At 57.7% G+C, this 136,056-nt stretch overlaps 5 protein-coding genes and 1 long non-coding RNA gene across 21 annotated transcripts; 5 read left to right on the forward strand and 1 right to left on the reverse strand.

The window, feature by feature from the left end:
• Positions 1-4,210: 4,210 nt before the first annotated feature.
• Positions 4,211-60,241, forward strand: ABLIM3 (actin binding LIM protein family member 3). Of its 13 annotated transcripts, none has more exons than XR_005105875.1 (24): positions 4,211-4,707; positions 36,190-36,330; positions 38,887-39,070; positions 39,494-39,606; positions 42,023-42,149; positions 42,282-42,375; positions 47,147-47,234; positions 49,023-49,081; positions 49,638-49,709; positions 50,066-50,221; positions 51,358-51,387; positions 51,966-52,095; positions 52,979-53,077; positions 53,492-53,574; positions 54,501-54,551; positions 55,959-56,093; positions 56,347-56,411; positions 56,775-56,922; positions 57,628-57,657; positions 58,106-58,164; positions 58,684-58,744; positions 58,971-58,978; positions 59,540-59,620; positions 60,071-60,148. XR_005105875.1 is itself a non-coding variant. In XM_037398396.1 (23 exons), exons 1-23 carry the CDS (start codon positions 4,695-4,697, stop codon positions 60,182-60,184), a joined length of 2,058 nt encoding a protein of 685 aa, XP_037254293.1. In that variant the 5' UTR covers positions 4,214-4,694; the 3' UTR covers positions 60,185-60,241. The 13 variants fall into 13 exon arrangements, 11 of the variants coding, with proteins under 11 accessions (XP_037254296.1, XP_037254293.1, XP_037254295.1 ...); XR_005105876.1 differs by having other exon boundaries at positions 55,974-56,093; XM_037398396.1 differs by lacking the exon at positions 53,492-53,574 and having other exon boundaries at positions 4,214-4,707; positions 60,071-60,241.
• Positions 60,242-62,822: 2,581 nt separating this feature from the next.
• Positions 62,823-85,988, forward strand: AFAP1L1 (actin filament associated protein 1 like 1). 3 transcript variants are annotated; one of them, XM_037398691.1, is made up of 19 exons: positions 62,823-62,918; positions 77,384-77,512; positions 78,086-78,169; positions 78,523-78,620; positions 78,781-78,892; positions 79,279-79,377; positions 80,084-80,295; positions 80,648-80,827; positions 81,544-81,630; positions 81,890-81,983; positions 82,130-82,282; positions 82,749-82,960; positions 83,385-83,530; positions 83,887-83,965; positions 84,087-84,201; positions 84,415-84,579; positions 84,826-85,007; positions 85,271-85,399; positions 85,793-85,988. In XM_037398691.1, the coding sequence occupies exons 1-19, from the start codon at positions 62,903-62,905 to the stop codon at positions 85,814-85,816; spliced, it is 2,316 nt and encodes a 771-aa protein (XP_037254588.1). In that variant the 5' UTR covers positions 62,823-62,902; the 3' UTR covers positions 85,817-85,988. The 3 variants fall into 3 exon arrangements, with proteins under 3 accessions (XP_037254588.1, XP_037254589.1, XP_037254590.1); XM_037398692.1 differs by having other exon boundaries at positions 84,829-85,007; XM_037398693.1 differs by having other exon boundaries at positions 81,890-81,974.
• Positions 85,989-87,661: 1,673 nt separating this feature from the next.
• Positions 87,662-100,952, forward strand: GRPEL2 (GrpE like 2, mitochondrial). Of its 2 annotated transcripts, XR_005105766.1 has the most exons (5): positions 87,662-88,160; positions 93,477-93,645; positions 94,528-94,609; positions 96,660-97,110; positions 98,603-100,952. XR_005105766.1 is itself a non-coding variant. In XM_037397629.1 (4 exons), exons 1-4 carry the CDS (start codon positions 88,093-88,095, stop codon positions 97,013-97,015), a joined length of 675 nt encoding a protein of 224 aa, XP_037253526.1. In that variant the 5' UTR covers positions 87,662-88,092; the 3' UTR covers positions 97,016-100,952. The 2 variants fall into 2 exon arrangements, 1 of the variants encoding a protein (XP_037253526.1); XM_037397629.1 differs by having other exon boundaries at positions 96,660-100,952.
• Positions 100,953-103,313: 2,361 nt separating this feature from the next.
• On the forward strand, positions 103,314-106,499 carry PCYOX1L (prenylcysteine oxidase 1 like). Its single transcript, XM_037398577.1, has 6 exons — positions 103,314-103,404; positions 103,657-103,863; positions 104,358-104,532; positions 104,622-104,833; positions 104,935-105,075; positions 105,675-106,499. The coding sequence occupies exons 1-6, from the start codon at positions 103,314-103,316 to the stop codon at positions 106,331-106,333; spliced, it is 1,485 nt and encodes a 494-aa protein (XP_037254474.1). The 3' UTR covers positions 106,334-106,499.
• A 404-nt stretch (positions 106,500-106,903) lies between these two features.
• IL17B (interleukin 17B) lies at positions 106,904-109,177 on the reverse strand. Its single transcript, XM_037398110.1, has 2 exons — positions 108,105-109,177; positions 106,904-107,877 (listed from the first exon to the last, which is right to left on the reverse strand). Exons 1-2 carry the CDS (start codon positions 108,239-108,241, stop codon positions 107,619-107,621), a joined length of 396 nt encoding a protein of 131 aa, XP_037254007.1. The 5' UTR covers positions 108,242-109,177; the 3' UTR covers positions 106,904-107,618.
• A 16,877-nt stretch (positions 109,178-126,054) lies between these two features.
• On the forward strand, positions 126,055-128,056 carry LOC119152908. The gene is made up of 2 exons (XR_005105973.1): positions 126,055-126,207; positions 127,259-128,056. It is a non-coding gene; the product is annotated as an uncharacterized LOC119152908 (long non-coding RNA).
• Positions 128,057-136,056: the final 8,000 nt, after the last annotated feature.

Consider the following 136,056-nt stretch of genomic DNA (forward strand, 5'->3'; position numbering starts at 1 on the left):
TTCCGATGAGTCAGAGTCCTGCTTCTCTGCAGCCTGCCCAGTGCTTCGTGCGAGGCAGCGGGCTGTGCTGTGCTGGGGTCCCCACAGGCATCTCGCTGCTGTTGTTTGGACTTAAATCTTCTCGCTAAGAAAGGAGAGCCTTTTGCTGCCAGCACACATGCAGGCACGTCTGCCAGGAGCTCGTGTTGGCAGGGGTGGGTTTGGCCAGCTGGTGCCCCTGGGACACACAGACACACTTGTGCTACGGCACTCTGGAGCAAGGGCTGCAGCTGGGATCTCTGGCCAAGGCATTTCCACTCCTCCTGAAACTGTAATTCACAGGGCCCGGCAGTGAAGGCTGTTCATCAGGATGACTACCAGTTGAAGGGGAAAGAAAGCAGGTGGAAGGCCTGGGGCTCCTACAGAGAGACCTCTGAAAACTGTTCCATGTGACTGTATGTGTGCGTGTTTGTAAACACGTATGTATGCATATGTCTGTACCTAGGGGTGCTGAAAGGGATGTTATGGCTTCAAATAAACCAGAAATGCCAGAGCTAAGGCTGCTGCTGAACCATTCCCCCTTGTGCTTTGGGGACAGATACGCTTATATGATCTTGTAGCTCTCCGACCTCTCCTAATCCTTCCTGCTGGCTTTGGGACCTGCTATCTGATATTCCCCTTGCAGCCTCTCCATTCCTCACCTGGTCCCCAAGTCACTCAGGAATGAGGAGGGATCCCCTTCCCTGGGCTTTTCCCCAGGCATCCCACTCTGCAGAAGCGGGATGGGACCTGCCCCTCCAGCCTTGAGGACCTTCCCAGGGACAGTGGCTGAGTGCAGCCTCACACAGAAATATGTGCGTGGTGGCTTCCCGAGCCACTGGTGAGAGAGGCAGTGAGCCTGGTATCTCCAAGTTCCTAGTGCTGGTATAGCACAAGATACATTTCGAGCCCAGCTCCTGATGGCTCCACATGCAGCCACCAACTTCCAGCTCTCTCAATGACGAGCCAGTGTCGGGGAAAGAAGAAAGACAGTTATCAACCAGGTGAGGAAAGTTTGGTTCAGGTCACTCTCTTAGCATCTCACAAAGGCGTGGAGGCAGGGAGAAGAAACCCAGTGTCCAGGGAAGCTGACAGTAAAATCAAATTAAATTAGCACTCTTCTGTCGAGCCTCTTACCCTCACCAGTGCCCTGCCCCTTTTCACTGAACGGTGCAGGGTCCTGAAGGCAGCAGCTTCCTCTGCACAGCCTGAGCTACGTGGCACATGCTGGGTACCGAATGAGGCAGGCGCCTTATGGGAAAAACACGCATCTAATAATTGCTGTGAAAGACCGTGTTGCAATGCACAGGCACAAAGGGATGAAAGGAGGCTGCGTTAACATCTTGACATTTCCTCATTTCTGACTTCTTGTCTCAGGCATCCCTAACATCCTTTTGTGACAGCTTTTGCAGCCAGTTTCCTCAGTCAAAGAAAAGGAAATGGGATTTCCAAAACACCCTGGGCAGCGCTGATCGTGAGGGGCTCTGAGCAGCACCCTGCACCATGGGCCCTTGCTGCAGCCTGGCTGGGGTCAGGCCCCTGTGCAGTAGCTGCTGGCTGAGGCAGGGAGGTGACAAGAGTTAGAGCTCCCTGCTGTCAGCTCACCACTGCCAAAACCCAAAAATCCCATGGCAGGGGGCACCTGATGCCCTGCCCACCTCCCTACTGGCAGCACCCCCTCTCCCTTCCCCACAGCACAGATCTGCCATGCCAGCACCACCCTGCTGGGAGGGGACCAAGGCGAAGAGGTTCTGCACTGGTTCCCCCTGAGCTCCGCCAAAGCACCCTGTCCTCCTCTGCAGCCCTCTGCAATCCCAGCCTGTCTGTGCTGGAAATTTCAAGTTGCTCTGAAGGCAGCAAGTTAACAAGATTTGGAAACCAGGTCAGCGGAAGAAGCTTAATTAGCTCGCTGAACCGTGGGGACCAGCTCACATCATGTCTGCTTTATTGACTCCCCAAATGGACATTATTGATACGATGGGTGTGAGCCTAGCTGCGATTGGGGTCCTGCGTTCTTCCTTGAGGAGGGGAGATCTGGGCACTTGTCATGCACAGGGAAACTTCACAAAGGGCCCCAAATTAGCACCACGGGACAGCCCGAGCCATCCTGCCGAGCCATATCAGCAGCACTGCTCTCTGCTTGCCTGTTCCCTCCAGCCCTGCTGTTCACACACACCCACTGCCTCTGGGAAGGGGACAGAGCCAAAGGGGACAGGCAGCAGGGCTTGCAGCGAGCTGGCTGTATCACCGGCAGCGCAGGCGTAGCTCACAGGACCTGCTACCTGTCTTGTCATGTCACCGCAAACATCTGCTGCTGCAAAAAAAACAGCAAGAGAAAGGGAAAGCAAAAGGCCCTCTCTGAGCAGCGCTCCAGCCCCAGGAGCGGGAGAGATGCGGCGCCTGTCACGCTACATGAAAAACCCCTTTCATTAGCGGCACGATTGTAGCTTGCCTCTTTGAATCGCAGTGCAGCTTCTCGGGGGCTCCGCAGGCAGGGTGGGCACAGCCCTGTCTCCGCTCACATCCTGGGAGCAGCTCCACTGGGTGAGGCTTTATTCTGATAAATAGCATCTCACAAACAAAACAATGATCTAATGGCTTTGAAGCCCTTCCAGGAATCCTGATGTGCTGCTAGCAGAGAAGGCTGCTAGCTCATCGCATGGGAAGAGCCCCCCTTCTCCATCCTACAGCCAGGTGCCATGCAGACACCCACAGCCCCTCCTTGCTCCTGGCATGGGACTGCCAGGACAGCTGGGGCAGGCAGCCTGGACAGCTGCTGGACGGGAACCTTGGCACAAGAGGAAATCCAGTTTTTAGCATCAATTGCTAAATGCCTCTGTCCTGGGACAACGTTTCTTTGCATGCTCAGCCACCACCGGGCCAAGCCCATGAGTGAGCAGCATGGGACTGGCAGCTGGCAGCACCATGCTGGGGGGGAGCCCCGTGGGGCCTGTGGGGGGAGGGGTGTCCCAGGTGAGGAGGGACCAGTCCGGAGGCCCCGGAGCCGCGGGCAGAGCCACAGGCAGGGCAGCTGGTTGGCCACCAGGCAGGGCAGCATGCAGGGTTGAAGACAGGCTAGAAAGAAGGGCAGGGCAGCAGCCAGGGACAGACCACGGGCGGGAATGCAGGCAGGGCAGCACAGCAGGCAGGACTAGACCACAGGCAGCACAGTGGGCAGAGCCAGACCACTGGCAGAACTGCAGGCAGGGCAGGGCAGCAGGCAGGGCTAGATGGCAGGCAGCACTGCAGGCAGGGCAGAAGAGGAGGCAGGGCCAGCAGCGGGCAGCACTGCAGGCAGGGCAGGGCAGCGGGCAGGCAGGGCAGCACTGCAGGCTGGGCCGGGCAACGGGCAGGCAGGGCAGGGCAGCGGGCAGGCAGGGCAGGGCAGGCAGGGCAGGGTAGCACTGCAGGCAGGGCAGGCAGGCAGGGCAGCGGGCAGGCAGGGCAGGGCAGCACTGCAGGCAGGGCAGGCAGGGCAGCGGGCAGGCAGGGCAGGGCAGTGGGCAGGCAGGGCAGGGCAGCGCTGCAAGCAGGGCAGGCAGGCAGGGCAGCGGGCAGGCAGGGCAGGGCAGCACTGCAGGCAGGGCAGGCAGGCAGGGCAGCGGGCAGGCAGGGCAGGGCAGCGCTGCAGGCAGGGCAGGCAGGGCAGCACTGCAGGCAGGGCAGGCAGGGCAGCGGGCAGGCAGGGCAGGGCAGCAGGCAGGCAGGGCAGGGCAGCGCTGCAGGCAGGGCAGGCAGGCAGGGCAGCGGGCAGGCAGGGCAGGGCAGCGCTGCAGGCAGGGCAGGCAGGCAGGGCAGCGCTGCAGGCAGGGCAGCGCTGCAGGCAGGGCAGCGCTGCAGGCAGGGCAGCGCTGCAGGCAGGGCAGGCAGGCAGGGCAGCGGGCAGGCAGGGCAGGGCAGCGGGCAGGCAGGGCAGGCAGGCAGGGCAGCGGGCAGGCAGGGCAGGGCAGCGCTGCAGGCAGGGCAGCGCTGCAGGCAGGGCAGGCAGGCAGGGCAGCGGGCAGGCAGGGCAGGGCAGCGCTGCAGGCAGGGCAGGCAGGCAGGGCAGCGGGCAGGCGGTGCCCAGCAGATGGCGGCGGTGCCGAGGCGGCGTGTCCCGCAGCCGCCCCCCGGGGCCGGGCCGCCGCCGCCCCCCGCGCCGCTCCGCTCCGCTCCGCGCTGCCCCGCCCGGCGCTGCCGCCCGCCCGTCGGTCCGCCCGCCGCCCCGTCCGTCCGTCCGTCCGTCCGCGGGCTGCGCCGTGGGGCGGGGCGGGCGGGGAGCGGCGCTACGCGGCGCTGCGCGGCCCCCGCCGCGGCTCCACACCCCGCTATAAGAGGAGCGGCCGCGGCCGCGCTCCGCAGTGCATGGCAGCGCCTCGCCCGGTACGGCGCGGCTGGGACCCTCCCCCGGGCCGGTCCCGGGCGTCCCCCGCCTCGCGTCGCCCCCTCCCCGCCGCCGACACCCTTGACCTTGCCATCCGGCCGCTCGGCAGGGAGCGCAGCGGCGGCCACGGAGGCAGCCGTGCTGGGTCGCGGAGCTGCCTGGGGATGCGTTAGCTGGCGGATCGCACCGAAATATTTTTCCTAGGAAAGGGAGAGGCAGCCTCCTCCCGCTGACGGGGGAGTGGAAGAAAAAGGATTTAAAGAGCATCTTTGCCCCCTTTGTTGAATGAGGAGGACGGAGGAGGACCGGCAAGATGAGCACTAGCAGTAAGTACGGCTTTCCCTTGCCTATGCTATGGGGTTGGGGCTGGTATGGCACTGACTGGCTGGGAGAATTGGAAAGAAAATGTCACGACAGGGCTGACGAGCCTAATGGGATGTTTTGGGGTTTTTGTTATTATTTTCCTGCCTGCCTTTTGCTTTCTGACAGGGTCTGGCTTTGCTGGCGCCCTTCTTTCATGTGAGCTAAGCCATGGTGCTTATCTCCACCGAGTACTTTTCTTGGCTTGTATTTCTGGGGCTTGGAGGGCAGATCATGGACTAAAATGTCGATATGCAACATGGTGAGGAGTCTGGAGCACTCTTGACAGGCAGCAGGCTCACTTGCTGCTGCTGCTGCCTACATATAAACGGACATGGGGGCAACAGCCAATGGGGAGGAGGGGCAGGGTAAGGAGAGACCCAGAAACCAGGGACCTGAGCAAAGCACAGGTGTAATCCCGAAAGACATGTACCTTTTGCAGCTGGGGATGTGCGTGTTTCTGTTCTGTGAGAGGGACAGGCACTCACGTGCTGTGTATGAATTTCTAAAGAAGCAGAGCTTGGAAATGTGCTGCATAGGATGAGAACTGGCACCTGGTACTAGTCTGGTTACTTCTGGTTTTGTGTCCTTGTTGCAGAGTCTGGAAAAATTGATCAGGGTTGATTGAGTGACAATCAATTTTTCTTTCCTCACTGATCTGATGTGTGATGGCTGTACCCACCTTGCTAGCACAGTTCTGATCCATTCCTTTAAAAGTGGTGGGCCCCCAGAGTTAACGCTGATGGCCATCTGAGGGTCTTCCTCCTGGAATAAGTTGCCCTCCCTCCTGTAGGTCCTAGAGGCTTTGTGAAGAAAGGAGGACTCCCCCAGGCAGAAAGAGAAATGACTTCTCCATTGCATTGGTGTGTTGAGGTTTCTCAATCCGAGGGCTTGGGGTGGTTCCCAAGCAAAACACTGTGAAAAATGCCTTGGCATGCTGCAAAGCAACAGAACAGGTGATTCCAGCTCTGTTGGGCTGTGTCAGAGGCAAAAAAACTTTCCAGGTGCCCTCTGCACGAGCCACACCTGGGACAGGAGCTAGCCCCCTTCCCGAGGGTGCAGAGCTGGTGGTGCCCAGGTAGGAAACAATAGGGACTGATTCTTTCTGAGCCTGCTGGATGCCTGGTAACAAAGGGGCCTCCCTCAGCCTCTCTGGGTGATGAGCTTGGGTCTGGTGCAGAGGGCTGGGATGGCGCACGGTGCTCGCTGGGGTCAGTGATCACAGCGGTCAGGTGGGACTTAGCTTCCTCTAAGCCAGTTTTGACAAATGCGTGTTTGTTCCTTTTGGGATTCCTTTCCAGCTCTTAATAGCTAGGCTGGCTGCTGATAGCGATAAGGGTTGTTTATGGGACTGGTGTGTTAGAACTATCTGATTGCACCGCAAAACTCCTTTATTGGGTCCTCCCACACACAGATTGGTGCCAGCAGACCCAAACGTGCTGCCTGCCTGTTGCTCTGACATGACTCACAGGAGGAGGCCACTGGGCAGGCAGCGAGTGCACAGCTGGCAGTCTCTTGGGAGGTGCTCCTCCTTCTGCCACTGCCTTGCTCAGACCTTGGGCGCATCACTCGGCCTTGCCTCGGCTTCTGGATTTGCCAGCAGCAGGCTGCCACCACAGCGCTCGCCTAGCCCTTTGGATGGCTCGGCAATCTTTGCCTAAATATTGCCATTACTAAGTAGTTGTGTGTTTTAGTAAAGGTTTGGGAACTTTGTAATATCTGCTGATTACTTCCTGTGCTATAGGTTGGTTACTTGGGGTCCCAAAGGGACCACAGCTGCTACCAGGGCTGGGCAAACCCTGCAAGGCAGCAGATTCTACCCTGTTAGGCTTCCAGACTTCTTCCCAGTAGCTGAGGGGCTCAAAGCAGGGTTTGTCATAGCCAATGCTGGCTCACGTCTGTTCTTAGCAATGGCATGATTCCTCTCCCAGCTGGCTCTGTAAGCAAGGCATGGGGTGTGGGGCACGCTCTTCTGTCAGCATGTTCTAGTGACTGGTGTGAATGTTGCCAGAAACTGTTTCCCCTCTTGCTGCTGCCTCACCCAGCTCAGTGCATCCCTACCCAACCTGTACCCTTCAGGTTTGCATGCCTGCAAGGCAAAAAAGGAGCCCAGGAGCCTTGTGTCAGGGCCCTCTGTGCCATCTCTTATGTTGCTGTAGTGATGCTACCTGGCAGTGACCTGCAATGGCTTTTGCAGCCTTTTGCTAGTGGCCAGTGGCTCAGGGGAGCTCAGTGCTACTTGTTGGTCAGAGGCTTCCCAACCCTGCTTGAGGCTCAGCCTCCCAGGCATGGCCAGCTCTGCTGATCTCTGCATTGATTTTTTTTTTTTTTGGTTTGTTTTATTCTTCCCTAGTTCCTGTAGTGGCTGAGGACTCGGATGTGGTAGGATCAAGCCAGCAGGCTCAGTTGTACTCCAACCTGCCCATTCTGGTCTCTGTCCTGGTGCACAGGACCCTACCTGTGCAGATATGAGAGGGAGGTGCAGGAAGAGGATGATGGGTGATGAAGCTAGAGTGTGCATGGGGTGATGACATACAGGTGTACCTGCGGCTGCAGGACCAAATTTTGGGACTGGCAAACCAGTGAGGACAGCTGAGGATAAAATGCCACCATCCAATCTGTGAATTCCTACATTTTTTCCATTTTACTTGGTGCATTTTGATAACACTTCTGTCCTGTCTGAAGCTGATGTGAGTCAGGAAACCTGGTGCTGTGGCCACAGCTGTCCTCAAACCATGCGGTTGTGAAAAACCGTGAGGCCTCTGGGGAGCTCTGTGCAGGATTTGCTGGGCTGTACGGGTGTATCTCTGAAGATGCTTTGTGCACAGCATGCCAGTCACCTGCCCTTGTTAAGGGAACAAGGGTTTGCTTTTCACCCTGGTATGGGTCCCAGGGTTGGAGGTCCCATGTTGTCATCTCACATGATGCAGGGAAGGCGAAGCCATATGGAAATCTTGCTTTTAAGGTGAAGAGGAAGAGGCCCTTGATTTTTGGGTGTGAACTCATATCCTGAGGCTGCAGAGCAGACCAGGTGGCCCTGAGGGTGCAAGGGCTGTGCTGGCCAGGAAGGTGGCCTGTCCTGGGCTTACCAGGTGTGCAGCAAGCATTTGGAGGGCAGAGTGTTGATATTTACATTAGCTATACTATTTATACCTCCCACTCTGGTTAGCACTGCTAATTGGTTGCACGTGGATTCATAATTCATAAACAGGTTTATCAGTGCTGCTCTGCATTTCCATTGAAGCTGGATCCTGTAGTACAAACCCTTGCCCAAGAGAACATCCCTTAAAATCACCCCTGAAATCTATGTTCTGCACTCAACCTCTCCCTCAAACTGGCCTGTTGCGGGGAGTTTAATGTGACCAAGGCTGTGTTTGTGCTCATCGAAAAGCAAAGGGTTGAAGCTGTCAAGTGCCCCAGGGATTTAAGATTCTCTGAAATGAGTGTGAATAATCCCTTCTGCTGCTTTGAAAGTAGCCATGAGCTCTGGGTGCTGCAGGTCCATGCAGTGAAGATGGTCTGTGAGTACCTGTGGGACCCATGGGACCCATTTGCATGTTGTCTCTTTTGACCCAGCTCTGTGGGGAGTGGGGGGCTGCTGGAAGTCTTGGCACTGGTCTTGTCAGGAGCAAGGTGCCCCTTGTTATGGGCAACACAGATCTGAGTGACTCCTTAGGGAGGTGAAATCCTGGCAAACTCCTGGGTCAAACCAAGGTTTGCAGGCTCTGGATCAGTTTTGCAATGGGTGATTGAAGCTGGTTCACAAACTAGATATTTTCCAGAACCTTTTTGTCTCCAGTGTGCACCCCTGAAGAGGGAGACCAGAATCTGTCCCCATGGCAAGTTAATTCAGGGTGGAGGGGACCAGTACAATTGATCCGCCGTCCTCTTTCCTCTGAGCAGCTGACAGCCTGTCAGAGCACGGAGAGCTCTGGCAGAGGGCTTGGTATGCAAAGTGGAAAGTTTCCCCAGACTATCCCAACCTCTGGCATCTCTTTCCTGTTTGGAGGCTCCCATAGTCTCAGAAAGCTGGGGAAGGAGATGTGACAGGAGGCTGGCCAGCTTAGCATTTGGGCAGGAAGGCTTCATGGCAGGTACTGATGAATGTAGCATGTTTGCTTGGTTATTTTTGTCTTCCCTAAACCATGCTCCCTGTTACATGGTGATCCACTAAGCGTAATTACCCAGTAATCTCTAGGCACATGTGGTTACAAGGTGTTTACCAGCAAACTATTAAGTGCCGGTGTAATTAAAGAGGAATCACATGGTGCTGCACATCTCTGGGAGCTCTCGCTCTGCTCTGTACAGCTCATCAGGCATGGTGATTCACCAGGTCTCCCCACCCAGTGGGGTAGGACCTGCTGAGGAGGAACATGGTGTTTCTCCTGTGCTCAGAAAGTACAGTGAACCCAGAGGGACCAGCCTGTCAGTATGATGAGCAGTGTTAGTCTCCTCCCTTGGTGGAGGCCCTAGTGCTTGCAAGGGTGACACCAGGCCTGAGGAGTTGTGGTGCAGATGAGTCTTTCCAGTCATGGCATTCACAGTGCCTGGTCACCACTGGTTCCTGTTTCATCTTAGCAATGCTGGAGGCTGCCACAGGCATGCAGTTAACTGGGGACAAAGCACAGCTCCCATGAGGGAGGACCCAGCAGAGCAAGATGCTGACTAGAGCAGTGGTGCCTGGGTGCTTGGTGAGATGACCTCTGGCTCTGGGTAAGCCCTTGTGCTCTTCACCCCTGCTCCCCCAAGAGCTTCTGGACAGGCTTTTCACATGCAGTGGGGAAAGAGGTCTCCAGTCAGAGCTCTTCCTTGTCTGGCAGGTTATGGAGGAGGCTTGTAGAAGGAGAGCTTTCAGAAAGGCTGGAGTAGACTCAGTTCAAGGTGCAGGTGGGACAGAGGAGAAAGGAGGGACACAGGTGCAAGACAGTCTTGCAAGAGATGAAAGCTACCTTCCCACTATGTGCTCTCAAAACCCACCCATGGACATGACCTACCATCTATGCTTCTCCAAAGAGGGCTCTAGCACTGTTTTGCAGAATTTGGGCAACAAGGGGAACTCCAGGTTCTCCACCCACATCTTGGTCCTCTCAATTAACACCCCAGCTTGACTCTGCTGCCACTACCAACCTGATACAAATTGTCGCCTCTTCTCCCAGGCTGACTAGCAAAGGGGCGATCCCCTGTTGCATTCACTTTGGTGCCAGAGAATTTGAAGCCCAGGCAGCTTTTCTCTGTCCTCAGGCTAGTGGATGGGACTCTGTCCTCTCATCAAGCTTCATTCGGACTCTTCTGCAAACCATCTTTCTTGGCAGCCTGCCCTTTGAAGAACAGGAGCCATGGGAAGTGGCCCTGCAGGCCAACGAAGTGCATGCTGGAAGGTCAATTGAAGCAATTGAATTATTTCAAGGGCCTACCATGCTCTTATAAAATAAATAGCAAGTTTTCTAATGACAATCAGTTTAGCCAGATAACTGTATTTGTGGTGCCAGCAGGCTGGACTAATGACAGACTGACCTGTTATCAGCATGCAGTCAGTGTGGTGCTGCCTTTTGCTCTCGGCAAAGCTGTGAAGGAGTAAAGGCAAACTCCCCACGTTCGTGCCAGAGCCTGCAGTCCTATCATGATGGTGCCATAATGAAGTGTTTGGAACATCTAATTGGGTATTTTTAAAGTAAATACATCAGCACCTTTCAGTTGTGAACACTGCGGCACCTCTAGAAAGCATCCTGGGGATAGACTGGTGATGGCAAGGATTTGGGTGGAAAGTGATGGGGAAAGGAGAGAGCTTTATAGGATGAAAGGGGACTAGGAGTGACCACGGTGGCTGTAGGGAAGGCAGAGGCCAAGCCCAGATGTTTCAGGTCCAGGAAGTTTTCTTGTAAGCAGCTCAGGGCAAGTATGGCAGGGTGACTGGCAGCCTGTAGCAGGGAAGGTGGTTCTTGCTTGGAAGATGCCAAGGCTGTCCCAGTCCCCCTGTGCCCAGCATCTGCCTCTTGAGTCTGTAGACTCAGTAAATCCCTGGGGAAGGAGAAGAGCTTGAGCGCACTGATGCGCAGCCCTGATGGATATGCCTTGCTTTCTAGAAAAGGGCTGTCTGAAGCTTAACAGGACCAAACTGTTCTAGCGTGGCAGCAAACTCAGGTGCACAGTTCCCATTTATTTGACAGTGGCTCAGGTTTTTGGTAGGCCATAGTTTATACCCACACTGAAAAAAATGCATGTGTAATCTTCTGAATGCTTTATCAGTATCAGCCATAAGCCCTGGCCTGGGAATTGATGTGCCTTCTCTGCTGCCTGCGGCAGAGATCTGAAAGAAAAAGGAGCTGGTGCTATGCTTTTCTTCTGCAGCCTGTCTGACCTTCCTTCTTACCCTTTCTACCCTGGCAAGGTCCTCTGAGCCCCAGGCATCACTCATTTTTCTGTTCATGGACATTTTACTCCACTCCTGTTTTGAATAATCTTGTTCTTGAGATTTGGATAACTGGGAAAGTCCTTGTGGGGGGGAAGGTTTCTCTGAGAAACAGGACAGTGTAGGAGAGGAGCGTGTGCTTGAGGGTTAGAAGCCAACAGGATTGCTTCAGTGTTTTTTTCGTGGCAACAAGTGGCACATTCTGGAGAGCATTGTGCTGCTGTGAGGCAAGAAAGGCATTGCTGGTGCAAAGCCAACCCCAGAGCTCTTCCTCAGCCTGACTTCAGTCCACTGCAATCTAAATTAAGTCTCGGGGTTTGACTTATTCTCACAGCAATGAATTATACGACTGTTTCTCGGATACATGCAGCCAGGCTGCAGTCTGCTGCTGGACAAGATGAGCATAACCTAGACCAGGACTCGAGGTGTGAGCTCCCAAAGTGCATGTGCCAGGCTCTGCAGTACAGCACCCCTCACAAACATGCTTATAGCATCTTGCTCATGAAAACACATTGCAAGGCCCTTCCTGTCCTTCCAGCATCTGTCTTGCACTAGCAGACCCTGAAGATCTTGCTGCTTTCCTCCTGGCATCCATCCCCCTGCCAGCCCTGGGGACCCCTTTGTGCAGAGGCGTCCCGGGGAGGACCGCCCAGCCCGGGGACACTTGCTGTGAAGGAGAGCTATTTTTAAATCAGCTGGGGGACAGGGTGGGTTGTTCCCTGGCTCAGCAGCACTTGTTGGGACATGTCGGGCGCCATGGTAGGGATCTCCCAGTCGCAGCTGCTCCCCAGCCTGGATTCTCAGCAGAGCAGGGTGGCCAGCTCAAGGTGTTTCACCCCACCCCAGTCAAGGACTTTTTCCCTGCTAAACCCTTTAAAGAGGAGGGAAGGAAGCTCTGTGTGAAACCTATTTCTGTTGCATGTCGGGAGCTGTAGCCCATCCATTGCAATCTAAATTTAAGTCTTGGGGTTTGACTTGGTTTTGGAGCCTGTTCAAGCCCCCAAAAGAAGGGGCTTTGGCTTCCTTGCCTTGGCCACAAGGGCTGGATCAGGGCTGGTCTGTCTGCCACTGCTGCCCTGCCTGTCTCCGGCTGCACTGAATGACTGAGTGCTCTTCCCAGGGAAAATAACCTCTGGTGGCTTGGCCACAGTGGTGCCCAGCTGGGGTGGCTGTGTGGCTTTCTCAGCAGGCTGGTGTGGCTGCAGGGTCTGCATCAGATGGGATGCCTGTGCGTGACCACAAGCAAACATGTCTCTGGGCTGCCAGGAAGGACCTGCAGCTGGTCCCCATGGTTCATGCTTGCCCTCCAAACTGGAGATCAATGGTCAGGTGCTGAGTACAGCAAAGGCATGGGAAGGCTTTCTTGCCTGGCCTGAAGAAATGGGGGCTGGGGCACACAGAGGTCCCAGAGCCCCTCTGGAGGTAGTGCAGACCCTACTTGCTCTTGGAACTGAGCAAAAATGCAGCCCACATAGGGAGGCTGCCTGTGTGGGGCTGTGGCAGCCAGGTCTGGGCAGGCAGTGTGCTGTGCAGCTTGGCCCCAGCTTCTCCTGCCATCCAAGCGGGCAACTTTGCTCCATATTTTCCCTCTCTCTGCTCTTATCACAGCAGTCCTCAGAGTGTGACAGAGTACAGGCTTCCCCAGCTCTCATCTGTGCTCAGATCACAGCACAGTGCTGGTCCCTGCAAACCCCTCCCTCCCTCTGCCTTGGCTGCCCTGCGCTGTGCCAGGGGCTGGAGGGTTTCCTTCCACATCACTCTGCTTCCTCCTCTGCCCCTTCTGCATTAGTTCCTGGTCCTCAAGAGGATGAAGAAGGTGGAGCAAGGTAAGATGAGTTCATTCTAACCTCCTACATGCTGTAAATAGCCATGTCACCTAAGCATCATCTGAGAGTGATGTCACCAAGTTCAGGCACCTGGGGACTTGCTGCCGCCTTTGCAGACACATCCAGCACTTGGTCAAAAGGGTTCCTTCAGGTCTCACTGGTGACACGGAGCACGTCATCGCATTAGCACACTGCCAGACACCTCTCAGGTTATGCACAGCCTAATCCCATCTGGCAGCTGCTGAGGCTGGCGTCCTGCGGCTGGATCAGCGTGCCCACACCTCGCTGGCAGCAGCAGTGAGACAGCTTGCACCAGGGAGCCTTCCCCCTGCAGCAAAGATTTAGAGAGCTGCCTTTGGCTCTTGCTGAGCTGTGCTTGGTGCAGGTGGTGTGGGTGGGTCAGGGCAAAGGGGTGTAGGTGTGTCAGGTCTCTGGCCAGACCATTGGGAGGGAATGGGAAGGCTGTTCTGTAGGGAATAACCAAATCGGGGAGAAAAGTGGGTTTTGTGGTGCTGGTGCAGTGCCTATGTGGTCCTTGAATCCTTCGCTCTCTCCATCCAGGCTGGGCTGGAGGTTGAGGTTGAGCAGGTAAACTTTGGCCCTTGCTATCTGTCCAGGCTGTCACCAGAGAGATTCAGTTTCTGGGACAGGCTGTGCCTTTGGAGGGAGTTTTGCTGGCAGCACCAACATATCCCCAACCTCTTGACCATCAACCAGCATGGGAACCAGGCAGTACAGCAGCTTACATGTGTATGGGCATCCAGGGAGAAACAGCCATCTTCTCAGCAAGGAAGCCCTCCTTCTGGTGGTAGATGCTGAGGCATGAAGCTGGATGATCCCCAGCTTTGGAGCCTTTTATTCAGTGAGAAAATCCATCCCTCTGTACACCCACAGATGCTACTTGAGAGAACTGGTGCTGTTGCCCCACCATCTGGCCCAGCTGCCCCCTTGGGAGAAGAGTGGGTTGGAGCTGATCGTTCCCCTCTGGGACCCGAGGTGCCCAGCAGTAGTGCTGGCCAGGGAGAGCTCAGGGACTGAGCGTGGATGTTCTCCCCTCCCCTCCTTTTGAAAAAAGTCACTGCCTGCATGGTGAGTTATGTGGTGATGACTGCTTGTGATGGGTTACATATAAAATCCCTCGCATCCCTGAGGATGCTACCAGTTGAAGGCTTTTATGGCATTTTAAAAATAGCCACAGAGGGGGAGAGAATGAGAAGATGGATAGGTAGGTGGATCCCTAATAAGGAGAGGAGAGGAAACAGCTAGAGAGGGAATGGAAAGACTTTAGTGAACGGCATGTGAGTGATTACTGAGGGAGGGGGTAGTGTGGTCATACTGAGACACTGAGCCGCATGCCCAGCGGGAACAGGAAACCCTATAAAAAGCTTGGCTGTGAGATGTTCCTTGCACGTGCTGGGGAGAGGGATGGGGCGAGCATCAGCTCGGGCTGTCTCTCCTGCAGGCGCTCACTGCTTTCTACAAGTAGCCATTAAAAATAATCCATGACTCTTGGCTGGCTGGCTGCTGCTGCTCTTGCGTGATTCCCTGAACAGCTCCAGGCTCATCCGTGCTCCTTTCCTGCCTTGAGCCTCAGGCTGACGGCCTTGCTTGGGAATGATGGATGAGGTTGATCCTGGCCCTGGCTTTCCCCAAGGTGGCCTTTCCCACCTGGGCTGTGCTCCAAGAAAAATGCTGAGAGCTGCCTCTCTGCTGTGTCTTCTGGCTTTCTGCTGCCTGACAGCTTGCAGCACCCAGAGGCAAGATCTGGTGGTGGTGGTGGGGCTGAGTGAAGGGGCAGTTCTCCAGTGTGTGGCTGGAGCAGCAGTCCCTGAGCCACTGTCAGGAGGTCCCTTCAGCAGGACAGCCATGCTCTGCGTTGTCACTGCCAGCACAATGTCTCCCCAGTCCCAGGAAGCAGCTCCAGGCCCTTCCCTGTGCTTGTGGCAGCGCTCCCCATCACTCAGGGAAGATTACACAGAGTGTCTCCAAGAAATGCTAATTGCTTTGGCTTGTGCTTGGTACGGCGGAGCCACTGGGCACTCGGAGCTCTTAGTCAGCTTAGAGATCTGCCAGATCCTTCCTCTCCCTCCCCGGGAGAGCTGGTGGAAGTCTGCTGTGGCTGGTCCCCGCATCCCTGGGCCCCAGCTGAGCTGCTGGCCCAGATCTGCGGTCCCAAATAGCTGGCAGCACAAGGCATGGTGCATTGTCATCGGGGCACTGCAGGCTCGGGGTGAAACACCCCAGGCTCAGCCCTGGGCAGGCACAGTGCGGGGGCAGATGCACGCCTTGTGCTGGAGGAAGCGTGGCTGTAGAGACACGGGCATTTCCTATCCTGGGGGAGGAGGATCTAGCTCATGCTGCAGCAGAAGCTATCAGCCCTGCTCTGATGTCTGTCCTCCCAGACCCCTCAGCTGCTGCTGCCCACCCCTGCTCTACCACTGGCAATTAAAGCTCTGTACAGCCAGGCTCATTTGGTGCGGGCTGCGGGAAGCATTTCTTGGCTTTGCCCTGGCTCAAACTGCAGGGAAAAAACACTGCTAACAAGACTCCTCTGTCAAACTTGCCAGGCTGTCACATCCAGGCTGTCTTCCTCTTGCTTGCTCTCTTGTCTTCACCCCCCTTCCCTCGTCTGCTAGGCAAATACCCAGGGAAGCAGAGGCTGGTGATGGGTTAGCACTGCCAGGCTGGAGAATGGTGAAGCTGGTGAGCGTGTGCTGCCTGGTCCTTGTACTGGCCTCTTGCAAAGGATTGCCACTCACCCGTGCGTTGATCTCCCTGTATTTCTCAAGCCTGCAGCTTTTTTTTAATGTTCTGGCATGGGAGCTGAAGTCCAAGGCCAGCCACCCTCTGTGGGTGCTGAGGTCTCTACCTGGGGCAGCCCCTAGGCTGGGGAGGGTGGAGAGGTGCCTCCTGCCCTGGCTGGCTGCTGCTGAGTCTGAGGAGCTTCTCACCTGGTCTGTAATAACATCTGGAGGAGCAGCGGGTGGTTCTGAGCCAACTGGGCAAGCTGCTGGCAAGTGCCTGTTACCCTCCCCAAGGTGGGGTACCCCCAGCCCCTGCTCCCACCTTGCCTGCCTTTAACTGGGCTGCAGTGAGAGCACCCTGTGGCTGTGTGGCGAAGCAAGGGCTTGCCAAGAGAGGTCATCTGTGGCTGCCCCAGCCCTTGCTCCCGCTCGGCTGGTCAGGTGGCATAATGGGTCTGGTTTGGGAAATAATTCTGTTCCTTGGCGGGCAGTTCTTGGCTCATTTAAGCCAAAAGCATGTACAACAAAGCCCATGTTTGCTTTCCCCTGTTGAAAGCGGGCTTGTTCCCTGGAAAGTGCCGGCTCTGCTGGGCCTGTTAATTGTCACTAATGAGGAGCTGGGAGATGTGGCTTCCAGAGGCTATTGGGGACAGACTGTTGCTTTGGCTTGGGAGGCACGTCTCTGCAGGGAAGGGAACGGTGACCTCAGCATGGGGGAGTTACGCTGTGTGAATGGGTTTGTTACTGGAGAATGCCCCAATTGATGGAGTGGCAGCGCTTACCATGACTCCTGAGAGAGGAGAGCATGGAGGGTTAAGAGGATCTCTGGTGCTTACTGTACACACATGGATTTATTTACATATATATAGCAGGGAGGTGGGATGTGGAGACCTAAACCCACCCTGTCCAGGAGGGAGGGTTAAATCTCTGTGGCTGGCCCTTGCTGGGAGCACAGGGCTGGCGGGTGGCAGGACCTGATGCCAGGGCTTGGCCATTCACCTCCAGCCTGATGGTTGAAGGCTTTTTCCCTTGGCCCTGATGAAAGGCACCAAAGGCTTTTAGCAGGAGACAGCCACATCTGCCTGCCTGCCACTTCCCATGCTGGCAGCCCCCCCCTCCTTTTGAAGTTTGGTTTCTGGGCATATGCAAGAGCCAAGGAGAGAGCACAAGTGTGGGGAGGGGGTTATGTCTGTGCTGAAATCCCTCGTATGCTCCTGGGAGTTTATTGTTCTGTATGTGCCTTGGCCTGCCATGTCCCTCGCTGTCCGTGGGCCAGTTTGTCCTTGCCCACACCAAGCCCTGTTTGGTGCCTCTTGACTGCATCACTGGGCCACACATGTGCTATCAGCAGAGGCTCAGGATGTGGCTGGGGGGCAGACATTAAGCTCCCTTACAGTGGTGCAGAGGTGTGCTTTTACCTGCCAAGACAGCCCCGTGCCACAGTGAGGAAAAGTGCTCCTCTTCCCCCAGCAGCAGCAGCGTTCTGGGTGCCCATTGCCTGCTGCCCTGCTCCAGCTGCTCCTGTAGCATCTGTGCCAATTACTTCAGTGGTTTCTCTCATCTTTGCCTAGCTAAAATGGCTGAGCTGTTTCACCCAGTGCTATTCCTGGGAGTTTTCTCATTCTCCCATTCCCACCAGGCTTTCGTGTACAGCTAGCCCTGTTGACTACCTCCTGCTCCCCAGGTACCCACTCTCATCCCCCTCATCAGTGGGCTGAGACACCACCCCAGCACTCGCTATCTGCCTGCAAGAGGCTGTTTCTGTGTTTACTGCTCAGCTATCGCGAGGGCAGCTCAGCAGAGGGGGAGCTTCCCTTTGGGATTTGTTATTTCATTAGAATAAACAGTCAAGTGGGATGTTATTTTCCATTCCAGCTGAGAGAGGTTGTAGTTGCTGCTTTTTGACCCAAACCGTGATGTCTGTTTTTTAATTCTCTGCCTTTAATGAAGTGGGATGCAGAAGTGAGAGCAGAGCATGCTTTGGCAGTGGACGCAGCTTGCGTTCTTGCAGTACAAGGGCTTATGTCAATGTGCGTGCAGTTGCATCTCTGCCTCCTACTCCAGCCTTGCCTTAGGGGTTCGGGTGAGCTGCAAGCCAGACAATCGAGTGTACTTTGTCCCCTACTGCCTCCAGGCTCCTTTCATAACCAGCCATGGAGATGGCCCACCGTTGTGGGGCTGGGGCTGGCCATTGCTCTGAAGGACCTTGTGCTCCACTTGAGGGGCTTGGTAGTCTGACCACCTTGGGGGTTCAGGGGACACAGGCAGCCCTGCTTCGCTTGGGAAGTAGCAGGACAAGGAGCTGGCACAGCTGGTCTGAAAAGTGGGCTCATACCTCAAAACTGAGGTGGAGTGGGGGTGTGGGCAGTGCTGTTGGCATGCTGTTTGATGTGCTGTGACCCAAAAGCTGAGCCAGTCCATCTGTGCTAGTGGAATAAGGAAGGTGCTGAATAACCTGGCCCAAGATACTCATCTATCCATCACCTTAAGGGTCTCTTCAGCTGGGGGTTTGAGAGCTGCCCTGGAGCATGGGAAGGGCTCCTTGCAGCCTTCTGGGTGCCTAGCAGGGTGCTGCCTGCCTGTGCCACAGTGAGAGTGCCACAGTGCAGCCTCAGGCTGCCAGCCTAACTGGCAGGGAGGACATGCCATGTCCCAGAGGGACGCTTTGCTGGGACAGTTGGAGCAGGTCTGACAGACAAGGTCTTTGTGGTGCACTCGGTGCACACCCTGGGTTGCCTTGCTGAAGGTCATCCCAAGGTGAGCTGCCTAAAGGCAGCTCTCTTTCTCTTCCACAGCACTATGCTTTCCCACCCCATCACTCCCTTCTGCCCCAGTCTTCACTCCATGACTCTAGACTGTTTCCCTTTACTTTTTTGCTTCCCCTCGCCACCTCTTTCTTTTTCCTTTTTTCTCATTTTCTCCTGTCAGCTTTGTTCGCCCCAGCTGTGTACCAGGGTTGCCATGGTGACTGCCAGAGCATCTCTACATCCTGGAGTAGTGGTCCTGTGCTTGCCCTGCCTATGGGGAGTGGCAGGGTACCATCCTGCCCCTCAGAAAGGCCAGCTGCTGCCACCTCCCAGCATAGAGGACCTTGGGGACATCCCTGTGACACATCCTGGCGTCCAGACAGAGGGCAGGGCATGGGGTGGCCCTCGCTAGCTCAGGATGGGGCTGTGCAGCACCTTGTGCAGGGAGCTGGGGGAAGACCTGGCAAGGCTGGCTGCATGGCACAGCTTTATTTGCCTCTATACTGCCAGAAGTGATCATCTTCAATAATGTCTTTTAATGAGTGCGCACTACTTAAGAAAAATAGAGGAGCTGCTGTAGCACAGGCAGTCGCTTAGGTTTAATGGGGCACCACCACCTGCCAGCAGAGGAGTATAAAACTGTATAAATACAGAGCTGTACCCTATTGCAGGACACGTGTATCTCTTCCTCTTGCTTTTGGCAATAAGCTTCCTTTTCCCATCCTAGGAGCCATGCTATTTCTTCTCTTGATATCATCACCTGCCACCATGCAAGTGACTGTGGTGACTTGACCTTGCCTTGGCCAGGCTCAGGGCCCCAGGGTGCAAACCTCCCTGTGTCTTTGGGCAGAGTGTCACCTGGATCATTGATCTAGTCTTTGCCCATGACACGTGGCGGACTAAGGCTGGCAGATGGGACTTGGATGCAACCCCTGGCTGTGGTCTGGCGTTGGAAGACACAAGTGGAGTCATGGTTTGGAGGCAGTGTGGCTTGTGGCCTTCTGGTGCTGATTTGCAGACAACAATATATCTTTTCAGTATTTGTCAGAGCTTCTGTGCCCCTTTTATGAGATAACTAGGATGACATATTATTAGCTGATTACTGGAGAAACATAGATTTACTGAGGATTTATTCTGGAAACAACATTAATCTCCTGTATAGTTGCTAAACCCCCATAAATAATCTGATTTTGATAATCAATTGCTATTGCACACACCCCCCACACAAATCTCAATTAAATGCACAATTAATTCACATGAAGTTGCCAAATTTGCTTGTACGTTTCTGTCCTGCTGTTTGCCTTGGGCAGATGTCTGTATGTGCAAGCTCAAGTCTGTTTATCAGACAGCCTGAAACAGAATATGGTTTGCCAAGGCGGAGCAGTTACAGTAACAGCAACACTCTTCTCCTGTGGTCCCACATGGAGAACCCAGCACATCCCAGCTTCCTGCTGCCAGAGCCGCTCAAACACGAGTGCTTTGCAAACATCACTGTGCATGGCGCTTCCCCGGCCATTGTCTTTGTGCTGGGGTTTGCAGTGAGGGCAGCAGGAACAACCATAGGAGTTTCTGCACCTGGAGTGATCCAGGTCCTGCGAGTGTGCTCGGGAGGGGCAGGGAGGAGAGGTGCAGTTGCTGAAACCCACGCAGAGGCTTTCAACAGTGCTAGCCTGGGATGGAAACTGAGGTCTTGTTGGGCTTGGTTGACTCCTGACCACCCTTGGGCCAGCCAGGGTGATTTTCCAAGCCTTAGTGCTGCCAGATAGGTCAGAGGGGGAAGAAGTGGGGGCATCCTGCAAGGAGGAGGCAGCTGGCCCTGGACTAGTGGGACATGGTGCTGCCAGCATCCTTCAGAGCTGGAGGGAGATTCCAGGCATCATCTGAGCTCCATTTGTTGTCAGGGCCACAGTGACTTATTTTGTTGTCTTGTTTTGGCAAATAGTACACAGCTAGCCACAGTGGTGTGCAGCCTGGAGAGGGCAGGGAGAGCTGGGCTCGTTGTGGCAGAGCTCTGGAGGTGCTGGTGATGTGGGTTCATGCTGGGGGGACCTGGCAGGAGTGTGGCAAACCTGCTGCCTTTCATGGTGTGGGGTTTCAGCCTTCACCTGTGCTGCTTGGGTGCTGGCCCCTGCAGCTGCAGAGGCTGATGCTCTTTGGAGTGCAGCCTCCCCATCCCTGCTGCCTGTGCTGGGAGTGTTGGCTTGGGCTCTCAAGATCTTGGTGATGGGGACTGCACTAGGGGAGCCATAAAAGAAACAATAAAGCTGTTCAGATTGCTGAGAAGATGTCTACTAAGATCTCCTCCTGAGCCTGGCTGGAGCCCAGCCTGCTAATTATGGTGGTAGGGGAAATACACAAACACACAGATGGCAAGAAGAACAAAAACTGCTGTCTTTTAATATCGAAAGCTCAGTTTCCGGCCAACTGAAACAGACACATGGCAGAAGCTAAGCGCTAACAGCTTTGGGTGAGATGGGAGCACCTTGCCAGCCTGTGCAGGAGCTCTTGGAGCCCTTGCAGAGCCCACAGGGGGATCTACCTCTCCCAGGGCAGCTGCCAGCTGGGAGGCCAGGCCGTGGTGGTGGCTGGCCGTGCACACCTGTGTGAGCACACACCTGCATGTGCTAGGAGACAGCCATGGGCAGGGCTTGCAGCTGCAGGCTGCCAAGAGCCACGTGCTGGCTCTGCACCAGGGGTGACCCGTGACCCATCCAACTTGCTCTGTCCCAGGGGCTTGTTAGTGCATCCCTGCATTGCAGTGGCAGGGGTTTCCTCCCTCTGAACCCACCTTTCACCTCTGCTAGGTGGGCTAGGCAGTGGCTTGCAGAGAGGCTTTGGATGCTGCCATCAGGCACTTGTCACCTCTGTTGGTCAGCCCAGCATCACTGTGTTCAGGGGTGCTGCTGGTAGGGGAGCATCCCCTCCAGGGTATCTTTCTGTTGACCCTTGCAGTGCCAAGGAGCTGTGCTCTTCACAGCTTGTAAAAGATGCTCTGTCCTACAGGGTTTTGTTTTACCCGGACCACAGGCACTAAGGATGGGGTGGGCAAGACAGACATCAGGCAGCCAGGGGCTGGTGATGTGGCGTTTAAGCGGTGCTTCTAGCACAGTTCTGATAAGCTGGTGGATCAGTGTGCGTGTCTGATGCTTTGCACCCTCCTGCAGCACCACAAGCACTGTTGGTGGCCATGGGGCTGTCCCTGGCATGGTGGTATCCCCCATTGTACCCCAACTGCACAGCCTTGGTGCCTTCTGTTCTCCCCTCTCTGCCACCCATATGCATGGCCAGGTGTCTCAAATAAGCTCAAATAATAAGGGGCGGGTGGGTGGGATGAGCACAATCTTTTTATGACCACTTAAAGGCTCCATTTGGTACCTCTAACAGAATTAAGAGGGGGATCGTGGTAGATTAAGAAAAGCAGCAAACACCCTCTGTGCTGCATGGCTCTCAGCTGCAGGGACCCTGCTGGGGCACTGCTGAGCCCTCCTCGGAAAGAGGGTTTACACAGTTTTTGTGGGAAGGACTGTATTAATTGACTGCAGGTGTATGTTTTGTGTCTTTTGACTCCACGATTTGCAGGCAGTTTGATGGTTCAGCAGGGCTCTAAGGGAATGTGGCAGTACCCTTCATGCTGCAGCCCTGGGCTGTGTTGCCCCCCTACCAGGAACACAGCTGTTGAGATCCCAGTTGTTTTAGAAAGCACCTTCCAAGGATATAAGATTGGATAGAGGAATTTGGAGCCTGCCATGGAAGCTCCTGATGGTGTTTTGCTGCCAGCCCCGAGGTGTAATTCATCCCCTGGAATGGGACTGGCTGGAGGGTGGTGGGTCTTGAACCTCCTGTCCCTCTGAGCACGCGCTGATGGCATTGAGATTGCTCTGTAACATATACCCCTTCCATGCATCCTAATTATGGGGAGATTGTCCCTCTGACGCCAGGGCTTGCTTTGCCAGCTGTCACCTCCAGTCCAAATTACCATTTCGTTGCGTTAATATCTATACAGTGTCTCTGGATAGAGATTTGATTTCAGTTCCCTCCCTGGAGTAGAAGGAGTTAAAAATAGCAAATCCAACACCCCTCATTCCCTGGCTATGACGCAGTCTCCCAGGTTGGAGATACAATGCCAGCGTGAATATGGTTTAAAATAAAACAAGTGAGTGTACTGCACTCTGCAGAATAGGAGAACAAGCTCCAGCCTGGAGAAATGACACGGAGTAGTCTCTGGTCTTCTAACCTGTGCCTGCAAAAGGCAAGAATTTCTCTTCCTTGCAATGCTTGTATTGGCCAGATAAATGATGCTACACACAGAGTAATTAGAGTACTACAGGAGGTATTCAGCCCATCAGGGAATCAAGTGATTGCAGAAGAAACCAGGAAGAAATTAGCTCAGTGCATTATGGTTTGGGGCTGTCTTTCTAGAGCATCGTGTACAGACCACCTTGCCAAGTATGGCCGGATGCTGAACTGAATGATCGGGGCAGAGGGATGCTGGACTCAGCAGCACTGTGGTCCCTCTGAAATAGCAGGGTGCAGACGTGCGGGCTAACTGGGTAGATCTTCTCCCAGAAGTGGGTACCAGACTATGTAAGCAACAGTCTGCTGCAAGGTGGCAGGTTGCCAACCTGGCTTTATCTGTCTAACGGGGCTGTTTCTCTGATCTGGTATAGAAAGTCCTAAATCCTCACATTTTTCACTCTCAGACACTGCCCTAGATTAAAAATGCTGGCTCCTGACTCGCTTTGTAATATTTTAAATATAGCATCCTTTATGTTTTTGATGTATGCACCATATGTTTTGAAAACTGCAACAAAATCCATTGGGCTTGTGGGTGGAGGTTAAAGGGAAAAAGCATTTCCATACGGGAAGCCGCAAATACAAAACACAGCAGCAAACAGAAAATCTCTCCATGCATCAGCCAGAAATAAGCTCCTTTTCTGTCCTGGCTGTCTCCAGCGTGTTCGTGTGCGTGCAAGGAACCAGCCTGAATGTTTCCATTGTGTCAGCTCCCGTCCCGGACACCCTGGCACAGACTCCATAGCCCCCTCCAAGGCCCAGCAGGAGATGCCACTGTGTTGGAGACCATTTGACAGCTCCTTTGCCCTTTCCCTTCCTCAGAAAGACCCTTCTCTGCTTTCTGTGTGTTTTTGGGGTGGTTTGAGTGGGGTTTTTTTTCAGCTGGGGCTGATCCCTCCTGCTAAAGCTCACCTAGGCTGCTGCATCCCTGGCTGGTGGCAGCGGGTGGGCTTTGGCAGCAGCAGGGAGAGTCCCCCTGGGCTCCCTGCACTCCCACGCGGCACAGACTGCCTTCCAGCGTTGAACACAGACTCTGTTTAGCAGGGAATTTGGCCTCAGCAAAATGATGAGCTAATGGTTTTCATCTCTTGGCTAGGACCTCAAGTTTAGTCTCTTCTACCACACACATCTGGCACCTCTTGACTCTAGGACCCAAGGGCATCCTCTCACATGGACACCCCAAACCCATCCAGCCTGGTTAGAGTAGAAAACAGCATCGTGTGGGCTGGGGCTGCATCCAACCCCAGCTGAGGCATGCTCCTCCTTGCATTCCTGCTGTCTGAGGCTGCTGGGTGAGCTGTTTGGCTGGCCATAGCTCACCCACTTGTCACGCCTCATGAATAAAATCCGGGGGAGGAGATGGGCTCCAGCTGGTGCCTGGCTGCCAAGTGGGCTGCCTTCCTCTGGACCACCCTGCCAGGTCCCCTCTCTGGCCAGCATCATCCCAGGTGAGCCAGAGAGAGGCTGGGGTGGCCAAGGGCAGCAGTGGGGGCTGGTGGGACCCATGTGGCCATTGGGTGGCCTGCAGCTTCTGCTGGGGGTGGCAGCTCTGGTTTGACCCTGCACTTGGAGGACGGATAGGATGCAGTGGATGCGTGTACTGAGGGAGGGGGATGTCATGGGATGGCCACAGGGGACATGGGGAAGGCTTTCATATTTGTTCTTGCCCTTCAGCATCCCATTGCACTGGAGATTCAGGGCTGGGACTGTGCCTCACCCCATGGGCCATGCGTATCTTGGGGATGGCAGCATCCAGCAGCATGGCAGAGGGGGGCTGCTACCTAGGATTTGACTGTCTGCTGTGACATGGTGTTCTCCAGAGAACCTCCCATACCTGGGATCCACAGAGGGCCTTGCTTCCCTGATGGCTCCAGTGAGTTTGTGCTCACCCAGATACCAGTCCCAGTGTTGTCCCCAGCCCTGCTTTGGGACACAGGCAGAGCTCACGCCATGGACATGTGATATGTCTGTGTGCGGGATGCACTCATCTACCTCATGCCTCTTTGCTCATATACAATTTATTTGTATCTATAGTGGCTCAGGCAAGATCATTTTTTGTAAGATAAACCAGATGTAAGGATGAAACCTCATCTTCAGCCTCTCAGCAGGGATTTCTCCTCACCTGCCTCAAATAAACCTTCCTGCAGCCCAAAACGCTGATCTCTGAGATGCTGGACATCTGCTGGGGAGGTGGTGGCCGGTGGGAGTTTGCCAGCAGCGGGATCAGCCCCAGTGTGGTGCCCTGGCTGCACACAGCTGGCTGGTTGACCCATAGCTGTGGGTCAGGGCTAGGATGCTGCAGAATGTGCACAGGGGCTGGAGGGCAGAATCGTGTGTCAGCTCACCCTGTGTCCCTGGCCAGATTGTCATTGGTTTTGTGTGTAAAAGGCTGGGGGTTGTGCAGCACCATAGGAGCCTGGTCTCGCCTCTCCCAGCAGATGCTATGGGGGGCTCTGGACCTGGAGGGCTGTGACTACCCTGCGCAGGATGAGACGCACAGCATGAGGCCAGGGGCTCTCAGCAACTCCCCACTAGCTCCTGCATCTGTGTCACTCTGGGATTCACTCCTGCTGTTTATGGCTTCATCACACCTCCTAAATTGTGGCTGACCCTCTGAATCAAGAGGCGATCCCTCAAGAGGGACCTGTTCTGGCTTTCTGGGCCCAGATCCAGCATCTTAGCAGCCTCTCGAGTGAAGAGCTGATGTGTGTGCATGCATTCATCCGCTTGGGATGCCTGAATGAATGTGTCCCCCCGTTGTGGTGGAGCACCTCTGTCAGCTTCTGCTGGCGTGAGAGAGAGAGAAGAGCTCTGGCCAGTGCCTGTGCTCTGGATTCATCCCCTGGGAATGCCTGTTTGCTGTCTGCATCCTCCATCTCTCCTTCAGCTTGCACACACTCCTCTCCCCCATGGCTTTACTGCTCCATTTTTATTGAAAGCTAAGCAAACAGATTGTTGTCTGTGCTGTAGGGTGGGCTCTGCGCAGCTCCCTGGCCCTACACCAGCATGTGCTGCCACTGTGCCCTGCCTGGCTGCTGGCTCAGTGGCAGTCCCTGCGCAGCTTGGCTGGCTCCCAGACCACAGGTGGAGTTTGGGTTCCTGGCTCTGGCTGTGGGAGCTGCAGGGTGCTTCGGGGTGTCTGAACCAAGCCCTTGGCAGCCCTGCACAGCCTGTAAGGAGTGGCTTGTGGCACCAAGGCACCCAGGCTTGGGGTGAAAGTGCCTGGTGCAGGGACCAGCGGAACTGGGACCTGTTCCAGCTGTGCTGCAGTGATGCTCCATGGCCCTGGAGGCTTGCTCATGGGGCCAGAGCAGCTCTGATCTGATCCCATTCACCCCTGCTGCACCTGATACCTGTGCAAGTCAGGGTGCTTTCCTGGCCAGGTTGCTGTTGCAGGGGGTGGCAGCACAGGTCACCTTGTAGTTGCCAGGGGATGGAGACACGTATCTCACATGCTGGGGGAAGAATCTCACTTCCTAGCTCTGCTAGTCTTAAGTTGCTGGTGGGAACTTCATACCGCTGCAGTGGATCTCAATAGCAGTTGGATGGCCAAATGCTGGGGAGCTGCACCAGCAAGGAGCAGCCATGCTCACCCCAAAAGCATGCTTGAGACTGCTGTGGTCCTTGCTGGTGCCCTGCTGAACCCGAGCACTGGCAACCAAGAGCCTCAGCCACCTCTGGATGCTGTAGCTGGGGCTGGCCACGTGGACAGCTACCACTCCCCAGCTTCACCACTGGGCAGCTCCCCCTTCACTGAGATATTCTGGGACTCCTTCATGAGTCTGACCTCATGTCAGAGCAGGATGTGAGCTTCAGGGCTGTGAATAGCTAATGTCCTTGCAAAGATTGTAAGAGGAAGAAGGTAGCCACCTGGCTTGCCAAGGTGCAGAGCATCCTTCTTTCTGCTTAGGAATGGGCCAGAGGGGGCTGCTTGCAGCTGTCCTGCCAGAGCCACCCTGGGGCAGGACCCAGCACCAGCCATCTAGCACCTGGGGACCACCATGCTGTCCCCTCCAGTTTGGCCTAACTCCTTGCTCCGGGCTCGCCATGGCTCCTGCCATGGACAGCCATGCATTTCAGCCATTATTAATTAAAATGCAATCTATCCTTTCTCTTTCTCTCCCCAAGACACCGAGAGCTGCTAAAATATTCTCAGGGATAATAGGGAGAGGAATTGTATAGTTACTGTGAAATTTCAGCTGTGCCTTTTGAAGATTTATTGCCATTCCTAGAGCCTGCGATTCCCTGTTGAATACTCCGTCTCCAGCCCCGCGCTCAGTGGAAATACCGTGCCTGCCTGGGAGACTGGGCACGCCGTGTAAGATACACAGGCAGCTGCGGCGCATTCAGCCTGCGTGCAGATATGGTGCACCAGGTGCTGGGGGATTTCTTTTCTACAAGCTGTCGGAGGGGCTGAACTCCTCGTCTCTGACCTGCACGGGTATCTGCAGCACTTGGTGTCAGTTTTGGGGTGCAGCCCAGGGCCCCTGTGGGGCAGGCACTCTGGGTGTGATACTGCATGTTAGGATGAGTACGGTATTGCTTGTGGAAAGCGGCTCCCGGTGCGAGCACGGCACTGGGAGCAGAGGTGGGGAGCAGCCAAGAGGATTTTGCCTGTAGCTCTGAGCGCTGTGCCCAGGAGGGTGACAGTGGGAAAGGCAGCAAGGAGGGGGCTGCTGGGTGCACAGCCCTTCTCCCACATCGCCCAGTTCTTCCATTCCTTCTGCAAATTGATGCTGGGGGGGACAATGTGGAAGCTGGGGAGAAGCTGACCCAGTGCAAGGGAGCTGAGCATCCCACAGACCCTATTTGGAGGGGTTAAAATGGGAGGAACTGCCTGGTCCTGTCTGTTAGTCATTGCAAAAAATCCCCAAATCCCAACTGCATCCCAGTTGGGGACCAGTTTGGGCCTGGCACAGGAAGGCAGGCACTGCCCTCACTTGGGGGTCCCTCTTGCCACCCAGTTTGGAGGTCTGTGGAGCCCAGAGCTCTGCTTGGAAAGGGCTTCCATGATGTCTGCACACAGACAAACATGCTAGCACCAGGCATCTCTGCTGCAATTGCAGTTCAAGGAGATCTTGTTGCCATGACAAGCTGTACAAGTATTATCTGGGAAAAAAAGACCCCAGCAGTGTGTGTTGGAGATGGGAGAAAAGCAGCTAGCACAGAGGGCATGTACATGCCATGCACTAGTGGGGCTGCAAGCACGTGTGTTCAACTGCACATGTTAAACTCCTAACATGCGTGACCTTCAGTGTTACACCCCCAAGACCTCCTGCCTTGCTCCAGCCCGCTCCTGAGCCCCGTGCCCCCCAGGCTGCCATGCACAGGGGTGCAAGCCACACTCCTGGCCCCTTGCCCCCTTCCAGTCCCCCCACAGCAGCCCCAGCAGGGCTCTTGCAGGAAAGGGAAGGTATTAGCGAAGCTCTTGGTCCCATGCTGCAGCACTTGCCAGGCAGTGGAGACTTGTGCCCACCAAGCCCTCCACTTCTTCATTTATTTAGTAGCAGTGGCTGGTGAGCACCAATTAAGCTTTAAATGATGGTTTCAGCGCTGGGAAGCAAATGCTGTTAAAAATTACGGTGCCTCAGAGCAGGTGGTGCTGCTGAACATCAGTAGCGAGGGGTGCAGCACAGCTCTGGGCACCCACCCCGTGGCACAGACCAGTGTGGGACTGGGGATGCTGCCTGGCTTGCCAGCTCTGGGCAGCCCAGCTGCCAGGCCAGGGAAGCTTGTGAGCACTACACAAAGCCTCCTGTTGTGCTGCTCTGCACCAAGCTCTAAACTTCCCTGCAGCTGCAACAGCTAGAAGAGCAACTTTTTCCTCTTTTTTCTTTTTTCTTTTTTTTTTTTGAGAATCTGGAAAAATCAGGACTGCAGCAACTGGGGCTTACAGCAAACCATCCTGGGTACCCTGGGGCCCCTTGCCTAGCATACCCCACAGCCCTGCTGCCAGCGGGGCTGGGGGTGGGGGTGCTGGCAGGGGTGTTCCCCTGGGGGTTGCAGGTATTTGCAGGGGAGGAGGTCCCTCAGCCAGCAGTGGGGTCTCTGGGTTTCCCCAGCATGTTACAGCCCTGCCTGGGCTCCCTGTGCTGGGGAAGTAAACATCCTGCAGGCAGGCATGGGCAGCTGCCGGCAGCCGGGTCACTGTGGGGAGACAATCGCCAGCTTCCTCAGTGCTTGCATTTGGAGAATAATTTCCATGAATGCAGCCAGAAATGAACTCTGCTGTGCAGACAGGGCCCTCGCTATTCACTGCTCCATCTTTTTTTCCTTTTTCCTTCTTTCCTCTTTCTTTTTGTCTTTCTCTCCTTCCCTCTTTCTCTTTATCCTTCCCCTTTATCTCCTCCAACTGTGTTTTTGACCTCCCTCTTCTCTGTTTTCGGAGCAGTAGCAGTGTGTCCTCCCTACAGACCAGCTCCCACCCCAGCACATGGTCCTGCCATGCCCTTGGCTGTTAGCATGAGGCTTTGGCACCCATTTGGGCACCTTCCCATGCCACTGGCCAGCCACAGCAGCTGCCACCACTTGAGTCTGTGTGACAGTGACAGTTCGCTGCCTTCTCCCAGTTCCAGCTTGACATGAGCTCTGGGGGAACCCCCCAGCACTGGCTGCTTTGCTTCCCAGCACGGTGCCAGGGGCCTGGGGAGCAGAGCAAGAGGAGAGGCCGGTTCTGTCCATTCCACCCCTCAGCGCGGGCAGCACTGATGATGCAATGCAAAGCACGGTGCTGCCAGCTCTCTGAGCTGTGCCCACCTCTCCCTGGCTTTCCCACCTGCCGTCCTGCCAAGGCAAGGCGTGAACCTTCAAGCATCCCGAGGTTCAAATCCTCAAAGAGCCACAGGGTTGGGGACTGGAGCAGGACCAGAGCATGTATTTGAGCTGAAGAGGAGCCTGTTGTAGTGGTTTCACCCAGCTGCCTGGCACGTGGGGAGCAGCAAGGGTGCCGCTATGGGGTGGGGGTGCAGGGCTGGCATCTCTGCCCACCATCCTTGACCTACCTCTGCAAAGAAAGGACTTGCACAGAGCTTAGCTGCCATTATCCTCTGTGATATCCAGCCATGCTTGTTAAGGTCCTTCCCCGTGATACCCGGATAAAGAGAACTCCCTGCCCTGTGCAATGCCAGCGCTGCCCCAGCCTCCCCGACTCAGCCCTGTCTTGCTGCCGGCAGCCACGTGCCCTCACCCATGCTGGCATCTGCCACTCCAGCTCTGCTGGCTGCCGTCCTTGCAGCACCCACGTCTTGTTTGTGTCCTGTGTCATGCTGAGGAAGGTGACGAGGTGCAGGAGTGACAGCGGTGGGGGGCAAGGGGACAGCGTAAGGCAGGTGGAAGCAATAATTGCTCGTGATCTAATTAGGGAAGCCTAGGGCTAGATTAGGAGCTGTGACACAGTGGAGGTTTTTTAGCCGTAAGCTGCAGATGGTTCTGCCTGAGAGCTGGGAGAGGAAAGGTTGGCGTGGACTTGCTGGGGTGTTTGTAATCCTGCCTGCGTGATGCTCCATGCTGACTAACAGCACATGTTTTCTGATGGCTTGGAAATATCTCAGTGCTTGGTCTGTGTAAGGCAGGTGGTCTCCCTTGCTCCCAGCCCATGCTCCCCACGCTGCCCCGCTCCCTGCCTGCCCTCCCTGCTGGTGCCCATCACAGCCCACTCCTGCACTGCATGCATGGGGACAGCAATGGGTGCAGCACAAACATTGGGAGAAGCAGCCAGAGCCGCTCCAGGCTCAAACTATCCCACAGCAGATCCATGGTACCTGCCCTTGGCCTGTGCCTTTATCAGGAGCACCTCACCTGCCCCAGCTTAAAAACGTAAATATTAAGTAAGGAGTCATGTGATAATTCTGGATTTTACTTAAGGGAAAGATCAGAAGAGAAAATACTTTGACCAAAAGTAAATATATAATTTTCTCCTTGATCAAAATGACTTTTATCTGTGGAAGCTGGATGGAAAGCAGTGGCCGGCAGCCTGAGCGCTGAGATGGCCATGCCAATACCTCAGCAGGTATTAAATTTGCCACCAGAGCTGAGCATCCCGACTGTTGGCCTGTTCCTTTATTTCAGAGGTAGCTCAACTGATCTTTCAACTGGGTCACCAGCACGGCAGGGTGCACGTGCCCACACTGTGCCCCTTGCCCAGTTACCTGCTTGCTGACAGCCCCCAGCGCCCTTCCCATCACCACCTCAGCAGGGAGCTGGGGCAAACAGGCAGCCACAGTGCTGGGGCCAGCTCGTTCCCGCATGCTGTGGTCGGAGGCAGCCCCGCAGGACAGCTGGCTGCAGCACCAGCATTGTTTGGCCCCAAGCCCATCTTTCCCTTCCTCCCCAAGGCGTTTTTGTGGCTGCAGCTGAGCTCTTTGGCCGCTGCAGGAGAGCAGGCAGGAGCCCTCGGCCCCGCTGATGATGAGAAACCCATATCCCGAGACCGCTGGAGCTCCCACCCTTCCTCCCCGGCCACCCTTGGAGCACAACACAGGTCCTGCCTGGAGGGGAAATCCTCCCTCTCGCCTCCCTGGGGGCTCGGAGCCGGCCAGGTTGCCTTGCATCCCTGCTGCGGCAAGAGGAGCTGGGGTGCAGGGTCCCGGACATCACCTCTTTCCCCCCACATCCCAGCAGGGGTTTCTTTTGCGCTCCCTCACTCTCCACCCCCAGCCCGGCACATCGTGTCCCATCACCAGCGCTTCACCCCAGCCTCTCCCTCAGCCTCCAGTGCTTCCAGCAAAATTCCTTTCTGGCCAGTCATTGCCGCCCCGTGGCCTCAGCACCTCCTGGGCGGGTGCACTGGCGGGGCCAGGCTTCCCCTTCCTGAGCTGTCCCAGCCCCACCATGCTCCTGGCCCCTTCCTCATCTTCGCCCAGTGCCACGGCATCAGCCCTTCACCAGGGACACAAGGGCATGGGGTCTGCCAGCCAAGCGCCCCTCAGGGTTTGGGTGCCCAGCTTCCCTCACCCTCCCCAGAGCAGCCACGTTCTGCGCGCACCCTGTGCCACGCTGGTCCCACCAGTCCCAGTGGGTTTTTGCGAGAGGATGATTTACAGCCCCAGTTAGCACAGGGAGCGTGCAGAGGATGGCTGTGGTGAGTCGCTCACTGGGAGGCAGCGGGGAGTGGGAGGCAGAGGCTGCTGGAAGGGGGCTCAGCCCCGTGGAAGGGTGACAACTCCTGGCGGCATTGTCTGCCCTGACACACTGCTGCTGCTCTCCCTCACCACCTGGCATCCACCCCACCTCGGGTCTCACCCAGGCACACACCCAGCACCCACTGGAGCTGGACCCCACGCTGACACCCACAGCACCCAGCGGGGACATCGCCCCTACGTGCAGCCGGCAGCTGCACATGCCAGTGCTCAGTCCCAGCACACCCACCCACCTCTTGCTTCCCACAGTGGTACTGCCTCTCGTTATTAATTAAAGGATGACTGCTTTGCTTTTCCAACAGTCCCCTTCACCTGTGCCTCTCTGAGCATTGTGCAAATATTAATTACTGGTAATTAATTAAATCAGGCCTCCCCATCCCCCTGTGGAGATGCTGTCTCATAAACATGCTGACAGCAAACACAGTGTCAGGGCAATCTCTCCAAGCTGGGTGGGAACTTCAGTTACCTGTTGCTAATGTTGCAAACCCCACCTGCAGCAGTTTTTACCTAACTGACCTTCCTGGAGGGCTGATGGGCTGGGAGAGAGAGATAGGTGGGAAACCAGCAGGACCTGATCTGGTGCTAGTAAGGGATGATGGATGGATCTTTATAAATGCTCCTGGGTGTCCTGTACCTTGCTGCTTGTGTTCCTGGAAACTGCTGGTTGGGTATGGGACTGCAGTTAGGTGAGACTGGCTGGTAGGAGGTGGAGGGCCCCAAGCAGCTGGTGGAGCTTGCTTTGTGTCAGCCTCTCAGTCCCGAGCTGCCTTGTGAGGCTGTGCCCTGTTATTTGTGTTGGTGCTGAGCTACCATCCTTCCATGGTAGATGGGGATCACCTCCTGTCAGCTCCCTCGCTGCCGGGCTCAGTGTTTCAGAGGCAGCATAAGAGTTTGGCATTCCCTATCCCACAGCTCCTCAGTGGAGGGCTGGGATGCTGTGCAGGAAGAGGACAGGAAGGCAAACAAGGTTGTTGACCCTCCTGAATCGGAAGGTGGGTGCTCGGGGAACAAAGGAGGAGGATTGCCCAGGGATGCACAGCAGGAACCTGCAGATTGCTTGCTGCAGCATAGCCTGGAGGATCTCTTGGGCAAGATCCCTTTTCCCTCCCGGGGAGGGGGGAGGGACGACGACAAAGCTCCTCTATGCAGCCTTGGGTGCTGCCTGGGGGCATGGTCTCTCCCCCCATCCAGGCTGCAAGCTCGCTTGCTTGCGTATGGCTGCTGCTGTCTGTTCCTAAGTCTGCGCAGGGCACCGATCCCTGACCGGAGGTGCCGCCTTAATCCAGATCAATGGGAAATCTGTTGAGTGCCCACGCAGCCGGGTGCAGCCGCTCACTGCCTGGCTGCAGCGGCTCCTCGGACTCTGCGGATCAAGCTCCAGACAGGACACGGGGGCAGCCCTGCAGGATTCAGGGCCTGGGCAGCCTTTTGTGCTGCATTGTGGAGCACAAATGCATTAATCGCTGAGTGAAACCAGCTTAATTTCCCACTCTGCAAGCAAAAGCGGGAGCAAACCAGGGTGAGATTAAGGCATTCCTTGGGCAGCTTCCACCCCCTCACCCTGACTGCTGTATCTCGGCCTGTGAGGCCACTAATGCTACTTACATTATTACTGGATTATTTTGGTGTAATGAGCTTTGCCCTGCTCAGCTGTCCCTCTGCTCAGGCGTGTTGTGATGTGTAATACTTCCTGCACGAGGCCACGAGGCGGGCAGCTGCCTGCTCAAAAACAAGCAGAGCCCCAGCAAAACAATGCATTAATGTTCCCAGAGCAAAATTCCAGCATGGGCTGGAGGTTAATCGCAAATCAGGGAGCTTTTGGCGTGCTAAACAAAGCCGGCAGGCAGGAGGGCAGTGGTACCCTAAGCTGGGTCCTGACCCATCTCTGTGGATACAAATAGGAGTGACCGTATCAGTGTCATCTGTGCCAGTGGTGTAACACAGCTGTAAGCATCTCTTCCATCCTCAGCTCCTTTTCCTCTGCCTTCCTTCCCATCAGACCTGCCAGTGCAGGGGCTGGGCGATGTGTTGCTATGGTCACCAAGAAGTTTCCCCTAGAGACCACAAGCCCGGAATAAGCGATGCCTGCATTTTCTGACATTGATTTCCCCCCCCCCCCTTCTTTTTTTTTATTATTAATGCTTGTTTAACTGTTTATTAATTCCCAGCCTTTCACCCCACCTCCTTCTTGCTTTTTTCTCCGAGCTTTGTGGATTGCCGTGGCTGTGTCCCAGGGCTTGGCTTCTGCTGCTTCTTGGGGAGGGTGCAAGCATGGGGTGTGTGGGAGGAAGTTTCAGCGCCGTAACTCTTGCTGTGCCAGAGACCCCTACAGAAGAGATCCCCCATTTACTCCAACCTGGGGAGGTCCTGGACCCCTCTTCCCAGGGTATTTTCCTCTTCCCTGCAAAATGTTCCTGCAGAAGCATGGGTGGGGGTACCCTGCTTCCTTTGCAGGTGTCCCTCATCGTATTTGGGACCACAAAGTGATTTAGGTCTAGACTAATTAACGTCTCCACTGGTCTAAGCTCCAGGCCTGGCTCAGGTTTTACAGCTCCTCTGTTGGCACTGTGGTGCTTTTCCATACCTCGGGTGCCCCTGTTGGCCCTGGGAGCTCTTGGGCTGCAAGAGCATCATCAGAAGTGAAGTCCCAGCAGCTCCTGGAAGTTGGCAAAAAGGCTGGAGCCTGAGCTTTGCTGGGGGGCGCTCATAGGAAAGCACCCTGTCTTTCCTGGCAGCCCTCTGGTCGGGCTTGGTGAGGCAGCCAGCCCCCAGCATAGCCCCAGGGGATGGAGCAGTGGCCAGGGAGGGTCAACCCGTTTTCCCAGTGGCAAGAGTGCTGCACATCCACAGAGTGTGTCTCTGGGCACTTGGCATATGGGATGGGATATTACTGTGAGATAGTCTCAATGTCATTTTGACTTCTCTTTCTTTGCTTTCAAAGTCAATAATGGGCTGTTTCTGTTCCCTGTCACATGATCTGCCCCATGGTGAGCGAGGAGCCTCTCTAATGACTGATCTTCTCTGTCCTGTGCCCCTTTCTCCCTGCTCTGGAGGGAGTTCACATACCAGGTTTCAATCAGCTGCTTCTCTTGTTCCTGGGAATGCAGTTCAGCACTGGGTCAGAAAGTCTCTGGTCCATTGAAATGCTGCCCTTCGCTGCTCGAGCTGCCCAGCTTGCCATTCCCTCTCTGAATGAAGTCTCACAGCAAACGAGTCCTTTGCTGCTTGGTCCCTGCTTGCAGCAGTTAGCATGGTTTGGCCGGCCCAGAGCTCCTGTGAGCAGCCTGTGCACTTGCAGGCGGGGCAGGGAAAGCAGGAGCTTCTTCTTGAAATGTTTTCTGTGTCTATTTGGGGATTGTGCTGAGGGAGTAGAAAGACCCCCTGCTCCATACAGTTCCTCCTCTGGAGCGTGGGGCGAGGCTGCAGAGCATCAGCCCTTCGTGGTGGTCTGCAGAGCTGCTAGAGGAGGATGAGGAGTGGAGGTGAGTCCCAGGACCATCTGCAGCAGGGGAAGCTCTGGGGGAGCTGTGCTGCCCTCCCCTCCCCTCCAGCCCCCTGCATGGCGCAGAGCCTGCACGCGACCGCAGTGCTGCTCCGGAAGGAGCATCGGGGCTGGGATGCTGCTCCTTGCTGAGGAGGTGAGAGTCCCACCAGGGCCAAACACTCAATTGCTGCGATGTTTGAAAGCTCCTTGAAAAATGACTTCTTCATCGGGCTCCCAACCAAACAAGTGGAAGCTCCGAAAAAACAACAGTTCCTTCCCATGCTGCTGCCAAACCGGTGCTCGCTGGTCTGTTTCTGAGCAGGTCAGCAGCGAGCCAGCATTGCCTGAGGGCTGTGGGGAGCAGAGCCGGTGGGTGGCTGTCCCTGCATTGTCTTCTGCACCTGCTTGGGAGATAGGAGAGCATCCAGGGAGCTCTGCATGGCTTTGGGCAATGGTAGAGATGACCTGGTTATCCATGCAGTGACAGGGAGCATTGCCCAGGCCCTTGCACTGCCCAGCACTTAGGACCGCAGACCTGTGAGCCAAAGGTGGGTAGTGGCTCTTTTGTGGGGACAGGGAAGTCCCACATCCAGACAGGGATGTGCACCCAGCTCAGTCACTGGATACCGGCATGGTCTCAGCTGTCCTTTGACCTTAGTGATGGCCTGATGTCCGGCTGCTGTGTCACAGTTGCTGGAGGGCCCTTCTGCAGCTACCAAGCTGAGGTCAGTGCCATGACACCTGGCTGTGTCCCAAATGCTAACAGATACTTCCCCTCTTTTGCTTTTCCCTCCCTTCTTTCTGCCAGCAGTTCCCTATCAGCAAAACCCCTACACCCCTGGAAGCAGCTCCACTGTCATCCAGTGCTACCGCTGTGGGGACACCTGCAAGGGCGAGGTGGTGCGTGTCCAGAGCAATCACTTCCACATCCGCTGCTTCACCTGCCAAGGTAGGATGGTGCCACCTGAAGAGCTGCTGGCTGGGTTGCCCCACAACCTTGGGTGCAGTCTGGAAAGCAAAAGGCTGGGGACAGACCTACCTGGCCCACTGAGATGTGGTCACATGCCGGGGGGTGGCAGCTTCCCACAGGGGTAGATGTGGCACGGTGCAGGTGGGGAGATAACGGCACGGGGCTGGCACTGTGCAGGCAATGGCCCTGCATGATGCCAGGGCTGGCAGGCTGGGAACAGGGGTGGCCGAGACATGGGTACCATCACTGTGCTCAAGCTGCCTGAATGCCAACGGCCCATGCTGTGCCGGTCCCCAACATACCCATGGCCCATCTGTGATCTGGGCGGGCCACCACGTCCTTCAGGTACTTGCCTGCTCCCAAATCGGGGGGAAGAGGAGGTGTGGTCAGCCTGGCTGAGAGGCAGCAAGGTGGGGGAGATGCCCAGAGCAGCTCCTGGCAGGGCTGAGGGTGGGCCACAGATCACTGCCACCCATGCATGGGATGCGACCAAGATGCCGTGGGATGCAGCTGGGGCTCAGTAGCCCCCGGGGGCTGGTAGAAATAGAGAGGTTGCTCGAATCCTCCCTGAGCACAAGAGGAGAGCTGCAGAGCCGTAAAAGCTAACGGCCCAGAGCTGATGCTGAAGGGCTCCTTAGCGTGTTTATTAAAGCAGCAACTGTCAGTCAGGCCAGTGGCTGCTTCTGTAGGTTGTGGAGCATCCCATTACCAGGGCTTTTTAAAGGTCTCTGGTCTTCCGAGCTCCCAGCACCCTGTGCTAGGCAGGACATAAATCCCCATCCCCTTGGCCATGCTTTGCTGCTCCTCCCTGGGAAAGAGGGTTTGGCTAGAGGGGACTCTTCCCCTGGGCTGTCACCAGCCCTCCTGCAGCCCTGTCCCCCATGCTGTGGGCAGCCCTGGATGTCTGGGGCAGGGTGTGAGCCCCAAGTTGCCCTCAAGGCTGACCTACATGTGTGGGGCACCATGCTGAGCCCCCTGTCCCTTCCCAGCTTGGACATGGGGGACCGAGCAGGAGCTTGCGTGTTCAGACAAAGAGCTCAGACAGCCGCCAGCTTCAAAGGGTCCAGGAGCTGGCAGGGAGAGCTTGGCAGTGCTCGTTGCCTGATTTCCAAGTGAAAGGGAATAAATAATGAGAGGAAATCCTCCTGTCTCACCTTCCCTCACAGCTCTTACCCACTGCCACCTCCGGGTGGCTGCCACTGGCTTCCACACCAGCCCCGTGGCTTGTCCTTGACATGTCCCCAGGAGCCTGGCACAGCTAGGGATGTGCTATGGGTCCCACAGCTAAGAGGGCCCAGATCTACTTCAGTTTTTTCTTGCATCTGCTTCCTGATGCTGTCCCAGAGCTGGTGGCCTGTCCCTTGTTGCTTGACAAATAAGAACTGGCAGGCTTTTTTGGAGAGCAGCGGATGCTGGCCCTGCACCCCCAGCTATCTACCCAGAGCTCCAGGGAGCCGCTTTGCCAGGGGATGCTGTGTGGGAGAGGAGCTGCATCTCTGCCCTTGTGGGTCCTGCACCCAGCGGGTCCAGCTGTGCCCTGCGGAGGTGGCTGCTGTGCAGGCTGGCCCGTGGGTGCGGGTGAAGTGTGCAAGGACAGGACAGAGAGGTGCTTGGGGGTGAAGGGTAAAGCAGACCAAGATGGGCTGTGCCAGGAGGTGCTCAGTTGCTCTGTAGTTCCCCTCTCTACCCCATCACCTTGCAGGACAGGTGATGGGCATAGAGCAAAAGCTGCGGGACCTGGTCCCTGTGCCACTCCTGAGGTGCCTTCCAGGGTCTGATGCTCTCGAGGTCTCTCTGTGAATGGAGGAGACGTAGGAGGGAAATGACACTAAGGGCCAGGGCTTGCCACATCTCCTTGGATTACTCTGATGGGCTGTGCACCACCCACGATTCCCACAGCAGGGAAGGAAGCAAGATTGGGCTGGATAGCTATGGAAAAACAAGCATGAGAGCCCCGACCCCAGTGTGTCCCAGGGTCTGTTCCTAGGGCACAGCTTCGTGTCCAGGCCAGGGAGTGGAGAGTGCTCATCACAGAGAAGGCCATGCAGCAGGGCGTGGAGAAGACCTCTCCCCAGCCAACCCTAGGGCATGCCCAGCTCTGCGCCAGTCCTGTTCTCAGCTTCCTGACATCATGAGAGTGTCAAGTGGAGGGTCTGAGTGCCATCCACATGCCGTAGGTCCAGGAGGGGATGCCACGGGCCCTCCCAGGCTGTTTGTGCATGGTGAGTGGGGACTGCAGGGGTTCCCTTCCTGGCGCTGGGGTTTCCTCTGGGAGTGCCCAGCCCTGGCTGTCCGGGCAGCACCATCCTGCACCCTGCCACAGCCCAACACTGACATCTTGTGGTGCTGGGGGAAGGCCCCAGCGTGTCTGGTGGGAAGGGAAACCCTCTGAGATGCCTGCAGAAAGCTGTGTCTTCAGGGATGCCCAGGGACCACTGCTGGTGAGGCAGCAGAGGTAGGCTCAGAGATCCCAGCCGAGCCCTGGGGCTGGACCTACTGCTGCCCCCTTGACGGGTGCGTGTCCTCCCCCGGCAGTGTGCGGCTGTGACCTGGCCCAGTCGGGCTTCTTCTTTAAGAACCAGGAGTACATCTGCACCCATGACTACCAGCAACTCTATGGGACCCGCTGTGACAGCTGTGGGGACTTCATCACCGGAGAAGTCATCTCTGCCCTAGGGAGGACCTACCACCCCAAGTGTTTTGTCTGCAGCACCTGCAGGTGAGCTGAAGCAGCCACCAAGGGTGCATGCCCCCCCTGCAAGAAGCTCTGTACAGCCCTTGGCTGTGCACTGGGGAGAGGGCTGTTTGTTCCCTTGCTCGGCACCGCAGCCCCTTGTTCCCTGCTCAGCACCGCAGCAAGCACCTCCTCTGTGTTTTCTTAGTGGAGGCCCTTGGGATGCAACAGAATGGCTCCAACCCTTTCCTTTGCAGCCTGGAGACCTGCCTTAATGCCTGCCTTGGTCCTCCTGCCCCAGCACACACGCACACTTGCTGCCTCCCCTTGTAGCCCTTGCCTGGAACCCCTCTGCTCCTTGGCACCACGGGTCCTGCTGGCCCCTGGGGAAGGAGCGCGCAGGCAGTCCCAAGCACTGCATGGAGGGGATTGAGCAGCTCACACCTCCCCACCTCTCCTTGGCCACAGGAAGCCGTTCCCCATCGGAGACAAGGTCACGTTCAGTGGGAAGGACTGCGTCTGCCAAAACTGCTCCCACTCTCTCATCAGCACCAAACCCATCAAGATCCATGGGCCCAGCCGTAAGTTGACTGCTCTTGCACTACGTGATGGCTGCAAGGAGAGGGGCCACGTACCCCTGGATGGTGGTTGGTGGGGTGATGGGATGGGCTTTAGGGCCAGCATGCAGCGCTGCATGGAGCTGCGGGCATTCGCAGAGGTTTTGGAGGAAGGAGAGGGTGGTCTGGCTCTAGCCAGGACTGCAGGTCACCCCTGGTTTCAGAAACTCCCTTGGCCTGTTTGTGACCTGGGCAGGTGCTGCCATGCTGGCGGGCACTGTCTGGGGCAGCAGCGAGGTTTTGGAGCTGGGTTTGTTCTGAGGCAGTGCCCAGGTATTGCCTTGTGTCTGTGTCCGGGTGCCAGCCCCAGGACTGCTTGCCCAGTTTTCCCAGCATTGGCATTACTCACTGCCTGTCTGAGCACTGAAAGGCTTCTTAGGCTTATCCCTTTGCACTGATGAACCCAAGCTAAAACTCAGCAAGAGCAACGGACAGGGTCTCCTGCATGGATTTGGCCTTGCTTTTGACCCCAGGTTGGTTGCTGGGATACCTTCTCTTCATGCCATGCTTTGTCCCCCCTCGCCCCCCCAGTTTTTCCTTGCTGCAGGCTCTCTGTCCCAGGCCGCTGCAGAGCATCCTGTGGGTACTGTGCTTGGGGGCTGGTAGAGTGTCCCTGCAGCGCAGAGCTGCTGCACACAGGGCTTGCTTCAGCCCATGTCTGGAGCGAGGGGACTGCAGCATGAACGTGTGATCCATGCTTCACTGTCTCCCGGATGCCCCGTGTTTACTGCTGTCACGTCCCAGGGGCGCTGTCTCAGCGCAGCGCGTGGGCAGGTGGCAGAAGGCAGGGAGAGCTGGGAGCTGTGCCACACCGAGGTGCCCAAACCCTGCCACGTCAGCAGGCTGAGCTGCGACGGGGCCGGGTGGGAGCCCTTGCTGCTGGAGCTCAGCAGCTCCTGGAGCATCAGTGCCTGGAGCAGAGCCGTGCAGCGAGGACCAGACCCAGGACCATGGTGTCACCTGTGGTCCTCGTCACCCTGGTGGCACTGGTGGTGGCTGTTCGGGTTGAGTTACAAGCTGGTGCTGATGGGTCCCTGGGAGCCATGCCGAGCTGCCTCCCCCCAGCTCTCACCGTGACCTCGATGGAGTTAAGGGATGTGGCGGGGTTTGAATGAGCTCCAGCCAGAGGACAGCACCCCGCTGTCTCCCATAGCAGGGCCAGGGCAGCGGGCAGGGGGAGGACAGCTGCATGCTCTGCCTCTCTCCTGCTGCTTTCTCCCTTCCCATCCCCTTCCTGCCAGCGCTCCTCCCCAGCCAGAGCAGGGTTACCTGAGGGCACCATGCTTTATTCATAGGCAGCTGCCAGATGTAGCCTGCTGCCTGCATGTGCCCCTTGTGACACAAGTGACCCTGGCAGGGCCACCCAGAAGGGGTGGCAGAGGAGGTGTGCCTGCTGGAGCCCATGCTGGTGCACTCTGCAGGGAGGACATCCCTAGAGGAAGGATGCTGAGCCTCTCCCTGAAGCCCCAGCCCTGTGAGCAACTCAAAAACCAGCAGGACCTGTGTGACAGAGGGAATGGATCCTGGCTCACGTGAGCTGGCCAGCCTGCTTTTTGCCAGGGATCAAAAATCCTCCCCCCTTAGCATTGCCCAGCAGGCAGGGACTTGGTGCAGAGCTGCCTGCGGGTGGGCTGAGTGGGAAAGCCTGCCTGGTCAGGCTGCCTGTGCTGCAGCAGGGACGGGGTTAAGGAGAAACCCCATGTGGGCAAACCTGCTGCCCAGGGGGAGAAGAGGACACGGAGGAGTCAAGGTCAGGGGTCTGAGGCCCATGTGCTTCCTGCTCCCAGCCCTAACAGGAGCCAGGGGAGGTGGGGAAGGAAGGGAGTCTCGTAAATAGTGCAGCGGGGCCGGACGCGGCTGCCGGAGAGCACAGCCCTTCCTCTGCTGCGCTCACTGCGGACACTTCCCACCACTCCTGCCCGGAGGGGAGCCCCCGGGGACCTGCCGAGGCAGCGTGGCCCCAGCAGCCCATGCACGGACCCTGGCTCAAGCGCATCGCCCAGCAGGGGGACCTGGCTCTGTGCTGCAGTGGGTGCTCCGCCAGGGTGGCTGGGTGCCAGCAGTGCCTCGGAGGTTCCAGCTCCAGCAGGAGGCTTTCCTCTTGGCTCCTTTGCTGGGAATGAGCATATTCCCATAAAGAAATCATCCCCAAGAAACTGGCCCTGGAGTGGGCTCAGGAGCAGGGTGTTTATAACAGCAGCATCCCCTAGAAAACGGGGTTCTCTGGGCTAGAGCTTTCCTCTGGGTGCAAGAAGTGTGCCTCAGGTTAAAAGACCAGGGTGCCTCAGCATAGGCCAGCAGATGTGGGTGTTCCTGCTGCACCACCGAGCCCCCCACCAGGGAGCTGCAATGGTCCCACAGTCCCCTTCTGTCCCTCCAGACTGCGCCGGCTGCAAGGAAGAGATCAAGCAAGGCCAGTCCCTTCTGGCCCTGGAGAAGCAGTGGCATGTCAGCTGCTTCAAGTGCCAAACATGCGGGATCATCCTCACTGGCGAGTACATCAGCAAGTGAGTGCCACCATCCTGGTGGCAGGCTTGGCTGCCCTGGCCATTGCGGAGCTACACCCCCTGGGGCTGCAGTGAGGGGGTGCCCAGCACAGCTCACCTACCGCTCACCCCCTTCTCCTCCCTCTCCCAAAGGGATGGCATCCCGTACTGCGAGTCTGACTACCATGCCCAGTTCGGCATCAAGTGTGAGACCTGCAACCGGTACATCAGCGGCAGGGTCCTGGAGGTGAGTCCTGGGGCCGTGGCCACCCTGCACTAGTCTGTAATAGGGACCACATGTGTCCTGCCCAGAGGTGCACACCTTAGCTCTTGGTGTGGGGGTTTCATCGTCCTACACACTTGTCATGGTTTTTTGGGGTCATGGCTTCTCCTGCAGTGGGTGTGTGGAGACAGTCTGACCACCTTCTCTGGAGGGTGGGGGCAGGAAGGAGCACCACCACGCTGCAGACCTTTAAAGAGATGGCTTGGGTACTGGACCTCGAGAAGCAGCCAGAGCACACAGTGGCCTGGGTCTGCTGGGACATGTCTGGAGTCCAGGATGTGGGGACACTAGCCTTAACCAACTGCTACCATGCCCAGCTCTGAAGTGTCCCCACCATGCTCACCCCAGCCTGCCTTCTGAGCATCCCTGTGCAGGCAGCCTGCCTGTTGCCTTGGAAACGCATCCAGCACGGCTGCCCGCTGCGGAGCCCATGTGAGGGGCTGCAGCACCCTGCCCATGGGCAGCCATCCCCATGGCACACCCCTTTGCAGGGCAACAACCAGAGCAGGGGGTCCCCCTCCCTGGGCCACATCCAGCGGCAGCTTTGTTCATCACGTGGCTGGCCAGCAGGATCTGCTCTGGCAGAGCCTCCGAGGGGTGCAGGGATCCCACGGGGATCCCACAGCAAGGCGTGGGTGCAGGTGGCCTTGAAGCATGTTTTGGGTGACAGTGGAGCTGCACAGCCGGTGAGGGGAGTGGGGGTTGTTGTTGGGGAGGGACAGAGAAGTTTGTTAGGGCTGGTGCTTCCTGTCATCAGGTTGTCAGGTCCTGGCTTGGTCCCTGCTCCTGGAGGTGGGGTGTCCCGTCAGGCTTTCTGTTTCTAGCCCAGTGTTTGCAGGGGCAGGGGGAAAGCCAGAAGTTCTGATCTGAGGTTAAACTAAAGGCTCTGGAGGCGTAGAGAAATATGTTAGAATGAAGCCAATTGTGATTTTTAGACCCCCTAGTGATACTATGGAGTTGGGCTGTGGTGGCACTGGCTGAAAGTGTGCTCAGTTACTCCCGAGACCTTCCCTTCTGCATGGCTGAGCAGGAGAGAAGTGCTCCCAGGGCAGCATTGGCACCCACACCTCTGCCACCTGCAGACAGCAGCAATAGGAAGCTGTATCCCAAAATCGGAGGGTCTGTGGCTCCACAGTGAGCCAGACAGCAGGTGCTGTGGGCTAGAGTGGCGGTGGCTGTGTAGATCTCCAGCCTGCTGAGAGCTGTTCCAGGACATCTCCAGCCTGTTTCACTCACAGCCTACCAAGAAGTGGTCACCCGCTCTGGTCCTGCCAGTGGGGCTGGCCTAAGAGCATCCAGCCTGGCCAGGGAGCCTCTCGTGAAGCAAGAGCCCTCCAGCATCTTCCCCCCTCTTCAGGGAGCGGCCTTTGCCTGTGAAGGCTTTCTGCTGACTCTGGGCTTCAGCAGCAGTCCCAGTGCTGGCTTCTGTGAGCATGAGCTCAGCACTGCAGCGGCTGCCACGGGCTGGTGGATCATGGGGTCACTTGGTCAGCAAAAGTCTGAATAGAGCAGGGCAAAGCCAGAGGCTCCCCTGACATCAAATCCCTGCCACTGCTCCCCTGAGCAGTCTGGTCCCTGATAACCCCCTGCCAGGACAGAGCATCCTCAGCCATCCGGGCAGGGCAATCAGGCTGGGTGTTAGTGGGATGCTCAGTGTGTGAGGGTGGGTGAGAGGAGCCAGAGGGGACCTGGCTGGCACCATCGGGCACTGCTGACTCTGAGCCATTTGTTGCACTGCTCTCGGGGTTTTCCTCGCTCAGTGCAACCACATCAGAGTCAGGACAAGTGTAGGACGTTCCTGCTGCTGCACATCTAAGGGGATGGACAGAGAGCAGCTCTGCAGGGTGTGACAGATGTGGGGGTACCAGCAGCCTGGCTGCAAGCTGGAGATGGTCCTGGGGCGGTGATGAGGGAACAAACCTCCCTGCTCTGCCTCACCTCCATCTGCCCTGGCTCTTCTTCTGGCAATAGCTCTAGGTCTTTTCACCTCCTCCAGTGCCCTCCCTCCCCAGCTCTGCTCCCAACATAGGCTTTTCCTGGCTGGAGGGGCCAGCCAGCTCTGCCCACCCATACTGGGCCATGGGAAGAAGATGACTGAATCCCAAGAGATGTTCTGGACTGTAATCATCTCACATTAGCATCTTGTGTGCCGCACCCGTGCCTGGACATGGAAGACCTCCTTGTGCAGTGGGACACTATGGGCTGGAAGCCACATGCCTTGGAACTGGTGTCCCCACGGGCAGAGCCGAGGTGCCACCTCCTTGTAAGTGCTGTCACAGAGCCGAAAGGAGCATAGGGTTTGGGTGCTGGAGGGCTCTGGCAGGCAAGCACCATGAAACCTGCAGGCACCATGAAACCTGCAGGCACCCTTTCCCTCCCTGCGGCCAGGGCTGAGCCCGTGCTCCCCACCCTCCCCGGTTATGCACCTGCTGGCAGTATTGAAAGATCTGTAAAACCAGAGGCTTTAATTGTCTTCTCTGGCAAAGCGTGAAATGGAGAGGGTGCCTTTAAATAATTTTAGGCCTTAAGGAGCCTTCTCATGCTACCCCGGCAGCCTCCAGGCTTTCCCAGCTGCTCTGAGCTGTGCAGCCAGGCTTGGATGATTAATGAGCCTTTAAGGGACCCCAAGTGATAACGAGCAGGTCTCTTCCCTCGCAGCCTTTTATGAGCTGTAATATTAACCAATGTAAAAGGAACAAGGTTGGTGCCTGGTTTGGAGAGTTGTTCCTCGAGGAGGAGTGGAGGGTGTTGAGATGCTGGGTGGCTTTTGGAGATCTGCATTGAAATGAAAGTTGGGACTGGCTGGTACCACTGGGGGAGCTGCCAGCCTCCCCCTGCATCCACGCGCAGATCTGAAAAGCATCCCCTTTTGGCAGTCTGACCTGTGACAGCAGCCCATGTAGTCTAGATAGGAAAATATGTATGTATACAGGGTTTTTTTTCCTTACTATCAGCACACCAAGCCTTTGGGGGGGTACTGTGAGGATCCAAGAGCACCAAACCCATCCAGATTCGGAGGGGGACTGGGAAGGCAGCACATCAATCACCAGGGCCCCATGTTCCCTGCGTTAGCTGTCTCTGGCCAGCTGGAAATATAAGCGGTGGGAACTGCAGGCACGCTGTCCTGAAGCGTGTAGGAGCTGGGCTTTAGCTGAGTTATTTTTCATCTTTTTCCCTGTGTTTACAGCTGTCTCCTCCAGTTGATGCAGCTCAGTGTGCTCGCCGTGGGTGCACAGCACTGGCTGGTGGGTGCCTGCTGCAGTGGGTGCTGGCGTGGTGCTGCACTGGGCAGCTGCCCAGGCAGGGCTTTGTGTACAGGGGCTCAGGCAGAGCAGGAGGAACTGGACATCCTTGGGGAGCTTCTGCCTTGGTGGGGCGGTGGGTCACCTCCCTGGGGCAATGGGCGTGAGACATGATGAGCCCATTGGCACAATGTCAGCAACACTGGAGATTCTAGACGAGGTTTTTAGGAGTAAAATTGGTTTAGAATCTGTATAGCCTGGATGTGTTTGCTCAGGCTGGTGAAGCATTTAGTGCAAGCTCCTGCCATGGGGCACTGCAGCTGGGCCAGGGTGCAGGGCTGTCCCTTCCCTGGATTGGGGTGCACTGCAATGAAAGGTAGAGGGGCCCAAACTCTCCCACTCACCTCCCCCGCCTGCCCTAAAACCTTCCACTCAGTTTTGGCATAAATTGGAGGGGAAAAGCCATTGGCTGCCATCTGCACCCCAAAGATACTGAATTCCAGGTTGATTTTTGTGTGCAATCAACTGGCAGATTCTCAGTTATCCTCGCAGCAAATTTTCCTGATGATCCTCCCTGTTTCAAACCAGTTCCAGCCCCCTCTATCATAACCCCCTTTTATCAGCGAGAGCCTCATCTTCCCTCTGCCGCCTTAAATTATCCTCCTTCTTCTCTTGGATTATTATGGGAGTGAAATGTCCTTTGGGATTGAGCTCTAACTGTGCAGCCCAGATTCCTCCTACCCTGAGCCAGCTCCTGCCTCCCAGCCCAGAAAACAAGCCTATAATTGAAATGCTAGCAGACACTTTGAGTGGAAACAAGCTACCAATTAAAGCTATTATCCCTGTCAAAGAGCAAAGGGAGCAGCCCAGCTCCTGCTCAGCTGGGGAACAGCGTGTCGCTAGTGCTGAAGTTTGGGCATGGCTTCACAGAAGGAGAAAAGTTTCTTGAGGGAGAGGCGCTGGCAATGGTAGCCAGGGAGGATATGACAGCAAGAGGAAGCCTGTGCTTAGTGAGATTTATCTTTGGGGCCCTTCTTCTCCCTTTACCGCTTCCCTGCTGACATCCTGGGCCAAATTTGCTCTTTCTCTTCAAAGCTGTAGAGGGAAGGAGCTAATATAAAGCATGGCTGCTTGGCTGAGTGTTACTGCAGAGGGTCTCGGTTATTTCCAGAGTGCAAAGATGATTTATTAGGGTGAGGTTTTTAGGGGTACCTCCTGGATCTGTTTTCCTGCGCGTTGGATGGTTCAAGGACAGCAGAAGGTTCCCAGTCAGACTCTTAGTCCAGCAGGTCAGAAGTGTTAGTGATGAAGTGGTCTCTGGTGTTTTCCATGTATTGCAGTGGGCTCCGAGGCCACCCTGGGCAGTTTGTCCCATTCACCTTGTCACTGTCTGCAGCAGCAAGTGGTGCCAGGGCCACCTGTCCTCAGGGACGTGAGCAGGTCACCATGTCCTGCCTTGCTCAGGGGCCCCTTTTCTCTGCTCACCCTTGCAGGCAGGAGGGAAACACTACCACCCCACCTGTGCCAGATGTGTCCGCTGCCACCAGATGTTCACAGAAGGAGAGGAGATGTACCTCACAGGTAGGCATCCCGTTGCAGCAAGGAGGGACTGCCCTGCCCCGCGTCAGGGCACGGACCAGCGGGGCCTTGCAGAGGTGTGCTGGCTGCGGAGGCGTGTGGAGTTTGGCTCCTTACAGTGATCGTTGCTGAAAGGGTCCCTCTGTGCAGTAGTGCCAGAGGAGACCCCCTTGTCTGCTGCTCCCCAGCCCCTGCGCTCTTCCTGGGCTGTGCAGTGATAATTTCTCTGCATGAAAGCTTCCCTGCCGCTGAGCTGGAGGAAACTTTGTTCCTTGTCAGCAGCTTTTTGCTCCCTGCAAGTCTCCCTGCGCAGGAGAGAGGGAGCATGGGCGGGCATGCCTGGATGTGTCCCTGGCCTGTGCCTAGCTAATAGAGGCTGGGATGGGAACAGGGTGCCTGGCTCCCCACGCTCCCCAGCCCCAGGGGACCTCTTCCCCACTGTCCCCAACTCCCCGCATCCATTTTTTCCTTACTATCAGCACACCAAGCCTTTGGGGGGGTACTGTGAGGATCCAAGAGCACCAAACCCATCCAGATTCAGAGGGGGACTGGGAAGGCAGCACATCAGTCACCAGGGCCCCATGTTCCCTGCGTTAGCTGTCTCTGGCCAGCTGGAAATATAAGCGGTGGGAACTGCAGGCACGCTGTCCTGAAGTGTGTAGGAGCTGGGCTTTAGCTGAGTTATTTTTCATCTTTCTCCCTGTGTTTACAGCTGTCTCCTCCAATTGATGCAGCTCAGTGTGCTCGCCGTGGGTGCACAGCACTGGCTGGTGGGTGCCTGCTGCAGTGGGTGCTGGCGTGGTGCTGCACTGGGCAGCTGCCTGAGCAGGGCTTTGTGTACAGGGGCTCACTGCAAGCAGCACCAGAGGGGTTAGGCTTTCACTTGGCACAGCCAGACAGTTTGGGTTTGGTTTCGGCAGGAGCTCCTCCTGCCTGGAGCTGCCTTAGGGGCTATTTCCAGCACAGAGGGAGGGTTTGTTTTGTCAGTAACCTGTGCTTACCCGCCACCCTGAGTCACTAATGATCCCATAGGTGGCAAAGGGGGAATTGTGCACTGAGAGTGAGTGAGAGTGGGGGTCCCAGCAAGGCCCTGTCATGGGCAGGATGATGGCTGTGCTCAGCATCCATCCTGGGGCACACCTGGGCAAAGCTCGGTGGCTTTGCTGGTTCCAGCCTGGAGGGTGTGGAGGGCTGTGGATGCCCTGGGCTCGGTGTTACCCCAGTTTAACCAGCAGGAGCTGCCTGGCTGAGCACTGGCTGGGCTGCACCGAAAACACACCTGGGTTTGCTGTCAAAGTTTAGTAGTGTTGGCCACTACATCTGAGTGCTTGGGAGCCATTTAATTTCTCAGTACGGACACCCAGTCCCCGCTGCCCTGCCTTCCCAATGGCTACCTGCCTGTGGCCGTGCTATAGCAGAGAAGGCACCTGGGAAAGCTGGTGGGATGCAGCAGGTGAGCCCCTCATCCTTGGGGCTCACCGCCTCCATGCTGCTCTGCTCCTCCTGGAGAGACCCCAGTTCCTACCTCCTGCCTCTGCAGGGCCCCCCAGGAGCTGCCCCCCCAGCACACAGGCACTGCGCTCCTGTAACACTGGTTGCTCAGTGCAGCTGCTGCTGGGCAGAGCGCTGCCGCATCCCCCCCAGGGGACCGCGGGCTGCAGGTCAGTGCTGGAGGCAGCAGGGATGCAGGGATGGGACAGGACTCCCCATGGCAGGTGGAGCTGGACAGTCCCTAGCAGCAGGTGTGAGCTGCGTGCAGAGCTGAAACACTTTCCCTTTGCTGCGTTGCAGGCTCCGAAGTGTGGCACCCCATCTGCAAGCAGGCAGCCAGGGCAGAGAAGAAACTAAAGGTAGGCAGCATCTCTCAGAGGTGGCACGTCCCAGGTGATGTTGCCCCTGAGTCCCTGCTGGAAGTGAACTGTTGTGGCAGTGTCTAAGCCCAGGGTGGCTTCCCGAGGCTGGCACAAACTCTGTCCCCACTGCCCGGAGGCTGGTGGGTGGCCATGGCCAAGGCTGTTAGCGGGGACCTACCTCCTGGCTGACGCCAGCCCATGCCACAGCCAGGGAGGGGGCACAGCAGTCCCCCCACCAGCCCCCCACGCCCCTTGAGCTGTGCGCTCCCTTTCTGCTCCTGGCTGGCCATGGGGACAGCTGCCAGCTGGTCTGGCCAGGCCACTCACCCGACTCCAGATCTGGCCCCAAGAGAGGCCAGGGCGCAAAGCTGGATGGCAGGACAGCCTGCAACAGCCATGGGCACTGGCAGCAGGTGGATGAAAGGGCGGAGAAACTGGGCCTTGGGTGAAATTCAGCCCCAAAACCAACAATGTGCTGCACCCAGCACTGTGCCTGCTCAGGGGTCCCTCCTCACCGTGCTCTCACGTGTCCTCCACCTTTCTGCCTCCACAGCACAGGAGGACGTCAGAAACCTCCATCTCGCCCCCCGGTTCCAGCATCGGCTCCCCAAACCGTGTCATCTGCGTAAGTACAGCTCTGCAGGATGGATGCTCTGGCCCCAGGGAAAGGTGTGGCAGTTCCTGGTGCTGCTCTGCAGTGTGAAGCGTCCCCCAGGGACAAGCCCAGCATTTGAGGACAGCACAGACAAACCGTGCTGCCTTGCCCAGGAGTGCTCGGAGGAGCACGGTCCCACCCTCCCAGCTCCTCTGCCCCTTCCCACTGCTGCCTCTTGGGCATCTCCTCTTACTTCTTCCTGCTGCTGGGGTGGCAATGGGCTCTGTCTGCTCTGAGCTGACTCCACACTGTACGCTCCAGCCTCCCCTTCCTTTTCTCCTCCTCTTCCTTTCTGTCTCTCTGTCTCTGTCTCTCCCTCTCCCTAGGCTAAAGTGGATAATGAGATCCTTAATTACAAAGACCTGGCAGCTCTTCCCAAGATTAAAGCCATCTATGAAGTGCAGCGTCCTGACCTCATTTCCTACGAGCCCTATCACAGATACACGTCGGATGAGACACTGGAGAGATATAGCTATGGGGAGGTACTGAGTCTCAATACGCCCGATGCCGGGCTGCGCAGGGAGCCAAGCCCCGGGTTGGGGCAACGAGGAAAGTTGCATGTGGGTTTGCTCACTCCAGTGGGAATACTACAGGGAGGCAGGAGTGGGAGTAAGACCTCTCCTGGAGGCTCCCCATCACTGGGAAGAAGGCCTGGGCTGGAAGGGAAAACTTGATGCTGCTGCTGGAGAGTAAGAAAGAAACCAGTGACCTTATCAGCTGATGGCAGCGCCCTGTGCTGCAGACCTGACGTGCAGGGACAGGCAGTGCTGTGCAGGAGGAGATGTCACCCTCAGGAGTGATGTGGTAGGGAGCTCGCCCATCATGGCATGCAGCAGGAGACGAGGAGAGCACTCAACACACATGTATCCATCTGGGGTGGAGGGACAGCCAGCCAGCAGGCTCAGCCCAAAGCCTGGCCCCTGGCAGGCAATCCTCCTGGCCACCCAGCCCCAGCATGGCATCTCTGGAGCATGGCAAGGCTGCCCCTGTTGGGTGCTGTCCCCGCAGCCAGGGGAAGGGGGCTCGGTCAGTGCATTTTTGCAAACGTGATAAGATGATGCCCAAGCAGCATGTGGCGCAGGACTGCCCTGCCCTGCTCCCCCAGGCAGGCTGGAACTGCTGAATGATTTCACTAATTCCATGGAAGAGGAACGAGCAGCTCACACAGAGATGGGAGACTTGGAAGAGGACTTTGCAATGGCCAGCAGCAGCATCTCTTAAGTCTCCAGTCCCAAGGCTTGTCCCAAGTCTGGTTTCCTCCAGCCCACGCGGTGATGGTGCAGTTGGCACTGCCATGGCCTGCTGTGTAGTACTATGGGGCCAGCAGCCACCTTGTCCTGCTTGCAGCTGCTCCAGCAAGGTCTCCAAGAAGGGGTCCAGGCTACTGATAGAGGAAAGGCCATCCTCACGCCAGCTCCCCTCCTGGCCGGGGGCTCCCTGCCCAGCATCCTGCCACAGTTTGGCTCTGGCTGTGCCAGCAGCCACCTTTGCAGCCTGGCAGCTGTGATTAGGCTGTAACATGGGGAAAACGAGCCACTGAGGGACACCAGTCTGTCACTGCTCCCCTTAACTGTGTACTGTCTCTCTTTCTCCCCCTTTTGCCTCCTGCTGCCTCCAGTCCCTGGGGACCCTCTCCCCGTACTCACAGGTAATGCCCTCGGCAGGCACTGGGGGGTCTGTCACCCGCTGCTGCTCAGCATCCCTCTGCCCAGGGATGCTGGGGCTCTGCTGAATGTCCCCCCACCCAGGTGCTGCCCTGAGGTGTGGGGAGACAGGGGGACCCTGTCCAGGAGGGTCCTGTGCTTTGGGCCCCAGGGAGAGCTGTATGCAAGCCTTCCCTGGCAGAGAGCACCCAGGGTGCAGCTTTTTCCTTGTGGAAGGGGACACCAGCAATTGGGAACAAGCACAGGGAAAGGGGACAATCTTCAGGCAAAGGCCTGAAAGCCTCTGGCTGGACTTTGTCACCTGGTCCCAAACCCTGGGCTTTGTTGCCTGCACTTTGGCAGCAGGGAGGCAGAGCAGCCTGGGGACGCGCTCCAGCTGTGGAGGACACACATGATGCCCAGCATGTCACACCGCAGAGCATGCACCCTCCTGAGCTGTCACAAGCATGGGGACCCCCGTCCGTGGGACACCTCCCTCAGGGCTGCCAAAACACTGACTTGCCTCATCCCTCATCTCGCCAGCTCTAACCCCACTTCTCTCCATGCTTTTCCCTGTCCCCAGGACATCTACGAGAGCTTTGACATGCGGCAGAGGCGAGCCTCCAGCCCTGGCTACATCGACTCCCCCACCTACAGCCGCCAGGGCATGTCCCCCACCATCCCGAGGTCCCCCCATCATTTCTACCGCTCAGGTGAGGACGTCAGCTGCAAACCCAGGCTGGGCTAAGCTCAGACCCCCAAGTGGAGCCGGGATCACCAAACTGTCCCCTGCTTCTCCAAGGGGACCTCAGTGGTCCCACCTCTGGCAAGCAGGCAGGAGGCCTGAAGGCATCCACGGAGAGCTGACAGCAACAGGAGCTGTGGGGCACTGAGCAATCCTGCTGTGTGCACCCTCTGGTTCCCCTGACTCTTCATCTTACAAGTAGCAAGGAGAGGCTGAGGGGGCTGTGCCCTGGCTCAGACCTGAGCTGAGGCTCATAGAGGATGGGGTGGGGAAGGAGGGGACCCCCAGGTCCAGTGAAAACCCCTCGGCTGGCTTGGTGGCTCTGGGAGAGGCATGCACAAGAGCGCTTGTGCCCAGCCAGTGCTGTAAGGCGGGTTCTTACACACACACGTGCACACCCTGGAGCATGTCAGGGGGAAGCAGAGTGTGTCTGTGCCGTATCTCCTGTCCTTTGGAGATGGGGAGGAACAACTGGGAAAATCCAAGGTCAGTAAGTCCGGAGGTCCCGCATTCCCCAAGTTACCCCCACGCTGCACCGCCAAGGGCCCATCACCGTTTGCCTCTGCAGCATGCTCGGCTTCCCTCTCGCCAGCAGTGGGGCGACGGGCTGCTCTGTAATAGCACCTGCACATGGGGTTTCCTCTGCATCCCACCTTCTTCCAGAGATGCGGGAAATCTCACCCTGCTCCATCACGCCCCATCCTGGACCACGGCCCGGCACACATCCTTGTCACCCCCACCACATGGGTTGCCCCCGGCTCTTCTAACACTGCTGCGTTTAACACCCATTTTCTTCTGCCTCTTGTTCTCTCCCTTGGTCACTTATGCTGCTTCTGCTCGGCACCGCGTAGGCACGGAGAGCGGGCGCAGCTCCCCGTACTATAGCCAGTTAGATGTGAGGTCCTCCACTCCAACCTCATACCAAGCACCCAAGCATTTCCACATCCCAGGTAGGCTCTGGAGCACACCGGTCCCTGGGGAAGCGCCGTGTCTGTGGCATGCCCGCATGTGCCGTCCCCGCTGTGTCGCATGCGTAGCTCCACCGCCTGCCTAGAGCCAGCTGGCAGCAGGATCTACCCCTGGTAGAGGCCATCCATAAACAGGACCTGCAGCTTGAACCCTCCTCCCTCCCCATCACCACCCAGACGTCCCAGAGCTGCCCAGAGTCTGCTTGATCCTTGCAACGTCCCTCTTGTCCCTCCTCTTCCCTGACCTTCCTCCACCCTCACACAAAGATGAATCCCCTGCGGAGAGCCTGACCCCTCTCCCCTGCCTCCTCCCCAAGATCATGAGCCAAAGCGTGTCTGCTGGAGGCCTTTCTGCACACCCATCCACTACAGATGACTATTTTATACTCCCCCTAGGGCCCGCTGCTCCCTCCCCCCAGAGTCTTCTGGGCTTGCCAGATGCCTGCTCCCCTTCTGCAGGGATTGCAGGGGGCCACCAGGTAAGGGCCACCACCCGCTCCCGGCCACACAGAGCCCACGGGGACGGGGACGGAGTGGGCAGAAAGGGAGAGTGGGGAGGGAAGCAGGCAGAGCTGCCCATCCATCCTTCAGTACGCACAGGGGGGCCAGAGCCCCGGACCGCCGTGCTCAGCTGTAGGCATCTCCCACTGCCCTTGTCCTCCTCCACAGTGTATAGCTGATGCCCTGGGACAGCACCGTGAGGACACCCAGAGGCTCTCCACCATGGTCCCCTGCTCCCACCCCATCCTAGCCAGGGTTCGGCCCTGCTGCCTGCCCTGCCCTGCCCTCCCGCTGACGGTCGGTGGTTTATGGATGGCCCCCTCCCTGCTCCGCCAGCTCTGCTGCCTGGCCCCCGCACAGGGGCTGTAGCTCTCGGCACCAGGCTCCAGTTCGCTTCCCCTCCCAGCTTGCTCTTTTCTCTCTCTGCTGCAGAAAGAGGCTTTGGCTGATGTTGTTTCGCCCCAGGTAGCTCACAGGTGGTTCTTCCAGGCGCTGGCAACCCTGAGAAACCGTGCCAGCATGAGCCGTGGGTGCATTGCTGCTGGCTGGCAGGGGTGGCCGGTGGTCCCTGGCTGTGCCGGTCCCTCCCGGGGCTGGCAGCACCCACCGCCCCACGGTGCATGCTGAGCTGGGGCTCTCACTGCATGTTCTCTGTGTGCACCCCTGCCCCAGGGCAGCCCTGGGACCGTGATCCTGCTGCCCTCCGGGAGCCTGCCTGGCCCTGGCCCGGTGCTGCGCTCCCGTGGAACGCGTGGACCCAGAGGCGGTTGTGTGATGGAAACATGGCAAGGGGGTAGTGTCTCCTGCAGGACCTCCGTCCTGTCCACTCAGCATGCCCACGCTGGCCTCCCCTTCCTCCCTTCTTTCCTTCTTTCCTCCCTTTATTTCTTTCTTCTTCCACCAGCTGCTGGCGAGAGTAACATCTACCGGAAACCCCCCATCTATAAGCGACACGGTATGATGTGCTGGCTGCAGTGGGGCTCTGCCCCGTGGGGGAGGTGGGGCGGGGTACCAGCGTGGGGCTTGCTCTGGCTGAATGGTGTTTAGGGGCAGGGTGGGAGATGGGAGCCAGCATCAAGGCAAGGTGTTGGGGTGCTGGGCTTTGCTGGGCTGATGCTCCTGCTTCCCTTCCAGGCAGCGGAGTGCAGGGTTCAGTGCAAGAAAAAGGAAGCTTTGGACCACACCTGTGTTGCAAGGGATGGAGGCAAAGGCTGTCAGTGGTGCTGGCACCAGGGACAGCTGTGGGAGGGGGAGCGAGGCCATGGAGGGATGCCAGAGGAGACAAGGGTGGCTGTTGCTTGCTGATGCCAGGAGCCAGAGCAGCCTCGAGAAAGGGATGAAGGTGGTCATTTGCAGTTTCATGTGGAGCCTTGGAGAAGAATCACAACCCATCTCGGATGGATGCTCTGGGGTGAAACAGGCCTGGGGGTCTTGAGGGATGGGCAAAAGGGGAGGGCAGTTGGTATCTCTCAGCGGGGCTGGCTTGCACTATCCCTGCTTGCTTCTGTGCGTAGAGGGATAGCAGCTCCCCTCAAGCAGTAACTGTGTCTCCTCTCTCTCCCTGGGCTCTTCCTTCCCACCTGCCTGACTCCTACTGCCCTGCTGCTGGCTGCACCCGCTGCTGTAAGTACCTGCCATGTGCAGGGTCCCCTGTGCCCGCTTGAGGTGGTGGGATGGCTCTGCCACACAGCCTGTCCTGAGTGTTCTTTCCCCTGCAAATCTTCTGGCATCTGGGAGAAAGGAGCAGAGCTCACTCGCATTTCTTACACGTGCCACCAAGGCTCAGTCCCCACTCTGAGCAGAGCTCTGTGTGGCCCTGCCATGGGGACTGAGCCCCAGCCAGAGCTGGAGCTGCTGGGGTCACCCCTCTGCTCCCCACGGCTGCACAGCCCACTGCCGCCTTCCCCTGGCACTGACCCACCAAGAGCCCTTTCCCTGCTGGGACTGAGCCTCCGTCCCCTCCTGCCTGTGCAGTTATAGCCCTCTGGGAGATGGGACAGCCTGGGGCACAGGGGCATGGTGAGGTTAGTGGCATTGGTGGTATTGGGGTGAGCACTGTGCAGGAGCCAGAGCTTGCGGTGGTGCCGAGTTGTTCAGGTCCTTTCACAGCCACATCAGTGACAGCCCCTCTGCTTGTCACCATCCCTACTGTCTGCCTCTGCACACTTGTCTCCAGGAGGTGTCAGCATTTTGAAAAGGGATTATTCCCAGCTCTGCTCCATGCTGTCCCGAACGTAAACTGCTGGAGGCCACTGGGGAGAGAGGAGGGAAGAGGTTTTGCCTTCATCCTGGGCTGGATCTTTGCAAGTCCTGCTGACAGGACTCAGGGTTGTTGTAACAGCTCTGCCTGCTCCTTTTGCAGACAACCCCCCTGCAGCCACGAAAAGCAAAACCAGCGAAGACATCGCACAGTCATCCAAGTACAGCCCTGCCTATTCCCCAGACTTGTACTACCACTCCGAGTCAGAGTACTGGTCCTTCCAAGGCTCCCCCAAAGGTAACAGCCCCCCATAGGGCTGGGGGAAAGGGAAACCCATTCCTGCCCCCAAACCCAGTCGTTCCCTGGGAGGGAACCATGCCCTGAGTTGGGTCTGCACCTGAAGGTGGAGTTGGGCCAAGATACCTGCCAAAGTGACACCAAAATCCTAGCAGCCCTTGGGACTCGGCTGTCCCCATGCAGCTGGGGACTGTCTCCTCCCCACCTGCCTCCACCTTTGTCCCCATCTGACCCCCCACATGTCTCCTTGCAGCCCCCCGCGCCCGGAGGTTCTCATCAGGAGGCGAGGAGGATGGGTATGACCGGAGCATGCACAAGGTGAGTGATCTCCCTGCCCGCAGCCTTACGTGGGAGAGCCAGCAGCAAGCTGCCCCTGCCGGCGGTTGGCTTTGGGGAGGAGACCCAGCCAGCTCTGGCACCCAAGAAGGGGCCACCACCATCCCTGCTGCCCTCTGTCATCTCTTCCCCCTTGGCCACCCCCAACGTGAGGTCTGAAGGAGGGGGAGTGCACCCCCTTGCCGAGTCACCCCACCCCAGCAGCTTGTCCCCAGGGATGGGGGAGCAAATGGGAGATGCTGAGCCCATGCTGGGAGGTGCCATGCCCTGCTACCATGTGCCAGCTGTCATGGAGGGCCAGACAGGGGAAGGAGGGGTGCGACGCAGCTTTTTCCCCCTGCCCAGATCCAGAGTGGCATCGGCAGGCTGATCCTGAGGGAGGAGATGAAGGCTCGGTCCAGCTCCTACGCAGACCCCTGGACACCCCCTCGCAGCTCAGCCAGCAGCAGAGAAGCCCTGCACACGGCTGGCTATGAGGGCTCCCTCAACGGCTGTAAGGATGACCCTGTCCGTCTGTCTGTCCTAGCCGGCATGGCTCTAGCCCCTGCAGGAAGTTTGCTGGGGTGGAGAAGGAAGAACAGGGCACTGGGAAGGGGTGTGGGAGAAGTGCTGGGCACCAGAGTTGGACCTCAGAGGCTCTTTTCCTCTCTGGAGGGCTCCATCCATCCTCTGTGCCCTGGTTAGGTTTGGGCATCGCCCGGCGGGTGTTTGCAGCCTGTCCGGGCAGCCTGGTGAAGCACCTCAAGGCGAGGTTGAAGGGTCCCTTGGGAATCTCACAGCACAGCCACACTAGGTTTGCTCTGACCTTTCTTGGGCTCATGCATGTGTACCTCCTCATTAATGGCACATCTGGGACCTCCTGGCCCCCCAGACCTGCTGACTGGCCCCAGGGTTGCCTTCCTTGCTTGAGCTGCTCTTGCTGCACAGCACCCAGGGCACCCAGCCCCTCTCCCTCAGGGCTGCAGGGTGGGCTGGGCATACTGGGGAATCTGGCAGAACAGATGCCTCTGCCCGCTCCATGCTCTCCTTCCTCATGGCACATCTGCCCTCGTGGAACTGCTGAGGCTGTTTGGAGATGCTCAGGGGGCCCCTCAGCCCCTTTGGGCTCCCAGGAGGACCCATGGACTGGCAGCCAGGCAGCTCTGCATGGCACGGGGCACTTGGTCCTCCCTGACACCCAGCTCTGCTCTCCTTGCAGCTCCTCGGACGCACTACCTGGCTGACAGCGGTGAGTGTGTGAGCCTGCAGCCCTCCACGGCTGGTCTCCTGTGGCTGTGGGGTCCAAGAACCTGAGCTGGAGGAGATGCTGGGACCAGGAAGGGAAAAAAGGGAGAGAAAAAGGAGCTGAAAGGATGGGACAGGGTAGAGCTGAACCAGGGCAGAGCTGGTGGCAGTGCCAGGAAAGGGCAAGACGGAGAAACTGAAAGAGGAGACTGTTGCACTGAAGGGTGAGGTGGGATGGCTGCCATGGGAAAGGGATTTTGGGAAGAGGAATATGAGCATGGGAGGAAGCCAGGCTGGAAATGAGTTGGAGCTGGAAGGAGACAGAGCTGGGTGAATGTGGAGCTGGGTAGCGATGTGGGAGCACAGGGGTAGGGTGACCCAGTGGGTGCTCTTCCAGGGTGTGGGGCTCACCCCTGCATTTTCCCTTATGCACTTTGGTGGCTTTTTTGCAGATCCCCTTATTTCTAAGTCAGCCTCCCTCCCTGCCTACAGGAGGAACGGGCTGCACAGGGTAAGTGTCTTCTGCCTGCATTCTGCTGCTGCCAGGCATCTCGGCACCCTTCCTTATTCTCCCCAGGCTCCTCAAAGCCCCCAGTGCTCCCCTTTCATGACTAGGGTGTCCTGCTTCCCCCTTCTCTGCACCCCAGCTGTCACTGCTGCTCTGTGCCAATCCAAAATGACCCTTACTGGGGACCAAAGTGCCCTGTCCAGGCACTGCAGGACAGGGGTGCCTGCCCTGAACATCCTGCAGAGCACGTTTCAGAGGGATGCTGGTGTTGCTTCCCAGCACAAGAGCTTTATACCCTGGGGCAGCGATTGCTGGGGGTCAGCAGCCCTGGTCCTGCCTCCATGTGACCTGGGCTCATCACTTCACTGCCTCATGCCTCAGTTTCCCTGCTGCCAGGTGTGGGGAGTGGGTTCTGCATTGGGAGGGGGGGTGCCTTCCCCATGCCAGGGACATGGGAGATGCCATGCTGAGTGTCTGGAGGGAACCCCCTCTTACTCCTCCCTCCCTGTGTCCCTCCTGCAGCCTCCCAGTGCCGAGCTTTTCCACTATGACAGCACGAACGCCGTCAACTGGGGGATGCGAGGTAAGGTGCGGCAGGGCTGGGGAGCAGTGTGGGCAGGGGACCCTGTAGGCACAGAGCCAGACACCATGGGGCTGCCTACTGGAGTAGGCAGCTCTGGAAAATGAGTTCCAGGCTGGGGGGACAAGTGGGGAGAGAAGTAGGGGTCCCCACAGCCCCAGGGGGAAGATCCTGGCAGTGGAGGGGTCAGTGTGGCTCATGTCTCCCTTGTCTTTTTCTCTCCCCACAGAGTACAAGGTAAGATGCTTCTGCTCCAAGAAGCAGCTGCCAGCTGGAGGTGCAAGTACCACCCAGAGGGAGTCCCGCGGACATGTCCGGGTGTCCCCAGGCCCTTCAGGAGGAAGCTTTGCCCTGTGCCTGCAATGCCCTTACCTCCACCCCACTCCTGACAGCCCTGTCCCAGGACTGTGGGGCTTGGACCAGAGTCTTTCCCCTGCTGCAGGGGTCCCAAGCACCTGGCCAAGCAGAAATGTCTCCTGGCTGAGGAACAGAGAAGGGTGGTTGTGCTGGTGGTTCCCTACTCACACTTGCCCCTGGGTCACTCCTGGTTTCTCAGAGTGAGCAGGTTATTCCAGAGCCACCAAGGTGATTCAAGGTGGATTAGGGTCACCCTGAGAGCAAGTCCCTGCTCTGCCTTGTCCCGTCCAAGCCCTGGAGGCAGTTGTGCCACCCAGACCCTGCTAAACATGGCAGGAGGAGGCTTTACCCTGGTGGCCCCTATGACCTTGTGCCCAGGTGTGCCCCAGCTGTCCTCTTCTGGCTCCAGAGCTACCTCGTGGTCTTCCTGTCCCTGTGCAGATATACCCCTATGAGCTGCTTCTGGTGAAGACGAGGGGGAGGAACCAGCTGCCCAAAGATGTGGACAGGACTCGGTTAGAGGTGAGGAGAGCCTTTTCCACCAGGGACAATCTCCTCGGGGCTCAGAGGGACCCAATCCCACAAGGTGTCCCCTTAGCCCTGGCAGGCAGCATGGGGCTGCAAGGGGCTTGTGGATGTGTGAGGAGCATCCCCATAGCTCCCCAGGGGTACTCATGGGCCAGCACACTGTCACGGTGGTCCTGCTGCTCTGCTGGTCGGGCAGAGCTGTTCCTGTGCCATCAGCATGAGTGTGTTGGGCAGGAGCAGGAGGGAGCCAGGTGCTCCCCCCCTCCCAAGTGTGCACTGCTGGGGGTTGTAGCACCCCATTGCACCCAGCCAGACAGCGGGTGCCATCAGACCCTCTCATGTGCCCTCCCACCCCACTGCAGCCACACAGCCTGTGTGGTGACTGTTGGCCCCGGGTGGTGGCCGCAGTCCCCAGCCCTGGCTCAGCATCCTGTCTCTCCCCAGCGGCACCTCTCCCAGGAGGAGTTCTACCAGATCTTTGGCATGACCATCGCCGAGTTCGACCGCCTGGCCCTGTGGAAGAGGAATGAGCTGAAGAAGCAGGCCCGGCTGTTTTAAATGCAGTGCACTATAAATATATACATACCTATAAATATATACATAGAAAGATCTCTATACTGCAGCTCTGTATGATTCTTGGTGCTGTATGTGGCAGAGGCGCCCTCTGCACCCCTGAGAGTGAATTGGAGTCTAGCAGATCATTTTATGCTCTTTGTTTCCTTTTCTTTTCCAGCCCTGTTTCAGTACCAACCCTTGGGTTCTCCCAGGAGCTAAAGCCACGTGGGACCTGAAGCAGGTGGCATCTGTCACTGCTGCCCCATGGGGGCACAGGGGGGAGGACTTTCCTGCTGCAGCCACAGCACCCAGTGCTGGGGGAGGCTAGGGCTTTGTGGTGGGGTGGGTGGGATGAGGGTGTCCCGTCCCCCTCTGCTCAGGTGGTCTGTGTATTTACTTCTGGGTTGGAAAACACCCTGGGTACAACTGCAAGAAAGCGGGATCTCACCCTGGGCTCCTTAATGCCTTCCCTGCCTTTAACATGGCCATGCAAAGGGGGCACCTTCAGCCTCACCTTCAGCATCACAAATACAGAGATTTGGGCAGGGAACAAGGAGAAGTGGTGGGGACCCTACGGGGAGCAGGGTATACCCCCGTGGGTCAAGGTGCAAACACCTTTCCTGGTGTCTGTGGTGCTCTGATTTCCTATTTGCCTGTCTGGCACAATTTTCAGGCATGTAGCAGGACTGAGCAGTCCCAAAGAGGCCGGCAAGGCATGGGACACCTCTGCAAGAGCTGAGTCAGCAGGGTTTCTCCAAGGGGACAGCAAGGGTCTCACCTTCACTGTGCCACGGGCCAGCTCTGGGTCTGCCTGTTCTGGTCGTCTTCAAAACCTTCCTGTCCTGGTGTCTCCTATCAGGTGGACCAAATGCCCTCCCTGCCATCAGCACCACCACCATTGTGTGCTGAGGCTGCCCAGCTTTTTGCCCAAAAAGCCGTCCCCGGGCTCCTGGGTGAGGCAGCAGGGGCGTGCAGGGCCCCTTGTGAGGGCTTGCCAGGGGCTTGGGGAGACCTCCCAGCAGCAGCAGCCCCGGCTCTGGGAGCTTTGTGCTGCTGTGGAAAGGGGCTGGGGACGGAGGTGGAGCTGGCAATATTGCACTGGTAATTGCTTCTGCCTGCTTTAGTGCAGGAGTAAATGAACCAATTTTATTTACAATGATTTTACTCATATAAACTATGTCTCCCTAAATCAAGCTCAACCATTTGTGGCTATAAGAAACTTCCATTTCCAGCAGCAGCTTCAGTGATAAAGCCTGGAGATTATTATTATTAATAACACAACAGTGGGAGTCTTTTCATTTTCAAAGCATTTTATGGACAGCAACTGTTTCCCCACAATTACCTGCATGGCAAAGATGGGGAAACTGAGGCAGGGCCCAGTGCTACCTCTCAGAGCTAATGAAGCCTCTCTGGCCCGTGCCATCCAGTGGACACCCTGTGGGACCCCCACAGGCTCCCATTGCCCCCAGGTGTGCAGAGAGCACCCATCTGCACGGGGCGAGCAGCGGCGGGGGCGTTAGCTCCTGCCCTGGAAGCCGGTGCTGCCTCAGCCCATGCTGTCCCTTGGCTGTTTGTAAGTCCCCACCACAAAGCAGCCAGAGCCTGGCGTGCGGCAGCCTTGGCAGCCCGGGCCTGTGGGTGCCACGTGCCCTGGCTGCAGCCCCGGGTTACAGGAGAAAAAGGGGGCTTGATCCAGCAGGGAGGGACCAGCCAACAGCAGCCGGGCAGGGAGCAGGCTCCGGGTTGGGAGGGCACGACAGGGCTGGCTCCCAGCTGGGCACAAGAGGGGCCACCGCCTCCGAACTGTCCTGGGCTAAGAGGGCCCCAAATGGGGAATCCCTCCAGGTCAGTTGCTAATGCACATCTAATACATCGATTATTGCTTTCCCAAGCGAGAAGTGGGTATGTGTGAAACCGAATCCCATTTCTGTCATAGCCTGCTGTCCCCCGAGGGCTCAGCCGCAGCCCTGAGGCTGCGGGAAATTGTCCTGGGGGTGCCAGAGGCCGCTGCCACGTGCTGCCCACCCACGGGATGCTCCCTTGCACTCCCCGTGTGTCTCCCAAGCCCAGGTCTCCCCTACGGTCCTTGCTGGGGAGGTTGTCACCATGGCCAGAGAGACACTGGGCACATGAGGGACATCAGGAGGGAGCAGACAGGAGGGGTTTTGGGGGGGCGCAGGGACAGGGAGCGGGGTGGGAAGGGGGAGCTGTGCTTGCTCACCCCCTGTGCGTTTAGATGGGGGAAATTGCTCCGGATCTTTGCCCAAACTGAAGTTGCCCAAAGCAACAACCCCCGTGGGCAGGCAGGGGGGACGTGGCTGCCACTGGCCCCGCACCCTTCGCGAAAGATTCTGCCGGTGCTGCTGGGGGTGCTCAGTGCCCGGTGTGTGGCAGCACCGGGGGGAGATGCACGGGGTGGGGGGGAACCCCCGGACACCCTCGGCCGTGCAAGGGGTTGGAGGGAGGTGGGTGCTGCACACGGGGCGTCACCAGCCGTGGGGACAAACCGGCCGCCCGCTGGCGGCGGGGACACCCCGGGCGGCCCGCCGGTGCCGTGCCGGGCCGTGCCGGTGCTCGGCGCTGCCGTGCACCGAGGGAGGGGCGGGCGGAGCCATTGGCCGCCCCGCAGCCGAGACCCGGCCCCGCCGGGCGGCCGCTGCCGGTGACACTCGCCCGCCCGCGCCTCCCGGGGCGGCCGGTGCTGCCCGCGGCTCCACGACCATGGACCGTCTCAGCGGTAAGGAGGACCGGGACGGGACCGGGACCGGGACCGGGACCGGGACCTCGACCGGGACCGGCATCCCCTCACCCTGCCGTGCGGGGTGGAGCACACCCGGCATGGTGGAGAGGGGATGCCGGTCCCGGTCCCGGGGAGCTGGGGGTCGCACATCCCTTCCCAGCCGAGTGAGTGCAGCTCACCGGATCGATGTGGGACCCTGCCACCTGGGTGCTTTCGCCCCCCATGAGCCTTGTGGCAGGGCCAGCTGGGACACGAACTGGTGCCAGTTTCCCTTTGCTGGTCAGATGGGTGAAAAGCTGGTGTCTCGTAAACAAGTCTATGGGGTGTAAGCGCTTGTTAGGGAAAATTATGGTTGTGGAAAGGGAGGTGACTGGTGTTTCCAGATGGAGCTGATTGGATCCAGAGAGCTTCCCTAGCTGGGGAAGATGCTGGTGGTCTCGTAAAGCCATGGAGGGCCTGATCCCCACCCTGCTTGGAAGCGGCTGCATTCCCACGTGTGTGATTCTTGCCTTCAGCTTGTGGCATCGGGCTCACGTAGCTGTTAGGCTTTGATCTGGGATATGAATAAACCTGCCAGGGCTTTGGGCCAACTTTGCAGAGAAGGTCCTGGCTTTCTGCTGGAGCTGGCAGGTCCCTGGAGGGAGCAGGGGAAGGCTTTTGGGGGCATTGCTGCTTGCTGCTGCTGAACAGTGGCTTTGGGCTGCAGAGGAGGCGCAGGTGGTGGTATGGTGTGGCCTGGGAGTCCTGGCCCTTGATCAGTCCTCAGGTGCTACAGAAGCACCAGCCAGAAATGATAACACGGGGGCCAGGGGCATCACTCCAGCTCTGTGGGCTGGACCACGCTTCAGTCCCGGGATGGTTCAGGCAGTGCTGTGTCTGCAGCTCTGGGTCAGCACCAGAAAGACCCGAGGGTCAAGAGTTCCCTTTCCCGATGTAAAAGGATGGGGTGGTGTTTCCGCAGTGGAAGCACAGTCATGAGGAGTTTGACTCTTGGGCTGCAGCTCGTGGTGTCAGGGCTGGGAGAGCGGTGTCAGTGCCCAGCGGCACAGGAGGGGACAGGGACGACGGTGACAGGGACAGCCTTCCCCCATGGCTGTGGCTCACCCTGCCTGCCAGCAAGACAGGGTGGCTTTGCTAACTCAGAAGGGTGCTGCTGCAGGAGGGGGATTGTCGTCAAAAGACATGCAATGCCAGAGCTGTCCTTGAAGGCCCCAGAAGACCCCCTTGATGGGGAGAGAGCAGATGGTCTTGGCTTCCCCATTCTTCTGCTGTACAAACTGGTGGGAGTCTACCCTGTTTGCATCCCAGCCCACACTAAAAATCAAACCTGGGACCTCACTGCAGGAAAGGGCAGGAGGTGCCCGGCATGCTGTGGAAACCATCCTGGACTGTCACAGAGATGGAGAGCATGGTGTGGCCACTCCATGGGGAAAGCTGCTCTGCTGTTTTATCCCTCTCACTGGTGTCTGCTATGGTAGCAGCAGCAGTGCCTGCCTACTTTGCTTTGAGCCTTGTAATGGATTGCAGTTGGCACTTGGATAGGTCTTTGCCAATGTAAACCTCATCCAGACCCTCCTGCTCGTCACGCAGAGCTGCTGGATCCCTCTGGGGGGCTGTGGCTCATGGAGGGAAGGTGTGGGGGTCTCACCAGGCTCCCTTTCCCAGCACAAGGGGTGCTGGGTCTCATGATGGGTAGGAGCTCTGTGCCCCATTCCCAGCTTCTGCCTGCTGACAGCCCCTTTCCTTCACCTGGAGCTCTGCTCAGGCCCTGCATGTATCCTAACTTGCTCTTGCTTTAAGATCTGCCAGCTTCTTCATCACTTTCTGTGCTCCATCTGAGCCTGCTTGCTTTCCTCAGCAGGCTGGGCAGCACCTCGTGTGGGGCTCAGCCTACACCAGCAGCTAACCAGGGGAACTGGTGCCCTCAACTGCTTGTGGAGTTGTTTCAGGTTGTGCTGATGGAGAAATGCATATATGTGTGATCTGGGAGGTGATCTGTGCCAGGAGCCTTTGCTCTAGCAGGGCTGTGCTTGCACATGGCTTCTCATCATTAGTGACTTTTCCCTGACCTTTTGTGCCACCAGAATTTAGGTCCTGCACCAAACTTATCTGGGGTCTAAATCCAGCAAAGCCAGTGGAGATGTGTCAGGGATAAACTTGGCTCCAGCTTGCCCACAGGAATGGGGAGGCCATGGGGTTGGTGGGAGGGAGGCCAGATCATTCCTGACCTGCTGCCTGCGAGCTGGCAGCAGGAATCCCACCCGCCCTGCGAACATAGCCCAGTGGAAGGGGGTGCAGTGGGTGAGAAACACAGATCGGGCCAGCTGTTAGTGCGCCAGGCAAGTGCTGAGCTCTCCCCCGCATTGCAGCCATTCCTTCCGCTGAAAACTCAGCTGCCCAGGCCACCGCCTGTTTATAGCCAGGGAGCGTGTGGGGAAGGGGGCTGAGCCCACCGCAGGCTGCCCTGGCCCCACCATGCCAAGCAAAGCTGGGTGGGAGGGCAGCCCCAGGGATGCTGATGCCGAGCAGAGCAGGAAGGCACTGGAGTTCTTTGCCCCTCTGCATCTTCCGATAGCCTTCTGTGTGCAAGGCCGAACTTAACAGGGGGAAATGGGTCTCACTGTAGGTACTGGATCTCTGTTGAAGCCAGCCTGGCTGCTCTGGAGGGACACAGACCCGCCCTGCTGTGCGCATCACAGATGCCTGCTGTGTCAGGGACTGCTGGAGAGGGGAGGGAGCAGGCTGGTGCCCTTAGTGACTGCTGCAGGGGTAGTGTCCTCCAACCAGGGACCCTGGGGACTGTCCTATCTGCCTGAGCTGTCTGGAAAACCTGCCTTTTTCCCGCGTTTGCTCTTGACCTGGAAATGCTGTTTTCCGGCACAAATGTGCTGAGCTGCAAGGCTGACGTGCCCTTAGCTATGGAGCAGCACCGAGCCCCGATGTGCCTGAAATCCCCTGGCCTGCAGCCGGTGGGTAGCTCTTATCCCAGCCCAGGAAAACTTTGTTTAAGGTTTTGAAAAAGTTGTCTCATCTCAAACAGTGGGAAGGCTCTTCAGAGGAGGACAAGGAGCGAAAACTGGGCTGGACTCAAGATTTGCCTGTTGTTCAGTAGCCAAATAACTTGCTGGGAACAGAAGATAACGATTTAGCAGAGTGAAGGCTTGAAGTGGTTTCTGGCATCCCAGGCTCAAGTCCTAACCCCTTAACCCTTCCCTACACCAGCTACTATCCGGTCTGGCACAGCTAAAGCTCTCCCCTGAGAAACACACATCTTCTGGATATAAGGAACCTTAAAATTAATGACACAACTGTCAGCCCTGCAAAATATCTATTAGATGTCACTCTTCCAGGGCAGCAGCAGGACAATTGGGTTGGAAGCCTCCCAAGGAGCTCTGCATTGTCTCTGCCAGCCCAGCCCCACCGCCATACGAACGAGGGGCTGGCACCCCCTGCCAGGGCACCGGCGGGATGAATAGAGCAGGTCCTGCCACCCGCGGTGAGGGCACCCACGCAGCCACCAGCAGCCTGTCTTTTGTCACCCTGCGGCGCTGAAAGCAGAGGCATTCGGAGAGCTCAGGTCCCTCTGCAGATGCTGTGCTGGCAATCTGCAGCCCCCGCAGTGGGGAAGGATGAAAATAACTTCTTTGGCCTTCCCTCCCCCAGGGTCGTGTCCCATCCCGTGTCCCCCCCCCCCCAGCAGCATGGCTGCTGCACTCCCTTCCATTTTTGCTCCTGATATGCCTCCCATCGCATCAAAGGCAGGCTCTCTTACATTTCGTAACAGTTTGGAACGAAAACAGATCTTTGCTGCAAGGGATTTCCATGCTCAAAATACTTTTTTTTTTGTTTGAAGTGGGTTTTATGTGCATGTGATCCTGGAAGTGATAAGGGGAAGCTCTGGGAGACGCTGGTATTCTCTGATAGCTGGCAATTAACAGGAGATGTGTAAGGAGCAGCTTGAAGAATGAGTTTGACTTTCTTCTGGGTTTTTTTGAACATTAAACCCACCCAATTCGGTGATGGGGGAACAGCCCCTTTTTGGCTCCTCATCCATTGGGTTCAGCCTCCCATTTTATGTGGTCCCAGTGTCATCTTATACTTTGGGAAACCGAGGTTTTAAAGGACAGAGCCAGGAATAGAAGGTAGGTAGCAACAGGTCTGATAGCTGGCTTTTGTGTCCTGGAGTTAAAAGCAGATATGGTGAACCAGTCCCAGCACTGACGGAGCCATTGGCAATAACCAGACCAGTCACATCTTCCCCTGTGCTCAAGCTTGTCCTCTTTCCTGTGGGGATAAACTGGCTTTCCTGCTTCTCCACCCCCGCCCCGCAGGGGTTAAGCGGGTAGGAAACGCTGCTGTCGGTGGTGGCCTTGCTGCTGCACCTGATGCTCCCGGCAGAGCTGGGCAAGGGAAGGAAACGGAAGGGCTGTTCTCAGCTGAGAAAATACACTTATCCTGCCCTCCGAGGGTCCTCCGGGGCAGCACGGCCCCAGCCCCCAAATGCAGAGACCCTCTGCCATGCCCTGGCTCAGGAACATCGCTTTCCTGCAGGGACAGGGCTGAGGTAGCCACTGCGAGGGTCCCGGTCCTCTGCCAGGCAGGGGGGACTAGTGCCCAGCACAGGTCCCGAGCTCCTGGGCATTGCCAGGGGCAGGGCAGGGATGCTAACGCAGGAAGCTGGATGCTAGTCTCCCTCCTCCTGACTCTGTGGAGATATTTCTCCCACAGCGGGTCTGTGGTTTCTCCTCCCACTGCTTCTGAAAAGAGGGGTCCACATCATGCAATGCAGCTGAAAGCATTTGGGAAAGTGGAGCTGGCTGGTGGCTAATCCACCAGCTCCTTCCTGCAAATCCCATGTCATCCCTGCCCAGACCCTCCTAGGTGAGGGTCCTGTACCCCCCTTTGCTTCTGAGGGTCAAGGCACAACCACCTCGTATAACTTTTCTTCCTAGAATGTGTCTCCCTGACCAGCCTCCCCACGTCTCGCTCCTGCAGGTTAGGTATTGCATCCGAGATATTTTGGATCTGTGCTTCAGGGAATGGGGATGTACAGGACACAGAGAGCAGCCTTTTGGGATGCTGCGAGCTTTTCACCTCTGTCAGTGGGGCTGGGGTGTCCATTTTTGAGACTGGGGGGCTGGAGGACCCACCCAGCCCTGGGTGGTAATGTGGCCGTGCCTGCCTGGGTGCAGGGCAGTGGGGGGGGCATGCCTGCAGGAGAGCCGTCATCAGCACCTGGGTGCTGAGTCAGTGGGTTCCCTTCCCAGCACCATGCCTGCAATTAGCTGTAATTCCTGCTGTCCTGGAGACTGAGGTTTGGTGGAGATGAAGGGCTACAGAAAGGTGAGAGCTGCTGTCACCCCCAGCTCCAAGAGAGCAGCAGGCAGGAATGTATGACCCAGGGAGGATGCCCGGTGCTCTGCCCGCCGCCGACGGTGGCTACAGGGATGGGCAAAGGGCTGTGGCACCAGTCCCAGGGCCTCTCCTGATGCTGGAGGCGAGCCCAGGCCAACCTGCTGCTGTCTGTGCTGTGGAGTTTGTTTGGAAAAGGCCGACACCAAAATTTTGGTTGGAGAACACACAGTTTATTCTGGGTTCTGACTAATCCTAACATCTCCCCTCTGCCTGAAGCTTGTTTTTTATACATTACTCAGCAGGTCTCACCCCTGCCTGACTATTCCTTTAAAGGGCATCTCAAACCTCTCTTTTTCATTCATTATTTAAACACATTCTCTAGCCAGCAGCCTCTGAGCCCAGCTCCCTGGCTGGCCCAGCAGAGCATCCTGCCATACGCTCACTGAGGCTGGCACTGAGGTTTGAAGCATAGCCTGGAAGTACTGAACCTGTTCCACATTTATTTGTAGACTAATTGTGTTGACTGGGCTGAGCTGTGGCTGGAAACAACTCATACTCCTGGGGCTAGGAGCCCCCTGAGGTTCAGGAGTGCAGGGCAGGCAGAGGGAGGAGGCTGCCAGTGCCCTGCCTGGGGATGCAAACAGGGTCACTCAGCAGCATCTCACTTAGGTGCTTTTATTTGCTCAACTTCTTGCTGTGCTCGGCAGTAAGAAAGGACGATTCAGAAACCACCCCCTCCTCCTCCTCCGGGGTGGGGGCAGCTGCAGCCTCTTTAGGTCAGAGGGGTAAAGTTTGCTTTTGGTGAGCTAAAGCAAACCACCAGAGTCTTCTCCAAGAGGTGAAGAAAGGGCTGCTAAGCCATCAGCAGAGGGGGAGCAGCCCCTGGAGAAGGGGTCCTGCTGCAGTACGGGGCACTGGAGGGTCATTATCTGCCTGGGTCACAGAAGGTGTTTGTGGGTAATTTAATCAGCCTGTTAATTATTACCTGTACCACTTGTGAAGCTGCTCTGCTTTGATGCAAGCTGCTGTGAGGAAGGACGTACCCTGCAGCCCAGCAAGGGCTGCCCTGGGTGTTTCTTCCAGCAACCATACCAGTTCAGAGAGCCTTGGCCCTTCTGATACCCTGTGGCTGTGTTGGGGGCTCCCTGGGGAGGTGACACTCCTCTGTGAGTCACTGCCCCAGGGGACTGGGGCACCAAGCAGAGCACGCCGGGTGTGGATGCTGCAGCCCTCAGGGAAGGCTACGGCACTGGGCATGTGGTTGCTGGAGCTGAGCAGGAGATTTTTCACCTGAAGCCATGCTCTGCATGTGGGCATCACCAGGAGACCCTCAACCCAGCTTGGGGCTTCAGCTGCAGAGCAGCACCCCTCCCTCTGGGCCATGCTGCGAGGGATGGGCTGCTGGCAGAGGGCTGGGTGGGAAGGGAACTACCATGATCCCCTTGTCCTCCAGCTTCTCTTTTAATCCAGTTTTATAGAGAAGAGGCTTGACTGGCCCCACAGCAGTGAGCAATGGTTTCTGCCATGTGTGAGCTGGCAGGGGCGTGAGTGTGGGTGGGAATCTTTGCCCTTTGCAAGCTCTGTCAGCCTGTAATTACACTTCTTTCTATTCAGGACTCCTGTTTTCTAGTTTAAGACTGTGAGGAAGATGTGGAACTCTATCTTCTCCAGAAAAGAGTGCACTAGGATAGGGATGTTTGGAGTCCTGCTTCTGTGTCTGATTCCCTTGTACCTGGCTGGGTGCATTGGGCAAAGCACCAACCCCAGGCATGCACTGCAGCTCCCCTTGCTCCTCTCCCCATTTTGGGATGTGGTGTGGACTCTGAGAAACCCCTTCTGTGCAGAGGGCCAGGGTGAAGCAGGAAGACTTGAGGAGAGCCTGGCTGAGAGGTGGCCCTGCCGCTTGGCCCCAGGTTGGACTTGCTTCTCGGCTGGTCTCTGCTGGAGCAGGCAAGCTGCTGGGAGCAGGGCCACGCGATAAGGCTTTCTGCAGAGCTATTTATACTGAGGAGATGAGCTACTGCTGGCAAAGGAGCTGGGCCAGACACAGGACCCTTCACACAAGCACTGCTGAAAGTGGCTGAGCTGGCCGTGCCACTGGAGCTGTGCTAGGAAAGGAATCCCTCCCCAAACTGGTGTCAGCATCGGGGTGGGCATCTGGAGCAGATGGGGCCGCAGATGAAGGAGGTTCAGCAGGCACAGCCAGGGCAGTCTTCCTGCTATTTAAGCTCTCTGGTTGCTCATCTCCCTGTCTCCCAGGGCTGAAGCAGGATGGGGGGGCCCTGCAAACCCTGCGGGCTCCTTTGTGTAAGGGGGGAAGCCAGCTGGGGTCTGCACTGTGAGGGAGTGCTGGCGGGGGGACCTTCTGCTTCCTTGAGCAAGCAGGTTTCACGTTCATCTCCCGGGACTGATTTGCCAAGGTTATCAGCTAAGGATATTAGTTACTGCAAGGTCACGGTGTTGAGAGCCCCAGGATGTGTGTGTCCCTGCCCTGTCTGCTGCAGCCTGGCTTGGCGGGGCACTGGGTGTGCTGTGGGGAGGTGGTAGCGAGGTGCTGGGAGGTTGGGGTTCAAGTTAAAAGGTTTGAGCTCACCTTGTGCTGTGCAACATTCAGGGATGCTGCAACGCCTGAGTTGGGAACTGCTGGGGTGCAGGGACATCTGCCAGGGTCCTGGGGCTAACAGCAAGGGGGTTAATCACAGCGAGGGGTGAGAAGAGGCACCAGCTGGGGCATTTGGAGAGCCAGGAGGGGTGGAGGGCTCCTGGCTATGCAGGAGCCAGCCCCAAGCACTCAGGCTCCTGCTGACATTGTTGGATTCAGAGTCAGAGGCGCTTCCCCCATCCACCCCACTCAAGGGGCCCTTGTTTCCAGGGAGGAGATGATTCATGTGCATTGAGTGGCCCCTTAGCAAATCTTCCACTGTTACGGGATGTTGCCAGAGCCCAAGTGTGAGCATTCACAGTTGGCTGTTCTCTAAAAACCCTCCGGGCTGGAGCACACCAAATTGCTCCGTAGCTGTATGGGGGCAGCTGCACTGGGAGGAGGAGGTACTTTCCAGGCTGGCACCCCTGGCCCCACCAGCCCATCCCAGTCATCCCAGTTTGCCCCACACCCAGCTGGTGATGGCTGGCTGGGAAGCTGAGCCTGGCTGGCAGGGATGCCCTGCTTGCCCCTGGCACCTCCCAGGGGCTCAGCGCTGCCCTGCCCCTCTCCTGCCTGCTTGGCAGGGCGCTCCTCCTGCCCGCACCAGAGGAGCGGTAGCTGCAGGCAGGGTGCAGGCAGGCAGCAAGTTTGTCCTCCTGTCTTCTGCACAAAGGAACAATTCTGGGAGCCCTGCGCCACCCCCGCCGAGGCACTTCCTTGCCGGCTGCATGCCTGCCTCCTCCCCATCGGAAAGAAACCTCCTTAGGAATGGGTATGGGAACAGGAACTGCCCCGGGAGCTCAGCAAAGAGCTCGGGAGGCCGTGGCCTTCCTCGGGGAGCAGTGCTGGGGAACGCTGGCCCTGCTGGGGTGGGAAGCAGCATGCTGGGGCTGGAGGGGGCTGTCAGTACCCACTTCGGGCATCATCCCTCTGGTGATGCCCACAGCCCGTGCTGGGGGCAGGAGGAGGCTGGGGGCAGGCAGCGAGGTATGGAGGCGCGTCCCAGCGCCCGGGTGGCTCTTGCAAGTGGGTCGACATCAGCCTGTGGAGAGGTCAGAGTGGTTTGTGTGCTGCAAGCAACTCCTGCAGCGCTGGGTCTGTTTGTCCCACAGGGTAGGTGACTTCTCTGCAGGGCTCCTCCTGGGGCTGGGGCGCCTCCACCACTGTCACTGGGTGCTGGGGTAGCCCTTGACTATGCCCCCTTCCCTGGCCCACTCCCCACCTATTTATGGCATCCCAGGAGCTATAAACGTTTGTTTACTGCTGGTGGTGGTTCAAAGCAGCCCTGCGCAGGCAGCAGTGTCCCAGGGCCCTGCCCGCACCAACAGGAAGGATTTATTTTTGCTTGGTTTTTATTTTAGTTACAAACAATGGCTGTTACATCCAGCATCCGACTTCCCCCTGCCCCCCCCCAACCCCAGCCTTCACCTGGTGTTGGAGGAAGCATGGCTGGGGCAGGCAGAGGACAGGGGCCCCAGTATATCTCCCACTGCAGCAGCCTCGCAGCGTTAAGATGCTGTGAAACAGCATCTCCCCTCCTCGGGGCTCTCTTCCAGGCTGCAGACCAGCTTTGCTTGGGGTGACAGCTCCACGTGCATTGTCTTATCCCTCCCCCTGCAAAAGCTGGGTCTGTACAGCAGGAAACTTCTGCTTTGGCTTGGCTGGAGCCTCTTCCTCCTCCTCCTCCTCTTCCTCCTCTCTGCAGGTTGCTGGAGCAAGTCCTGATTTTTGCTCCTGTGATGGAGCAGAGGCCAGGGAGGGGGAGATGGGCTCTGCAGCTGCAGGCTACACCCAGCCTCTTATCTCCATGCTGTGGAAGCAGGTCCCTGAGGCGGGGGAGTGCTCATGGGGTCTGAAAATAGAGCTGGCCTGGGTGCAGAGTTGAGAGAGGTGGTAGGGTGCTGGAGGGGACACAGCTCCTCTGCCAGCAACATGCCTGGTGCTGCTTCTAGGGCAGACTTTAGCAACAGAGGAAATGCTGCCTTGTTGTCCTGAACGGCAGCAGCATCCTAGTGCTGGTGACCCAGCTCACCCCATCCCAGCAAAGCTGCCCTGGGTCCCCAGCCCATCCAGCCCAAGTTAGCTAATGCTAAAGCCATCTGCTGCCACAGCTCCTGGCCTTACCAGGCTCAGAGACCTCACTGACACCTCCTCATCCTGCCACGGCAGTGAAACAGGCTGCAGAAGTGGAGTGGAGTGAGTTTCTGGAAGGGGATGCTGGTGCCTCTCCCTGTCCTGCAATGTCCGTGTCCGAAGCCTGAGCCCAGCGGAACAGTACAACCCCACAAGATTTCAGCTGCAAGAAGCTCCAGAAGAAAGCAGCAGGTGGAAGCCATTTGTTAGCACCAGTGACAGGCTCGAGGCTGGAGGTGTCCCACCAGTGAGGCAGTGGCTCAGCAAGTGGGGGACGCAAGGTCCCTTTTTGCCTGCATCACCTGCTCAGCGCCTGCAGCCACTCTGCCATGCTGCCTTCCCCCCAGAAGCCCTTTGATGTCCTGCTGTCCCCTCAGTTCCTGGGCTCCACGGTTTCACACAGAGGTTGCCAGAGCCCCTGCGGGCAGGGCTGTGCACTGACACCAGCACCCACCGTCAGCACATGAGCCCAGTCCCCTGCCCGCCGTGGCGTGGGCACGAATACCCGCTGGTGCGGGGTCTGTGCTCACTCCTGCCAGCTATTGCAGAAGTAACGTGCTGGCCCTTCATCTCCAGGTGACCCTGGGTTGGTCACAGTGGCCCCCCCCTCCCCTCCCCTCCACAAAGCAACCCTGAAGCAATCTCCCCTTGCTTCCTGCAGTCACCCCATTAACCTTATTTAGGCTGGAAGCCTAACGAGCGTAGGAAATTAATTCCTTCCCTTTCTCCACTCCCCCAGGCAGAGGCTGGGCTCAGCAGGCTCTGCACACTCCTGGGATCACAGGCCTCTTTGACTGCCCCCCCCCCGCCCCCGCCCCTTGTATTTTGGAGGATGTTTAACAAGGGAGATGGAGGGGACAGCTCAGCTGGGGGGAAACAAAGGCGCCTTCAGTGCTCGCCCCGCACCGTGCTCCGTGCGCCCCGGCTCAGAGCTGGCGCTTGGGGCATTGCGGATGAGCTCACCCGCCTGCCATGCCGGGCGACAAGCCTCACTTATCAGGCACTCTCGTTTCTTGTGCACAGTAAGGTCTCCTCGCCACACATGCCACCTGCTTTGTCACTATTAATTGCAATCTGCTTGCAGTTTTGCCCTCTGTTGGTCTGAAGCCTTGACACAAGAGCTGGTGGCTGTGATGGGAGATGTCCTGAACACAGCAGGGGATGGGGATGCTGGTGAGCGCCATGGCCTAGGTTTCTGTGTGTTTTGGGAAGCTGATGTAGGGAATGTGCATGGTCCTCATCTCCTCTGTGGGAGCTCATGGCCAGCTGAGAGCCTGCTGAGCTAGGGCAGCAGGAAGATGGGTGTCTCCGAGATGCTTGCAGGCACTGGGCAGACAGGGAAGCATCTTGCTTTTTGTTCCAGCTGCTTCCTTGCTGGTCCCCTGCCCTGCCAAGCCTCTCAGGGGAAGATGCTCACTTGGCCTTGAGACCACCGCACTGCTGAGCAGGAGCCTGTGCAGCACCAAACATCCCAGGGAGGATCTTCCCCTCTTCCCTTCCTGCCTCTGCAGAGGGACAAGGAGAGGGCCATGGGAGCTGAGTCCTCGCCCTTGCTCATCATGCACATGAGGTTCTCATATGGCCACAGCAGGTCCCCAACCCGGTAGGTGCATGCTGGAGGGGGGCAGCAAGCAGACCATCACCAGGACCTAGGTCCCACGGCTGCCTGTCTGCTGTCGGATGTGTTTCCAGCTCAAGGAGCAGAAGCCCCATGCCCCCTGTGGTTGTCCTCTCCTTCCCTGTGGGCTGGGGGATGCTGCCAGCTCTCCAGGTTTGCTTGTTCCTTCTGGAACTGTGCTGAGGCTTCACCCCCTGCCTGGGGAATACCTGTCCTGGTTTGGCCTGCCCATGGGAGATGGGCACCGGCAAAACTGCTTTTGCTGAAAGGGCTGAGGCTGCTGTTTAGCTTGGCACTGGGGAGGGAGGAGGAAGCAGAAGGTCTGTGGAGATAGAAGCCCATCAGCTGGGATGGCAGGAAGAGACTTGTGAGCCACATCCTGCCTTGCATCCTGGGGAGGCAGAGATTTGGGGCTGGGCACGCTGCCTCCTTGCCCAGAGGCTCATCTTGGCTGGGCGCTGATCCGCACCAACCCACTCATGTTGGGCTTCCCTTCAGCCAAAAACCTTTGAAACAGCAGTTGGTTTTACTGCACTGGCGCAGCAGTGCCAGCCTGCTTCCACCAGTCCTGTGAGACTCGCTCCGTGCCATGGCTTGCAGGTGGACACCCAAAATCCTGGGTCAAACCTGTAGCAGCCCAGTTTTTGATGGGTGTTGGGTAGGGTGGATATGGTGTTTGGATAGGGCCCAGCAGAAGCTCATTAAAAAATATGGGTAATGAGGATCCCATCAGCTGCAGCAGCACAGCTTCCTGCCCTTCCCCTGGGAAATATGTCCCATGCCAGCCCTCGCTGCTGCCCAGCTCTGCTCTGCTGGGCCCCTTTCCCTGGCAGAGCCCGGAGGAGCTGGAGTGGGGACAGGTACAACCTGAGCAGGGTGTCCCTGATGCTCCATGCTGCCAGGGCACACAACCTCCCCTCCTTGCAAGCAATCCCCATCAGTCAGCATGTCCGAGCTGCCTCTGTGGCCACCTCCTCCCCGGGAGACCCAAAGCCAGCTGTGTGCTGCCTCAGCTGTGCCGCAATGACTTTTTGTCGTTGCCAAGAGAAGGGAACCTGCTCACGCTTGCACTGGAAGAAACAGCAGCTTCCCCACACACACACCCCCCAGCCCCTCCATAGTCTCCAGGGCTGTAGGTTTGCTGGTGTCCCTGAGCTTGGCCTCTCCAGAACAGGTCGTCTCCTGCAGGAGCTACCCCTGGATGCAAGTGGAGCTGGGCAGGTGCATGGTCCTGGGTAAAACAGGAGCTTGGCTTTGGATCCACCTTAGTTTTGTCTTATCCTGCTCAGAGAAGATAAGTACAGGAAGACACCTGGGATGAGGATCTCGGTGACCATGCAGAATTGAGGCTGTGGGAGCTCATGAGAGATTTGGAGTCCAGAGCTTGCCTTGTTCAAGTCCTTCCCATCCTTCCCATCCCTGGCCAACACGTTTTCCCAAAGCTGCCAGTCAGGTGCTGCCAGCACCATAAATACTGCTTTTAGTGATGAATTTCTTTTGTAGCCCTGCTCTGATATGCAAAAACCCAAGTGTGTTCTGGAGCCTTGCTGCCCAGGTAACCCCACAGCTGCACTGTGCTTTTGGTTTGTAAAAACTAACCCATGAGTCAGCATATCAAAGAGAAGACCCACAATTTTATGTGCTGTGCCTGTGATCGTGATTTGCAGTAAATCGTCTTTTCCTGCTTTTTGCTGGGCTCTCCCTATCTCCCCTGCCTGGTTCTACCTGCTGGGCTGATGCTGTATTCAGGTGTAGCAGCAGGCCAGGAGCTGGCGGGTACTGGGATCCCATACACTGAGAAGTGGATGAGCGGTGGCTTCTGGTGTGGTTCCTCTTTGCCAAGATTTCAGCTGCTCTGACCCTCTTGGAAGTCTCTGGGGCTGTGTGTGTTGGACTGAGGCTCAGCTAACACAGAGCTGGGTGGGGAAAGCCCCTCCTGTGCCGCAGTTCCTGTCCCATCCCCGGGGGTCTTTCAGGTGCCTGTGTAGGGCAGGGACTGTCCCTAGGGGCAGTGACTCCATGCCTGGAGGGAAGAGTGGAGTGGCCTTTGGGCAGTGTGGATGAGTTGAGATGATACAAGGGAAGAGCGACAGCAGGGCAGGGGAGCTGCTGGTGGTGAGCGTGGGGAGGAAGGCTCTAGCCTGTGTATGAAGACCCTGTGGAGGTGGCACTGGGCTGGGGGATCATGGGCGGTCTGAGCACAGCAGGGGCATATGAATATTCCCCAGCAGGCAAGGGGTGGGAGGATGTCTCCCTGGGCAGCATTGCCAGGTGGCTCTGGAGATGGCATCCGTGTTTCCTTTCCTTCCTTCCTTCCTTCCTTCCTTCCTTCCTTCCCTCCATCACCACCCAGTGCCCATCACAGTGGGGGGACACCAGTAGCAGTACACTGTCGGGCAGACAGAGGTGTGGTTTTATCTGCATGGAACAACGTGTGTGCTGAGCCCTTTGATAGCAGTCCAGTAACCTGCAGAGCTGGTGTTTCCATTCACAGGCTCAGCAGGCTGCATCCCAGCGTCTGCGTGCAAGTGGTAGAGCTTGTGCGTGGAAGGAGCACATATGCACTTAGCAAACACCACCTCAACCATGCTGGACCAGCTGGCAAAGACCCCCATCCTGGGCTCTTCCATACATTCCAGACCCTTCAGCTCTGTCTTAACCCCAGCACCCTGACACCACCCTGGGTGACGGGCTTTTTCCTGCTCCCCCCAGTACTGGACCAGCTCGTGCCAGAGCTCAGTGTCTTGCTCAAGCTGCTGGACCATGAGTACCTGAGTGCCACCACACAGGAGAAGAAGCTCGCCGTTTCCACCATCCTGCAGAAGCTGCAGCCACCCTCAGGTCTGTGTCCTGCTCCTGCAGTGCCCAGTGGCTGTCCCCAGGGGCAGTGGGTGTTCCCAGCAGCTGCCCCAGGGGGTCCTGGCCAAAACCCCAGCAGGGCAGGGAAAAGCTTCTGCAGGGCAGGGATGAGCTGCCTCTGTGCCCAGCAGCCGGCACCTGCTCAGCCCCCTCCAGTCACTTTACTCCCCACGCTTGCTTCCCAGCTTCTCCCCGCCCCGGGTGCAGAGTCTGGCGTCAGCCCTGCCATGGCTGCAGGGGGGCTGCTCCCTGCGGAAACGCTGCTTCGCAGAGGTCTTCCTGCCAGTGGTTTCTGCTGAGTGCAGGGGTTTCCGCTGGAAGGCCAGGAGGGCTGTGCACCTGGGGCTTCACAGCCTCCCCACCTTCCTGCCCTCCTTGGGGCGGGGGCAGCATCCCTGGTGGCTTCTCCCCTCCCTGCACGCCTGCTCCAGAGGTGACACAGCGGGGTGAACTGGCCTGTGTCCTTGGGCTGGTGTTTGTGGGGAGGAGGAGTGCCATTGCTCACCCCGGCCGCCCTGCCCACCCTTGAGCTGACGGCATCCCCCTCACTCCTAGGGAAGGATGTGGACTACATGTATGTCAACACGGCATCCCTGGGCAATGGCACCAGCTTCGTGGAGTCTCTCTTTGAGGAGTTTGGTATGTGTGGCCAACTAGGAGTGATGGCCCAGGGGTCCCACTGGGTGGGTGCAGTGCTGGTCCTGGTGTCCCCGGTAACAGCAGAGGCTCTTGGGGCACCCCAGGGAAGGAATGTGAAAGCTGTGGCCTTGTGTCTGGGGTGGGCATCATCACCCCGGGTGCTTGTTCCTCCTTCCCTGTAGCTGTTTGGCAGCTGGCCACAGGGGCTCCATGCACCACCTGTGTTTACCAGTGGTGCCCATCTCCCAGCACCTTTCCAGTGAAGGGCCATGGGGGTCCCTGGAAGGCATGGCTGGGGAGGCCAGCTGGGCAGTTCCCTGCTCCCTTCACTCTCTTCGCTTACCCTTGGGCAGATTGTGACCTGCGGGATCTCCAGGACATGCAGGAAGAGGATGGGGACACCAGTGATGGCGTTGGCTTGGAGCTGGCGAGGAGCCAGCAGGCAAAAACTGTAAGTCCCTGAATGCCAGCCTGCGAGGTCTGCTCTGCACCTGCATGGGGAGGTGGCGGTGGCTGGGGCTGGGACCTCCTCCTGTCCCTTACCACAGTAGCTGCTGGGACTCTTGACCCTCTCCACTGCCGGGCTAACACCGGTGGTGTTTCTGCTGCAGGTTCCTGTGGACCCTGCTCCACCGCTGCCCACCACCCCCCCGCCCGAGGATTACTACGAGGAAGCCCTGCCCCTTGGCCCTGGCAAGGCCCCCGAGTACATCACCTCCCGCAGTGAGTCCCACTCTGCACCAGGGTGTCAGGAGGGTGGGAAGAGCCCCACAAGCTGCCCGCTGCATCCCCCTGCCTGCCTGGCAAAGCAGGCAGCCTTTTGGCAGGCATGACAGCTCGTCCTGGGGAAGGAAATGTCGCTGCTCCCACCGGCATCGCTCAGTCCCACTCCCTTCCCATTCTGCTGTGCTGTTATTGCAAGGAGTTGTTTGCTCCAGCTCAGCTGGGAAGGCGTGATGTGGAGAGATCAGAGCCATGGGGGGACCGATCCTGAGATGCCCTGGGAGGATGTGCTTTGCTCTGCCCCAGCTTGCAGGCTTGCTGCTTGGAGCATGGTTGTGGGGGAAAACAGGTGTAATAGCCCCAGCTGCCCTCTGATTCCTCTGCAGACAGCTCCAGCCCTCCCAACTCCATTGAGGATGGCTATTACGAGGATGCAGACAGCAACTACCCTGTGACCAGGATGAACGGGGAGCAAAAAAACTCCTGTAGGTATCCCAGTGCCCTCGCCAGGGAGGGGAGAACTTCAGCAAAGTTCAGCCCCGAGTTGGGGACTTGAGCACTGGGCTGGGAGCCCATGGGGTTGAGGCTGGAGAACCTCTTGCACGTCAGAGAGCTTTTTGCTGGGCAAAAAGCAAGGAGCGTGGAGTGCTGTTTGTCATGCAAGCCAGAGCCGTTGTGCTGTGGAAGGGATGTAGTCAGTGCCATGTCTGTCACCAGCGTGGGGAAGGGATGTCCCTGCCTATGCAGCTCTCATGCCCTGCATGAGCTGCCCTTGCCACAGCAGAGGAGGACTAAGGCAGGGATACCACTGCAGAGACCTGCTCCTCCGTGTGCAGGAGGTGTGGGGCAGAGGGCCAGCAGCTGATCCTCTGTTGCAGGTAGAAGGTTTAATCCAGGCTTTCGAAGTTTGAGCCTTGCAAAGAAATAAGCCAGCCCAGGGATTCGGATAGATGCACCTGGGACTGGCATTTGGCCCACGAGCATCCTGCCTGGTTTGGAAGGGAAATGGAGATGGCTGGGGTCAAAGTGCTGCTGTCTTCAGAGGATGACATGGAGTCCATCCATCCCAGCACCCAGCGCAGGCTCTGTGCTGGAGCCCTCTGGGCATGGGGAGCCCTGGTAGAGTGCGAGCGTGCCTGGCAGGCAGGGCCCCAGGGTGCCATTCGGGGTGACTCGCCTGCTTCCTTCCAGACAATGACTCCGATGCAATGAGCAGCTCTTATGAGTCGTATGATGAGGAGGAGGAGGAGGGGAAGGGCCAGCAGCTGACACACCAGTGGCCGTCAGAGGAAGCCTCCATGAACCTGGTGAAGGATTGCAGGATTTGTGCTTTCCTCTTGCGCAAGAAGCGCTTCGGACAGTGGGCCAAGCAGCTCACCGTCATACGGGACAGCAAACTGCTGGTGAGCCCAGAGCTAGTGGGGGACACAAACCCATTGGTGGGCTATGAGGGTGGTTGGGTCCAAGCTGAAGAAAAATAGCACTATCCAAGCCAAGACCCCACCACAAGGCTGCCGCTTCCCTGTAGCACATACAGAGACTGCCCTCACTTCCCTTGCAAACAAATGGAGGGCTCCCTTTTTTGGGATTCCGTGGAGTGAGAGGGCACCCTGCAGCCCTCCACCACCAAGGCAGTTGTAGAGACTGAGCCACCTCTATCTGTGCCACCTGTGAGGGACCCCAACTCTGCCCAGCACGGCAGTGGGACAGGCAGGTTTTGGCTGAGCCCTGAGCAATTCTCTTTGCTTCCCCTAGTGCTACAAAAGCTCCAAGGACCGACAGCCACACATGGAGGTGCCTCTGGGCACCTGCAACGTCATCTATGTCCCCAAGGACGGGCGGCGCAAGAAGCACGAGCTGCGGTTCTCGCTGCCCGGGGCTGAGGCGCTGGTGCTGGCGGTGCAGAGCAAGGAGCAGGCTGAAGAGTGGCTGAAGGTACCACAGCTGCCCCACACTTCACCTGGGGGGCCGCAGACTCTCCTTGGCATCCTCCCTGGCTGAGCTGGGGAGGGGGCTGCCTTGGGAAAGGGGTGCAAGACCTCCCTGGCTGAGGTGGGGAAGGGGGCTTTGTTCCTGTCTCTTATCAGCTGGGGGAGGGGGTCCTGGCCAGCCACTTCCAGGGCCTGGGCGTCTCCGCGCTGATAGCCCCCACGGGGTGGGGATGTTTGCTCTCCTTCTCTTCCCCATGGCCCTTTCCTGCCTTTGTTCAGGGGCAGGAGGCGGGGGCCACAGGGAAGGGGCCATGGTGGGAAAGGAGCCTCTGTGCACACCACAAGCCTAGCTGTTACCCCAGATGTGGGAGAACAGGTTTATTTTACGTGGCCAGGGCAAGCCACACTGCGCCTGACTGAAACAGAAGGTCATGAGGTGTCTGTGCTGGCAGCGACGAGCCCAAGTTCCTCACCTCTGAAATTTCCAAAACCTCTGACAAAATCTGCAAAACTGGTTGCCGTTTTGAAGGGGCCAAGGTGTGTGCAATCCCCCAGGCAAGCTGGGCTTGTGCCCCAAGCAGGGCTCGCTGTCCTGTCCTGCAGAGACCAGGACCTCTCTCCCCATGGTTCAGCCCCGTGAGATGGAAGTGTACTGAGCTAGGGAAAGTAGCCCCGGCCCTCGGGTCTGTTTTAAATGGCTGCTGGGGCCTGTCTCCGCAGGTGATAAAGGAAGCCAGCAGTCCGGCAGCGGGTGGGATGGAAGCCCCTACCTCCCCGGTGATGCCGTGCAAGATGGACCTGGATAAGGTAATGGTTTCTAACTGCCCTGCCGAAGTGCTGCGTGGTGGCTGAGCCTGAGGAATGTGGCTGGGGGAGCACTGAGCTCCTGGTGCTGCGTCAGGAGTCCTTCCCATTCTCACAGCAGCTCTGTGGGACCGATGGGGCTCCCCTGATGCCAGGGACACCCCAGCCTTGCGCAGGAGGGACAAGCGGCCAATAGTGGCCTTTGCTAGGGGCTAAACAGGGGCACACTGCTGATGGGGTGCCTGCTCTGCTCCCCCCACAGCGGCTGTCGCAGGAGAAGCACACCTCCGACTCAGACAGCGTGGCGACGGGTGAGACCAGCTCCCCAGCGGCCCGCAGAGAGCCCAGTGAGCACGGTACAGCCCCTTCCCCAGCCATGCAGGCTGTCCCCCTGGCTGGGGCAGCCAGCTGTGTGCACCACAGCTGGGGAGCATCCTCTTGCAGTGAAGGGGGATGCCGTGACACATGCCAGGGGCACACAGCTACCCTGTTCTCCTTCCAGGGAAAGGCAAAAAGAGTGGCTTGGCTGACCTGAAGGGCTCGATGAGCCGGGCGGCAGGGAAGAAGATCACCAGGATCATCAGCTTCTCCAAGAAGAAGCCTTCCCCTGAGGACACACAGACCTCCTCCACTGATGAAGACATCCCCTGCTGCGGTTTGTGTGGGCCGGGAGCAGAGACAGGATTCAGCTCATGTGGGGCTGGGAGCAGTGGGAAGCTGGCATCCTTCCCCCCAGCCTGGCTATACAGGGGGCAGGAGAGGGGTAAAAGGGGTGGTGGGGTTGGAGCAAGCTCACTGAGCTGCTGGATGGCTGTGACACTGCCTCACACTGTGAAATGTTGCCCAGTCTTGGGTCTGCAGATTCCTGTGGTGCATGGGGAAGGGGCAAGGGGTCACCTGTGTCCCAGAAAACAGGGCCAGGTGACTATGTGGCACTAGGCTGGCACCTCACCTGGCCCAGGGTGTCCCAGCTGGCTCTCTCTGGGGAAACTGAGGCACAGAAGGACCAGCTGAGTAGGGAGCCATGCCATAACCTCTGGGCAGCCATGTCTTGTTAAAGCCTGCCCAAGGTCTGGCTGAACAGGCGCTGAGACCCTTCCCTCGGCTCTGCCACCCCCCAGGCTACCTCAGCGTCCTGGTTAACCAGTGCTGGAAGGAGCGCTGGTGTCGCCTGAAGGGCAACACCCTCTACTTCCACAAGGACTGCACCGACCTGCGGACCCATGTGAATGCCATTGTCCTCCGGGGCTGCGAGGTGGTCCCAGGGCTGGGCCCCAAACACCCCTTCGCCTTTCGCATCCTTCGCAAAGGGCAGGAGGTGGCTGCGCTGGAGGTGAGCAGGCTGCAGGGCAGGCCGGGTGCACCGATCCAGTGAGGGGGGGTTGCCAAGCTGGGGGAGCATCTCCTATGATGATCAACACTTGCATGCAAGCAGTGCCTTGTTTTCTCCTCTCCTCACATTCAGGAAGCCCAGGGCATCATTTGAGTGAGCCAGGGGCAGCCACAGGTATTTGCCAGCTGGAGGCAGGGAGGAGGCTGGCAGGGCTGAAGCAGGCAGGGTACAGGGGGTGGCAGCTGGTTTGGGCCTGGGACCTCCTGCATGTGCCTTTGTACTTTCTTTTGGACCCTCCTAAGTCTTGCACATATGCTTCGTGTCAGAGAGTGCTCCTCCACAGTGGGGCTTTGCAATGGGAGGCAGGAGCAAGGGCAAGGGGCTGGGAGCTGGGCACGCACCCCAACCCTTTTCTTTCCTGCAGGCAAGCTGCTCTGAAGACCTGGGCCGCTGGCTGGGTCTCCTCTTGGTGGAGACAGGCTCGCAGACAGCACCGGAGGCCTTGCACTATGACTATGTGGATGTGGAGATGATTGCCAACATAGTGACAGCCGTGAGGCACTCCTACCTGTAAGGCTGTCCTCCTGCTGGGCCACGGGCTGGGGAGGGGCTGTGCTGGGGGCAGAGCCTTGGGCTGGGGATGGTGACCCTCAACCCTGTGTGCTCCTTAGGAAAGGCATGGGCTGAGACATGGTTTGTGCTGTGATCTTGGGGAGAGCCAGTGTCCCAGGCGTTGGTGGTTCCCAAAGCAGGGCGGTTTCCCTTGGGCGGGATGGAAAGCAGGTGTGTAGGGTAGAGTAGGGTAGGGTAGAGCACTCATGAGCAAAGCCGGGAGAGCAATGCAGGAATCCCTCAGAGATGGAAGGGCTCACTGAGGAGCTGTCAAGGATGCCCTGGAACGGAAGACCCTATCCCTCTTCCTGCAGGTGGGCCAGCTCTTCCCAGGATCACCGGCCAGACTCCTCCCGTGTGGTGTACGATGATGTCCCCTATGAGAAAGTTCAGGTGAGTGCAGCTCCATGGCTTGCCCTCTCCCTCCACTGCAGAAGATGACCTGGGGAGCCTTGGCCAGGCTGTGATGGCCCTGCAGGCATTTCACATGCTCTCCCTCCTGTCCCTGCCGCAGGCCGAGGAGGAGCCAGGGCGGCCAGCAGGAGCCCAGGTGAAGCGCCACGCGTCCTCCTGCAGCGAGAAGTCACGGCGGGTGGACCCGCAGGTGAAAGTGAAGAGGCATGCATCGAGTGAGTGGGGGACCTCAGCCACAAAGCTCTGTGGGGAGACCCTGGCCAGTGCAGGAGGATGCTGTTTCCCCAAGGGCGTCTGCAGCCAGGCTGGGGCTGGCTGGCTCTGGCACATGGGTGATGAGTTGTGCTGCCCCAGCTCGGCTGGACCGCAGGTGACACTGGCACAGCCGGGGCCAGAGCCTTCATGATGGGTTCCCCTTGTGCATGCAGATGCCAACCAGTACAGGTACGGGAAGAACCGGGCTGAGGAGGATGCCAGGCGATTTCTGACAGAGAAGGAGAAGCTGGAGAAGGAGAAAGCATCGATCCGCAGCGAGCTGGTGTTGCTGAGGAAAGAGAAGCGAGAGTTGCGGGAAGCCATGAAGGGCAGCACGGGTAGGTTGGTGCCATCCAAGGGCTGTGGCTGCTCGAAGGCACTGTGGTGCAGGGGGAGGGCTGCAGAGCTGGGGTGGGATGGGGATGCTGGGCTGGCCACGGCATTGCGGCCGCGCTGGGCTGGCTGCCGCGTGCTGCCGGGCTGGCAGCTCCATCTAGCGTCCCTGTCCAGGTCGATGGGTGGCTTTTCCATCCCCATGGCCTCACGCCCGGGCAAAGGCGCTGAGCCGGGTGCGCTTCTGCAAGCAGGGACGAAGCTGCAGGACCTGGAGCAGCGGGTGGTGGAGCTGGAGGAGCAGTGCCGGCAGAAGGAGGAGCGCCGCGTCGACCTGGAGCTCAAGCTGACAGAAGTGAAGGAGCGGCTGAAGCAGTCGCTGGCAGGAGGGCCAGCCCTGGGGCTGGCTGTGACCAGCAAGGCTGAGAATGGGGTACGCATCCGTTCTTCCTCGCTCTTGTAGCCCCAGCTTCCTTCAGCAACAGTGCTTGGGGTGACAGGGGGAGCAGCACGTGGGGAAGAGGGGGCGTCCCTGCTACTTTGTCCCATTGTGGACAGAGGTGGGAAGCAAAGCATCAATTAGGTTTGGCCACATCAGTTTTGACTTCGTGACAGTTTGTGCTTTTATTTTTCCCTGGCTGTCCTTGCTCCCAGGTCTCCTAAGGCCTCTTTCTTCTCACTCTCTGTTTTGCACAGGAAGCTACAAACAAGTCAAACGGGAACCCCCCTGAGCACCTGGTCCCTGTTAACTGTGCAGCTGAACTGAGGAAGAGAAGTCCCTCCATCCTCCCTGCCAACAAGGGAAACGTGCTGCGGAAGGCCAAGGTCCTGTTTCGCTCTCCCTCTCCTCCCTGGCCCCATGAGAAATCTTGGCCTTCATCCTGTCCCCCCTCTTGACCATGAAACCTGGGGACTGGGGATGCTCCCTACCCCAAGAGGAAGGAGTATTGCCAGGGTCCCCTGCATCCAGGCTGACCCAGCACAGTGGCACTCACTGCTGGCATGAGCCCAGCTTGTGGGGAGATCTGGGGGGACAGGGCTGGGGGAGGCAGGGGGAAGAGCAGCACTTCTACAATGCCTGGGGCAGCAGTGACCCCAGCCTTTGAAGATGTTGGAGCTGTCCAAAGCCCCCAGTAAGGAGGGATGCCCTTGAACGGCTCAGTGCTCGCTTCTCCAGTGTTGTGTCCTCATCCTCTGCTTTTTTTCATTGCTCTGCAGGAATGGGAAAAGAAGCAGACTTAAGCCGGGCTGCGGGAATGCTTGCCAAGCCCCTGACAGACACTGGGGCTCATGGAGGAGCTACAAGCCCCCTTTCTCCGAGGCGCTGGGAAGGTGCTGGGAAGGCATGGGGGAAGAGATGCTTTCCCACACCCCACCAACTGCAGCACCATCTGCCTTTACACTATAAACCATGGGGAAGGGGGCGGGAGGGGGATTTGGGAGGCGGGTGGGAAAGGGGAGTCCTTTGTGGATCAAGGTCGAATACTACTGGGAAATCCATTTCTGGGGGGAGCCTCCTCCAGGCCAGGAGTTCAGCACAAGGTGTGTGTGCCCGTGGTGGTGCATAAGGAAATGGGGGAGAGCCCAGGGGCTGGCAGTGGCACTGCCAAGCAGGTGCTCCAATTTATCAGGATCAGTGTGTGCCATCCTGGGGATGCTGGGGGTCAGACTAACACTTTCCAAAGCAACCACGGACTTGCTGGGTTTTTTTGGCCCCCTCAGCGTTGGAGTTCACAAACTGTTCAGGACTGGATACTTTGGAGACGCCGATCATTTGCCCCGCTTGCTGCTCACAGCTCTGCAGGATTTCATCTCAGGGTTTCGCATGTCTCAAGCTTACTATGCCTCAACCAAGTGCCCTTGTCCAATATTTCCTTCTTGTCCTCCAGGCAGAAAGGGTGAGGGCACGCTGGCTTCCTCTGGGAATGAACAAAGCTCAAGTGTCAGCATCTGAAAGCAGATTAACAGTGGACACCTTTCAACCTTGCTAAACAGCTTAGAAGTGCCACAAAGGGCTGAGGCTGGAGGCAGCCTGGCTCTCTCTGCCCTAGCCCCATGCTAGCTTTCGGGGGAGCAGGGCAAGGGACAGGGTTGTCTCTGGGCCAACAGTGCATTCACACTATTGCTGCTGGAGTCAGTCAGTTTGCCAAGGCATGTGATCAAAATGGAGCGAGGGGAAGTTTAATTATTTTTTTTTAAAAGGTGCTTTCAAATGCAGGATAGGAACAGAAAAGAGAAATAGAGGAAGGTCATTTAGCAGAGGCAGAAACAAGGGACAGGAATGTAAAGGAAAGACCCAGGCTTTTGTGCTGGGAACAAGGAAGCGGTCCCATCACCCACTCATCCTAATGACTGCCACAATTAACCTTTGGAGCTCCCTCTTTCAAAGCCCTCTTGTTAGTAACTAGGTAAGCAGCTTTTAATAAAAATGCTGGCGCTGGCCGGCTGTAGGGAAGCACAGTGGGTAAACCACTCCTGCTCACAGTGAAATGGGCCAGGGTGGGCCTGGGGTGGGCTTGGCACCCCTGCAGCAGTGGCTGCCAGGGCAGGCAGGCTGGGTGAATCTCATACACTGGGTTAGTGATGGCAGCTAGCTCAGAGCTGTGAGCTTAGCTGCCTACTACCCAGGCTGGAGGGGCTCCCCAGCTCCCAGGGATGAGGTGCTGGAAAGCTCCATTCCCCAACAGTGCTTGTCCTCTTCTCGGCAGCAGCTTCCCTGTGCTGATTGTCATTGCTCTTGTCCCCTCTGGGACCAGGAGCCACACCATCCTGTTTCACTTTGAAAAGCGGTAAAAACCTTCTCTTCAAAGCATCACTTCTCCCACTAAAGAAATGAGGAGCCTATGCCCACAGCAGGGAGGAATGGAGCTAGAGCACCACAGCCTGTGGAAGCACGCCAAAGAATCATAGAATGGTTTGGGTTGGAAGGGATGTTGAAGACCATCTGGTTCCCACCCCCCACCCCCACCCCCCGCCACGGGCAGGGACACCTTCCACCAGGGCAAGTCACTCAGAGCGCCGTCCAGCCTGGCCTGGAGCATCCCAGGGATAGGGCACCAACAGCTGCTCTGGGCAGCCTCACCACCCTCACAGTGAAGAATTTTTTCCTCATACCTAATCTAAATCTACCCTGTTTCAGTTTAAAACCATTGCCCCTTGTCCTGTCACTACAGCCCCTAACAGAGTCCCTCCAACCCTTCCTGCAGGCCCCCTGTGGAGGCAGCGCTCAAAGGCACACTACGCCAAGGGTTTAGGGTTTTTTTAACGCTTTTCCACCACGAGGTAAGAAACACCGTGCCTTCCACCTCAGGCCGGCCTGCTGGCCCCGGCCTCTCCGAGTCTTAATCGCACAAGGGGCGCAGCCCGCTCCGCCAGCGCCCCAGGCGCCGGGCCGGCCGGGGCAGCCGCGCTGCCTGCCGGGACTCGTAGTCCGCGCAGGGGCTGCTGGGAGCTGTAGTTGGCGGGCGGTGCCGGCGCGCCGCGCGCCTCCGTCAGTCAGCCCGTCGGTCTGCGGGGCGATGGCCGCCCGCTCCCTGCGGCGCTTCGGGACCGTGCTCCCCCTCGGCGGCGCGGCGCGGCGCGGCAGGTACGTGAGGCGGGCCGGGGGCGGGAGGGGGACTGTGGCGTCCCTCTCCTTCAGCCGTTACCGGCCGCGGCGCTGACCCCTCCCCTCCTGTGGCGGGCTCGCAGCGAGACGTGGCAGCGCCCCGGGCCCGGCCTGAGGGCCCGCCGCGGCGGGCCGGGGTCCGAGGCGCCCGCGGGGGTGTGGGCCGGCGCGGGGCTCCGCTGGGAGGGCGCTGTCCCCGCCGGAGGCCTCTGCTTTACCCCTCGGTTGGGGGGCACGCTGCCAGACCTTCGCTTCTCGGAAGGCCTGGAACAGAAATAGGCTCTCCATAAGCAAGCTGTTTCCTGGAAAAGTGACGTTTTGAGGAAAAACTCATTTTAATTTTTAGGGAAAAGCGTTTCTGCGGTCAGTAAGTCACGTTGTGAGGTCGCTTCCTGCCGTTAACGCATACCCACGAGTGGTTTCTGTATCCCTTCTTGCCCATCTGAACCGTTTATTCATGGACTGTATCTCTAATGTGCTCCTCAGGTTTTATTTTTGGTAGTGATGTAGCATCTGTACCTTCAGCATGTTTTGGATGGTCGAGGAGGGAGGGTCCATTTAATTGTCTCCATATTTAGACAGTAAAACAGCGTACAGTCGTATTTTTGAATGTTGTGGAACATGGCTTATAAAAGGGAAACCCATAACAAGTGCTTTGGTTATGTGAGTGAAATGTGGGCAGGTGAAAAGAAAAACAGTCAAAATGCATGTTAGCTTATTCTAGAGAGGTTTTTTTCTTCCCTGGGTGGGGAAAAAAGCCTGAAAAGACCACTTAAAATGTGGTAAAATCAATCTACAACACATAATAGAAGCAACTGTGTTTGGGACTAAATGTAAAGTCTTGTGTCTGAAAGCTCTTGCTCTTATATGTGTGAAAGCTGCTTTGCCCCTCTCAAGGTGTGCACCAGGTTTGAAATGGGTGACTGATGGGAGCTGAGCAGGCTTCCTTCTTGGAAGATCATCAGAACTTGCCATCAGTGCGAAACTCCTCTGTACGCCAGTTCTCTGCGGCTGTGCCTGTGTCACCCAGCAGAAGCAGCTCTGTACAGCAAAGCGATGGGTGGTGGGGCCCAGACACCGGTGCTGCACATCTCAGGGGCTTCTTAGCCTGGGCTCGCTGCGGTCTGAGAGCCTACCGCCCAGTTTACAGTCCCCCTTTAAGGTGCCCTGCACAAGCTTTTTCTCAGGTTTCATGGAAGAGGAGTCCACATAGTATTAATCTCTGGTATCACTCCCTGATTAAACAGAGTGAAGTAATGGGGCATAATTAGGAGATTTCCATCCAAAGCACACTCATCCAAAGCTAAAACACTAACGCAGATGTTTCCGTGTGTCTCAGCATTTGCATGTTTTGTTATGCTGATTTGGGAGGAGGAGGAAGGAGTGTTTTAGGAGAGGTGGGGTAGGGGCCGTGTGTTCAGAGGGAAAGTGACAGAGTCAGTTTGGGATGTCCTTGTATCGTGCCTGTGCTCCAGAAAGAGGTGATACTATTGTTCTGGCCAGAGTCCTGTTCTCATCATTAAATTCATTAAGAGTAATTGGCTTAAACCATATGGCTTCAGTCAACTTCTCTGCTACGTCTCTCTATTTGCCTTTCTGTGACATCACTCTGTAAATCTTTCTGTATCACCAGATTACTTGGATAAGTCCTTCACACAGTCTGGGGCTTCCACGTGTCTGTCACTTCAGGATGTGTCAACTTCCTCCAGTGGGATTTCTGCCTATTTTTAGGGCAGCTGTGATCAAGACTGGTTTTAGAAGATGGAGCACAGTGCAGTGGACAGACCATAAATAGCACTTGCCCTTTTTAGTCATGTGTTTCTTTCATCCTGAAGGAACAAGTAAATTGAGCGGCATTTTCAATTCTGCATAATAGTCTTTCTGAAAAATTCCCTTTGGAGTCGGTCTGTGGTTCTTGTTTCTTGCCTACAGCTTTTAAGGCAGTCTCATCTGAACGGCATCTGATACCCAGGGCATTTCACTGCACGAGGAAGTGTTCTGTGACTTGGTTTCACAAGCTGGAGAAAGGAGTCCATGCAGGCAGCTCTCTGCTTCACGTAGGCAGGTCCCTGTAGCTGAGGCACCAGCTCATGCATTCCCTTCTCCTCCTACACACCGAAACACACCCATTCGTTGAGTGTAAATCACTTGCAGAGGAGAATGACTCACTAACTTTTGCTCTTGGATGCAAAAGAGTTAACTCATTTGTGTAGTTTAAGACACAGGAGTCTAACCTGTGAAGTACCTAGCAAGACTGCTTTCTCAGCTGCATTTCAGGTTTTTTGGCTGATCTGAAGCATGGCTAATTTCCATCCCTGCAGCTCCTTAAATGAAACGCAAGACAGTGAAGGACAAAGCTTGTAGCTGGTGCTTACCATGGACACACCTTTTATTTACAAAGAAGGCTTTGCAGTTGTTTAAAGCTTCACAGACCGATTTTGAAAACTTGGTGGAGGGGATCCTTCTCTGTCCTCACCTCTGGTTTAGTCTACTTTCTATAACTGAAAAACCAGTCAACAAAATGAGTGTGACAAGCATCTTAAAAATCATTCAAGATGGGCTCTTGTGCCCCAAACAGATCTCTCTGCAGCCAGGGATAAAATATGGAGTTTTCTTCTGTGTTGGGTTTCCTGGAACCCAGAAGTGCAGTGGCTGGGCAGCTTTTTGAAAAGAGCCTAGTGACCACCCCTCGTCTGGTTCTTTGAAGACCAATGTGAGGAACATCCTATTCTAGAGCAAGTGTATGCAGCAGAAGCGTTCAGGCTTCTATTTGGCATGTAATGTGTCAAAAAGGAGTGGTTTGACATACAGATCATGTTTTAAGTACCCACTTAATGAACAAATTGCATATGCAAATGTCTTCAGGTAGGAGAAGGAAGTTTGCCATTAATGTTGTAGGATGTTTAGCAACCTTGTATTAAAAATAAAATGAGGGAAAATTGGGCTGCTGAGCACAGAGTGGTAGGAGATGCTTGATGGTCTTTGGGCTGCTATAAATATCTTCAACTGTGCTTTGGTCATAGAGCTGAGCCAGTCTCAGCCCTGGTTGCCACTCAAAGGGGGACACCCCTTCCCCATATTCTCCCTCCCACATCTCACCAGGCTTCATGTGTTTGTCTTCTCTTTTGTACTGGCACTTGCGCTCATCTGATCTGTCAGCAAACCTATTCAGGGATACAGCCGGAAAAGCCTTTTTGTTTGTAGGGTTAGTTTTCAGCTGGTTTAACTCCTGAACCTTTATTCCTCACAGTACTGGAATAAGGGGAGCAAACCTGTCCCTTCCAGTTGCTGCTGTAAGCTTAGCTTCCTGAACTGCTGAACCAACACTTAGATCTCATGACCTATTTGAGAGACCCAGAAACAAATGCTGTGCACTTCTGCAACATTGTACCCGAGCAGTAAAGCCGTGCTGAAAAGGAAGAAAGCTTAATGGTGCAGGCTTGGTAATGTGAGCTCAGCTGTATCGATTCTGGAGCCTAAATTAGCAGCTCTGTGCAGTGTTGAATTGTGCTATATGAAGACAGAAATTTGAGTCAGTGCCAGTACAGTGATTTCTGTGCCATGCTGTGTTTCGCTCGGTAGATGTGCACTTAGTATATGCAAAACCCCTGTATGAAAGGGGATGTTGAAAGACCTACTCAGAGGAAGAGCCCAGGTGTTCCCAAAAAAAGGAGACACCCTCCCTTCTTAAGTATATACTAAAATGTTTCCTAAATTGAGCTGGTTTGGAAGTAAATTGAACTTTCTTCTGCAGACTGTTCCTGGAGAGGGAGGTAGGCTGAGGCTTTAGCCTCATGTTGGCAGGAGTGGGGGCTGTCTAGGTTGGTTCGTAAAAGCAAGTGGAGTAGGAGGGGGAGTGAAAATGCTTGGTTTTGCTCTTGGAGTGACAGCATTGTTACTGCAGGTGAAGGGCTTTCTGGAAAAGAACAGAATGAACTGAAAAATGTTTTCTCTACTTTTCAAAGTGTCTAGCATGCTGGTTTTGATCATCTCCTGACCAAATGGTTTTCAGGCAGGCTTCTGTTATCTAGTCTTTGGGAAACCTGTGAGATTGTTACAGTATAGAACAGGCTGCTAAGCACCTAGGTGGTGTTTAGCTCAATCCAATTATATCTGACTCTTTGGTTGTTTCATCATTTCATCTGCAAGTTGTGGAGTCAGCCTCCTGGGTGAGCTCCACCTGCTGTATCAACACCAAACACGGGGAAGTGTGCTTTTTAGTTGAAAAGCATACTTGGGATGAAGAAGTCATTGAAATAGGGTAGGCTTCAGCACTTGAAGCTTGGGCTTGGTTTGGGTTTTTTGCCTTTGGGACTCTTTCATTGCCAGTAGAGATAAAAACATTTGAACTGCTTACAACTGTTGCAGAATATTAGGGACAATGTTCAGTCCCTTTTCCAAATACATCTAATAGAGCTGTGAAGGTCCTGGCAGAAGGCTGCAGAATATTTGGGGTGCACAGCACTTGGTCATGTCTCTTGACAGTTCTCATTGGTTTCTTAGACATGAAAACTTAGCAGTAGACATGAAAACTGGGCAGGAGTCTAGCGATTGCTACTTTGTAAGTAGAACTGGTTGGCAAAAGGTTCAAGCTCTCCTCCTCTTGACTAAATAGGAGGAAAACTGAATATACCAACTACTATGTCTGTTTGCACGCAGGAGAACAAATGGGTCAGAGCATCTGAGAATTGGATCCTCCGTTAGCCAGCAGTTTGAGATGTATATGTCTTTCCTTGCTTGTTGAATTGCTCCACAGAAATCCACAGCCATTCCATGGTGTGACTTTCCCTTCTGTGATCTCTGCACCATCTTAGTAGCAGGCTAGGCTCTGCCTGGCTAGCTTAAGTGCCATGGGCTTGCAAATCTTACAGAATTTTGCTCAGAACATGTAGGGGTTTTTAAATAACTGTAAAACCATCTTTATACTACCTGCCTCCTTTTTAAGACTACCTTGCAAAAATGTTTCCGAAGTTTGTCATTCAGTATTGACCACCTGTACTGGGAGGTCAGCAAAAATGCAACCCACAACTTGTGTTCCTGTGAAAATCTGAGTCTTTTCAAGGTATGTCAGAGAAGTGGTATACAGCCTCTGCAGTGACATGTAAGTCTAAAATAAAACATTTTTTCAAAACATCTGTCTGTCTTTCTGTACTAGTTGTCCATATTTTCTGAAAAGAGCTGCAATTTTATTGAGAATCCTGTGTAGCTTTTTTAAGAGAGCCTGCTTTTAGTAATGACACTAAACTAGAATTCTTGTTGGCCTGTTGTTACTTAACTTTCCTTCTTTATCACTAGTTTGTATTTCAGGGAGTCCCCCTGTGTTTTCAGCACTGCAGCTCAGCAGAGAAGTACAGGAGACGAGTGTGGCCCAGAAGATCCCCGTGATGAGCCCAGGCATCCCCTTTCTGACTGTGCCTTAGAGCACAAAACCATCAAATTGGAAGAACAAGTCCAGGATTTAACTGTGAGTATGCTGCTGGTGGCATCATGGTATCTTTTGTTCAGTCCCCTTGACTTGGTCTGTCTTTCAGCCCTAGGTTTTTCTGTAAGCCCTATGACACGCACACAGCACTGCTGTGCTATGCAGATGTGCTATGCAATGTGCTCTAAGTGTGAGAGGGTGCAGTGTGAAAGTACAGTCTGCCTTCCCCAGGAACACCACCTGTCAGTAGCACCTAGGAGCAAGACACTGACAGTATGATCCTGGCAGGCAGCACTGTACATTGAAGATGGTCTGGTCAATTCTTTCATTGCATTGTACAGAGGGAATGGCAGTAGCTTCATCCTGATTATCATCACACGTTGTGTCACACTGGATCCAGATTGTCCAGGGAGGAAAGTCCTCTTTAGTGACAGTGATGTGGTGGAAATGGTAGGGATCATGTCATAGGGACTTCGAAGAATAGATGTGATTAAGGAGAGGATTAAATACCGCAGCACCAGGCAATTCTGACGGTAATCACCCTGAGAATATTACTGCACCAAACGATAAATCAGGCAGTTGCAGATCTGTTGCTGAGACCACCAGCTTGCCTGCTAGAGAAAGGAGTGTCTCAATAGCTGCAATGAGTCATGCAAAAAGCAGCAGCCTGACAATGCGGTGTTCAATTGAGCTGTGCCTTGAATGCTTCTGGCCTTCACTTGGGTCTTTTGAGGGAGTTGCAGCTGTGCTTGATTAATCAGTAGGAGAGAGAATTCGGTTTGCCTGTAATGAAAATGCAAGAGCCCAGCCCAGCCTTCTGACATGAAGTGGGCTCTTTATAAAGTGTTTCTAAGAGATTGCCAGCTGTCAGGAGATGGGTTTTATCTCCTCGTTTGATGTCTCCCCTTGCTATTGTGGTTACAGGAGCGATACCGGAAAGCCTTGGCAGATTCTGAGAAGGTCCGGAGGAGAACACAGAAGTTTGTGGAAGATGCCAAGCTCTTTGGTAAGCAAAGTGAGGCAAAGCAATGTTGATTGCAGTGGCCTGCCTGCCTGAGCATAAAATGCTGATCAACAGCTTTTCTCTCCCCCTGGGTCCTGCCCTCATTCATTGTAAAGTCTGGCATGATGTGTGGCCTGAAATCTTGGTGTCTGGGCTTGCTCACTATTTTTTCTGTATGTCCAGCTATGTCCTATCAGGTTTAGCTCAGTGAGGGTTTTGTACTTTTTTTTTTTTTTTTTTTTTTTTTTAAATTAAAATAGGCCAGTGCAACTGAGTGTAGTTTGGCTGAAATTGCAGGCTCTTCTGTATGCTGAGAATTGGCTCTGGCAGGATGTATCTCATACTCTCAGCTGTGTCATCAGGTTGTGATCTCCTTTACTATATTAACAGCCTCTTTGCTTCTGCTCTAGCTTTTAGGAGGTAGATCCTGCCCAGGAAAAAGGTTGTCAATCAGATATTGCTTAAAATTTCTGTAAGAAATATTTTAGCATCAGTGAAGTGAGCTGAATTTGTAGCTTTGGCAACAGAGGCAGGTGAAGAGGGAAGAAACTGCTGTTTAATCATTCCACTCTGTCAGCACCATCTCTGAGAATGAGAAACTTGCTCTCCACAATACATGAATCTCAAAAGGTTTTTTGTTGGTTAATTCTAGTAGTTTTGAAATTAGAGCTGTTGTATTTTTCTTACTGCTCTACTTGTGCTATAAAATGACTGCTGAATTCTGGGATAATCAGCACCATTGGTTTTGGGGAGCGGGGGTTGAGCTTTTTGAATTTTATATGTAGTATGCTTCAGATCTGAAGAAAAATCAGGTTCTTGATTAGAAGTTGCTCATGGAATGAGTCATGGGGGTCTGTAGAGCATTAAAACAGACTCTGGTGCAAGAGGAATACGTGAAAGGAGGTGGTAGCAAGGTGGGAGTCAGTCTCTTTTCTCAGGTAACCAGTGATAGGACAAGAGGAAATGGCCTCAAGTTGCGCTGGGGAGGTTTAGATTGGATATTAGGAAAAACTTCTTCACTGGGAGAGCTGTTAAGCATTAGAACAGGCTGCCCAGGGAAGCAGTTGAGTCACCATCCCTGGAGGTATTTAAAAGATACGTAGATGCAGCACTTAAGCCCATGGTTTAGTGGTGGACTTGGCAGTGCTGGGTTAATGGTTGGACTCAATGGTCTAAAGGTCTTTGCCAACCTAAATGATTCTGTGATTCTATGAAATGGTTGGTAATAGGTCTGCTTCTGTCTGCTCCTTTGTTGCTTCTCCTTCATGCTGCTTCATTCTGTGCATGTTTAAACATGTATGTACAACTATAGACAACACCTATTGTTTCTCTTTCCCTGCTTTCCTAATGTCTTTCCAGTAAGTTAGTTATGGCATCTATGTAAATGAAGGGAGGCTGGTTCTCCTGAAATTTCTGCGCTGTGTAATACGCCTTCTGGAAGTGTATACAGTCTAAACCCATTTTTCTAATGAAAAGGACTGCATGACTTTTCATGACCAACTCAGGGACCATTTTGTCCAGTCCTTCCATGGTAGTTTTAACTTACGAAGAAAATTGTCAACATACTTTTGAATGGTCATGTATTATTTTTACTTCCCCCCATTGTGTTTGTTCCTATGTGCATGGGCATTTGTGTGAGTTGCTTGGAAAAACATTTACGCCCGTAAGACTGTATGAGAGGGTGTGGAACAGTGTCCTAAACAACAAGTCTTAGTTGCAATAACCTTTTGGAGTGAAATACTAATGCTCTGCTTTGTCAGATATACTAGAGAGAGAGAGATATGTTGATGTGCATAGTTGTACCTTTCCTGCATATACCTTGAGCTGGGGAGTCTTTAGATTACTACCCATGTAACACTCAAGCTTTAGCTACAGGATACAGAAGACACTGTCTGCTCTCACTAAAGTAACAGTGCAAAGGAATTAGCAGCTTTAAAAGTGTCTTCAAACTGCTGTGACTTTGTGCCTGTCATTGGTACTGTAGCTCTGTATGTTCTGTAAACTGCACTTCATTTACTTTGGTTTTTTTTTTTACATTTCTTTGTGCCTCTAGGGATCCAAAGTTTCTGCAGGGACCTTGTGGAGGTAGCAGATATCTTGGAGAAGACTGCCGAGAGTGCCGCAGAAGAAGCGGAGCCTAGTAATCCAAATCCAACCCTGAAGAAAATCTGTGAAGGCCTCTCTCTTATAGAGGCCAAATTGCAAAGTGTGTTTGCCAAACATGGCCTTCAGAAGATGAACCCTGTTGGTGGCAAATATGATCCGTATGACCATGAAATAGTCTGCCATGTACCAGCCGAGGGAATGCAGCCAGGCACGATAGCGCTGGTGACTCAGGATGGCTATAAACTCCATGGTCGCACTATCAGGCATGCACTCGTCGGCGTGGCAGTAGAGTCACAGGAGTGACGTGGGCTTACCCATTGGCACCTGGGACCTTACTGAGCTGAGGACCCCTCAGCACAGTCACAACTGCAGCTGCATGTCTTTATTTATTAAGCTAGGTTTGTATTGTATGTTGGCTTCTTTATAATGTGTGCAGTCATTTTGCCATTAATTCTAAGGTACTTCTGTATTTAATAATCCTTTTTGGAGTATGTGGCGTGGTACTAAGAGTCCTGCTATTTGTCAGAAACATGGCGCTGTAGCCCTTTTCTCCGTTGCTCGTTTCTCCATTAAGACTTGTATGGGGAAGTGGAGAGATACGAGAGAGAAAGGGAAATCTGTGAGAGCGAAGGAATCTTGTCTCCCGGTTCCATCTATGAGACAGACTCTTGTAGTGGCCTTCAGGAAAGTAACTTCTCTGCCTCAGATTCCATATCTGTATTAAGGGAATATAATAATACTTACTGACCTACCTCACAAGGATGTGGTGAGGCTTTTTCTTTGCAAAGCACTTGGAAGAGGAAAAGCCCAAAAGGCTGAGTATTATTATCAGACTGATTTTGGTGTCTTCCCTTGTCCCTAGACCCCTCAGGTGAAGTTGATCACTTGAAATGACATTTAGGGGCAGCTTTTTCTTAGTCAGTTCAGGAAAACAATCCCGAATTAATGAAATCTCTGTCATACTACAGTTGAATAGGGATGAGGTTTTAAAGAAAAATCAGTTGTTAGGTCAGACTAATGTTAATAGTTGTTCTCTGGTTAAAATTGCAGCTTGCCTCCTTGCTCCTAAAGGTAAAACAAGGAGTAGTGGTTCTTGATGGAGCCAGAAAACTCTTCTCAAATCTCTTTTTCTCCAACCAAAAAGTCTGTTTAGAGGAGAGTAATTTCTCTTCCCTGATGGGTGTTTGTGCAGCTTTCAAGCATGATAAACTGTGTGCTTTTTGTTGCAGCTGCTGGCAGAATGGAGATGTGCCCTTAAGCAGGAAATCTGGACTTTTATTTTCTCAGCTCTGCAGTATTGGTACTCAGATAACAGTAATTTCCAGTTCACATTCAGATTCTACTTTTGCATGGTCATAGTAAATATTAAACCTTTTGGGTTTTGATGCAAGGAGAAAAATCTTTTCTACTAAAAGTCCCAAGTGCCCTTGAACCAATTTTAGCAGCGGTGACAAGAAAGCAAGAGAAGCAGAAAGCTGAGGAAGTGAAAGCTGACCTCAAGCTGTCCTCTTAGTTGGAGGCATGTTGTTGTCACAGCATGGCATATGTATTTCCCAGTGGTCCTTTTGCCTGGGAGTCCATTTATCTCAGCTGAAAGGATGCAGTCACTGAGTAAGATCGGAATTTAACCCTTTACAGGGCACCTATACAAGCAGTATAATGACAGAAGAGTTCTTTAACCAGCCTATGGTCTGCACCACACAAAACCAAGGCAGGAGTGGTTGTTGTCAGGTTGTTTCTTACTGATTCATTAATTCCTGCCTTTGTACTTTCTGGAATTGGATCCATGGTCTGACAGTTATTTGAGATCCACTTCCAAAAACTCTTTACTTATGGTGGATGCCATCACTGGTTTGGAAGAAAGCTTATTCTTCTCCCATTCCTTTGCAGGCTTCAGTTGCATAATCCTTTTGTGGCGGACTTCAAGATTACCGCAGCCTTCCATTAGCAGCTATGGACAGTCTTTCATCTGGGGAGACTATGTGCAGCTAGTTGGTTGTCATTCCAGAAATTTAAGGAAGATGCACATTTCTAATATGCTCCATGCAAGCTGCTTTAGTGACAACTGTATGTGGGTGACTCAGTAGTGGATACTTTTTAAAGTGCAGTTTTCTGCCTCTGCATAGGTAGGTTTTCAGGGTGGTATTTCATATTTCAACCCTGAAACAGCGCTTCATGGTAGCATTAACGTTAGATCACTTTGGACAAACTTTTCATTCAATGTTCTTGTTTTATGACGTTGGAAATTTCAGAGATATACAGGACTTCCTGTTCATTGTTTTGCTGGTCTGCATGCTGACTGGGTCACTAGGTTATGCTGTTACTCAAGACAAAGAACAGGTAAAATACAAAATGTGTCAATGCAAGTCTTGCTGTTCTGCATCAAGACTGTCTGCGGCCTCTTCTGAGGAAACAGTGTCTTCAGCTGGAAGGAGTGGCTGGGTTCTCTGCTGCTGCTTCAGCCCCTGCTATATCAGCTGAGTCTTTTTGCAATATAAGGGGAGAGCTGGTTTTGGAAACTAACTTTGAATGTGAGACTTTATAAGGAACTAAACAAAATGAAAGGCATTTTACACAACAGGTGCGTTTTTGTCATAGAAAGGCTACAGCTTACCTGAGCCAGATTTAAAAGTAGTATGTGAACAGAAGTGTTGGGATTCAAATCCTCTTTAAACTGACCCACAGAGCCACTTGACTGTGAAAATATTTGGTCCACGTTCGGACTATTTGCCAAGCCTGCCTGTCTCCTCAGATAGTATTCACCCATTTTTGCCTTAAAGAAATACCCTAAAATGCACTCCAGACCTTCTGTCTGTACGAAGAGGTTATTGATTCAGCTTGTATATCTGGGATCTGTTTTCACTGAGGCGCTGCTGCATGGCCAGAGCAGGAATCTGAGGGATCTGGTTCCTGTGCAGTCTTTCTCACCCTCCCATAGGCCCCGTTTAATTACGGGCAAGCTATTTTCCCAGTTCATGCCCCATTTTTTTCAATCTCTGAAACTTCTAACAGGATCTTATCGGGCTTTTATGATGATTACTGTTAAGATGTACCCATCGCTTAGAGACTCTGTTACAGATGTTACCAAAGAGATAAATACTGTAGCTGTTGTTTGTCCTAGTTTCTGCTTCCTTTGAATGGTGAAGTGAAAACGAAATAACGAAACCTGGATTCCATCACAGGATCCAGATTTCCTAGGCAAAATTTTATTCTCTTGCCTTTGAAGCACACTTAATGATCTCTCTTATCATGGATGAGATTGCGTAAGGGTGGATTGAATTTCTCCTTTGTAGGTTCTTGCTCCCTTGTCTGCCCTGTTTGCGTAAAGCTTGCACACTCAGCACGGTGGGGCAGAGTCCCCACTGGTGCAGTTCCGTTGCACTCTGCAGAGTTACGCTAGAGAAGAGGCCGACCCATGAGCTTTTTCTCTTCAGTCACTTTATTCAATGACTGTTTCATAGAACACAGGAGTACATTAGCAGGGACAGAACAGCAGAGGAGAGGAAGTGTCACATACCTCTTAGTCATTTCCACTCCGTTTGTCCAGCCATGAACTGAAGAGCTCGAGCTGGGAATGCAGACAACTAGATAAGATGTGCATGTGACCATATCTGCGGACCTGCATTTCTGCTCTTGGGAAGTGGGCAGCCCCACTGAATGTGGGTATTTGCCTTGTTCTGTGACTTTGCCATGCCCTGTCAGTGGGATATCTCTGAGTTGAACTCCTGGACGCGTCTCCAGTGGCACTGTCTCGTGAGCGTGGCAGCATCTTAATTCTGACCAAGAGCAGTGCAGAATGTGAATGTTGCTTTGTGAACCTTAAATTCTCAGTGCTTCATCAGCAGAGCTTCTGTTGAGACAGCTGTGATAAATCAATAGCTATTATCAGTCCTTTAATTTTTTTAAAAATGTATTTAAGGTTTATATTGTGAATATTGTAGAATTTTTTTATTTTTAAAATTGCAATGTTTTGATATTACTTGCGAAGTCAAATGAACAAATGAACAAAGCGTTTCTAATCTCCAAAAATCTAGATCGATTTAGTAGGTGGGAAACCTGTATATATTGTGGGGTTTTGTGTTTCTGTGCTTTCTGTTTACCTAAAGCTTCTGGCTGATTGAAAGACAAAGACTGAAGTGTGGGAGTGGTGCAAGTGATTGACAAAGACATTTGACTTAATGTTGGAAATTGGTGGGTTCCTTTAGTTGTGCGGATACTGTCCATTTGCTAATTAAAAAAAAAAAGAATCAGAGTTGCTTCTTTTTCCTTTTTTCCTTGCCCCAAACTGCTGCTCATTCCAACTGCAAATTGAAAGGTTTCTCTCTATTCTTGAGCCCATTGTCTAAAATAAGGGATATAGTCCATGGCAGTACTTTATTGAACACTTTATTAACAATGCTTTAGGTGGACTTCTGGAAATGCAGATGTGTGTGTGTGTGTGTGTGTGTGTGTGTGTGGTCCTTTCTCACACAGGTGAGTTGTCAGCAATTTCTGCACTGATAAACTGCCCGGGTGTGGTGTTCTGTGGTAGTTCTGTGCCTGCTTCTGTATCTATTCTAGTAAGTCTGTTTACAGACCATTGTGTAGAAAAATGCTGTCTGCCAACCTTTGGTGGTGGTTCATTCTGAAGAACGTTGCTAAGAGTTTAGATTTTGATATCTGGTTTTATTTTTGCCCTTCTATCCTCCTACAGCTTTGCTTTGCTGCTTTTTTGCCCTTTTGTGTGTGGTGTGTTGTAGCAAGCATACTGTATGGCAGCTTGGTTAAGGATGGCTTAATATACTATGTATTAACGCTTGTGGTATCTGCAGGTGGGTTATGATTTCAGGGGTTTGTTGGAGAAAGCAGTAGGTTTTCTCTGTAGGGGTGTGATTGCAGCAGATCTCAGTCTCTCTTCCCGCATCCTCTGCAAAAATAGCCAGGCCTCCATTCCTGGTTTGGCCTTAGTGACAGTTGGTGCCATGTCAGTGGGCCTTTGCTTGCCTTGTTCTCCTGAAGCTCTGAATGCCCCGGGCACTTCTCACAAGAAGAAAAACCTTCGCAAAAGACCATTTACAAATGGCCTTTATGGGGTGAAATCTGTGCTAAAGCCAAGTCCCCTTGTGATCACAGAGTTTGTGTCCCATTACAGGGGCTCTCCTTTGTTCTGCCTAAAATGTGCAGGCATGGCTCTGCGTTCACTGTGATGGCACCACTGACCAGACTAGTCCGGGAAATATTGCTGCCTGCTGCTGTGTCTGTTAATTTCTGGCTCTGCTGCGACAGTGAGAGTTGGGAGTTCTCAAACCACAGCCACCGCCATCTGCAGAAAAGCATTGGAGTTTGTGAGCAAGGGGAAGAGCGCGGTATTGCAGAACGCCTGCAAGCAGGGCATGGTCTGCCGTGAGAGGGGAGGCGATCAGGAGCGGTACTGACCCGGACTCCTAGGAGCCTCGCTGTGTGTACAGCCAGATTTCTTGCCGCCCACAGCCATAGTGAAATCAGGCCGGTTAAGTAAGAGCTTGTTAAAACCCAAGGCATGCTGCAAAGATATTTGCGTGCTGTGTTTTAAGCTGCTTTGGGAATGTTGTCTCCCCATCTTTGTGGGTTGATACTGCACACTGTGAGGACGTGGGTGAGCTGAGCAACGGTACTTTTTGTCTGTGCCCTCCCAAAATGTTCATACCTGAGTTTCTGGGTTGTGCATGCTCCCCGGTGCAGGAACTGAAGTGGCTCCTCACTGGGGGAAAGGAGGAGGCCTGTGCTTCTGTTTCTCCTGAGACAAAGTTCAGATGACGGGTTCTCAAACTAAATTTTGTCACTTGGTACAGAGCCAGCCCTGGGCTACAGCAGGCTCTAGGTCTGTAATTACATGCCCTAGCTCTTCTAGAGCTTTTTGCTCAGTCTTTGCTATCCTTTGTAATCTGAGTAGCAGCAGGCTCTCAGGTGGGATCCCCATAGCACAAGCTGCTTGCTGCCGGGGCACCTTGTTTTGCCCAGGGCAGAAAGTACAAGCAGAAGCTTGAAATGCCCTTGCTGACGCATAAGCCGAGCAGGATGCAGCCTGCTCCCCTCAGCCGGGTCCTGAGCACCACGTACAGACAAAGCACATGGAAAAGGTGCTCTGGCAGCAGCCTGCGGCAGGAGGCGGGGGGGGGTGGGTGCTGGGTTTGGGCCCTCGGTTCGCCATCCAGCTGCTCCCCAGTGGGGTGTTGCCGGGTGTCCTGGTGGGCGAGGGGCCCAGGGCACTGAGGGTGGCCGCCCTGGCTGCGCCCGGGGCTGTCCGTGTGCCGCACCCAGAGCTTTTGGACGTGGAGGGTCTCCTCTGGCCCTCGGCGTCGTTCCCTGAGGATGAGTGCCGGCAGATGAGCCATGACACCCGGGCTGCTGTGTCCCCGGCCGGCCTGGCGCTGCCCGGCGGCGGAGCAGGGCTGCGAGCATCCCCCGGCGCTGCGGGAGCGGAGCCCGCGGGCCCGTTCCGGGGGGAGGCCGGGGCAGGCCGGGCTCCGCCGGCCGGGAGCGGGGCGGGGCGGCAGCGGCGGGCGCGGGGGCCGGGCCTGCGGTGGGGGCCGGGCCGGGGCGGGCGCTGCCGGGACCCGCTCTCCGCGCCGCCGCCCGCGCCATGGCCCCGCCGTCCGCCGCGCTGCTCCTGCCGGCCCTGGCCGCCCTCCTGGCCGCGCCCGCCGCCGCCCGCGCCCCGCCGCGCAGCATCGGTAGGACCGGGGGGAAGGGGGGCGTGCGGGGGAGGGGGCGCCCGTGCCGGGTGCCGGCAGCGCCCGGCCCTCTGCCCGCCTGCCTCCGGGGGTGGGAGCGGGGAGCTCGGCACCCCTCCGCGGAGGAGCAGGGCGTGCTGCGCTGCAGCCGGGCGACCCGGGAGGGCGGGGGGGTGGGGGGGGGGCAGCGCGGCCCCCTGCGCTCTCGGGACACGCCGCTGACCCGGCGCCCCTCGCCCCTCGCCGCCGCAGCCGTGGTGGGCGCCGGGCTGGGTGGCTCGGCCGTCGCTTACTTCCTGCAGCAGCACTTCGGGCCGCAGGTGCAGCTGGACGTGTACGAGGCGGCGGGCGTGGGTGGGCGGCTGGCCACCGTCACCGTCAACAAGCAGCAGTACGAGAGCAGGGGAGCCTCCATCCATGCCCTCAGCCTCCACATGCAGGACTTCGTCAAGATCCTGGGTGAGTGTGGGCACCACAGCACGTGCATGGCCCCCCTCCCTCAGCTGGGGGGCTGGGGTGCCCCCGGGCTGTGCCCTAGCCCCCGGGGGGGGGGGGGGGGGCTGCTTCCAGTCTGCCTCGGCACCCCTGGCATGCGGAGACCCCCTTGCTGTGTCCCTGTGCCCCCAGCCCTGTTGTGCCCTAGAAGAAAAAGGGACGGGGTGGTCCAGCAGAGTGCCAGGGCATGGGGTCCCGGTGGAGTTAGCGTGGGCTTTGTTCACAGACTCCAACCAGTTTGTCCCAGTAGGCAGCAGCAACTCCATGGGGTGCCCCAACATGTAGGATCTGGCTGGGGTCCCAGTGCCCTGGAGTCCCACGCTCCCTGATGCTCCTCCAAGAGCATCTTTGCCCGCATCCCCGCTGCGGCAGTGCTGGTGCTGGCCTGCGCCAGCAGCTGGCCAGCCCCAGGGAGGTGTGTGAGCCCGGTGGGGCTGGGGCCCCCCTGCTGCCCGCAGGCCTCAAGCACCGGCGCGAGGTGGCGGGGAAGAGTGCCATATTCAGCGGGGAGCACTTTGTCCTGGAGGAGACCGACTGGTACCTGCTCAACCTCTTCCGGCTCTGGTGGCACTATGGCATCAGTTTCCTGCGCCTGCAGATGTGGGTGGAGGAGGTGATGGAGAAGTTCATGAGGTAGGAGAGCCCACAGGGCTGGGGGGACACGGAGGGTCTTCCCTGGCATCGTGGCATCACCACGTGCCCTGTGCTCCTGTCTGTTCCAGGATCTACAAGTACCAGGCACATGGCTACGCCTTCTCCAGCCTGGAGGAGCTGCTGCGCTCCCTGGGAGGTGATGCCTTTGTCAACATGACACAGCGTTCAGTGGCCGAGTCCTTGTTGGAGGTGGGTGTCACACAGCGCTTCGTGGACGACGTCATCGCGGCCGTCCTGCGCTCCAGCTACGGGCAGTCGGTGCTGGTGCCTGCCTTTGCAGGTGAAACTGCGGACCCCTTCTCTTCCTCCTCCTCATGTGACTCTCCTTAGCATCCCCTCTGTGGGCAGACTATTGAGCCATCCTCCTCCTCCTCTCCCCAGGAGCCATGTCGCTGGCAGGCGCCCAGGGCAGCACCTGGGAGGTGGAAGGAGGCAACAAGCTGGTGTGTTCAGGTCTGCTGAAGCTGACCAAAGCCAACGTCATCCCAGCCAGGGTGACAGGCATCTCTCTGCATAGCTCAGGTGAGTCTGGGCACGGAGTCTGCCCTGGGTGCCACTGGCCGGGGCGTGGGTCTGAGTACACCAAGGTGGGAGGTTGGTGGTGACAGCATGGCACTGCTGGGGCAGAGGGGCAGTGTTGGCAGGCTGGAGAGCATCCTGGTCATGGTAAAGCATTTGGGTGAGGGCCCAGGGGTCTGTCCAGCTCCTCCTCTTGTCTGATCTGGTACAGGCCTGCAGTACAGACCTCAGCACTGAGGTTCCCCTCTCTCCCTTCTGAGGTCCCTCAGGTCTCTTCTATGGCACCCTCCTTGTTGCAGGCTGGCTCCGCCATCCAGTACAGCAGAAGGTCTGGATAGTTGAGGTCTGGGGTGGGCTGTGCTGCCCCATTCCTCCTTGCCCCACTAGCCTGGGCTTCTCTCGAAACTTTCTCCCACAGGCTTGATAAAATATTTCCACTGCCCTAAAGCATCGGTGACTCATACATAATGATCAGATGCTATGGTCCAGCACTGGTGTGTACTGGAAAACCAGGGGATGGAGGCCATGCTAGAAAAAAGGGGGCCAGGGCAATACCACTTGGGGCTTAGGGCCACTCCTAACTGTCCACCATCTTTTTTCAGAGGGGAGAGCCCTGTACCAGGTACACTATGAGGGCACTGAAGGCCAGGGCTCAGCTTTCTACGACATGGTGGTTGTGACAACTCCCCTGCACCCCAGCAGGACCAACTTCACCTTTGAGAACTTCGAGCCACCCATCCCCGACTTCCCTGGAGCCTTCCAGCCTTCCGTCACCTCTGTGGTGCACGGCTACCTCAACTCCTCCTACTTTGGCTTCCCTGACCCCAAGCTCTTCCCCTTTGCCAGCATCCTCACCACTGACACCCCTGAGCTCTTCTTCAACGCCATGGACAACATCTGTCCTGTCAACATCTCTGCAGCTTTCCGTCGCAAGCAGCCCCAGGAGGCTGCGGTGTGGCGTGTCCTCTCCCAGCAGCCGCTGGATAAGCAGCAGCTGAAGACCCTCTTCAGGTCCTACTACTCAGTGCAGGTGACAGAGTGGCAAACGTATCCCCGCTATGATGCTGCCAAGTCCCTCCCACCCATCGTGCTCCACGAAAACCTTTTCTACCTCAGCGGCGTGGAGTGGGTGGCTAGCTCCATGGAGATGATAGCGGTGGCGGCCAAAAACGTGGCCCTGCTGGCTTACAACCGCTGGCATCAGGAGCTGGAGAAAATTGACCAGAAGGACTTGATGCACAAGGTGAAGACCGAGCTGTGACACCCAGGGGAGGCGGTGGGCCAGGAGCTTCTGTGTGTAGTAGCTTGGGGAGTATTTATTGCCTTGGGGACACCAGGGTGTTTGGGGCTGGGGAAGAAGAGACAGGCTGTGTCCTGGATTACTTGAGTGTGTGCTGCTTTCAGGAATATAATCCCTGCCCAGTGTTGCTGTGTGTCTGAGCCACGTGCCTCAGTTTCCCTGTTCCCCTTCCCCGGGCTCTACTGGAAAGGAGCCTGTGCCTTCTCCTGTGAAAAAGGGTCACTGTGCATCTGTCTTTGGGAGGGACCTCGGGGGGCTTTCAGGAACGAGACTGGCTGGCGTTAGTAGCAGTGGTTTCCCCCCAGCGAGCTGCCTGGCTCCTGCCGCAGCCTCTCCTGCCTTCCTGGCTTTGCCCCTGGGAAACTCGGTGGTAGGGCTGGCCCCAGCTGGGGCAGGAGGTCCCATGGCCTCTCCCGTGCCGTGCGTTCATGGAGCCTAGTCCTGCTCGCTGGCCCAGCACCCCAGGGATGGGTGTGCGGGGTGGGCTCTTGCAGGTCCTGGCTTGCAGGAGTAGTGCCTGTTGCCAGGTGCTCTCTGTTTCCAGGGGTGTCTGGAGCTCCCTGAGCCTGGGACTTGGCTGTGTTTTGGGGGGCAGAAGAGACTTGCTGGGAGAAGGCTGGGCAGCACCCACCCCGGGGCAACCAGGGCCGGAGGGGCAGCATGATGAGCCAAGGCAGGGGGCGGCTCAGACGGCGGCCAGCAATGCACTTTATTGAAGACCTCAGAAGTTGCCCAAACCACCACTTGGCCCATTCACTGGGCTGCCTGATCTGCTGCAGAGGATCTTGTAGGTAGGCTGGGGAGGACTGGGAAGGACCAGGGGCTCCCAGGGCTGTTGCACCGATGAAGTGAACATGGACAAATGGGGACTTCGGGGAGGGAGGAGGCTTGATCCTGCCCAGCCTGACTCTCTCCCCCAGCCCACCCTGCTGAGCTCCTCCCTGGAGGTGAGGGGGCTCGGGGTGGTGCCTCACTGCGAGGCCAGCTATGGCACCGCGTAGCTGGGTGACTTGCAGGGGCTGCCCCCACACTGGGTGTCTCCGGAGTGGCTGCTTGGGCTGAAGCTGTGGATAGGAGTCTGCAGGAGCATTTTCGGGGAGCTCTTGGGGGTGGCCATCATCTTGTTAGGGGCTCTTCTCACCCTGATGCTCCAGGTGGCCCTCTCCCAGGGGGCTGGGCAAGCTCAGGAAGCAAGAGCAAGCTGGTTAGATGCCTGTGAGCAGCTGCAGGGGTTAGCCTTGCAGCCTTAGAAGATGCAGGTGCAGCCCACAGCAATGGTCTCCATGACCATCTGGTACTTCTTGGGACAATTCTTCTTCCCGGAGGGCTTGTGCCCCGCTTCACCTGGCGCCTGGCAGAGCAGCCGGCGGACAGGTAACCGGCTGTAGATGGGAATGCTGGCCATGGTGCGGTCCTCCTGCATCGTGAAGGGGTTGATGCAGCCAGTGCAGAGGCATCGGGCTTCAGGGATATCTGCTGGGATCCGTGTTGCATCATGGTTTATGCTGGAGGAGAGAGAAGGTAAGACAAGGCTGGAGAGACAGCGAGATGGGGAGCAGTGGGCGGCTGAGGATGGGCAGGGCAATGCCTTTGCAGAGTGAAATGGGGTACTGCATTGCATTGCACTCCCAAGTAGCCTCTGCAGCCCCATGATGCTGGAACCGCGGCCACCATGGTGCTTGCTGGCACAGAGCCACCATGCACGTCCCCAAGGTCCCTGCCCCAAACTCACCTGTAGGTCCAGGGGGACAAGCTCCTCCGGTTGGACCTCCAAAGCCTCAAGTTGACCTGGCACTTGGTGTCACCTGGCTCAGAGCTGTTCCTCAGCTGGCGTACCATGTCCTGGATGCTGCGCTCATAGTCTGCCATGGTGGTATAGGGGTCGTCTGGGGCCCAAGCGAGGGCAGGGGTGGCCGTGGGGGGCCGTGCCAGGCCCCTTCTCCTGCCCTTTGCTGCCTTGCTTTGGTCCTTTGCTTCAGGGACCAGGACGATGGTGAAGATGCAGAGGAGAAGCTGAGGAGGAAGGAGAATGGTACATGACTATCTGGCCCACAGGGCTGGCGTCAAGGTCACCAGGTGACAACAGGACAGCATTGACTTTGAGATGGCACATGCAACACCCAAAGGGCAACACTGGCCTGCAAGCGAGACCCGTGGGAGCACAAGGGCAGTTAGCGGGGATGGTGGGCACATGGTTGTGGTGAGCCCCTAGCCCAAGCCCTAGCTGATGTGTGTGGCTGCAAAGCCCCTTCCCCTGGTCTCAGCTGGCAATTTGCGTTGCCCAAAGCGCCCCTGCCCATGCTGCTGGGGCCGTGCCCGGTCCCTTCCCTACCCACCCCCAGGCACAGTGTGCTGGGAGGGATGGGCACACCCTCAGCTCAGGCTGTACCTGGGCAGCCTCTGGTTTAAAAGGCGCTTTAGAGATGAGACAGTCAAGAATGGGATCTTTATCCGAACCCTCCTCTCCCTCCCTCTGTGCTCCAAGGACGGTAAGAGAGAAAAGATGCTTTTTCCTTTCCTTTTCCCTCTGGCCCCGCAGGGCTGAGCTCGCATGTGCTGACACCCGGCAGGCTGCCCAGCAGTGAACAAAGTTGCTTTCTGTAGTGCTGTTCCCTGCTATTTGTGTCCCTGCAGCCGGCCGCAGGCAGCCCCGCACCCTGCCCGCCATCCCACAGCCCTGCCTGCCATCCCGCAGCCCTTCCCATGGTGTGCCGTGCCCAGCGGCAGGGACTGCTCGGCCAGGGCTGTTTTCCCCCTCCGGTGCCGGACTCTCCGATCCGACTGTCGTGGCTTTGCTCTCCGAGGCTGTTGCATCCTCACCGTGCCAGGCATGGGAGCGATGGGCCTGGCAGGACACAACATGCATCTCCACAGCAAACAAACCCAGGTAGCCACCCGTAAACAAGCATGCAAATAATTATATTAAAGAAAGAAAATGAGGAGCGAGCCCTGAGCCGCCGTGCAGTCACCTACCAGGTTTGGAGCCCGCTCCATCTCCACAGAGCAGCTGCCGGCTGCCGTCCTGCAGTGTGGCTGGCACCAACGAGCCAGGGAGCTAAAAAGGGAAAGCCCCAGCCCCGGCTCCACTCGGCCGGAGGTGTGTCCGGTCCCCGAGGTGCCAGGGAGCCTCGGCGCTGGCAGGGCAGGGGGCCAGCGTGGTCTGGGACTTGGCCACCCGCCGCCTCCCCGGGCACTGGCTCCACCTGTGGCTCTGGCAGTGGCTGTGGTGGGTTTCCCCCTGGACTGGGCAGCCCAGAGGGGCTTGCTGGGCAATAGCCTTCCTGGGGAGGGGGTTTGGGCTCTGGTGGTGCCACCAGCATGGTCACAGCCCTGCCTGGGTCAGGAAGGATATGGCTGCTGGGCTGGGGGAGCAGGGGCGTGCAGAACGACTAGGGGTGGGCTGTGTCGGGCACTGCCAGCAAGGTGTGCGGGTAGCCTGGGGCTGTCCTGCTGTCCCTGTGGGGACAGCTGAGAACCTGCCGTCATCTGTGTGCCACCACTAGCTCTGCTGTCCCCAGGAGCCACCAGACCCTTCTGCCCAGCGGTGAGTCGATGGCACCCATCACTTCCTGCACTCCTGGTCTGTCTGTCCACAAACCCTGCCCCTCCTGCTGTCCTTAACCTGTCCCCAACCCCTGGCAGTGGGGACACACCAGCTCTGCTCACAGCTGGCCTAGGGGCTGAGCCCCAGAGCTGCAGGGTTGCGGGGGTTACTGGTGGGGTGCTGCCCCCAGCCATGCCCTGCTGCTTCCCAGCGGTGCGGGAAACTGAGGCACGGGGGTGCCGGCTGTGATGCCCCGTCCCGGGGGCCGGGGAGAAGGGGCCTCTCCCGGGAGGGGGCTGGGCGTGGGCCGGGGCCGCAGCAGCCCGGCAGTGCAGCTCCCCCAGCCCTGGGCTGTCCCTGTCCCCGTGGCCAGGCAGCCGCTGTGCCACACGATGGTGCTGTCCTCCACTCAACCGCACCGCCAGCGCTCCGTCCTTCCCCTCTCCACCCCCCCTCCGCAAACCTCCCTCCCGGCATCCTTCCATCCCTCCCGGCATCCCCCCTGTCCCTCCTCCCCCCCATCCATCCCTCCCGGCATCCCCCCTGTCCCTCCTCCCCACCATCCATCCCTCCCGGCATCCCCCCTGTCCCTCCTCCCCACCATCCATCCCTCCCGGCATCCCCCCTGTCCCTCCTCCCCACCATCCATCCCTCCCGGCATCCCCCCTGTCCCTCCTCCCCCCCATCCATCCCTCCCGGCATCCCCCCTGTCCCTCCTCCCCCCCATCCATCCCTCCCGGCATCCCCCCTGTCCCTCCTCCCCCCCATCCATCCCCCCATCCCTCCTCCCCCGCCCCAGCCACCCGCGGAGCGTGGGTGCCCGGTGCCGCTCCCCCCGGGCACCACGGTCTGCCCTGCTCCTTTCGAGGGGCCCTTTACGTCGTTGGGGGCTGCTGCTCCCCGAGGCCAGGCAGATCTGGGGGGCTGCTCCACCTCTTTGGTGTTTTCTGCCTCCCCCTCCCCTCCCCGATCCCTCCCCAGCTTTTGTGGCAGCACTCGATGCTGAGCTCCCCTCTGCCTCCCTGTACGTCCCCAGCAGCTGAAGGCCCTTGTACTTTGTAGGGAGGTGGGAAATTTCTACCTCCTTTTCCCAGTCCACGAACTGGGCCTCTAGAAAACCCCGCAAACGGGGTAAAATTCACTGTGCCCCCAGCCGACACAGCCCCTTGCCTCCTCCCAGCCCCCCAGCCCAGGATGCAGCAGGGAGCACAACCTGGCTGCTCCCACCCGCGGGGGAGCCCCAGCCCACACTAACAGCCTAGGGCAGCCCCAGCACAGCATTTCGGGGCTTTTGCCATCCCCTGGGGTGAGGTCTGATGCCACGCACAAGAGCACAGCATGTCCCTTTTGTTGTCACCTCGGGGGCTTGGCAGAAGGGACCTGGCTATAGCAGGGGCGCTGCAGCCACCTGCTTTTGCTGCACTGGGCATTGCAGCAGCACTTGGCCCTCTACCACCAGCCTTTTCTGGGGTGCCGAGACAGCCCCTGCCTGCACCCCAGTGATTTCACCCCCTGCTCCGTGATGCCCCAGGAAGGGCCGGTGAGCAGGCCCGGGGCACCCAGTGGGTGCTGGCAGCCTGTGTGTGCCGTGGCCGCCTGCGTTGTGTCAGCGCTCGGCAATGCTGTTTACACATGAGAGAGGCTCAGAGGCATCTGCGCCGGCAGCCAATTACCCAGTTTTGATCTTTTTTGGTGAAAAGGAAACCAGGGCTTTTCAGACATGGCCAAATTTGATAAGCTGGGGGAGGCAGGGGCGGGCAGCTTTTCCCCACCGGCTTCGCATGTGGGAAGGGACCAGTGTGCGCAGGCGGCTGGGTCACAGCCAGCCCCTGCCTCCCGGCTGGGACAGGGCACTAGTGGGCTCCGTGTGCCTGTGCTGGCTGTGGTGTGGCCCTGGTGGGAGTGGGGTGTGCTGGGGTCAGCCCTGTGGGGGAGGCGAGGGAGCGGGTGGCCGGGAAAGGCTGGGAACCCCCACCATCGTCCCCTGGCAGTGGGTTACCTGGAGAGGAGCGGGGATGTGCTTTCAGGTTTTGTTGTACATGTTCATCCTTGCTACCTCCCCACCACATTGCCCCACTGCCACGGGAAAACTGGGTGGAAGCAGAGCCTGGAGAGTGGGAACAGGCCCCCAGACAGGGCAGGAGGGGCTGTGAAGATAGGTTCTACCTGTCCTGAGTAAAGCTGGGCATGTATTTCCCAGGGTAACCCATGGAACCCACTGCCTGCCCCCAGCTGTGCCTAAGCTGCCAGGATGAGGATGCAGGGTGGCCATGCCGTGCTTGATGGGAGGGATGCACTGGCCAGGGAGCATGTGGCAGAGCATGTGGCAGCAGGTAAAGAAATGGGGGGAATCAGACCACAGTTACCATGTTGACAGAAAAGAGTTTTTTGCCTTTTTTCACAAGCAGGAATGTCCCACCAGGGCAGGAGCTGCTGGCGTGGGGTCTGCGGTCCCCACCACCCACTGTGGGTGATGGGCAGCATCACTGCTGCTGCCAGGCTGCAGGGCATGGCCACTTCTCTGGGCATCAGGCTGATCCTGAGCCCGGATCCCCTATGGGGCTTGTGATGCCCCAGGCCACCTGAGCACACACACACCCGTGGGCTAGGCGGCCGGGGGTGGGGTGGGGGGGGGGCAGCTGCTGGGAGGCTCCAGCACAGCCGCAGCACCTCCTATCTCTGCGTGAGCAACATTTTCCACTCATCAAGTGTCAGTGTGCTCTGGTGAGCTGGCCTGGCCAGAGCCAGCCCAGCACTGCAGCGGGGAGGAGGGCAGGGGCCAGGGCCCCCCATGCCCCCCCGCCGCCCCCCGGCAGGTAGCGCCCGGCCGTGCTGGCAGCACGATGCTCACATCCATATTTGCACAAAGGCCCGCTCAGCGCGTGAGCGGCTCCAGAGACGCCCAGGCCAAAAAGGCTTATTTTAAGCTTGCGGGAAAAAGAACATTGTTTGGTGGGAATTAAAAATCCCCGTTCTCAAAAAAGGGAAAAACAAAAAGTGCTTAATTCTGCCGGCTCCTGCACTTGCATAAACAGAGCCACAGCCCAGCTGGCGAGGGCGGGCCGGAATTCATGGCTGGCATTGAGCGGGGTGGGTGCCCTTCCCTGGGCAGCTGCCCTGGGACAGGGACCGTCCCCTTCTGCACCCCCATGACGCTGATGCTGTCCCCACAGTCCCACCCTGGCAGGAAGGCTTTTCCCGTGGGGGGAAGGGGCATTGCCTGATGTGGATGCTGCAGCCACAGAGCCACCCTGAGGTGCTGGGGTGCCACAGGCAGGCGGGGTGACCGTGGCAGCCACACAAGGGACTGGATGAGCTATCGGCAGCCTGGGGTTTCGCTGCGCCTGGGTTCTGCATCAAAGGACAGAATTATTTATATAGCCCTAATCCAGCTGTCTCGGCGGCCCTTCTGCCTCCTCAGGCGGGGAGCTGGGTGATGCTCCGGGCTGTCTGCGGATCATGCCCTTTGGATCACATGCGTGAGATAACAGCCAGGCCTTGGCGTCGGGAGGCAGAGCTGTGCAGGGTTGTCCTTTGGGGCTGGGGGCCGCCGGACCAGCAGCACCCCAGCCTGCCCACCCCCAGGCAGGAGGCTCACGGAGAGCCAAAGGCATTGGGAGAGCAGCTGCTGGCAGTGCTGGGACAGTGGGGTGGGAGGGAGGGTGCGTGTCCAGCACATCCTGCTGCGGCCCCTTCGGCACATTCATCAGCCGCCCAGCGTTTACAGCACGTCACTGGTTACATGATCCAGACGTGCAGGTTCCTCCTGCCCCGCTCCTCTCCTGCCTTTTGTTTTCTTTTGCTTTCTGCTCCTGGAGACAGAGCACCTGATGGAAAAAGCCTGCTCTCCTGCTCCCTGTGCTGGAAACACATGCTTCCTTCCGCCCCTGCCCGGCACAGCGCCCGGTGCGGTGCAGGCGGCAGCCCCACAGCTCCCTGCTCCTGCTGCCTGCACCACGTCTGGCTCACCCTGTGGCAGCAGTGGGGGGGGACTGGAAGGGCCAGTTCGAGGCCACAGCAGGGACAGAGCCTGGTTCCAGTGGGACCCCTCTGGGTGCTCTGCATGGGGCAGCTGCCCCAGCTCCCCATAGGTCAGAGCAGGGGAGAGCCACGTTCTCCAGGCAGGGAGGCTGCAGGGACAGCTGAGGCACTACCCAGGCACAGGTCCTATCAGCTTGGCAAGCCCGATGGGGCCCTAGTCCCTCCATGTCCCCTGTGCTTGCCCTCCTGCCTTCCCCAGACGTTTGGTTCCTGCCTGTACTGGTTGTGCCCCACTGCCCACCAGCACAGAGCACGGGCTGGCAGTGCTGGCCTTCCAAATAACTTGTGTTGCTTCCCTCTGCCCCCTAAGACAGCCAACATGGGGGGTGGACACCAACCCCTGAGCGCTTTGGAGGGGTGACTGCATTTCATGCCAGATTGCAAAGGTGCGACACGGTCCTGCCAGGATGCCTTCTGCATCCCAGCTCCTGGCCATAGGATAGGCTGGCTCTCCAGCCCCGTGTGGGGCACGCGGAGCAGCCCAGAGCCATTCCTGCTGCTCTTCCTGCAGGGCCACAGGGCTGGAAGGAGCTCGCAGGGATGTGCTTCTAGGCCAGTGATGTCCTCTGGGTCTGTGAGGAGAAAGTCTCTTATTTTTAGGGCTTAGGGTGGTTTTTGCGTGTGAGGGGGCATTCAAGTTCCCAGCTTCCCAGGGCAAGGCGGAGGTAAATTGAAAGCTCAGCGGTGGCACTGACGTCTGCCCTGGTGGGTCATGCTGAAGTCAAACCTCTCCTCCCTGCAGCCCTGGGCACGGGGCCACTGCAGCACATGAAAGAGCCCCTGAACTCCCGGGGAGTCATCTCCAGGTGAGAACCGGTGGTTTGAAGTCAGGCCAGAAAGTCTCTTGCCTTGGTCCCCATCCCCTGGCCCTATGTGCTGCTGTTTTAGCAGTCGGTCGGTACAGGGAAGGGATTTACCGAAGCAGCACGGGCCAGTCCTGAAGGTCACCTTCAGAGCTGCTCCAGCCCCGCTCACCCATTAATCATGCCCCTGCAATGGAAGCGGCACGTGCGTGGGGCCAGGGAGGCAGGGGCTGCCTGCTCTCGGGTGTAACAACATACAGGCTGAGGAACACCCGCCTGCCCCCCAGCCACCCCTTTGATGTCAGGCAGCAGACAAAAAAAAAAAAGCTGTAAATGTGATGTGTTTGGATGTTAGCGGGGCTTGTGGGAGAGGGGTTTCTCTTACTGCTCCCTGGGCTCTCTTATTCCCGGGAAGGTGGGAGCAGCCCCGAAAAGCCAGCCTGGGGGCTCCCCCTCCATCAGAGCCCCATGGCATCCCATGGGCTGGGAGCAGGGCTGTCGCAGCCACGTGGGACAAGCTGGGCCCTCACACCCAGCCAAGGGGGCTGGAGGTTGACAGGAGGTGGGAAAAAAATCGCTTTTGTGGATACTGAAACTGACTCTGCCACGAGGAGGGATCACTGGGTAGCATCTTAATGAAGGAGTAACAAAAACCCGCGCCAAGGAATCCTGCTTTGCCCCAAATGTTTTTCTTATGGAGTTGTAATAAGACAAGAGTTGTAAAGATAGTAACCTCCTAAACATTACCTTATTAAGGCTTCTCAGAAACCACAGGGCACGACCCCTCTGGGTCATGGAACAAGAGAGCAGCATCCAGCGAACAAACAGAGGCTAACGTTACATTTTTCACTTCATTTAAGAAACCTGGTTTCTAATTATAGGGTTTGTTTAATGGCAGCAGTTAGTTGTGCTTCACTCAAAGCCAGCCCACTGAGAGCAGGGGCTGCATGGCCATGTGGGGGGGACAGGGGACGGAGGGTGGCAGGGGACAGGAGATGCCAGCTCCATGCGGGATCCTGGGGACACTGCTGGGCTCCCAGGGCACGGCACGGGGATGAGCTCGGTACCCACGGGCACGGGGTGCCCAGCACAGTGAGGGGTTTGGGGGTCGGAGGCAGCGTGGGAGGGCTCAGGGCCCAGGGAAGAGCACCGGTGTGTCCTGGGGACGTGCCACACGTGCTGTCCCAGCTCTGTGCTGTGCACCAAGGCTTAACTGCAGTGGAGGGAGGGGGATGTCCCTGCTGTGGGGCAGCGTGGGCAGGGCTGTGCTCTGTGCCGTTCCCTTCACACGTCCAGCCTAGCCCGGGCTTGGCCCCATGCCCCCGTGGCTGCAGGCAGACCCGCGGGACGGGCTGCTCAAGGCTCGTCCTGCCGCAGGGCTACTGGATCTCTGTGTGTGCAGGGACTGAAACAAGCAGTGAAACAAGCAGGGTTTTTTTAATTTTCCCCCAGTCTGCTGCCAGCAGCCCCAGGGAAGTCCTTTGTATTCCTGGCCAGGTACCTCGATGGTGGCTCTTGCTCCTTGGAGGACACCAGCTGCCTTTCTCCTCCAGGTCTGGGCACGCTGCCAGCAGGTTTAGGCACTGCCACTCCAGTCCCTGCTCTCCTGCAGACGCTGAGCGTCCCCCAGGGCTGTGCTAGCAGCTGCTTTCCCATGTCTTGTCCTCAGCTCCACCAGGCAGAGCTGGCCTGCCAACCCTGCGCTCCCCATTGCAGAACAGGGAGCAGGGCTGAGCACATGGTGGTTCCTACGTTTACCTGGTTTGTGATGGCCAGGCCATGGTGTTCATTGCTGCAGGGTGCCTGGGGTGGAGCGAGATGCGAGTGTGTGCATCTGAGAGTGTGCGTGTGTAGTGGTGCAAAAAGCGCAGCCTGCTTCCTTGTTTCTCCTTTACTGCAGCTGGCAGGGCAGCAACCTGCTGGACAACCCGTCCCCTCCCTGGGCTGAACCTTGTTGCTGGTACAACTCCTCCATGCTGGTTTTACTCCCCACTGTCCCCATCTTGCATCTCGGGGCACTGTCCCCAGAGCCAGCTGGCGTGGCTGGATGCTCCACAGAAGCCTGGCCAGCCGCTGCCTCTCCTTCTGGCCTCTTTAACACCCAAAAAGAATAGCCCACACTTTCTCTTTCTAGCAGTGGGTGTTTCTCCAGCAGCTGAGCAAAGCCATCCCAGCCGGTTCAGAGCTAGCTTTGCCAGCTTGCTTTCTTCCACCTCCCCCAGATGAGCTGGACAACTCTGAGCACCCAACTCCCTGCCAGCTGCAGGCAGCAGCGTGGCCTTTCCATCCCTGACCCTCCCGAGATGCCTGCAGCCATCCAGAGCTGTGCCAGGCTGGCGGCTGCCCCATTTGCATGGGCAAGGGGCTAATGGGGGGAGGGGGCTGATGGCCGTCCACAGCGTTGGTATGGGAGGGGTGTCCCGGGGGGAAACACAGAGGTGCTGCAGGGACATTCGGCTCCTGTAGCAGGGGCTTCAGTGCTGAGGTGGTGCATAAGTCTGGGCGAGCAGGAGGGATGCCAAGCACTCCACACTGCTCCTGTACAAAGCCTGGCATGATCGCAGAGGCACCCTGGTCCTGGGTTTGGGCTGTCCCCAGCTCCCAGGCTCGGTTGTCTGGGGATGGCAGGACACCTCTCCTTCCATGGCTTCTCTGGGATGTGCTGCTGGTGGAAGTCCTGCCCCACCAGACTCTTACTCTACGTTTGTCCCCACTGAGGCTAAAGCCATGCATGCATGTCCCTAGGCACCAGAAGCGCTCTGCTGCTGCTGCTGCTGTGCCTGTGTGTGGCTCAGCATCGAGCTCATTCCCACAAGCCAGGGGACTGCTCAGGGCATGAGACCCCAGAGACCAGCCCTTTGCTCCCCGGAGGGAGTGACACCACCTTGGAAAACCCAGAGGAGAAGCTGCTGGTGACCCCAGTTGCTCCTCCATTCTCTCTCCGTTACCGCTTGCTGCAGAGGACCCCGCAGCAGCTGCTTCCTCCTCCTTTGCTGCTGCTTCAGTGCCCAGGGGCAGCCCAGCCCAGCCCTGCCAGCCCGGGGGGATCGCAGCAGGGCAGCAGTGCCAGGAGCAGAGGTGACCCCCTTCCTTGCCATGCCGGGGCTGACGGCCAGCGCCAGAGGATGAAGGTGCTTCACTGCTGGGTGTTTCCCTCCCAATCTGCCACCCGGCCCCAGCTGGAGGCCATACATGGACTCATGGTCCACTCAGGGCTGGGAGGGGCTGGGGCCAGCACAGCCCTGTTGTGATGGAGCTCCCACACCAGCTAAAACCCAGGGAAAGGTGCCACGTGCATCCAGCCCTGCAGCCCCGGCCTCGCCACCGTCCCATGGAGGTCCCAGTCCCACCGGCACTCGGGGATCTCACCCTGTGCACACAGCAGCCCAGCGAGAGCCCCACGGCCGCTGAAACGCCTTTTTTCCCAGGCCAGATGGAGCTTTTCAAAGTAATGGGAATCACAAGCCACCTCCAGCCGGGCCAGGGAGCATCTCCGCTTCCTTCCCCCCGCCGGCGGGAGCAGACGCCAGCACCACCCCCGCTCCCCAGCCCCATGGCCAGCCTGCCCTGCCGGACCCCCACCTCATCGGCGGTGGGATGCGCATCCCCCCTGTGCGCGGTCCCGGGGCCGGGAGGAAGTCCGTTATTGCAAACAACTTTCTCCAGGCGGGATGGCCTGGGTTCCCAGGCGCGTCGCTGGCAGTCGGCGCAGCCCTGGCCGCTCTCCTCCCCACCCCACCCCCCCCGCTCCCCCCAGCCCTCCTTCCCTCGCTCCCCCTCTCTGACTTAATGACTTCCACATGGGCCTCTGGCATCCTGAGCCAAGCCTCCCAGCATTGTCTGAAATCTCCAAATTTAGAAGAAATATGAAAATTGTCAAGCGGCCCTTCCTTAGGGGGTAAAAGCAACACTCGGCTGCGCTGCGGCGGGTCGCGGCGTCGGGGCCACGTGAGGCACCCCAGCCAATGGATCCCCTCGGCGCCCCTGACAGCGGTGCCCATCGCAGGCTGGCCTCCTCCTGCAGCTCATATAAGGTAAAAAGAAAAAGGTTTTCCAGCTTCTGAGCAGCCTGGAAGGAGTTTTTCGCCGAGGGCTCCCATGCCAGCCACTTAAAAAACCCTGGCTGGCAGCGCTGGGGTCCCAGTAGCGGGTTATAATGTGCCAGGAGGAGGTGGCGGGCATGTGCCCACGTTCCTGCAGTGCCCCGCCGCAGGTGTGGGGCAGCAGGTAAGTGCCCGTGGGTGACGGGAGCGGGTGGGTGGGCATGCTGCGTGCATGGGGCAGCTGGCTGCTTGGGGCAGCGGGGACGCTTGGTGCTGAGACCCCCCCAGCAGTGGGAGTATGCCTGTGCTGCCCGATGCCTGCCCCGGGCATGGGCAGGGACAGGGAGGCAGGGGAAAGCACAGGGCTCCTCCAGCATCCCCCTCTGGCAGCCACAGGACGCTCAGCCCAGCCGGCTTTGGGGAGGTGGGAAGGGGTACCCCCGCCCCAGGTGCACGGATGCTGTGCCTGAGGAGGGAGGAAGGCAAGTGGAGCACGGCCACTGGATGCCAGCAGGGAAAGCCACTGGGCATGGAGCTGGCTAGGAGTGGCCTGAGCTGCCTCGGGGCCAGGCGGTCCTGAGCAAAGAGGTTCCCCAAAATCTGTGTCTACAGCTCCATCCTGAGAGGGGCTTGGTGGGGCTCACCCAGCTTCTCGGAGGCGGGGAAGGGCCCTCCTGGGGCTGGGGGAGGAATTGGTTTTTGTTCTGTGTACGTCTAGGATGGAAAAAATGGGAAGCCAGAGGCGAGCCTGGGCAGGCGGGCTCCCCGTGCAGCAGGGGCCATGGGCCGCTCGCTCGGCTCCTCTGGCCGGCCGTGCTGCTGCCACTTTTTGAGGATAACAGGCTGGGGAGGGGATGGAGCCAGGGCTGGAGGTTTGCAGGGGGCTGAAGTCACCCTACCCAGTGCACTTGCACTAACCAAGAGCACCCCACAGCCCGCAGCTATTGGGACCCCAGTGCCAACCCAGCCTGTGCTTCTGCCTCGCTCTGCCCCCTGGCCACAGCACCCCTGGTGTGCTCCCAGCCACGGGCATTTCCCTGGCTCTGTTGCTTACTGGGTGAATGGTTGCTGCACCCTCGAACCCCCGGGGTTGCAGCAGAGTGTGGTGACCCTGTGGGAGCCAGCGGCTGAGCCCTGGCCCAGGCACCGGGCTGGTGGGGAGGGTGCAGGGCATGCAGTAGGCGATGGCGGGGCTGCCGGCCCCATACAGCGTGAGGGGATGGGGATGGCTTGTTCATAGTCAGCCTTCAGCCTAGGCCTTGCAAAGGCTCCCCCAGGCTCTCTGGGTCGTGCCTTCCCCCTGCCCATCCCTTGCAGGTTGCAGTGCTGCCTTTGCCTGGGTTATGGCTGGCTCCACGCGTCCCTCCACTCCCAGGGCACCAGCAGAGCCTGTCCCCTCCCAGCAGGTCACCTGGGGACACCATGCCCCGCAGGCATGTGGCAGCAAGCTGCCATGTCCCACTGCCTCCTTCCTCTGCTGGGCGGTTCTCACCACCACAGGGACAACCACCAACTGTCACTTGGGTCCAGCACAAGGACAGCGGGTCTGGCTGGGGCGTAATGCCATCCCTGGGCATACAAGCTCCTGTATGGCCTGTATGTCCCTTTGCAAAGGGATGGTGACAGTAACCAGGGCATGTAATCTCTCAGGGCAGCTGTGGCCACCATAATCCCAGCCAGTCTGCCTCCATCCCGCTGTGCCTCAAGGGCTTCCCACTGTCACTGGCTGCTCCCAAGGAAGTCGCAGCATCTCGGCACTGAGCTGCTGCACACGGGGATGAGGAGCCACCAATGCGACATGGCATGTGTCCCCATCCCAGTGTGGTGTCCCTGGCACAGGGCTATCCTGCCAGCGCCTGCCCCAGCTCCCCAGCCTCCGTGCACCGGCCAGGGTGCCCTGCTGAAGGGCAGTGCCATTGCCTCGCTGCCATCAGCTGATGGGAGAGGAGTTAATTTCCAACAAACACAGGCAGATGCCTCCACCAAAGATTTCCCAAGCAGTTATCAGCAGGAATTCGGGGAAGGCTGTGTCTAGACAGGCTGCAGCTCTGGGTGGCTGCTGGATAGAGTGGCATTTCCCTCCATGCCTGTCAAGAGGCAGTCTGGAGATGATTAAGAGCTTTTTTTTTTTTTCTTTTTTGTTCTTGGTCTCCTTTTCTATCCAAGAACAGCCTTGTTCCTGATCAGGCTTTTCCAAGGCTTGTTCCTCCACACCCCCAGCAAAACCGGCCTTTGCTCATCTCCGGCATCCCGCTGCTCCTCCTCTCCTGGTGCTGAGCTGGGGAAAGGCAGTGCCCAGGGCCGGGCAGTGCAGCCTGCCTCATGGCGAACAGGGCCACGATGAGCCATACCATCAGCCCGCGGCACAGTGAGAGCTCCTGCCTCATCCAGCAGACTGCGGGCACTGCGCTCAGCCCGTCCCCGCCGTGCCTTGGCGAAGATGATGGGCAGTGGCATGGCACAGGCATCCTGCAGGCAGGGGCACAGGCAGTGCAGGGGGCTGAGGGCTGGGCTGGGACCCCAGCGTGCTCCCTGGGGCCGCCCCAGTGCTTTAACCTGTGTGGGGCAGAAGCAGAGAAAGCTTTTTCTTCATGAGTTAAGATGGAATCGAGCGGCAAGCAGTGAGGCAACAGGCTGGAAATCTGAGCTGTGGAGCCATTTCACCATCCTTTGACCTTGGCCGGGAGTACACAGAGAAGGCAAGCGGAGCAGCTCCTGCGCGGGGGGAGGCTCCAGCTCGGGGGGATAAAGCCCAACACATGTCCTTGTGGCTGGAGGCCAGCAGATGCTGGGGGGCACTGCACTGCTCCTGAACCCCGAAACCCTCTGCCTGCCCAGGCCCACGTACATTCATAGGGCTCATCTCAGCCCTGCCCCCATGCCTGGCTCTGCCTTCCCCGGGCCACGGGGACATGCCACCTGCCCCACTCTGGGGATGTCCTGGGAAGCCGAGGCAGTGCCTATTTGCCAGCAGCACCTGCCAGCTGGGCACAGGGAGAGGGCAGGGGACTAGGCCTCCTCTTCTGCCTCCTCTACCAGCCACCGAGGGGGTCACTGGCTGGGGGGTCCCAGTGCTCCCCCAGCCCCTCAGGGTGCCCTTTGGCTCAGAGCAGGGACAGCAGGTGCAGGGCCAGGCTCACCTGGCATGGTCACAGAGTCAAGGGGCAGAGGCTGGACTCAGACCCCCTGCAGAGCCAGGGACATGGTCACCTGGGGGGAGCCAGGCTTTTCTGTCCCACACCCCAGCGATGCCAGCCTGGGCAGGGAAAGGGACTGGTGGGTGATCTGGGCTTGCCCCAGGGACAGACAGGGACCAAAATTTGGCAGCAGCCAAATCCCCACTGTGCACTCAGCAGGAACCAGCAGAGCTGAGCAAGGAGCTGATGTGGCCATGCAAGGCTGTGGCGGCACCGTCCTGGGGCAGGGAGAGCCAGCAGCATCAGGGCAAAGCTGGCCTCTGCAGGGCAGCACAGAGGGAGCCCACTGTGGTGCTGGTGCAGCGGGGCCAGGCTCCAGCACCTGGGCTACAGCTGCTGCGAGCAAGCATCTTCCCACTGCTGGGTTGAGGTGAGGTACGAAGCTGCTTGGTGCTGGTAGACAAGCTGGGGATGGTCACGCTGCCTGTGGGGCTGGGGAGAGGGCTCCTGGAGGGTGTATGCTGTGTGTGGCTGTCAGCTAGGCGGGTGAACAGACACATGTTGGGCTGAGCGAGTGGCGGCCAGCCTGCCCAGGCTCTGTTTGATGTGAGACATCAAAGCAGGAGATGCTGAGCACCAATGCCTTCCCTGTCCCGCTGTCACCGAGGTAGGGAAGCATGGTGCTGTGCAGTGCTGGAGCCACAGGAGATGGTCAGCATGCCGGGAGGCAGCACGCTGGTGGGGCTGCCTCGGGCACAGCCAGCCCTGCAGGGCACCAGACAGCTCCAGACATCAGGCAGTGCCGCCTGTCCTGGCCATCTGCTCCCCATGGATCTTGGGGGATTCAGCCCTCGCTAAGGCTGGCTTGGGATGGGGGTGCGACAGTGCTGTTAAGCTCCTTCCCCAACAGCTGCAGGGAAGCGGAACACGCTGGCAATGCTGGAGGCTTCCCACCCCAGGGCAGCAGGGTCTGTGTATGCCGGCTGGTGATGTGCGTGTAGCCAGGTCTTCATCTTGAGACCGCTGGGAGGGAGCACGTTTCCCCTGCTCTGCAGGGACAGCCCTGTCATGGTGGGCAACACAGGGCCGCGAGGTGGATGGCACTGCCTCTCCTTGGGCTGAGCTCCGCTGAGAGATGGACAAGCAGCTTCCCTTAGACGAGGCACAGCAGTAGACAGGGCCTGGGGATGGGGCTGTGGGACCCACCATGCTGCACATGGGAAAGATGCTTCCATGGTGGCCAACAGGTCACCCTGGCACTTGCTGTGGGACTGACTCGCTGGTCACTGGTACGTAGGGCAACTTCTCTTTCTTCCAGCCTGGCCTTCTTACCTGGGATCCCTCCTCAAAGATTTGCCTTTCTTTTTTTTTCCCCTCCCTTTTCAACCTTGTTTCTTAAATTTCGTTTTTATTATTTCCCACCTCCAGCCCCACCATGCCTGAGCAGGGGAGCTGCACCGCTCACCCCATGCACTGCGTGCCCCCCTGGCCAGCCTTGCCGGAGGGTCTGCCGGCACAGGGGAGCCTGGCTCCATGGGCACTGCAGGGAAACAGCGCCTGAGTATCAGTCTTGATGTAACTTTTGTGCTCTATCTTTTTCCACATCTCATCTCCTGCTTGCTGGGAGCTCGACCCATTTAGGGCATTTTCTTTTAGTGTCTTTGGCTGGGCAGGCAGCAAGCAGGGCTGGGAAAGCTGGGGCCTGCGGGGGAAGTGAATTACTAACTGGGCTTCTCTGATGTCCAGACGATGCTGTACACATAGCCCCACTCCCCCTCTCCCTTGCTGGAGCAGAGATAAGATGATAAAGCCTGGATAAGTCGCCAAGAGCACTGGAAGCTTAATGAGCTCCAGCCACACCACAGCTGTGCTTCCACGAGAGGAAAGGGAGCCTCGCTGCTCCCTGCCTGCTCCAGCTCCAGGTTCTTTGGTGGCCCTGCATGAGCTCCTGCATGCCCGCCATGCCAAGGAGCATCCCCCTCGGCCAGCTTCTCTGGTCAGCTCCGGCTGGAAGCCATGCCAGCGCAGGGTGAGGAGCAGAGCCCAGGGAGCAAGGAGGATGCTGGAGCAGCCGCCCCGCACTGCTTGGGAACAGTGTCCATGGGGAGCTCTCCCCACTGCGCTCTGGGTTCCCACCAGCCCTTCCCAGCAAGGGCTGGAGGCCGGTGACGTGATGGCCTGTCCCCACTGGGACTTCACCCCTGCACCACTTCCTCCGGCCCGGGAATGTGACGTGTAAACAGAGCAGGAGAGCTGGTGCCGGCACCGCTCCCACGCTCCGTCTGCCCCGGGGCCAGCAGCGGGGACACCAGGCATTAGCCCTCCCTGCAGGCTCCTGGTGCCCCCCGCACACCTTCCAGCAGTGGGCTGGGGAGGGGGCCAGCGCTGTGCTGCCCTGTGGAGGTGGGGGCAGCTCCTGGGGGACACCAGCTAAAGATGGGGAGATGGTGGTCAGTGGGCTGGGGGCAGCGGGGAAGGGCTGAGACATGGGAAAGGCAATGACCGACCTGCTGTGTGCCTTGGCTCTTCGTTAGCCATGCTTCTTCCAGCCAGGAACCCCCTTCCTGCCGCTCCCGCCCCTCCGGAGGCTCTTTCTCGCCTCCCAGCCAGGCTCTGGTGTTGCTGGAGGGTTTCATCCCTCTGCCGCAGCGGCGGGCACCTGTAGCTTTGCAGGAACCAGTGGTTCTGCGCGGTGGCACAGTACTGGGCACACTGGTGGCCAGGCAAGGACAGGGGTCCCTGTCTTGGGGTGAGAGGGACATGGCGGCTTGCATTTGTAGCCCAAAGGTGGCAGAGGCCTCGTCTGTCCCTGGGGTCCCTCCTGCCACCGCCACCATGCCACACCGCCACCATGCCACTGCCCTGTCCCTCAGGGTGCGGAGGAGCCTGGCTCTCCGCAGAGACACCGATTTAGGCCATTTCTTCCTCCCCCCGGCACCAGGAGAGGGGCTGCCCACCGGGGAGGAAGGAGCACAAACCAGATGCTCTCTCCCTTCTGCACCCATACCCTGCTCTCAGCCCCCCAAACCTGCTCCGTTGTTCTTGGCATTATAATTTATCCCAGCAAAACCCAGCGAGAAGGAGCAGCATCCCCCTGGGCCCCCTTGGCTCGCCCCCAGCATGGGAGATGGGGGCCGCTCGGTCTCCAAATCTGCCTTTTTGACCATAAAAGGGCAGGCACGCGGCCCGCCGGGGGATGGGAAAGGGAAGGCAGAGCTATTTATAGCTGAGCATCAGGACCTCAGCCTGAACCCGGGGTTAATCAGCCTGCGACCAGATTAGGATCTCCCTTGGCCCCTCCATTTTCTCATAAACCTTTGATTTAATACCAGCGCTGGTGAGGGAGAGAAGAGAGGAGGCACCTCTCCTCCATGGAGGCCACCATGATCTGGTGGGGGACGGGATGGAGATGTTGGGGATGGGATGGAGATGCTGGGAGAGCTGGAAGGCCCCGGTGGAAAGGAGCGTTGGAGCTGTCCTGCCACCAGCTTGTGCTGCAAAGGCACAGCGAGCAGCATCCCCGTATGATCGCTGCCTGTGAGGGACACCCAACAGCAGAAGGTGCCCTGGGGTCAGTCCCTTACATTTCTAGAGTTGAGTAAGTCCTTCCAGCAAGAGCTCGTTCCCCTCCATCACCCCAGCCCTTGCCACCCACGAAGGGGGAGCTGGGGGGGTCCTTGGGTAGGTTTTACCTTGCGTGGTGTCACCCAGCAATGAGTCCCTCAGACAGCGGGAGGTGGCATCAGGGCTGCTTGGGGAGCTGATGACCAGAGCTGGATCAAAGCTTGGCTGGGGCAGGGACGGAGCCCCAACGGCTGGTGAAGACCAGGATTTTGGGGGCCAGGAGGAGGGGAAAAGGCACCTGCATGGGGCTGAGCATCGCCCAGTGCCTTCTGCCCTCCTCCAGAGAGTGGGGCAGCCCAGAGCCGCTGGCGGCAGAGCCCTCCTGGCCAGGGGTTCAGGCTTCCCTCAAAAGCCCAGGTCTGGCCTCACGGCTGGGGAATGTCAAGGAGAAAACAAATCCCAACTGCTATTAAAAAAGGACATTTCCTGCAGCGGCAGCCTGCCTGGAGAGGGGAAAGGGCGCTGTGTTGTAACCGTGGGGAGGGCCGAGCTCTGACTCAGCCCAGCGCCACGGGGGAGGCAGCTTGTGGCCACCGAGCACTCACCCGCCTGCTCCCATCTTCCCGGCACCCACCGGCGGTGCAGGGTGGGCCAGCAGGGTGGGCCAGCAGGGCACGCGGCTTGGCAGAGGCGAAGGCTGGAGGTGAGCAGCGGGTGGGAGCAGGGGCAGCGCTGGCGTGACCAAGAGGGTGCTGGGGGGACTGTCCTGGGTGTGCACGCCGTGCCCCAGGCATGCTCTGCAGAGCTTCGGCTGAGGGGTGGGGTGGTGGCTGGTGGTCCCCCCAGTGTCGGCAGGGCCACGAGTCCAGCCGTTATTCTGCTTTCTCCTGAAGCCAGATGGCATGTTCATACCCGATGTGAGCGAGGGGACGAGCAACTTGGGGCTGTAGCTCTCCTCCTGGCAGGCACTGCTCAGGGGACACTGGTGTCCCTAACATGGAGATGCCCCAGCAGCAACATGCATGCTGGGGAGCAGGGAGTGGTGGCCGCATGGCACGCTGGTGGCAGCCTCCTTTCCTCAGGAAACTGGGACAAAACCGAGTGGAGATAAGGGAGGAAGGGCAGGCCCTGCAGCACTGGCTTTTATGCCCCATCTTGGGGACATGTGATGGGGACATCAGGGGAGGATGGGGGTGCCTCCCTTCCCCACAAGACCTCCCCTCGAGGGGCAGGGGCAGGCAAGCCCCAGCAGATGTTTTGCCTCTGACCCGGCAGGATGCGCCGCCCGGCACATTCCTCCAGCCTTTCTTGGTATTTCTTCCCCTCCTGCCACCTCCGCGGGGACAGCAGCTGAAGTCTCCCAGCCCCATGCCACAGGGACAGAGAAAGCTCCATTCCATCTTTTCCCACCAAGGCCAGGATAGTGGCAGGCGAGAACAGGGGCCATCCCCAGGCCCCCCTGAATGCCTGGGGACCTGCTCACCACCACAGGGAGAGGGGAACATGCCCCACACCCTTGGGCTTTGGGCACATACGGCTTCGAGCAATCAAAGGGAAGCCTTTGAGTGGCTATTGTAGCGTTTCTTGTGTACCCAGAGCTGTTAGCATTGATGTCTTCAGTCCCATGGGGTGCTGGGCACCCAAGTGGGCTCCAGAGCAGCTGCCCACGAAGAGACCCAGGAGCTTGTGGCTCCACACCAGTCCACACTTGACTCTGCATCATCACGCTGACTGCCATCCTCTATGTCTTGCAGGCTCAGCCGTGGGAGTCCTTGGGGACATGGAAGCTGCCAAAGGCATGTGATGACTGTACAGACCCAGAAACATGGCCAGCGACGAGACAGGCAGAGCTGACATGCCGACACGCTGCCAATGCGGACACCGCCACGTGCCCTTTCCCCGGGCACAGGAGGCTGCACGCTGCGGGCAAGCCTGACCCTGTTGCCCCCTGCCCGGCTGTGCAAAGGGGGGCTGACCCCCAGGGGCTGGCTCCCAGGGCATGCTGCGGTGCCGCATGTGGCTCCTTGCTGAAAGCATGGTGACACCTTCCTGGGGGTATGCACGGGGCCAGAGTGCTGCCCAGCAGGGCCAGCAGCAGGGCAGAGGCTTTGCAAAAGCATAGGGTGGCAGGAAGGTCCCTGCAGCACCTCCCCTGGCTCTGGGTCCCTGTGGCTGTTCCCACACTTGGCTGGAGCTCAAGGCTGGCCTGGCCATGGCTGGTATGGAGATAACCCCGCACTGGCCAAGGCTGCTCCCAAACCTCATTCCTGACTGATGGATGCCGCAAGCTTGAGGCTCCATGGGGCTGTTTCCCCCCTTCTTTCCTACCAAGAACCAGGGGCAGCAGACGGGGAGCCTGGCACATTGCATGGGGTGGTTTCTGCTCCAGTTCCCAACTGGGTGCACCCGGCCGGGGGCCGGTGCCGGATGCAGGGGCTCACGCCAGAGACACACCATCTGCTTCTCGTCAGGCTGCTGGGAGCGCCGGGGCCTGGCAGTGGGACGCGGTTGTGATAGATGGTCTGTTTATCACGTTTCAGTTCTGCTCAGGATGTTAGTGTTTGTCTGTGAAAGACATTTTTGGGCTCAGCCACTCCCTCCCATCCTCCCTCTCCTCCTGCTTCCCCCCAGATCCTCACGTGTGGGTCTGGATGGGCTGATACCTGTCCAGACCTGGGGGTGAAGGTCCAGGGTCTTTCCCCCTGCAGCCCCTGATCCTCATCCATGTGAAGGGGGGGCTTAGCCCTGCCACCCTGGGATAGGCTGGTGTCTGAGCTTGGGAAGCTGAGGTGGTGCTGGCCAGCCGCAGGCTCTCCTCTGATGGGGACAGGAACAAGGGTGGGGAGGGACAGCAGGAACTTTTACATGCTCCTCAAACCTCGGGGTGGGAAAGGGACAGAGGGCAGGGAGGGATGCACTGTGTGATACCCTCAGCTCCACACCGTACTGAGGTGTCCTGGCCCTACTGAGTGGAAGTCCTGGGCCCTGGGGGGAGTCCTGTTACCCTCACCCTCTCACCCAGCTCCACACCAGCTCTCGGAGAGGTTACACGGATTTGAAGGCAGAACCCCTTCATCTGTCCCTATCCCTCTCTGTCCCTGCAGAGCCGGGGCCAGGCTGAGCTACCAAGCCCAGGTCCGTCCTGCCATCATGTCTGGGCTGGGCATGGGGCATGTGGGCACATGGCTCTGGAGCAGGGGACACCTCTTTGCCTGCGCCCAGGCAGGCAGGCAGACACACAGCCTTGCTGTAGCATGACCCCCAGACGTACATCAGCTGCAGCAAAGGTGACCGCAGGCTCCTCGATGTCTCCCAGCCCAAGGTGCAGTGCTGCATCTCTGGTCAATTGGGAGTCTGAGATGAAGCACTGTAGCTCGGGAAGGGAGGAACTGCACACCCTGGGGACCACTGGGACCCCCCACCTGCTGGGACGAGTGACGCAAGGAGAGCCGAGCCCTGGATACGGGAAAGGGCTCACCCCGAAGCTCCTGATCCCTGCAGACAGCAAGGGGGGAGAGGAGGATGGGGAGGTTTCTCCTTGCAGCAGAGGGGCCCCCATGGCTGCTCGGGACCCCTGGCCTGGCGCTGGGCACCAGCGGGAGGAGTCACACAGAAGTGTGGGAGCCTTGTGTGGTGGGGGGAGCAGCAGGGAAGTGGCAGCAGCACTCCCATCAGCCACACGTGGAGCCCAGCCAGTGGCAAGGATGCGTGAGGCTGGCGGAAAGCCCAGGTCGCCGTGCCCTCAGGGTCCAGTTTTCCCAGGAATCCCTTAGGCACTACGTTGGGGATTCCTGGAAATACTGTTCTTGGGGCCACGGCTTGGCGCCTGGAGACAGCCCATTCCACAGGGAGACACAGCGGGTGGAAGAGCTGGCGACCGAGGTACAGGGCCACTGGGTGGTGTGGGGGGGTGGCTGTGAGTGGGAGGGGGAGCCCCCTGGGTACCCTAAACTTGGGAAGGGGGGCACTCCAGCCCAGGCACCCCGTGCCAGGGGGGTGATGGATGTCCCTGTGGGTCGCTGCTCACTGCAAGAGGATGCAGCTGGCAGGCAGGTAGCCTTGCACTCCTCTCCTGCCCTGCATGTGCCACCTAGCCACCCCAGGGGTCAATAAAGGTCTTGACTCCCAAGTGACTGTCCTGGCTGGTCCTTTGGGGGTGGGAGCCCTACAGCCTGGTGCCAGCACAGTTTGGACGCTACAAGAGCTGCCTGTGGAGCACAGCCCCAGGGGGCTGCTCTCTCCCTCCTGCTCCTACTCTTCACATTCCCCCAGCTCCCAGCCCTGCCATGCTCCTGCAAAGGGAACTGATGCACCATCCCTGTCCTGGCTGCTGCTGGGCAGCATAAGCATCCCGGGCAGCGGCTGCCTTGGACAGGAGCTGGGATGTCTCCTTGTAGCTTCCCAGGCATTCGGGTTCACCCTACACTAATCACATCCCTGCCAGCACTGGAGCCCCTCAGCTTGCTGACCTGACGTGACCCCTAGCCCCGGAGCAGCAAGCCTCGTGGGGAGCGGGAGCTACCGGCACTGCACCCCTGCTCTGCCCTGCTGCCCGCGGCCTGCACCAGGAGCCTGCCTGCCTGCACAGGGGCAGATACGGGCAGGCTCAGCATGGAGGCAGAGGAAGAAGACAGGTGCAGGAGGCAGGTGTGCAGGCAGGCAGGCACAGTATGAAGGTGGAGGAAGGAGACAGGTGTAGCAGGCAGGCCCAGGCAGCAGGCAGGTGCAGGCAGCAGGCAGGCGCAGGCAGCAGGCAGGTGCAGGCAGGCAGCAGGCAGGCACAGGTATACGCAAGCAGGCAGCAGGCAGGTGCAGGCAGGCAGCAGGCAGGCACAGGCAGCAGGCAGGCGCAGGCAGGCGGCAGGCGCAGGCAGGCAGCAGGCAGGCGCAGGCAGCAGGCAGGGCGGACGGCAGGTGGCAGTGCTGCCTAGGCCGGAGCAGGCAGGCCGTGCTGCCCGCCCTGCCCGCTCCTGCCTACCCCCGGGCCCGTCCCAGCCCTGCAGTGGGGAAGCACCCTGCAAGCAGGCCCTGCAGGGGCTGGGGATGCCTCCTCCCCCCACCCCCGGCACCCTCACCCCATGCAGCAGCAGAACCACCCCCACGTCCCCAGAGAAGCCACCAGTGTCCCTTCCTTCCAGGCCAGGCCAGGCCTTAATCCTCCGGCCACCCCCACCCCCAAACGCAGACAGACCCATCCACCCACAGGGTGGAAAGACACCAGCAGCAGGTCCTCGGGATGGCCATGTGATGCCAACACAGCTGCCGCCATGCCGCTGGCACGGCACACCCCGCACATCATGCATCCCCGTTCCCACCCAGCCCATTCCCGGCTCCCCAGCTTGTGCCGAAATGCCGCAGGGCTAACCGCCTCCGCACCCATCCTGCTGAGTCAGCGGGGTGCAGCCGGCAGCACCCAGCCCACCCCGGTGGGGCTACGCTGACGCAGGGCTGCGCATCACCCACACTCCCTGCACCCAGCACCCCCCCCGCCGGCACTCTCCCACGCGTGCCCCTGTCCTGTCCCCACGGCTGGCAGGGAACAGCCGGGAAAGCCATGCCTGCGTGCCACGGGTGCTGCCTGCCGCGCTCGCTGCCTGTTCTGCCAGGACCCGGAGGCTGGCAGCCCACCATCATGGGGAGATGAAGGGGCACTGGGCTGGTGCTGTTCGGTTCCCCAAGGCTCCCAGTGGGTCCAGGTTGCCCGCGACGGGCAGGTGGATGGGACAGGGCTGGGAGGGCAAGGAGATCCTGCCCAGAGGGGCCACCCATAGACACAGCTGGGAAAGGGCAGGGATGGGGAAGTCATTCCCGTCCCACATGAGGAGGAAAAGTGGAAATCACAAAACCTCTCTGGGTATGACAAGCCAAAAGCCAAACCCAACCTCTCCCCCCGTGACAGCACTGTTGGTTTGCCACGGCTCCAGCCGCTCCGTTTCAATCCTTTCCAAGCAGTTTGTTTTGATTTTGGTTGTTGGGGGGGGGGGGGTTACATGACATGCTGGTGCAGGATGGAAAGCCATGTCTCTCTCACACACACCCAAATTAAAAAAATACGGCACTTCATTCAGGAAATGCCAATTCAGAGAGCTTTGATTATTTCCTTCTTTCTTTCCCCCCCCCCCCCCCCCCCCCCCCTTTTTTTCAGCCAGAAAATTTATCAGGGCTGACCCTGTCCCTGAGGGAGATTTAGGTTTGGAAAATATTGGCAATTTCTGACCAGAAAAAGCCCCTTACTTGAAGGATTCCTGACCTGCCCCTAGCCCACCTGTGAACCATCTGCCCCAGCCACTGCAGGGAAGCCCCAGTCTCCTCCTTGTCACCGAAGCAGGGCTGGGGTTCAGCTCCCTGCCTCTCGCCACCAGCTGCCAGCCAGGCGGTTGCAGAGCCCACCCCGGGGGACAGCAGGGAGCCCATGCTCTGCAAACATCCCCCTTGGGACTCACCGGGTGCCTCCGCCCGCCCTGTGCGCATCGGTTACCCATGACTCCAGCAGCTCTGGGCGTAAAGCCTGGAATGCTGACCCACCTACCTGATAGGGAAACTGAGGCACACATCTCCTGCCTGCCCCTTCCCTCGGGAACAACACAGCCAGGGCTTTGCTACCTGACCCAGGACGGCCAGGGGGAGGACGGCTGGGATGAGGGTGGCTGCTACATGGGATGGGGGAGCAAAGTCTTGTCCCTCCATGAAGCTCAGCCGGAGCCTCTGGGCAGCGCCGGGGTTTGCAGAGTGGGCACAGGGCAGTGCCGGAGTTCGGGGCCTGGAGGGGCAGCTGTGCCGCTCTGTGCCAAGGACAGCAAGGGGAGTCACGCCGCCCCGGGCGAGATGCCACCCCAGCATCACTCACAGGCATCGCACATTCCCTGTCTCAGTTTCCCCACTGGTGAGGCGGCATTGCTGGGGAATGCTCAGACACCCAGCACAGCTCAGCCTCCACCAGCTCAGCACTACTGCCAGCGCAGGGCCAGCATGCCCCGTGCCGCTGCCGGCTGTGCCGAGGCCTGCCATCCCGGGAAGGGTGTTGCTCTGAGTCAGCCGGCACAGCCGGCACCACCTGGGAGCAGCACCCGCTGGCACAGCCCCACGGCCCAGCACGGAGGAGGGAGCCAGGACACGGCAGCAATGGCAGAGCAGGGCTGCTTCCCCCAGGCCCACAGCCAGACACGGTCATTCCTCCCTTATTCCCACAGGATGAGCTCCCCTTGTTCCTTGCTCTCTGGAAAGCACCCAGGAGGGGAGGCCGAGCTGCCGTACTCCATTTTTTTGGGCAGCTCTTCCCCCTCTACCCCCTCCAAGAGTCCTGCACAGTTACTGTCTTTGCAGAAACTCGGCAGCCATAAATCCTCCTCTGCCCACAGGGGCTGCCCGCTTCCCTGTCTTCTCTCCATCTCCTCCCAGAGACGTGTGTTACCTTCAAAAAAATATTGATGGTCTCTTGAGAAGAGGCGCTATGCTGGAAGCCAAACCCCAGCACCCTCAGCCCCCCCGCCCCAGCACAGGGAGGCTCACACCCACGGGTGCCCAGAGTGGAGGTGGGCAGGAGGGTCCCTCGGGGTGTCCCACTGGGCCACTGAGCTGGGGCAGGACAGGGGCTGCCCACCCTCACTCCTAGAGGCCACCAGGGTGATGAACCCTTATAAGCTGTGGCAGCAAAACCAAACGGACTGGGGAAGGGGCAAAACCGCGTCCTGCCCTGCTGGGCTGCGGTGCCAGCCCCATGGCAGCCGCGCTCCCCCCGTGACCCTCCAGGGAAACCACAGCCGTGTCTCTCTGCTCCCCTAATGGGCAGCAGCAATCGGCTTAAAACTAATCCCCGTGTCCTGCGCTGGTCTCGGCACAGGGCCCCCACGGGGGCCAGGCGCTGCCACCCGCTGCCAAGGCCTGAAGGGAGACAGGGTGGTTTTAAGCAAGGGGGTGGCGGGTGCTGGTGTGGCTGCCCTGGGACGGCCACCGGCATCCACACGCCTGCACCTCACCGGCACCCACAGCAGGGCATCCCGTTGTCCTCCAAGCGCCCACAGGCTGGTGCCAGCCCCCAGTGCCCAGCACACCCAGCATCATGGCCCTTGCAGCGCTGCTTCAAGGCGCCGTGCTCCAAAGCTTGGCCCCGAGGTGGAGTACCCCGCTTATCTCCTACCAAGGGCATGACACCCCTAGGCTGGGGCAAGGCCCCCGGGATTAGGGCTTTTTGCATCTGCAGATTTTTGAAGAGCTCAGCAGGGCGGGGAGCCGAGGCGAGGGCGCGTGCACATGCACACACACATACCCCCGGCGAGCGGCAGATGAGCAGCAGAGCCCAGCTGCATTCCCAGGGGCCCTCCCATGCACCTTTGATCTCCTTCTCTTTGCACGGCCCTTCCAGGAGTCCTCCACAGTGCAAACACCACCATCCCACCCACCCCTGCTCTACACCCACCACCTCCCTGGCTCAGAGAGCAGCCCCCCTGGCTCATGCTGCCTGTTCCCCCCAGCTCCCAAGAGCAATGCTGGAAACACAGGGGTGTGAGCTTGGGCAGCTCCATCCAGGCAGGATTGTGTCCTTCAGATCTTGGGGGGGCTCACAGCATCCCAGGGCCCCCAGCTCAGAAGCTGTGCCTGCAAACCCAGCCCTGCCAGAGCTGAGCTGCTCTCGCTGAGCTGCGCTCGCTGCTGCAGTGGGACAGGATTAGCGTGTGTGTGGGAAGCTGGAGGGGAGAGGGAGGGAGCAGGCATGGCCCCCCTAGGAGCCCAGGCATGCAGGAGTCACGGAGGAGGGTGCAAGCGTGGGGGTGGCTGCCAGCCCACGCGCAGGGCTGGAGGGTGTGGGTGCTGTGCCCGCCGAAGGGCTCAGCCTGCCCAGCACCCCCCAGCTCCCAGCCTGGCTTGCAGCCACCCACCCTGCTGAGTCAGCACCCAGGAAGGTCGCGTCGGCAGCCGGCGCTTGCCAGGCCTGCCCGGCGTGCCTGAAACCTTGTGGTGCCAAATCCGGCAGGGCGGGAGCTCCGTCCTGCCTTAGCTGAGCAAAGCATAGGTAAGGCAGGCACGGTGCTGCCAGCACCGGCATCGCCAGCCCCTGCGTACCCCCACTCAGCCACGGCGGGGGCAGCACAAAGGTCCCGCTGGGAGCCCCCCCTGCACCGCACCGCCAGCCTGGGGAGCAGACCTGCCGGCACCCAGAGCCATGCCCAGCCCGTCCCTGCGGCAGGAGGCATGGCCCTGCATGCTCACCCGAGACCGACACAGCGCCGAAAGCCCCTCTGTCAGCAGCTGCCGGCCCTCCCTGCCCTGGCGAGCTGGCCCAGCAGCTCCAAACCTGCTCAGCATGGTGCAGCACCCAGGCCGGCCGGCTCGCCCTGCCCCGCTGCCCTGGCAGCCTGGGAAAGCAAAACGCACGCAGGGAGGGAGGAGGTGGCGCGAGCCGTTCACCAACAGGGCAGTTTCCCACCGCCTTTCCCTCTTCTCCAAGTCTCCTTGGGGCCTGGGACAGGGATTGGCTTTGATCCTCCTCTGGCTGGCCCAGCCCTGAGAGCAGAGACCGCACACAACCCACTGCACAGACTCAGCCCAGAGGGCAGGCGGGCAGCAGCTGCCTGCCCCGCGCTCCTCGTCGTGGTCGCCCAGGGGCTGTTGCAAACCGCTATTGATTCAAAGCACAACTCAACCGCGGTGCCATGGGCCAGGCTCTGCCTTTATCTCGCTGCCTCCTCCTCTGGGGAAGCGGCCCAAGCCCTCCCACCAGGTCCCAAGGTTGCATTTACCCCTGCCCCAGGGCTGGGGATCAGCCCCTGGGCAGGATAAAACAGCGCGGGGCTGCTTCAGCCACCCTTGGCCATCGAGGAGCAGGGTAATGACATACCCAGGGTGGCAGAACCCTCAGCTATGGCTTGTCCTGCTCCAGCAGTCCCCTCTCTGGGCAGCAAAAGGTCCCGCAGCCACCAGGCAGCTGTGGCTGTGCTCCCAGCTGTACCTTGGCCCCTGGAGCCAGGAACGAGGGGCTGCAGCTGGCTCCCTCCATCTGCCCTTGTTTGCATGGAAACAAGCAGGGAAAGCTAAACACACACACCCAGGCTGGGAGTCACAGCCCGCGCAGGGCAGGAGCAGGGAGCTGCCGGGGTGGGCCGGTGGGCAGCCCAGCCTGCGGTGCCCAGCTGCCCCGGGATCCCCTTACAGCTGGGGCACCTGCGGGGTCTGCACGGCACAGCCGCAGCACACCACGGGCGAGGTGAAGAGCAAAGCTCTCCCCAGCACTGAGTCCTTGCTAGGATCTGCACTCCTGCTCCCGCTTCCCCCAGCACGTGGCCTGGCACCAGCGTCGCCGCGCTGAGCAGTTTTCAAGGGCAGGAACACACGCAGCACTTGTTTCCCCTCTGCCATGGAGGGACACAACCCCATCCCACCAGACCAGGGCTCCTCCCTTCCTCATAATAGCCACAACCCAGACTCCGGCTGTTATGATCTTCTTCCTGCAAACAAGCAAGGGTTGGGCTTTCGCATGGCTGTTGAGAAAGAGTCAGCCCCAACCTGCCATCTCCAGCTTCACGTAGCAGTGACCAAAGTCCTGGAGCTGGAGAAT

This window comes from Falco rusticolus, chromosome 8, assembly GCF_015220075.1.
Source record: "Falco rusticolus isolate bFalRus1 chromosome 8, bFalRus1.pri, whole genome shotgun sequence".
NCBI classification, from domain to species: Eukaryota; Metazoa; Chordata; class Aves; order Falconiformes; family Falconidae; genus Falco; species Falco rusticolus.

Excerpts from the sequence above, each read along its gene's own strand:
- IL17B (XM_037398110.1), bottom strand. The coding sequence starts at position 108,241 with ATGGCAGACTATGAGCGCAGCATCCAGGACATGGTACGCCAGCTGAGG. Across the intron at positions 107,878-108,104 it reads TTGTCCCCCTGGACCTACAG|CATAAACCATGATGCAACAC; the intron begins GTGAGTTTGGGG and ends TCTCTCCTCCAG.
- AFAP1L1 (XM_037398691.1), top strand. Across the intron at positions 77,513-78,085 it reads GAAGCTGCAGCCACCCTCAG|GGAAGGATGTGGACTACATG; the intron begins GTCTGTGTCCTG and ends CCTCACTCCTAG. Across the intron at positions 83,531-83,886 it reads GCCGTGAGGCACTCCTACCT|GTGGGCCAGCTCTTCCCAGG; the intron begins GTAAGGCTGTCC and ends CTCTTCCTGCAG.
- PCYOX1L (XM_037398577.1), top strand. The coding sequence starts at position 103,314 with ATGGCCCCGCCGTCCGCCGCGCTGCTCCTGCCGGCCCTGGCCGCCCTC. Across the intron at positions 104,533-104,621 it reads GTGATGGAGAAGTTCATGAG|GATCTACAAGTACCAGGCAC; the intron begins GTAGGAGAGCCC and ends TGTCTGTTCCAG. Across the intron at positions 105,076-105,674 it reads CATCTCTCTGCATAGCTCAG|AGGGGAGAGCCCTGTACCAG; the intron begins GTGAGTCTGGGC and ends ATCTTTTTTCAG.
- GRPEL2 (XM_037397629.1), top strand. The coding sequence starts at position 88,093 with ATGGCCGCCCGCTCCCTGCGGCGCTTCGGGACCGTGCTCCCCCTCGGC. Across the intron at positions 93,646-94,527 it reads AACAAGTCCAGGATTTAACT|GAGCGATACCGGAAAGCCTT; the intron begins GTGAGTATGCTG and ends TTGTGGTTACAG. Across the intron at positions 94,610-96,659 it reads GGAAGATGCCAAGCTCTTTG|GGATCCAAAGTTTCTGCAGG; the intron begins GTAAGCAAAGTG and ends TTGTGCCTCTAG.
- ABLIM3 (XM_037398396.1), top strand. Across the intron at positions 49,082-49,637 it reads GGGCAGAGAAGAAACTAAAG|CACAGGAGGACGTCAGAAAC; the intron begins GTAGGCAGCATC and ends CTGCCTCCACAG. Across the intron at positions 56,923-57,627 it reads TGAGGGCTCCCTCAACGGCT|CTCCTCGGACGCACTACCTG; the intron begins GTAAGGATGACC and ends CTCTCCTTGCAG.